This window comes from Dasypus novemcinctus, chromosome 9 (genome assembly GCF_030445035.2).
Source record: "Dasypus novemcinctus isolate mDasNov1 chromosome 9, mDasNov1.1.hap2, whole genome shotgun sequence".
Classification (NCBI taxonomy): domain Eukaryota; kingdom Metazoa; phylum Chordata; class Mammalia; order Cingulata; family Dasypodidae; genus Dasypus; species Dasypus novemcinctus.
In genome coordinates this window covers 12,854,879-12,968,977 of record NC_080681.1, presented here as the reverse complement: position 1 = coordinate 12,968,977, position 114,099 = coordinate 12,854,879, and the positions used below count along the sequence as shown (strand labels likewise).

General features: G+C 39.3%; 1 protein-coding gene and 1 pseudogene across 1 annotated transcript; one reads left to right on the top strand and one right to left on the bottom strand.

The window, feature by feature from the left end:
- Positions 1-19,246: 19,246 nt before the first annotated feature.
- On the bottom strand, positions 19,247-35,440 carry LRIF1 (ligand dependent nuclear receptor interacting factor 1). The gene is made up of 4 exons (XM_004473062.3): positions 34,910-35,440; positions 22,552-24,061; positions 21,141-21,413; positions 19,247-20,159 (listed from the first exon to the last, which is right to left on the bottom strand). Exons 1-4 carry the CDS (start codon positions 34,975-34,977, stop codon positions 19,719-19,721), a joined length of 2,292 nt encoding a protein of 763 aa, XP_004473119.1. The 5' UTR covers positions 34,978-35,440; the 3' UTR covers positions 19,247-19,718.
- Positions 35,070-88,180, top strand: LOC101439965 (protein CDV3 homolog pseudogene; annotated as a pseudogene).
- The last annotated feature ends 25,919 nt before the right edge of the window (positions 88,181-114,099 follow it).

Here is a 114,099-nt window from a genome sequence, read left to right as displayed (position 1 = left end):
CTTTCTACATTGCTGGGGGGGTATAAAAAATGGTATAGCTGCTGTGGAAAAAATCTGTTGGCTCTTCAATAAGTTAAACATAGAATTACAATATGACCAAGCAATTCAAATCCTATGTATATTCACAAAAAGAACTAAAATCAGGTGTTCAAAAAATGTACATAAATGTTCATAGAAGTTCATTTTCTAACAGCCAGAAGGTGGAAACAATCCAAGTGCATGACAAAAGATGAATAGATAAACAAAAGTATGGTATATATCCACATAATGCAATATTATTCACTCATAAAAATGAATCAAATACTGATTCGTGCTACAACATGATTGAACCTTGAAAACATTGTGCTGAGTAGGTGTCAGACACAAAAGACCACAATTGTGAGATTCCGTTATATGTAATGTACAAAACAGACAAATCCATATACAATGAAAGCAGATAAGTGATTTCCAGGAGCTGGGGGAAATATTTGAAAAAAGTATGAATGACAACTGATGAAAGACCTTAATGCATAGATTAAATATTCCAATTAATCTCAAGATGGATAAATAAAAATAAATATACACCTATAAGAATCACAAGCAGCAGCACAAAACCTAAGACAGGGAAAATCTTAAAGGCAATTAGAGACTTTTAGTCAACAAAGATGGTGGCATAAGACATTCCTGGGTGCCTTTCCCTCAACAGAATCTTCAAACAACTAGCAAAAACTGCTAGAACCACCTTCCTCAGAACTCTGGAAAACAGATAAAGGGCTATAGTGAATGGGTCAGTCACATCAAGAAAATGCAATTTTAAAACATGGTAGAAGCAGCTCACAGTGTGCCCTTACTGGACCCTCACATCCTCTCCCTAGTGTGGTATGCAATCAGCCTGAGCTCCCACGTAGGTCACTGTCCCTGTTCCAGAGGGAGCAGAGTACCCCAAATGTACATACTGTAGTATCTGTATTTCAGTGCCAATCTATTGGGTGGCAGCCAGGAAGGCTGAAATGGGAAACTGATCTCTGACATGCCAACCAGACTGTTTCTTGCAAAAAGAAGCAACTTGTGGCCAAGTAAAGCAAAGTAAGAAATAACTAAGTCAAAGTGGCCTGGGGCAAAGGATTACCTGCTTTGAGAAATAAAATAGAACACCCAGGAGGGGGAAGAGAGTTTATTTCATGAGGAGTATGGGGGTGGGGTGGGGCACTCAAATGCTTGTAAATAGGGGAACTCCTAAAGCTAGAAACAAGCACAAGCCCAGGAGAAGACAGGCTCAGAAAATACAGAGAAAGTTCACATCACTTTGTACTTGGGCTGATTTTTGTAGGCTAACTTCTGAAGGACAGCACCAGCCAATGCAGAACCAATTTACAAAGACTGAAAGGGGGAAGTGGACTTGGCCCAGTGGTTAGGGCATCTGTCTAACACATGGGAGGTCCGCAGTTCAAACCCCAGGCCTCCTTGACCCATGTGGAGCTGGCCCAAGCACAGTGCTGATGCGCGCAAGGAGTGCCCTGTCACACAGGGGTGTTCCCACGTAGGGGAGCCCCATGTGCAAGGAGTGCACCCTATAAGGAGAGCCGCCCAGCACAAAAGAAAGTGCAGCCTGCCCAGGAATGGCGCTGCACACACGGAGAGCTGACACAAGATGACGCAAAAAAAAAAGAAACAGATTCCTGTGCCACTGACAACAACAGAAGCAGACAAAGAAGAACACACAGCAAACAGACACAGAGAACAGACAACTGGGGTGGGGGTAGGGGGAAGGGGAGAGAAATAAAATAAATAAATAAATCTTTAAAAAAAAATTATGAAAGGTGTAGTTTGCCTTTAAGTGTTTGTTTTTATTAGCTCCTGCCATGAAAGGAAATCTCTGTCATATCACCAGCTGTATACAGACTTAAGGAAGAGACAGCTCAGGGACTAAATCCCAGAGTTTACACTTTAAAATATGAAAATACACACTGTGCAAGAGAATACAAGACTACAAAGAAGCAGAAAATGATGGCCCATTAAAAAGAACAAAGTAAAAATCCAGAAACCATCAACAGAGGAGACCAGCCTTTGGACATACCAGAAAGAGACTTAAAAAATTATCTTCAATATTTTCAACATAAAGGAAAACACAGAAAAAGAACTAAAGGATATCAGGAAAATGATAGTATGAGAATCTCAATAAAGAGATAGAAATTTTTTATAGGAACCAAACATAAATACTGGAGTTAAAAACCACAATAACTGAAATGAAAAATCCCCCCCACCATATTGGAGATGGCAGAAGAAAGAGTCAGTGATCTTGAAGAGAGGGAAATTAAAATGACTCAGGTTAAGGAGCAGAAAAACAAAAGAATGAAAAAAAGTGAACAGAGGCTAAGTGACCAGTGGAACACCATCAAACATACTAATATATACATTATGGAAATTTCAGAAGGAAAAGAAAGAGAATTGGACAGAAGGAATATTCAAAGAATGGCAAACACCTTCCCAAATTTACCAAAAGACATGAATATACACATTCAGGAAGCCCACCCAAATAGGACCAGACTCAACACAGTAGTCAAACTGTCAAATGCCAAGGACAAGCAGAGTTTTGAAAGCTGCAAGAGAAAAGCAAGGTGTTATATACAAGGAATTTCCAACAAATTAAGTGCAGACTTCTCATCAGAAACCAAGAAGGCAGTGGAAAAAAATAAATATTTAAAATGCTAAAAGAAAACAATCGCCAGTCAATAATTTTATATCCAGCCATACCTTCTTTCAATAATGGGGGTAAGATTAAGACATTATCAAATAAACAAAAGCTGAGGGAGTTCATTACCACTAGACCTGTCCTACAAGCAATGCTAGAGGGACTTCTTCAAACTAAAAGGAAAGTACACAAAATAGGATCAAAGATGTTCTTAGACAAATAATATCCAAGAGGATTTAACTCCAGTAGACACTCTTAAAGGAAATGGTATAGGATGAATTTCAGGCAGAAAAAAATTATTCTAGACTAGAAGCTCTGAAAACAAGAAAGATCAAAGTGAATTGCAAGAGTAAGAAATAATTTTAAAATAACAGATAACAATAGGGCAAGAAGGGGGTAAATGGAGTTGAAATGTTCACTGTATATCCAGAAGATGGATATATATTTTGATTAAATTCAGACTTTGATAAGTAAAGTGTACTTGTTATAATTTCAAGGGTAACTACCACAGGAAGAGAAACAGCCAAAAATTAGGATAGGATAGGATAGGATAGGACAGGACAGGACAGGACAGGACAGGACAGGATAGGATAGGATAGAGTAGGATAGGGTAGGATAGGGTAGGATAATGATAAAAGAATATTTAGTCAGGTATTTGTACACTAATGTTCATAGAAGCATTGTTCATAATAGCCAAAAGTTGGAGGAAACCCAAGTATTTATCAACGGAAGAATGTATAAACAAAATGTGGTAAGTACATTCAATGGAATATTATTCAATTGTAAAAGCAATTGAAGTTCTGATACATGCTGCAACATGGATGAACTCTGAAGACATCATGTTGAGTGAAATAAGCCTAACACAAAAGGACAAATGTGTGATTCCACTTACATTAAATAACTGTAATATGCAAATCCATAGAGTGGATTACAGGTTACCAGGATCCAGGGCATGGAAGAAGGTAGACTTATTGCTTAATGGACACAGTGTGTCTGTTTAGAGTAATGAAAATGTTTCAGTAATGGTAGTATAACATTCTAGATGTAGTTAATACCACTGACTTATACTCTTAAACATGGGTAAAATGGGAAATTTTGAGTTGCATGTATGTTAGCACAATAAAATATTTTATAAAGGAAGATTAAATAAAAAAACAATTTGAGGCAGATTATAGGAGTGTTCATCACAAGCAAAATCTCATTAAAAGGATGTGGGAGGAGGGAAGCAGATGTGGCTCAACCAATTGGGCTCCCGTCTACCATATGGGAGGCCCTGGGAATCCAACCCAGGGCCTCCTTGTGAAGGCAAGTTGCTCTGCGCCCATGGAGAGCTGATGGCCCATGCCCGTGGAGAGCTGGCAGCCCATGCCTGCAGAGAGCTGGTGCAGCAAGATGATGTAACACAGGGAGACAAGCAGACATAGAGGAATGTGCAGCAAATGGACACAAAGAGCAGACAGCAAGCAGGTGGCAAGGAGGGAGGGATAAATAAATAGAATAAATCTTTAAAAAAGAAAAGGATGTGGGAAGAGTGGGGGTAGAGTATATGGGAATCTCATATTTTTTAATGTAACAGTTTTTTTGTTATCAGAATATGTAATTAGGTGCATAGAAATTTTAAATTGTTACATTTTTTCTGATGCATTGAGAAGACACTTTTGCCTATAAAAATGTTGTTTTCTTTAAAGCTTTTTTTTTTTTTTTGCCTGTTGTTGGGAGCTCTTTTGTTTTTGTTGGTAGTGGAATTTTTATTAATATGTTAAAAATTGGATATTTAATCATTTTATACTTATTTTTCCTATTGAAATATTTGACTTTCCCATTTCCATCTTATTTTATGCTTGCTGTTAGCCCCCCAAAAGAAAAGTCCTTCCTGGATGCTTCTGGGTTAAATATTTTTTTTTAAATCATTTCATTTTTACTTCTATAAGTTACCCATACCTTTAGTGGCTATCCAAGCTATAACAAGAACAACAAAAAAGAGATGCAGATTCCCACTGCCACCTGGTAATGCAAGCGGATGCAGAAGAACACACAGCAAATGGACAATAAGGGGGAAGGGGAGAGCAGACAACAAGGGGGAAGGGGAGAGTAATAAATTTTTTTAAAAAAAGAAGAAATGAAGAGAAAAGAAAACAGGAAAATGTAAATAAGACTATAAAATGGCAATAATAATGCCTATTGGAGCAAATATATACTTAAAGGATATACTCAAAGTCTCATACAACAATTACATTTAAATTATGAGGGACACATATGAAGTTAAAACATTCTAAATTCCTTCCATTATCTGGGAGGTGAGAAAGGATTCTTCTGAGGGCTACAGAGACCCACAGGTTTTATGGTCATGGCAGATGGAGTTCACTGCCATGTCAGTTGGCCCTTCTTTGGAGTTGATGTTTCTGTGTGATGGAGCTGGACTCAGATGTGATCTCTTTTCACAAGTCTTTCCTGTTACTTTACCAGACTTGTAGTTGGTGCTGGAGTTTAAGATATATCTAGGGGATCTGAATCTCTGGACTGACCATATGATAGCCAGGCCCTGAGCCTCAACAGACTTCAGTTCCTACACTCTGGTTTATTGGACTTACCCCATTCAGCTAACATGGAGTTGAAGAATGTCAACCACCACACCATGGAGCCAAGAGTGCCTACAACTGAAAGCAGGAGGATTGCATCCAGCATCCATGTGGAATCTAAGCCCCCTCTTGACATAGATGTGGAATGGAAACAACCAATCCAAGGTCCACAGGATGGAGGAATAGAATATGGATGAGAGTGGACTTACTGATATTCTATTCATGAACTATTGTGATTAGTAATCGAAGAAAATGTGGCACTGGTGTGGAAAAAGTGGCCATGGTGGCTGCTGGGTGTGGGGAATGGGAGGAAGAGATGAGATGTGGAGGCATTTTCGGGACTTGGAGTTGTCCTGGGTGGTGCTGCAGAGACAATTACTGGACATTGTAGAGCCTCCCATGGCCCACTGGATGGAACATGGGAGAGTGTGGGCTATGATGTGGACCACTGACCATGAGGTGCAGCAATGCTGAGAGATGTATTCACCAAATGCAATGAATGTGTCATGATGATGGATGAGAATGTTGCTATGGGGGGAGTAGTGGGGTGAGGGGGTGGGGGGGTACATGAGGACCTCATATTTTTTGAATGTAATATTAAAAAAATGAATTAAAAAAATAAATTTTAAAAATCTAGTAAAAATGACAAACTGGTAAAACTGTTGTAGCAGTTTGATAGTTATGAATTCCAAAAATAGATATTGGATTATGTTTATAATCTGGTCTGTACCTTCTGTACCTGGGTGTGATTAAGGTATGATTAGGGCTTTGATTGGGTCATGTCATTATGGCACCAAGGGGTGGGGACTCACATATAAAAGACATGACAAAGGACAGAGTTGGGGGTTTGATGTTGGAGTTTTGATGTTAGAGTCTGATGAAGCCTTAAGCTGGAGCCCTGGGAAGTAAGCTCACAGAGGAAACAGAAGCAAGCCTCAGGAAGAGAGGAATGTTGAGCCCTGGAAGAAGCAAGCCCTTGGAAAACAAGAGCCCTGAACCCAGAGAGAAGCAAGACCCTGGGAAGAGAGGAACCCAGGAAGCCTGAACCCTCGTAGATGTTGGCAGCCATCTTGCTCCAACAAGTGAAACTAGATTTTGATGAGGGAAGTAACTTATGCTTATGGCCTGGTATCTATCTGTAAGCTCCTACCGCAAATAAATACCCTTTATAAAAACCAACCATTTCCTGGTATTTTGCATCAGCACCCCTTTGGTTGACTAATACAACTGTGACAGAAAAAAGGGGGAAAAGGCACAAGTTACAAATATAATGAAGAGGATATATCACTAGCTCTGAAGACACTAAACAGAAATAATATTGTGAATAACTTTACAATGATACATTTAAATATTTAGTTGAAGTAAGCCCATTCTAAGGAAAATAACTTACCAAAACTAATTTAACTAGAAAATAGAAATTTGTTTTAGTTTCCTATGTTGCTCCTGCATTCCATTTCTAAAGGACCCCAGTAATAGGATTAAGACCCATCCTGAATGTAGTGGATAACAACTTTACTGAAGTAGTCTCATCAACAGGTCATACTTACAATGGGTTTACACCTACAGGAATGGATTAGATTTAAGAACATGTTTTTCTGGGAGTACATACAGCTTCAAACCACCATACTCCACCCTCTCAACCCCAAAATATATTCATTCCATAACAATATTCCAAAAGCTTTAAGTCTTTTCAGAAACAATGCTTGTACAAAATCTCATCAAAATTTGTTATGGGTGTGGTCTGACTTTGGGCACAATTCTTCTCCACCTGTGGACCTATGAAGCCTGGAGAACAAGTTATCTGCTTCCAATATACAATAAACAGGCAGGTATATAATAAAAATTTCCATTCCGACAGGAAGAAATTGGTAAGAAAACAGGGGTCATGGATCCGAAACAATCCCAAAACCCTTCAGGGCATACTGAATTAGATTTCAAGGTCTGATAATTATTTATGGTATGATGTTTTGTCCTTCAGTCCTGATGGAATGGCATCACCACCCTTTCCAAGAACTTGCTTAATGCCTATACTCTCCTCGAGCATTGGGGTGGAGGCTCCACCCTCTCCAAGCAATTGAGGTGATGGCCAGACTCTCCACAAACCCCAGGGCACAAGATGCTACCTCTGAGAACATTGGTGGAAAGAGTATGTCTGGTGCAGACATACTCTTTCCACAAACACAGGCGGGCCCAATCTCTTGGCCTGAGATGTTTTCGGTCCAGACCTCAACTTCCATGGTTCTGCCCTTGAAGTGATTTTTCCAGCAATCTCTCCCTTTTCTGCCCTTTTTAGTCCAGGCTGGCAGTGGTTCTGTTTGAACGGATCTCACAAAAAAACTTGTTGATTTTGCACATAATACACAGGGGTCCAAATCATCAGACAAAAGAACTTTCTACAAGTCCTTCCTTGATAACTGCATTTCCAAAACTGACTTCTATGGAGACTGATGACTAGTTCCACGTTCATTTAAACAATCATAAGGAGCACTATTTTCTGGGGACACAATTTCCAGAAGCTCTGAATTTTCCAAACCATCAATTTCTGGTTTCTTTCTGCCAGGTTAGTTCTCTGCTTATCCCTTTCTTTTCAAATTTTACTACAAGCTGCAAGGAGAATCTTGGCTTCACCTTCCATACTTAGCTTGGAAATCTCCTCAGATAAATATCTAAGTTTATCACTATCAAAATCTTCCTTCCGTCTGTCAGCAGAACTCAATTTTTCCAAGTTCTCTGCCACTTTAAACACAGATTTCCTTTCTTCAAGTTTCCAGTTCATCACTTTCTTCTAAGGCCTCATCAGAAGTTTCTTTAACTTCCATATTTCCATGAACAGCCTTTTCAAAGCAATCTAGGCCTTTTCTACCAAGCACTTCACAATTCTTCAAGCCTTTACCCATTACTAATCCAAAGTCATTTCCACATTTTTGGTATTTGCAATCTCCAGGTACCAAAATGTTTTAGTTTTTTATGCTGCTTCAGCAAATTCCATAAAATGGATTGGCTTAAGCAATGGGAATTTGCTTAAGCTGGGAAAATGCCCAAATCCAGGCATCATTAAGGCAATGCTTTCTTCTTGAATACCACCTGCTGGCAATCCTTAGCTCTCTGCCATATGGCAAGGCACATGGCAGCATCTGCCAGTCTCTCCCTTCTCTTCTTGGTTTTGTTGATTTCAGCTTGCTTCCATGGCTCTCTCTCTCCCATTCCATTTATAAAGGACTCAAGTAATAGGATAAGATCCATCCTGAAAGAGGGGCCACAACTTAACTGAAGTATAAGTAGCCTCATCCAAAGGTCTAACTTACAATGGATTTACACACACAGGAATGGACTAGATTTAAGAACATGTTTTTTTCTTGTACATACAGCTTCAAACCACCACACCATTTACAAAATTGAATCAAGAGTCAAAAATATTCACATAAAAATTAAGTTTAGATGGCTTTACTGTTGAGTTATAGCAAATATGTAATTAAGAAATTATTCTAATTTTACACACAAAAATCCAGAGTATAGAAAATGGTAGAATACTCCCAAACTTACCTGAGCCCTGGTTTTTTAGCTTCCTTGGCTTCTCAAGCAAATACCAAGTAATGGGTTAGCTTAAACAATGGGGATTTATTAGCTTATAATTTTGTGGCTAGGAAAAGTCCAAATTAAGGCATCCTCAAGGTGATGCTTTCTTCTAAACACTGGCTGCCAGTTGGTCCTGGGCTTCTGTGTCACCTGGCAGTCTCTCCTGGCCTCTAGTTTCTGTGCATTTTGTTGACCTTCAGCTTCTTGCTTCCCATGACTTTCTATTTGTGTGAATTTCATTTTAATTATAAAGGACTCCAATAATAAGATTAAGACCCATCCTGATTGACTGGGCCACACCTAAATATCAAAAAGTCCTACTTACAATGGGTTCAAACACAGGAAGGGATTAAGTTTAAGAATATGTTTTCCTGGGGTCCTTACCTCCAAATCACCATAATACCAAAACCTAAAAATGGACAATATGAGAGAGAAAAATTATAGTCATTTTCACTCATGAACATAAATACAAAATTTAATAGAATTAATTTTGGAATAATGGCTAAAACATTAAGATCAGTTTATCTCAGGAATGCATTAAAAATAAATGGAAACTAAAAAAGAAGGGAAAAAATCAGTGGAGTTCACTACATTGAGTAAAAAGGAAAACAAATGATTGTACCAATAAATAAACCATATCAATAAAAGAATTTGATAAAATTTAAATTCCACTAATTATTAAACAAATAAGCAAACACATCTTAATGAACTAGTAATAGAAAGGAATTTTTTAACCTAAAAATTGTATTTACAAAAACCATACAGAGAATTCTTATTGAAAATGTTGGAAATTTTACCTTCAATATTAGAACAGAATAATTATTTAGTATTTTACTAGTGGATCTGGAATATGAGAATAAGACAAGGAAAAGAAATGAGATCTAAGAAAGAGAAAGAAGAAAAAAACACTTATTTGCAGATGCTATGTGATGTAGAAAACCACAATATCTAAAGATAAACTGGTAGAATTAATAAGTGAGTATACCAGATTAAAGGATAGACAGTCACTATACTGAAATTAACTGTATTTTATATGCCAACAACACTCAAGTAGAAAATGGAATGGAAATCAGATATCATGGAAATACACTTAAAAAATCAAGTATATCAGGGAATAAATCTAATAACGTGTATTAGAATTGCATGGAAAGGAGGCAGAATAGCTCAGTGGAAGAATTGCATGGAGAAAAAGCGTTATTGAGATAAATTAAGGTACACCTAAATTAATGGACATCCCATTTCATGGATTGAAAAGATTGATAAAAATGTCAATTCTCCCCAAATTGACTTATAGTTTTAATATAATCAAACGCACAAAACTGTGAATGAGCATAAGTAAGCCAATGTCTGACAATGATTATAAAACTTATATGGATATTCAAAGAAATAGAAATAGTTAAGGCATTCCTGGAGAAGCACAGAATGGCAGATTTGATCTATGAAATATGAAGAATTATTATGACAGCATATTGTCTTATGGATAATTAGGTCAATGGAATAGAATACAGAATACAGAAACACACTCATGCATTATGAAAACTTGATGTGGCACTGCAGAGGACTGGAAAAATAATCAATTTTCCAAAATATGGTACTGGAACATTTGAGTATCTATGTGGAAATATATAATTGCATGCCAGATGGAAATACAGAACTAGGAAAAGAAAAGCTAGTGGTAAGATGGTGGAGTAGGAAGTTCCAGGAAAACAACTATTAGTCAGGCAGAAACTGTCTGAAAACTCTAGAGTTCAGCAGAACACTGTACAGCACCCAGGGAAGAGCAGGAGACAGAGGCTGGTAAATTATGGTAAATACCAGAAAATTACACTTTCCATGCTGTAGTTACTGGCACCATCTCCCACTCTTGCAGTAGGCTGCATTGTGGTCTGGCTCATAGTGTAGCTTGCTTGTGCTAGAAAGGATGTAAAAGTCCACTTCCCTAAGATATGGGGTGGGCACAGGCTGATTTGTTGGTCACAGATTTTGATTAGCAAATTTTAATTGCTAGGGGCCTGACTCTAAGAATGACTAGTGTTCTAACCTGTCCCTGACAAAGGTGGCAGAGGAGACTTATATATGCTATGCTTCCTCAGAGCTGCAGAGGATAGTTGATGAGCTGTATTTGTTGGGAAGGTCAAGAAAGAGCAGCTTGGGGAACTATGGAGAAGCTTTTGCTGTATTTCCTGGACCTTCCCTCATTTCTTCTCCAGGGCAGTTGGAGGCACCCAGAGCTTCCTCTGTGGGTCTCTAGCCTTGTTCTGGATGGGAAAGAAAGACTTGGGAAATTCCTTTCTGGCATGCCCCCCTCCCAGAATTTTCCTTCCGGTCAAAAGCATGTAGGAACAATGAAAGCTGTGTGAAAAAGAGTTGAGGTGGGTGGCCTGGGGTATAGGCTTGCCTTCTCTAAGTCTAGCAGTGGAACACCAGGAGAGAGAAAAGGTCTGTCTCCTGGCAAGTAGAAGGTATATTCAAACTCCTGTTAACAGGGAAATTCCTGAAGCACTAGCAAGCACAAGCCCAGGACAAGACACAAGACCAGAAAAGATGAGAAGATCTTTCACTTTGCATTTGTCTTGGTTGGACCTTCTTGACGGGAGGGATGACATTCAAGAAAATATATCACTGGCTGGTTACAAGCTCAAGAAATAAGCATTCCAAGTTTGACAATGTACAGAGTACATACACTGTGCAAAAAAGAAAAGATTATAAGGCAAACAGAGCAGGAAATGATGGCCCAACCAAAGGAAGTGGATAAAAATCCAGAAAGCATCAATGAAGACCAGACTGTGGACATACAAGACAAAGACTTTAATAAAAGAAATAGCTTCAATATGCTAAGGAGATGAAGGAAAATACAGAGAAAGAACTAAAGGAAATCAGGAAAACAATAAATGAATTATATGAGAATCTTTAAAAAGATACTTTTTTAAAAGGTACCAAGAGAACCACAAAAAATGAAATGAAAAATTCTCAGTCAGTTTCAACAGCAGATTGGAGATGGAAGAAGAAGGAATCAGTGAACTCAAAGAAAAGAAAATTGAAATGAGCCAGGAAGAGGAGAAGAAAGAAAAAATTACTATAAAAAGCAAAAACAGTCTAAGACAATTCTGAGACCCCATAAAGCACACCGATATACATATTTTGAAAGTCCCAGAAGAGAGAGAAGGGACCAGAGGGACTATTCAAAGAAATAATGATAGAAAATTCTCCAAATTTAAAGATATGAATATGCACATTCAAGAAGCCCAGAGTATACCAAACAGGATGAACCGTCACATATTGATCAAACTGTTGAATACAAAAGACAAGGAGAGGGTTCTGAAAGCTGCAAGAGGAAAGCAATATGTTATGTTCAAGGGAGTCTTAATTAGATAAAGTGTTGATTTCTCACCAGAAACCATGCAGGCAAGAAGTTAGTGGGTTGAAATACTTACAGTGCTTAAAGAAAACAATTGCCAACTAAGAATTTTATAGCTGGCAAAACATTATCATATAAATAAAAGCTGAGGGAGCTCATCACCACTAGACCTGCCCTACCAGCAATGCTAAAGGGAGTTCTGCAGACTGAAAGGACAACAGCCAGTGTTCAAAGTGGCATAAAGAACTAAAGAATTCCAGTAAACGTTAACCATTTGGGTAGTTATAAATGTTAGTACTATTGTATTGTATGTTTTGGTATGTAACTCCACTTCTTACTCCCTATAGGTGCTAAAATGCAAAATGCATAAAAAGTAAGGCCAAGTCTTGTACATATAATATACAAAGTTATAATTTGTAATGAATATTAAAAAGTTGAGGACATGTAAGGATATATGGGGCAGCATATTTTTATGTTAATAACATTTATGTTATTAAAGCCAAGTTGGTATCAAATCAAATATGATTCTTATATATTTAACATCATGATAACCACAAGGAAATATATGAAAAATATATCCTCATAGAAATGAGAAGGGACTCAATATAGTACAACATAAGAAATCAAATAAATATGAAAGCAGGCATTAATGGAAGAATTGAGGGTCAAAAAGGTATAAGACTTGCAGACTACATTGCAAAATGGCAGAAGAAAGTCCTACATTATCAAGAGTGACTTTAAGTGTAAATGGATTAAACTCTCCAGTCAAAAAGTAGAGACTGAAAGAATGGATAAAGAAGCATGACCTAACTATGCACTGTTCACAAGAGATTCACCTTAAATTCAAAGACACAAATAGGTTGAAAATGAAAGGATGGAAAAAAACATACCATATAAACTGTAAACAAAATAGAGCTAGGGCAGTGATATTAATGTCAGATAAAATAGAATTTTAAGTCAAGAAGTTTTGTAAGGTAAAAGGAAGATCAATATATACTGAGAAAGGAGTCAATTAAACAAGAAGACATAACCGTTACAAATATATATGCACCTAATGGCAGAGTCCCCAAATAGATGAAGCAAATATTGACAGATTTCAAGGAAGAAATAGTTCTATATTAATAAGAGACTTTAATACACCACTTTCAATAATAGAATATCCAGAGAGAAAATCAATAAGGAAATAGAAGACAACCAACATTATAAACCAACAAAACCTAATGATATATATAGAACTCTTTATCCAACAACAGCAGAATACATATTCTTTTCTAGGGTACATTATCATTCTCTAGAATAGTTCATGTTAGGTCACAATGAGAATCTCAATCAGTTAAAAATACTGCAATGTATGTAAATGCAATGCCTTCCCCCCAGCGTGGGACATGACACCCGGGGATGAGCCTCCCTGGCAACGAGGGACCACTATCAACTACCAACTGATGATGCAACTGGAAAATGACCTTATACGGAAGGTTCAATGCGGATCAGCAGAATATCCACGTCTACATAAAATACCATGACTTTAAAATGCTGTTTGACCTAAAGTAAGGGGGAAATGGAAAGGAGAAATGAGTTTATATGGCTACGAGTTTCTAAAAAAGAGTCTGGAGGCTGGCAGAAGGTTTGCCCTCATGCACAACTGAGCAGAGTCAGAGAGACAGATAAAGCAGATACAACCCCCAGATATTGGTTCCTTTGAGGGCTAAAGAGACCCATGGGAGTTATGGTCATGGCCGATGGGGTTAACTACCAGGGCAGATGGCCCCTCTTTGGAAATGGTGTTTATGTGTGATGAATCTGGACTCAGATGGGATCTCCCTTCATAAGACTTTCATGCTAATGTGCTGGAGGTGCAGTTAATGTTGGGGTTTAAGATATATTTAGGGGATTTGAATCTCTGGACTGACAATGTGATAGCCAGATCCTGAGCCTCAACAGACTCCAGCACCTACATTCTGATTTATTGGACTTACCACACTCAGCTAAGATGGAGGTGAAGAAGGACAACCACCACACCATGGAACCTAGAGTGATTACAACTGAAAATGGGAGGATTGCATCCAGCATCCAGGTGGAATCTGAGCCTCCTCTTGACATAAAGGTGCAATGGACACAACCAATCCAGTGTCCACATAGAAGAGGTGGCATTGGATTGGGAAAAGTGGACATAATGGACAAAGGGTATGGGGAAAGGCAGGAAGAGATGAGAGGTGGAGGCGTCTTCGGGACATGGAGCTGCCCTGGATGGTGCTTCAGTGGTAATCACCGGACATTGTAAATCCTCACAGGGCCTACATGATGGAATAGAGGAGAGTATGGGCCATGATGTGAACCAATGTATATGAGGTGCAGAGGTGCCCAAAGATGTACTTACCAAATCCAATGGATGTGTCATGATGATGGGAACGAGTGTTGTTGGGGGGGGGGAGAGGGGGGGTGGGGGGGTGGGGTTGAATGGGACCTCACATATATATTTTTAATGTAATATTATTACAAAGTCAATAAAAAATAAAAAAATTAAAAAAAAAAAAATACTGCAATGTATCTTCTCTGACCACAATAGAATGAAGCTAGAAATCAATAACAGATTCACAAATATGTGACAAACAACTCACTCTTAAGCATTGTGCCAAAGAAGTAATCACAGGGAATTTAGCAAATATCTTAAGGCAAATGAAAATAAAAACACAATATACCAAAACTTACAGGATGCACTAAAGGTTAAGGGACATACATACTTCTAAATGCTTACATAAAAAAGAAGAAAGATCTAAAACCACAACTGGAGGATCTAGAAAATGAAAGCAAACTAAACCCAAGTGAGCAGCAGGAAGGAAATAACTAGGTTTAGAGCAGAGATAAATGAAATAGAGAATTAAAAAACAAACAAACATTAGAGAATCAACAAAACCAAGAGTTGGCTCTATGAAAATATCAATCAAATTGACAGCCCTTTTAGACTGATTTAAAAAAAAGGAGGATGCAAATAACTAAAATCAGAAAAGAAAGAGGAACCATTACTACTAATCCCACAAAAAGAAAAAGGAGTATAATTGGATACTATGCATAACTGTACACCAACATATTAGATAATCTAAATGAAATGGATGAATTCCTATATACACACAGACTACCCATACTAACTCAAGAAGCTATCAACAGACCGATAACTAGGATAACCTTCTAATGAAGAAAAGCCCAGGACCAGATGGCTTCACTGGTGATTTTTGCCAAGCATTAACACCAATGATGCTCAGATTTTTCCAAAAGTTTGAAGAGGAGGGAGAACACCCTACCTCATTTTATGAGGCCAACATCCAGAAATCCCAAAAAAGATAGCACAATAAAATAAAGTTACAGACTAATATTCCTTATGAATATAGATGCAAAAATCCTCAACAAAACACTAGGACCCTAATCTAATAGCACATTAAAGGAATCATCCACCACAATCAAGCTGGATTTTCCCCAGGTATGAAAAGGTAGTTTACTATAAGAAATCAGAACAATACACCACATTGACAGAAAAACGGAAAATAACCATACGATCTTCTCAATGCAGAAAATGCATTTAACAAAATCCAGCACTCCTTCTGGATAAAAACACTTAGAATGCTAGGAATAGAAGGAACCTTCCTTAACAAGTGCACATGTGGAAATTTTAAAGCTAACATCATACTCAAAGGTGAAAGACTGAAAGCTTTCCCTCTAAGATCAGGAACAAAACAAAGATGCCCACTGTTACCAATGTTATTCAACACTAAACTGGAAGTTCTAGCCAGAGCAATTAGGTAAGAAAAAGAAACTGGATTATGCCAACAATCTGCATTAACTTGAAAGCAAATTCTTCCCCCACAGCCTCCAGATAAGAGCCCAGCACTAGCTGTTACCTTCATTTAGCCTTCGTGCGACCCTAAACAAAGAACCCAACCAATTACACCTGGACTTCCGATCTACAGATCTGAGATAGTAGGTAGGTATTGTTTTTTTAAGTTGCTAAATTGTGATTTGTTATGTAATAGAAAATTAATACAGGATATAAACACTTTTTTTGGACCTAACTACTTAAGTAAATAGAATTGTTAGGTCTTTTGAACTATGTGTGCTATAAATAAATTACTGAGCCATTTAAGAAGAGTGTTCTGAACTGAGAAATTAGGACATACTCTTGGAGCTGAGAATGGGGTCAATCCCACCTAAACTGAATGGCTGCTACCCAATTGGGGAGAGTGGAATAAAAAAACCACACACACAACAATAACGAAGGAATACAAAGAAACAAAAAACATAATAGCAGAATTAAAATTAATAATGGAGGAAATAAAAACAACATAATGGATGTTATAAAAAATAGAATGAATGAACAGGAAAAAGAGTAAAAGAGAACTGAGATCAGATAGCTAACATGTGAATAACTCCTTTTCCTGGAGAACCCATGATAAATAAATAGATCAGAAACAATAAGATACCTAATAGAAGAAAATGCTTCTGAGCTGAGAAAACCTTGTTTCAGCAGTTTAAAGAATTCATTGTGTTGTGCAAAGAATCCAATAGAAATTTTAAATTATAAGTACAATTATCTTATACTCAAGCAGAAAAGCAGACTCAACAAAACATTTTACAAAGTATAAAGAAAAATACTATAAGCATCCAGGTAGAAAAGGAAAATTGCTCTCAAAGGAATAAAGATCATATTAGCCTCAGTAATCTCTTCAGTGACTCATTTGGATGCATTGTGTCTCCCAAAAGATGTTGAAGTTCTAATCCCCGGTATCTCAGGTTGCCATATTTGGAAATAGTTGTTACAAATGGAATTAGCCAAGTTAAAATGTCATACTGAAGTAGAAAGGATCCTTAATTCAATATGACTGGTGTACTTGTAAGAGGAAATTGGACATAGAAAAACAGAGGGGAGAATGCTATGTGATAACTAAGGCCAAGATTGCCGTGGATTGCTGGCAAGTCATTGTTAGAAGTTGAGCCACATGGAACCCATTCTTCCCTACAGGCTTCATCAGACTTCTGGTCTCCAGAACTGAGACAATACTTATCTGTTATTTTAAGACAGTTTGTGGTACATTGTTAGAGCAGTCCTTCCAGTCTTCATGACTCTGCTTTTACTCAAGTGTTCAGCCATGCCATCCTTTTAGTGAAATGGGAGTCACCGAGGGTAATGAGGAATGACATACCTGTTGTTTTAAAAGGTTTACTCTGGCTGAGGTACAAAGAATAGGTTGTAGGAATAAAAAGGTGGGAGGAGGGAGACCACTTACTTATAAAGCTACCAATAATCCACTTGATGACAGCACTGGGGGTGAGCAAAGTGGTCTGATTGGTGGTATTTTAAAAGTAGCCAATAGGATTTACTTTGATTTGTGATGTGAAAGGAATCAAATAACAAATTGTTTTTTGTTTTTTTTTTTTCCTGAGCAACTGCTGGAAGGATGGAGATGTCATAAGCTAAAATGGGGAAGGTTATGGGTAGAGAAGCAGGTTTGCAGCAAGATCAGGATTTCAGTTTGGGACATGTTTCACATACTTAAACGTATAATAGAGATATAAAATAAGTAGTTTGTTATACTGTACAAATCTGTAACTAGGGGAGAGGTTTGGGGAAAAATTAAAAAAATCTGGGATTTATTAGCATAGTTGTAGCAGTTTGAAGCTTTTGCGGATGCCAGAAAATCCTGTTCTTAAAGCTAATCCATTCCTGTGCATGTAAACCTACTGTAGGTTGGACTTTTTGATTCAGTTACTTAAGGGCTTTTGATTAGATTGTGTGACCCAGGGTGGGTCTTAATCCTCTTCCTGGAGTCCTTTATAAACAGAAGAATAAAAAGCTGCATAGACAGAGGAACCCAGAAGTTGAGAGAGGAAGCCTGGGAACCAAAAAATCCAATCAACAGAACCCACAAAAGCTGAAAGAGAAGAGAGATGGAGCAACCTGAAGCTGGGAGGAGGCAGGAAAGATAAGATGCTGCTTCCATGTGCCTGACTACCCACAGGTACAGCTCAGAAGAAGGTATCTTCTGATGATACCTTGATTTGGACACTTTCACGGCCTCAGAATTGTAAGGCTGTAAGTCAATAAGCCCCATTTAAAAAGTCAACCCATTTCTGGTATATTGCATTGGCAGCCATTAGCAAACTAAAACAATAGAAGTACTGATACACACTTCAACACAGCTAAACCTTGAAAACACTATGCTAAGTCAAAGAAGCCAGTCCACTAAAGAAAACGTATTTTATGATTCAATTTATATAGAATGTCCAGGATAGGCAAATGAATAGACAGACAGTATATTAGTGACTGCCTAGGGGTGGGGGGAGAATGGAATGAGGAATGACTGCTAATTAGTACAGGGCTTGTTTTGAGGCTGATGAAAATGTTCTAAAATTAGTGTTGATAATTGCACAACTCTATGAGTGCAATAAAACACTGAATTATACACTTAAAAAGGGTGAATTTTTATGGTATTTCATGAATTATACTTCAATAAAGCTGTTACTAAAAAAAAAAAAATCTAGGTAATCTTTCCATTTGTTTGACTCCCTTTTAGTATTTCTCATTTACTCTTTCCTATCTAGTTGCCAATGTGTAGGTTTCTTTGACCTCTAAAAACATCCCTTACTTACAGGGATTTGTTCATCACTTTTTATATCTTTATCCTTCTTCCCTTTCTTAATCTCTATTCCTACACCACCACCAACCTCTCAAATCAAAGATTAACCAGATAAAAAATGTTTAACTCTATTAAAAGAGAAACTACACTTTACAATGTTTAAAAACGTGCTAGATGTGGCCATTGTTCAGATCTACTTCTCACACTCTACAGGTGGACACATTTTTCTTTTAAAAATGATTTTGCCTAGGAATGATACCATATCACTTTGAGAAAACAATATATCATAGAATTCCAAAACCCCTTTCTGGATTATATGAAAAAGTTAGCAAAAAAAGTGTTCTTCATGCTTAAGAAATATTTGAATATTTAAATAACTTTGCTGCAACGTATTTTCTTTCATGAAATTTAAAAAACAACAAGAAGATATGGTGAGTAGAAGGAAACTTCATTTTATGGGTAAAGAAACCAGGTGAGTACATATACAAGCCCAGTGGCCAGGCTAAGTATGGAGCAGATATCCTCTCTTGGATTTTAGAATTTCAACAGAACACAACAATTAACTATTGTTGGAGTAACACCTGAGCAATTCAGCTAAAGCTACAAATAGCAATAACAGAAACCTTGCACAAATATTTAAACTTCGGCAATTCTAGTTAAAATAGAAAAATATAAAAAATTTCCTTCCAAAAAAAGGTATCTTTTGTCCTGATACCCCATGTAGATTGAACACAAGAATCTCATGTGAATTAATCTTTTCTGTATCACTTAAATGTTATAATCCACTGATGAAAAACAGGCTTCATATTTAAAGATTTTCAGAATGCATTTATAATTAGCTTATTAATACAAAGGTAACATGAAAAAAAAACCACAGCTGTTTCACTGAGGCCTTTAGCTATATTTTATTATTTCTGGTGCATCTTCTTACGCATTTCTTCAAGAGCTGCTTCTTTCTCTCTCAGCACCTGCTTAAGTCTTCTTATTTTTTCATCTCGAGTGGTTTCTTCTAACTCTGGTGGTGTCATGGGGAAAACATCTTCAGCATAATAATTCTTACTAAAGGAATCATTTTGTTCAAAAGCTGCATTTGAACTCAATATGCCTTTCTGCTGGTTATCATGCATACAGTGTTCTACTTCAGTTGGCTTTTCTTCTCTGGCTTTGTTGCAGCTTGTGAGAATGTTATGCTGTGATACATCTGAAGATGGTAGAACATTGCTAAGGAGTTGAGAGCTGGTGACATTAGTTTCCCCATTTACGACTGTGTTATAAGCACTCTCAGTTTTTCTCTTCTTTGTGCAAACCATCTTCTTAATGGTTTTTGCTTTTCTTTTCTTATCAAAACCCTGTGGCAATGTTGAGAGGATTCCAAAAGAAAAACAAAATATTACTGTCATATATATAGTGTGCTCTCAAACTGAGCAAAGTTTGAAGATACAAATAATTAGCAATTCAACTTAATGAAAAAAGATTTATCAGGATAACTAAAGCAGGAAAAAAATGTTTACCACTGTACCGTACTTAGTGATATTCACCGAGAATAAACTGCTTAATTCATGCTTTCCTGCTAAAGTCAAGAATCAGAAAAAATACTGACCTACCATCAAAATATAACAGCATTTGTGAAGAGTACAAGACATAAAATTAATTTAATTTTTCCTTTTCTTTTCTAAGGTAGGCACATATGGAGAATGTTTTTTGTTTTTTTTTTTGGGGTGCTGGGGCCAGGGATTGAACATGGGACCTTATATGTGGGAAGCTGGAGCTCACCACTGAGCTCCATTGGCTCCTTGTAGAAATTTTTTTTTGGAATCTACCTGATTGGTCTCTGATCTTAAGTTCAAAATATTAAAATATAATAATAATATATTCACAGGTAGGTATGGCAGTAAACAAAGTTAAGGAACATTTCTTTTTATCAATGACCATGGAGGCTGCTTAAAATGTTTGTATTATGAGTAACACTGCAATGAACAACTGCATGTTTATATTTTCCTTACACTTGTATTATTTCTTTTGGATACAGTCTTCAAAATAGTATAACTAGTTGAAAAGGTAGGGCCATTTATTTTCTTATAACTTTATGATGGAAAAAAAATAACCCGTAGGTGAATAAAAACACTTAAAACAACACCTTTAATTAACTGGGGGTGCATTTTACCTGTACATGTATAGTTCTTCTTAATACTGTTTTGGTATAATACATCTATTTTCAATTTTGATGAATACTACCATTTACACTAATGCACAAAACTGAAAAATCAAAACAAGAAAATAAATACATTCATATAATTTTGCAGTACAAGGGACATTTTAAAGTCTATTACCTGTTTTCTCTCTTCCTCTTTCACCATAAACTTGGTCTCTTTGTAAGTGTCACTCTTCACCAAACTGCTAACGGAATTAAAACCTTCTCCAAAGCCCAAAGGGTCAGGAATTCGAGTAAGGCACACTCTTATATCTTTAGTAAGACCAAATATCTTTTTAAATTCAGCATCGGTCTTCAAACATGATGCCTTATTACTTCTTCCTTCAGACTCTTTCTTGTCATATCTTTCTTGAGTACCTCTTTTTAATGTTGATGCCATCTCATTCTGGATCTGGAATTAGGAAAAGAAAACACACAAACAATCCTGCAAATTACTCAAGTTTTTTTTTAATCAGACCAGTATCTAAATGATTAATCTTTCATTAAGAAAACATCATGCTTTAAAATCCTAAATTGTTGAGCTGCATTACCCTTGCCTTACACCTACTCTCTAAAAACTGAATTTAACAGTTAAATTAAAAAATTTAAAATTTCAATCTAATAATTCTCAAACAACTGAAATGAGAATACAGACTAATAACAAGATAAAAAATAATCTACATGACATTATTTGGAAATTGTGGTCTTCTAGGAAAGTCTTATATCTCTAATCAATCTTGTACTTGCCAATCAGAATTCACCTCCTTACATCCGTGGAGTTCAATTAATTTTGTACTGGAGGAGGAAATTCTGACATTATTAAGCAAACCTTCAGGTAAGCAAGGAAAAGGTGAGTACAAATATTTATTGAGCACAGACAAATATATCTTAAGTAGAATAGAAAGGTAGCTATGTGGGTATGTTGGATAATTGGATGAGAAGTCAGAAAGAAGGGCTAAAATAGGAAACTTGTCTACCAAAAAAAAAAAAATACAACAAAAAACAAAAAACAGAAGAAACCCAAGTGACTGAAAAGGCATTTACATTACAAGCCCTGTCCCACCCTTTCCACTACCTCAAAAAATTGCTGATTTTCTCTCCAGCACCAAAAATGAAAACAAAAATAACAGCTCTTTTGTACACATTTCACCGATCTCTTCCTCTTCATAACTAAAAGCTCTTAAATATTTGTTCATGGATGTGTATGTATGTAAATATGTGTATACACACACAATTGTATTAAGTTTGAATATATATTATCATTTTCTAACTTTTCTAAATTGGTTTGCTCTGTGATTTGTTGCGTTTTAAAGATTTGACAAGTGATTCAACAGAAAGATACTGCTTGGAAGCTCCTAATTATACACTTTCTCAAACATTTACTCAGATGAAAGTTTTGATTAATTAAGCATTCATGCGTGTACGGTATGTGTATGATGGGGTGAGGGTGAAAGGAAGAGGAGGTATCACAGATGGTAACTTAACACTGAGAATTAAGAAAGAAAAATTTTCTGTATACATAAAAAGATACCCTGACATGGGACAATTACCTTTGGTTCTTGGTCTCTGAAAACACACTGTTGTGAAGTAACAGTTGTTGCATCAAGAGAAGAACTTATTTTCTCTATGCTCTGGATGACATATCCTTTTCTGGGGGCATTTTGTCCTGTACTAAATCCATCTGGAAAGACTGGTTTTGTGAATAAAGTCTTACTCTGATTTAAGTAGTTAATGGACTGGTTCATATTATGTGGGACTGGGGAAGAAAGAGATGGTTTCTCCACTTTTTTATTCTTCTCTCCCCTTAGGTGGGCTATGGAAGCAAGCTGTGTGTTTGAAAGTGATTTTGTCTCCATCTGGGAAGATTTATTTTTTGCCAAAACAAAATTTACAACCTTTCTAGATATTTCTGTGACTGGACTTTGACTCATTATCTGTGATGTATCTTTTCTTGGTGGAATATCAGGAGAAACAGAATTCTGTTGGTCAATTTGTGATGGCTGAATATCTGACCCCTTTTTAGCCAACAGGTAGACTTTCCCATTAAACATGACCAAAGCGTTTTCTTTAATAGGCATACTTTTGGATTGTGTCCCACTAGGACTGATAGAACTCAATGGTGGCATATTCATAGTATTCTCTCCCAGGCTTTTCCTATCTACAAAAGTTTTTAAAATCTTTGAAGCCACATTATTTGAAGACTTAACAGGAACAAGAGATGGAGTGCAAGGCTGTAGATTTTCTTGAAAAATCCATTTCACTGGAGCAGCTTGAGAAGGCTGACCACTTTTTAATTGTGTCTCTTTTGTAACATTCATTGGAATTTGGGTAGTATTTAATATCACTGGCTTTGCTATCTCTGTAACTGGTTTTGGATAAATGTTTTGTAAGTTCTTGGTAACTACATTTTTCACTGTATTTACAGGAGATACATAAATAACGGTTGGTATTTGGGAGGCCTCTATTGTTCCTGAGGTACTTGTGGCTGCAGCTGCAAGTATCTTTTGCTGAACTGAAGGAGGCAACGACGATGCTGGCACAGATTTCACTTCAGCATGGGCTGGAATCTGTAAATGATGCCCAGAAGGCAAAACTGAAGACTTGACAGTCATTGGCAGACTCTGGGTATTTACTAAAATATAAGATGAATCATTTTGTGTTGAGGAGGGAGGAACAGCATATGTTTGCATAGTAAGTCCATCAAATTTCACACCATGACTCTGGATTTTAGAAACTGATGAGGTAAAATTTTCAGTTCCCACAGAAGTAACTCTAACTTTTTCTGCTGTATCTACTGTTCTTGTAAGAAAATAATTTGAAGAACTGGCTGGCTGAAAAACGGGCAACTGAACTGATGCACTTGTGGAAGAGCTGGAAATCTGAGTCTGAAAGGTAACATGAACTGGGCTTCCTGCATTCCCTTTCAAGGCATCAGACATGACTGAAGATTGAACTAGTGGTATAAGATTTCCAGAGGAATTAGGAATTGGAAGTAATTGCAGAAGATTTTTTCCATCGGAGCCAATCGTCTGAACTACTTGGTACATGCAGCCTGAAACACTTAAAAGAACATTATAATATAAGTGAATAAATACAACATACTACATGGTATATACATTTTATTTAAAAACAAATACTTAAAAATGTTATTTTAAAAATATAAAAAATTATAATAAAAGTATTTAATTTCTCATTGAATTTTCAAAAAGATATATCGTAAAACATTTTGAAGTAAAAGAGATAATAAAAATATGGTCAGCTTTGATTCAGATCTTATCAAATGATTAGGCAATCGATAGGAGAAATTTAATTTATCCTTAAATTAAAAATAGACTTAACATTTACCCTGTATAAAACTATGCCTACTAGAATGTTAGCATTCATCCTTCTCCTTTTCCGTTAATTTCCTATTGTCATCCTCCTCTAATTTAAGTAACTAGGATTCTCATTTCACTTACACTTATGCTTATTCTACTCCCCTCACTCTTTTTTCCCTCCTAATCTGTCCTATCTTCTTCCCACTGACAATGTCTCACAAATTTTGTCAGCCATTCCTCTTGGGCTTAAGACAACTTTCATGGTGACACTTTAGTGTGCCACATTTTAAAATTTATAGACTAAACTGAGTTACTCATGTAGGAACCATTTTCTTCTTTGATTATAGACTGTTTCAGCACATTTGCAGTTTGGTGCTAAATAATCACTTGGTATGATAAAAAGAAATGTATGGCAATTACTTATATTAGTTCTACTGCCTATAAAATCCATACATATAAATAACAGCACCATTTCAACTAAAGAGGTTTCAAAGAACATGAAAGACTTGAAATAATTTTTTTTTTTACCTAGGCAATTGCAATCCTGATGAGCTAATAGTACAGGTTGTTTGACTTTAAGAGAAGCCAATATATTCTAATCTGTTTGTAAAATCAATTATTTGGGGGTTACTTAAATGCAGATACCTCAAGTTATTTATACCTAAAATTCCTTTCATTCCAGGAAAATAGTAAGTTCTCATGGGACTTTCTCTACCTAGATGCTCTTCCCTTACCCAAACCTTCACATAGTTCAAGTCTCTGCATAAATGACATACCTCAAGAGATATATTCTTTGACCAGTTTAACTATCTCTACCACTCTTTAATAATTAATCTGTAATATTAATCTGTACATTTCCTTCATGGTATATATCACGTTATCAACACATATGTTTTTTTTTAACTGGTCTATAAATTGCCTCATGCTAAACTCTGAACAGCACAAGTGCATAGAAATGGTCTCAATTAAAGAAGATCAAAAGAAGAAAAGAATTTAAGGGTAAAAATTAGGTTAACATTCTCAGCAATACAAGGTGTGTTTTTATACAAACAGATTTGTTTTTTAAATCCTTAGGAATTAACAGAAATCAATGCCGAAAATTCTGTGCATCCTAGGAAGTGCTGGAACTCAGTTTTACCTTTCTCTGTCCCCAAATGGCATGACAGTTTTCTTAGAAAAATTTAAAATATACTTCTGGCCACTTAATAGTGTTTCATAATTTATAATAACTTTTTCTTTTTAAGATTACCGGGGCCAGGGATTGAACCCCCGACCTTGAATATGGGAAGCCAGGGCTCAACCACTGATGTGAGAGCCACATCGGCTCCCAGCATCTTTTAATAAATTTAGAAATCTGTAAAGAGAAGCACGAACCCAAAGAAAAGTATAAAACTTCTTGCTTTCAAGGCTTAAAGAAGACCCCCTCCTCACCATCCCATGTTCCCCCTCCCCCAAAGCACATATGAACTGGGATCAAAACTTATTCAACATTAATTTATTAAACAAAAATTTATTGAGTATTTGTTATGGTTCAGGCATCAGGCTCAGTCTGGGGGTGGGGAGGTTGTAAATACAGCACATGGGCCAAATCTCACCCATTGCCTGTTTTTGTGTGGCCCCTGAGCTAAGAGTAGTTTTTATACTTTAAATGACCAGGAAAAAAAAAAATCAAAAGACTATTTTGTGACATTTGAAAATTACTTAACATTCAACTCTCAGTAACCATAAATGAAGTCATATTAGAACACAGACACACTCATGTTTTACACACTGTAGGTGTATGTTTTCATGTTATAATGGCAGAGTTCAGTAGGAACAGCAGAGATCATACAGGCCAAATACCTAGTATTTTCTCTTTACTATAGTAAAAGCTTGCTGGCAATAATAATTGAGACGAATATTATCTGGATGAGTACAAAAATGATTTTTCCTTTTCTTAATATATTTTCTTCCCAAGGCTTTCAAGATATGACATTCTCCTAACCTCCCTAAAGACTTCTCAGTTTTCTTTGCCAAGTCATCTTAACTTGAATCAACCTCTTCTCTTCCTACTATAAACTCCTTCTCTAAATTTCTTTTATATGCATGACTTCAGTTACCACTTATATATTTAACAATCCCAATATCTATATCTGTATTTCCTTTGAGATCCAAGCATTTGTATCCAGCTTCCCTACTGACACTTCCATTCAGAACCTCAAAGGCATCTAAAACTCAACATTGGATTTCTTCCCATCCCCAACTTGCAAAGATTCCTTCTATTCCAGTGTTTTCTTCTTTGGTAAATGGTATCACTGTCTGTATTAGACGGCTAATTCTAAGTAGGTAATTCTTTCTTTCTCACCTCCCATATTCAAGGCATCACAAAATCCTGTTGATATCACCTCCTAAATTTCACATGATCTGCTCAATTCTTTCCAAATCAACCTTCACCACTCTAGTCCAATAAGTATCATCTCCGGCTTAAATAACTATAGTAACTTCATAACTCATCTTTCAGTCATATTTTTTCCCTTTCAATTCACTCAACATGCAAGAGCTGGTCCTATGTCACTTCCCTGCTTAAAAAACTTCAGTGGCTTCTTAAGAGCAGTGAAAGAAAACCAAGGTATTCTGATGCAATGTAAGGAAAAGTGGGTGAATGAAAATTGGGCAATTTTGAGAGGCCAAGTACTTTGACATACACTAGAATTAATGGCATGAGGGTCATTTATGACTTTAATAACAGCAGTTTGGTGGGGAAAGAAGCCAGATTTCAGTTGCTGAGGAATGAAATGAACATGAAGGAAATGAAGATACCAAGTACAACTCTTTTATGAACCTTGACTATAAAGGGGGAAGAGAGACTGGTGAGTAGCTGGAGGGAGAAAGAGAGTATAGCAGGAATCTTTCTTTTTTTCTTTTAAGGCTGTATGAGCTAGAGAATATATAAGTGCTCATGTGAGCTAGTTAGGAGGACGAGACTGATAATAAAGGGGAGAGAAGAATAATCAGTAGTGTAAGGTTTGAGAAGGAAGAAGAAAATGGGATTCAAGTGTAGTGAATGAATCTGAAAGTGTGCTGGAAAAATATCTCCTTCCATTAGAACAGAGGGAGAGATTAGGTACATTTGCAGGTAGGTTTATAACTTTGATGTCAGAAGGCTGAGGTAATTCAGATCTAATGGCTTTTTCTCTATGAAAAAGGATAGGACATCATCTGCCAAGAATAAGAGCAAAAATGAGGGAGAGATTTAAGGAGGATAAAGATTTGAAAGTTTTTGTGAGAGAATAAGCTGACCACAGAAAACAGAAAGGTTGCCAGGCAATGGTGATGGCCCAGGGAGATAGGCAGTGAGTATGAATCTCTTGTGTAGCGATCTGTGTTCTTATAATTTTTCTTTGTCCCACCAGGAATAGACAAAAAGAAAGCAGATAGGTGAGTTCATATCCAAGGCTGGCGTAGCTTCATAAGAGTACAACAGAAATCAAAGAGGAAGAAAAGAATTTAAAGTATTTGATAAAAGCTAGTACAATGATGAAAAATAGAACCTAAGCTGGATGGGAGAGAAATGAAAACATAAATGGCTAAAGTATAGGGAAAAGATAAAGGGATTATTGAACTGGAGGGACAGATAGAGAACAGTCATTCATGGTGGGAGCACTTAAACAAGTAATATAGAAATATAAAAAGTGGTGTTCAGAAAGCAAGATGTCCGAATTACAAAATCTGTTGCTGGAGCAATTTCATCTGATAACAAAATCTAAGGAATAACTACAGAAGTGGATAGCTGAGATAGAATGGAGAATATGCTTATTGGAGAAAAAGATCTTTGTACGAAAGAGCAGACTGACAAATACGTTCTGTTGAAATTAAGCAGGATTGGGGAGAATATTATGAAATAGTTGTCAAGTCTGCAGTGACAGAAAGTAGGCAGATGGTAGCAACTAACCACAATTAAGAATTGATATACCATAAAATTGTCTAGAAGCCCATTCTTTTCTGTAGTCTATTTTCTTTCCTATTATCCTACTAAACCCTCATTCTTAAAGCTTACCATATGCATCAGCACAGTTAAATGTGTGTTCTACCCTCAACTCCTAGGTGGTCTCTACTGCAAGTGACACTGGTAGCTAATTATCCTTCCATCTCAAACCTCTCTCGCATTGTGGTTTGCACTGTATACAATTTATGTTTCTCTTGTTTTTCATAATGCTCCCTTTCTTATTCATTTTCTGCATGTTAGGCACCCAAATGAGAACAGTCCCCAAAGCATTACTCCTGGCTCTGTTTTTCCCTTCAAGACATTCTCTCTTAAAAATTGCACCCATTTACATGGTTTCAAGTATTTCCTTCAATTATCTTTTTTTTTCAATGTTGACTCCCATAGTGATATCCTTTTATTCCTATCCCCTAATATCCACTTAAGTTCCATATTTGTAATTGTAATGGCTTACCAAATACTTTCACATTTAAAATCATCACTTTAAATTCACCAAAATTACTGTCTACAGGAAACTAGTAAACTCTATCCTAACGTTGATAGTCATCTGGCAGCATTATTTTCCCAGTTACCCATGTTTTAAATCACCTAGCCATCTCTGGCTTATTTTTTATTACCCTTCTTATTTATCACATATTCACCAACAGCATCTTCCTTACAGAAGGCAAACATTCAATAAATGTATAATGAATGAATCACCATGCCTATAAAGCTTTCTTCCTTTTTTACATCTTATCCATCTTCTTTCTTCACCACTGCCATTTCTACCATCCTAGACCAGATCCTCATTACTTTATATACTTCATCATCTCATCCCTGTATTTTCCTCTGATGTTTAAACTAGTTTCTCTGACTGCAGTCACTATTTTTAGCAATGTTACTCATACATACTAATAAAGCAAAAATCCACCCAAAGTCTATAATCAACGGTATTTGGTATAATCACATAGTTGTGCACTTATCACTTCAATCGTTATGTGATCACTACTGACTATTATATATCTCTGGCAAATTCACATATTGTTTTCCTCCTGTTATCTACTTGCTCAAAAGGTTTCAATAATTCACCACTGCCAATTCATCAACAGATGAAACACAATCTAGGCCCTACCAATCTCTACAACAGTACTATCTTTAACTTCTCAACATAAAATCTCTGTTCTTGACAGAAAGGTCTCTGCTATTCTAAAATATGCCATATACATTTACTCAAGTATTTTTCAAGTAATTTTTTCTTCTCCAACAATTTAGTTGTGATTCAGATCCTAGATGCCACACGAAATGACTGCCAATAATTTCAAACTCACATTAATTTCTTCCAACTTGGAATCCCTAAAGCACTTCCACTGCTATATAATGTCATTTGCCTTTGATCTATTGGTCAATTAAAAAAATGAGTAAAGTATTGTTTGCTCTGTGAGGCTAACATTTAAGGGAACAGACTATATTATTTATTTTGGAATTATTCCTCCAGTACACAGAATAGGAGGCCCTCAAAAAACATTATATATACATATATACATATATATATAAAGATGTAGCTCTTTCCAATCTCCATTTCAAGTGAAATATCTCAGTGTCTTTTATTGTTTAGTCTTATTTAGTTTGTTTATGTACTTTATCAGTAATGCCTGGCTAACATATCAGAAGCTTCAGAACAGGAGTACTTATGTCTTTATAATCATTTGTTAGGGGCATGTACACACATTAGGCCCTTAATGTTTTAGTTGGTATGGTATTTAAACAAACTACAAGGACTTTCATCAATTTATATACTTCATTATATGAGCCTCTATATTTTTGCTTTACAGAAATATTAATGCATATTGCACAAACTATATTCAAATCCAACACTGGATTTTTTCCCTTTCTTTTCCTTCTTCATTTCCTAATCAGAAAGGGATGAAAAATATACCTGTTTCCATGTAACCATGAATTTCTTAAGAGTAGATTATCCTATTCATATTATATCCTCTGCACCTAAAAGAGTACCTGACACATAGTAGACACTCAATAAATGTTAACTGAATCAGAATCCTATGTTCAATAATAAAAAAAAATCCATGATTACCTGGCAACAAATGGAATGAATTCTAAAATTTAAACGGAAATGAAGACTGCTAAAGAGAAAAGTGATATACCAGAGTCAAATTAATACTTCTTCAATCAATACACATTTTTCAGATCTAGGAGGGATATTACATTTAAGAGAATAACTATGATTCTATAAAGACTCTATTTTCTTCAAGATCATATTCTGCTAGTTAATGACAGAACTAGAACTAGAAGTAGATTCTGCATCCCATGCTCTGATTTATTCACATAGAAAGAATATCTTCAAATGTTAAAGCATTTTAAACCAGCTGGTATTTGAACTGAGACAATATATGGGAAAAATAAGACAGTTTAAGACTTTAAAAGAGAAGAAGGAATATATATATTGAAAGATTATGGGCTTTTAATTCGAGCTCTTCCAGTTACTAGTTGATTTCCTTTGGAAAATGTATTTGACTTTTTGGAACCTTTGTTTCTTTATCTGTCAAATGGGGAAAATAAGGCTTGCTATGAAAAGTAAATAATTGCCTGGAATCGTAACAGGCTCTCAACACATGCTAGTTATCATCTTCCATTAAAATATGCAACTGGTCTGTGGATAAGGAAATGAATCCAGTGAGGTCTTCAGAAAACAAGAACTTTAATAAAAAGGCATATTAAACACAGTGATACTTTTATACAACTTCTGTTACCTTTTACTAGTCTCTTTAATATTGATTTGAGGCATTCACATAGAAACAGAATGATAAAAATTTTGCAGGCTAATTGAAATTTCGTAGATTTTTTCAAAGTGTATTTTTTTTCCGGTAGGAGACCTTTTCCATTCTACTATCTATAACATACATAAATAATATAAATACATAAGTACATAAATAATATAAAAATAATTATGTAAATAATTATAATAATTATTCATTGAGAGACTACAAAGTATCATACACCATACACATCTAATTAAAAACATTAAGTTGAGTATCACTATTCCCATTTTGAAGTTGAGAAAAAAGGCTCAGAAATATTAAATAACTTATTCAATCCTACCCACTTTCTTATACTGACTCTAGCATACCTTCTTCCCCCGCCCCATAATAGGGTCTGAAAAATTCAATTGCATAAACTAAGAGATTATTAAGATTCACAGATTTCTGTAATCTGTATGGTGTGTTTGCTTTTGTCTCTCTTACACACATGTGCGTGCACACACACACACTTATACAAACCACAGTGGCAAAGACAATAAATGTTATACAGTACAAACCAAATGTGCACTGAACTGACAAATACCATCTTCCCAACAAAACCAAGCCCCTTGCTAAAACACTAATTTTAACTCTCCATTTGAGAACAAAAGGGCAAGGGAGGATAGATGCCAACTGCCAATCACATGATGTCCTAAATTTTATTATTGTGGGACGCATTATCACAGGCTTTTATTACAATGCCTCTAAAGTAGAAGGCTCCCAAGTATCTATTTTCAGCTTTGACTCTGCCGATGAGCTTCAGATTCAAATCTCTACTAGCATTCTCGTTGTCTTTCCCATCTCAGTAAATTTACCACTATTCACCCAGAAAAATGGCATAATTGATCTTCTTCTTCATTCTTCAGTGCCAATTTCCTAATGAGGTCTGCCTATTTTTCTTTCCATATTTCTTTCAATCCAATCCATTCAGCTAGTTCAGGCCGTCAAAATCTCTGAAAAGACAACTGAAATAGAATCTTGACCCTCACTGTCATGATTTACCTAAAATGCACAATTTACCATGTTAGTTCTTTTCTTAAAATCCTAATCTCTTTAACTGGGTAAAATCAAACCCTCAAGAGCTATCTACATATCCTTCTTGTAGTCTAGAATCAAGCAATAAATACCAATTGCTTTTGTAATAAACTAGTTTTATGCCTCTGTGGTTTACTCAGCAATTTCAAACTTCTACCAACGCACAATGGATACTCAACTTTGGATGGGTAACTGATACTTACATTTCCCAGAAACCTTTTCTACAATTCTTTCTCTAGTTCCTCAACGCATCATGTGCATATTATCATAAAATTTATTATATCACCTTTCCCCGTAGACATGGCTTTCCATGTTACATTCTTTAGCACAGTCTAGCTTATAGTAGGCATTCAACTCAATTTTTGAACAGTATTGCTTAGTCATGGAACTAGGATATGAACCTAGGTTGTATAACGCCAAAGCTTACTTATTTTCTCCATGCCGTTCTGACTCCTGCTTTACCCTCTGCTAATAAGGCCCAAATCTATATACACTAAATGCATACGCTCACGAACATCTTCCCGATTTTTCCTTTGTACTGTAAATTTAAGTTTGGCATTTACATTTTATGTCCTGACAATTAGAGATACCTTAAACAATAAATATTCTATGTCACAATAATGAAAAATTTCATAAAGGAAAAGCAGTAATTCAAAAAATTCAAATATCTACAGAAAATACGAAAATCATTTGGTCATTTTAAGTTCATGATGAAAATGATTTAGTACCATCAAAAATACTACTCAAAGAATAAGAATGAAAACTGTTTCCAATAAACTAAGGTGCTGACATTAATTACTAAGTTTCCAATAAACTAAGGTGCTGACATTAATTACACTATTTACAAAATTATATTTGGACCCGACACAAATTGTCACTTACAAAACAGAATGGAATAAGCATGCAATCAATAGCCAAAGTTATTAGACAATTTCAGAAAGACACCTATTATATTTTCCAAATATGTGATGTAAAACCTCAGTGATTTCAGGGTGGAAATGCGAAATCAATGCATGAAAAAACAATGCATACATCAAAGAGTTAATGAAGTAGAAATGACTTACAAATATAACACAAACGTAATTCCATTTGTAATGTTTTTTAAGAAATTCCAAAGACAGATGGCCAAAATGAGTGAACAGGATAAAAATGTTAAATAAATACAAATAAAAAGTTCTTATTCTTTACCTATTTCTAAATATTGAAAAAGAATCCAATCCAAAAAGGGTATAAGTCAAGGTAAGACAGATTTCGTCAAAGACAGACGCACTAAAACAAGGCAGAGTTAAGGAGGCATTAAGAAGTTACTCTACTTTTGCACATCTGGACAGGCCAGTACCTCAGCCCTAAACACCATCTCCAACTTCCATCACAAAACCAACATGTACTCACAAAAACGGGCCGTTTTTCGTTGTTGTTACGATTTGAAATACAACGGTTCTTTTCCTCAGCAGTGTTTCAGCTTACATTATTAGTGACCATTTCCTTTTATAATGCTCTACATATCTTTAAAGAATCACTATTATTTACATCTTTATTACAATTAGGTTTTCTATCTATTTAAAGGAAACCTGCATTCCAGGAAAAAATATGTTCTTAAGTTGTATTCTTACAATGTATTAATAACCAACATTTAAATAGTTTTTTAATATTCTTACACTAAGTATTTTACATATATTTCTTTTTACAATCCATATAACTCTAGGTGCTATTTTTTACAGACTGGAAACTGAGGCACAGAAAAATACATTATCCACGCCTCACAAAAAACTGGTAAATTTAGGATTAAACCCAGGTAGTCTGATTTTCTTCAAATACAAATCCTCTTCCATGAGTTTCACAGCTTAATATCCATGCTCTCTTCTTCATTTTCCTTTTCCAGAGACCCATTAACATATCTTTCTCTGATCACTAGCATCCACTAATCAGGAGAGTAGAATTTAAAATATTCCACCTTAGTAAACATTCTAGACCCTTTTCGTTTCATGCTGATTAATATAAAGATTTTCTTAAACTACTAAAATGCTGAGTCTATTTTCTAAATCTACAAATAGGTTTGCCTTTCTAAGAATAAGTACTAGACTCTCCCCCTGTCAATTACAGTTCCTCTACAGACATCCAACGAGAGATGGCAGTCTCATTACACCTGCTCCATATACTCTGCTCCAAAAGGCTGATTTTACATGAGGATTTCTATTTTTATTTCCTATAAAGCTATTATTTGGAAATTTTTAAAGTTCTATTTCCTTATTCTAAACTATTTTTCTTCAGTTTCTAAATTCATATGCTCTTGGCAATTACATACAAATCATATTCTTATTTTCTTCCTCACAAATTCTATTAAAATATGACTATTTTCACTGATGGTCCAAAACTACTAGAGCTGTACTTGCTAATCCGTGCAAATTGCTGCGTATCTTGCTGGGTGTGCCCAAGAATCTTCCAGAAGGATTTGGTCACACAGGAGCGTCGGCCATGTTGATTTTCCTCTCCCGTGGAGATCTACTCTGTCCGCCTATGAAACTTGAGACGCTGGAATCCCGCGGAGCGAGCAGAGAGGCTGACTGCGCCACGCTCTAAGGGTTTACGTTTCCAAGAGGAAAGTGCTCTACGGGCTAAGTGCCAAACTGACGGGCACTTGCCGCTACAGAGGCTCACCCTGCGGGGTGAAACGCATCTGAATTGCAGAACGTCAGGAAATGACGGGCCGAATCGACATCCTGCCAAGAGACAGGGCTAGGGGCGGGCGTGTGGAGGGAGATTCGAAACCGGTACTCACCAGTGCGAGGCGTTGCCTGAATTTTCCTCTGCGGGTTTCAGGAAGACCCTCTGTAGATTATTAGACATTTTAGAGGGGTGGGAAGGGACAGCACATCCAGGAAAGGGGAGGGAGTGTGTAGGGCCGAGGTCCTTAAGGGAGGGAGAATCAGAGCGAGAGAATGTTGGGCTGCAGTTGCCCCGAAGCAACTCTGGGGGATTCGAAGCCAAAAGGAAGGCGACAGCTGGCTCTCCAGAGGGGCGTAGCCTCCGACCACGGAAGGAGGCGGCGCGACTACACTACCGGAAGACCGGAGGCGGATGACGGCGCCGACACCGCCGGTAGACTCGGAGAGACTCGGCCCGAAGTCTCCGCCCCCAGGGTTACGACATCGCTCCTGAGCAACGGGAGCGGGCTCCGGAGGCGTGGCCTTAACGGCACCGCCCCCAAGAAGGGCCAGTTCTGGTGGCGCCCTCGGCTAGCGTAGGTCAGCCGACCCCGCCCCCCGGAGCTGCCAGCGGGAGCAAAGCTAGCCTGGCAGCTTCCGGAATCGTCAGGTCCGGTTGCCAAGGTGAGTGGCTCGCTAAAGCCCCACCCTCATAGCACAATCCAATCGTTAGGGGGACTCGCTATCTCTTCTTCCGGATCAAGTGACGAATCGCAAAGGAAAGTTCTCCAAACACCTACGCAAATTAAAATGTTTCCGGGGTCAATGCTAAGTTTTTTGCCTTTGTGATCGGTGTTAGTGTAAGTTTTCCTTTCCTCCTAGTGCTTGAGGAAATGCTGGCGAACTTTTTGGAGTCCCATGCAGGCACGGCGTGAGAAAACTTTAGACGCCTAACTGGAGGCAGCGCTCTTTTTTTGTTATTTTTCTGAGGGTTTCTCGTTCCTGTATTCTTTCCTGAGGTTTTGCCTCTAGTTTTAACCTAACCCTTCCCTTAATCTCATGTTCCTGCTCCCCTCAAAACCATTATTGATTACTATATAGTTTATTCGTTCGTTCTCTCAAAGTTTCATTGCTGATATATACTTTTTTTTTTTTTTTTTTGCCTGTATCTTTATTTGGCTCTCCAGAGAAAATTTTTTTCATGATTTTCTTGATTCCTGAGGTGCAATCACTTTATCAGAGAAACGGATTCAGCCTCTGGCTTAAACAGTAGAAAGTCTAGCTCAACTAGGGCTAGAAGGAAAGTGTAGTCAGAGTGATCTAGAAGATCCAGTGTCATCTGGTATAGGCAATCCCTGTGTAAACTGGCTCATGCTGTTCGAATTTAGGAGATTGGTGGCCAATGTAATGGTTAATCTGGCGTTTTAAGAATACTGGTTACTCAATAGCTGGTTCTGGTTTCTAATTCTTTTTCACCTTTTGTTATGGATTAACTTCAACTATTTAGTATACTGTGTCTAGTAACTGTTATATTTCTTTCAAGCTATGAATGTGCTCAAATATCTCCCATGCTAAAGATAAGGGAGTGATGAGATCTTGCTGCTCTTTTGGTTCGTCATTCTTTTGTCTGTGAAAGCAAAATTACATGAAAGAATTGACGATTCTTGTTTGATCAAATTTCTCATTCATTGCCTTTTACAATCTGACTTTCCCCCATACCTCCCATATGAATAAGATTGATTGTCACAAAATGGGTTCCCTAGGAAGCACTTTAAAAATGGACTTTGGTATGCAGGAGGATTTTTAGGGTTTAGTATCTGCAGAAGGAGGGGTAAGAAAGCCATTCTGGGCAGAGAGAAAAGTTGGACTGTGATGTGCTGTCTCCACAAAGGTCATAAAATAACTTACATGGCTCTGGAAAACTCAGGTGGACTTTCATAGTTTTCCAAAGTGAGAGGAGTGAACTGGAACTTTAGACCCCATGACAAATGGTCACTGGATACAGGTTGTGCCAGGGAGAATTTTTTAGTCAAGTCGTTTAGTCAAGGAGAGTGACAGCTGAGGCATATCTCAGCTGTCAGTATCTAAGGAAAATAAGTCCTTTATTTTTGAAGTGAGATTTGACATACATCACAGTAACCATTGAACTCATTAAGCCACTAATTACAGCCATCTGTTGTGAATGATGCTGTTTATCTCACTCATTCAAAATCCGTACTCGCAGTATTGATTCTTCCCTCACTCATTTTTTAAATTAGAAAATAATCACACATAAAGCTGAGGATTCCCATATACCCCACCACTAAAGCATTGCATTGATGTGAATGTGTTACAATTGATTTTAACATATATTTATAATTGTACTATTAATTGAAGTCTATGGTTTAACTTACAGTTCACTGTGTAGTGTAGTTTAAAAAAATTTTTTTAAAATTTTTATTCTGTTACCATATATATATTATCTAATATTTCCCCTTTTAGTCATATTCAGATATATATTTCAGTGCATTCACACTGTTGTGCTACCATCACCACTATCCATTACCAAAACATTTCCATCATTTCAAATAGGTACTCTGTACATTTTAAGCTTTAACTTCCCACTCTCTATCCCCACCCCATGATCTGGTAACCTGGATTCTGGCTATATGAGTTTGCTATGCAGTTGTTTCAAATCAGTGAGATCACAAAATAGTTGTCCTTTTGTGTATGGCTTATTTCATGCAAGGTTTATCCATGTTGTCTATTGTATCAGGACTTCATTCCATTTTATGGCTGAATACTATTCCATTATATGTATATTCCACATTTTACTTACCCATCCAACAGTTGATCGACACTTGCGTTGCTTCCATTTTTTGACAGTTGTGAATAATGCTGGTATGAATATCAGTGTGCAAATACCTTTTCAAACCCCTGCATTCAATTCTTTTTTTTTTTTTTAAAGATTTATTTATTTATTTAATTCCCCCCCCTCCCCTGGTTGTCTCTTCTTGGTGTCTATTTGCTGCGTCTTGTTTCTTTGTCCGCTTCTGTTGTCGTCAGCGGCACGGGAAGTGTGGGCGGCGCCATTCCTGGGCAGGCTGCTCTTTCTTTTCATGCTGGGCGGCTCTCCTTATGGGCGCACTCCTTGCGCATGGGGCTCCCCCACGCGGGGGACACCCCTGCGAGGCACTGCACTCCTTGCGCGCATCAGCGCTGCGCATGGCCAGCTCCACACGGGTCAAGGAGGCCCGGGGTTTGAACCGCGGACCTCCCATGTGGTAGACGGACGCCCTAACCACTGGGCCAAAGTCCGTTTCCCTGCATTCAGTTCTTTTGGGTATATACTTAGTAGTGGGATTGCCACAGTATTAGTCAGCCAAAAGAGGTATTGATGCAAAATGCCAGTAATCTGTTGGCTTTCATAAAGGACATTTATTTGGGGTAGAAACCTAACAGTTACCAGGCCATGAAGCATAAGTTACTTCCCTCTCCAAAGTCTGTTGCACGATGTTGGAGCAAGACAGCTGCCAATGCCTACAAGTGTTCAGGCTTCTTCTTTTTCCTCTTAAGGCTCCATGGTCCCAGCTTCTTCCAACATCAGTGTAGGCTGGGATAAGTCTTGTCTCTCTCCCAGGGCTTGTTTCTCTCTGGGCTCAGCTGCTTTGTTCTCTCCACAAGGTTGTAGACTATCAGACTCTCTCTCTTCCAGGGACCTCTGCTGTGTCTGTGGAGCCATCTCTATTCCCCTTTGTTCTTCTCCTGTGTGTTTACTTCCTGGGGCTCCAGCATCCAAAAACCCCAACTCCTTCCTTTGCCTGTAGTTTTCTCTGTGAGTCCACCCCCCCCCCACCTACTGACAAGGCCCGATCAAAGCCCAAATCATAATTTAATCAAGTAAAAGTGAAACCTCTGAAGTTAGTACAATCTAATATACCCAGAGGAACAGACCAGTTTATAAACATAATCCAATATCTATTTTTGGAATTCATAAACAATACCAAACTGCTACAGCCACTTATCTATTTTTTCTTCTGTTGCTTGTGCTGTGAGTGTAAAGTCTAAGAAAAAATTACCTAACGAAAGGTCCTGAAGATGATTTCCTACATTTAATTCTAGGAGTTTGATAGTTCCAGCTCTTATATTTAAATCTTTGATCCATTTTGAGTTGATTTTTGTATATAGTGTGAGAAGGCATCCTCCTCTTTTTTTGAAAATGGACATGGGAGTTGGATTATTTTCTGAATCCTAAAAAGAGAGATTATGTTTGTAAATTAATCTATTCCTCTGGGTATGCTACCCTTTGATTGCATTAAATCCAGCTATGGTGTCTTTGACTAGATTACCTGTTAAGATTAGGGCAAACACCTACTGTCTGGTTCATTGAATTTACCCAGGTCAGCTAATGGAGGTGAAGATGGCCAACCACCACACCAGAGACCTGAAAGTGTCTACAATTGTAAGCAGGAGAAGAGAATCAGGTCCATCAGCTATGTGGGATCTAAGCCCCCTCTCAATTTAGAGGTGGAGTGGACATCACCGTCCCAGTGTCCACAGGATGGAGGAATAAAATATGGATTAGAGTGGACTTATTGGTAGTCTACTATAGAATTATTGTGACTCTAGCAATGAAAGAAATTGCATCATTGATGTGGAGACAGTGGCTATGGGTTTTGCTGAGGGCAGGGAGAGGGAAGAAGAGGTGTGATGTGGGGGCATTTTCAGGACTTGGACTTGTCATGAATGATATTGCAGGGACAGATGCAGGACATTATATATCCTGCCATAACCTGCTGAGTGGACTGGGGGAGAGTATAAACTACAATATAAACTATAATCCACAGTGTAGCAGTGCTCCAAAATGTATTCACTAAATGCAATGAATATGCCACAATGATGAAAGAGGTTGATGTGGAAGGAGTGGGGTGGGGTGGGGGGTATATGGGGACCCCTTATATATGTTTTTTTTCATTATTCACCCCCTGCGGCTTGCTTGCTGTCTGCTCTCTCTGTCCATTCACTGTGCATTCTTCTGTGTGTCTGTATTTATTTTTTATTTTGTATTTATCCCCCCCCCCCCCATGGCTTGCTTGTTGTCTACTCTCTGTGTCCATTTGCTGCATGCTCTTCTGTGTTTTTGCTTGTCTCTCTTTTTTGTTGTGCACCTTGCTGAGTCAGCTTTCTGCAGCGCTTGCAGGCCAGGCGGCACTCTGCGGTACTTGCGGGCTGGGCAGCATCCATGGTGCTTGCTGGCCAGGCGACACTCCACAACGCTAGTGGGCTGATGGCTCTCTGTGGTGTTCAGGTGAGCCTGCCTTCACAAGGAGAACCCAGACGCAAACCCAGAGACTCTTGTATGGTAGACGGGAGCCCAACTGCTTGAGCCACAGCTGCTTCCCAACCTCTTATATTTTTTAATGTAACATTTTTTTGTGATCTATGTATCTTTTTTTTAAAAAAGACAAATAAAAATTTAAAAATTAAAAAAAAAGATAAGGGCATAACTCAGGTGGAGTCCTTACCCCCTTACTGGGTCTGATATAAATGGAGACTCCTGAGAGGCAAGCCCTATGCCAGGAGAAAGAGGACTTCACTTAAGCATGAGACCTCAAGAGGCCTGGGCCCATGGAGCTCAAGAAGGAGAGGAAGTCCAAAGAGGAAGGCAGAGACCAGCCAGAAATCTGTGGCCATCTTTCTTCAACATGTGGTTAACTGTCATTGGTGAGAAAGCAACCTTGAGTTGGACTTTTTATGGGCTTATAACCATAAGCTTTTACACCAAATATATACCCTTTATAAAAGCCAACAGATTTCTGGTACTTTGCTAGCCTAATACAATGGACATCCAGTTTTCCCAACACCATATGTTGAAGAGACAATTCTTTCCCATTTGAGTGGTCTTTGCCACCTTGTCAAAAATCAGTTGACCATAAATGTGAGGATTGATTTCTGAGCTCTCAATTTGATTCTATTGCTCTGTATGTCTGCCATTTTGTCAAAAGCATGTTGGGGGTTTTGTTTTGGTTTTGTTTTGTTTTGTTTTGGTGTGTTTGTTTTGTTTTACAATTTTAAAAAAAGAATTTTTAGATTAAATAAATGTTACATTAAAAATATAAGGAATTCCCATATGCCCAACCCCCTCCTCCTCCCACACTTCCCCACATTAACAACAACCTTCATTAGTGTGCTACATTTGTTACAATTGATAATCACATATTGAAGCATAATAGCATGATGTTTTGATTACTGGGGCTTTGTAATAAGTTTTAGATCGGGAAGACTGAGTCCTCTAATGTTATTGTTTTTCAAGATGGCTTTAGCTGCTTGGAGCCCCTTACCCTTCCAAATAAATTTGATGATTGGCTTTTCCATTCCTGCAAAGAAGGGTATAGGAATGTTGGTTGGGATTGCATTGAATCTATCTGTAAATTGCTTTGGGTAGTACTGACATCTTAATGATAATTAGTCTTCCAATCCATGATCATGGAATGCCCTTACATTTAGTTAGATCTTTGATTTCTTCTAGCAATGTTTCATAGTTTTCTGTGTACAGGACCATTACATCCTTGCTTAGATTTATTCCTAGATATATGATTCTTTTAGCTGCTAATGTAAATGAAATTTTTCTTGTGATTTCTTCTTCCAATTGTTAATTGCTTGTGTATATAAACAATACTGAATTTGGGGTGTTGATCTTGTATCCAGCCACTTTGCTGAATTCATTTATTAGCTCTAGCTGCTGTGTGGTGGGCTTTTCAGAGTTTTTGTGTATAGGATCATATCATCTGCAAATAGGGAAAGTTTTACTTCTTCTTTCCATGTGTATGCCTTTTATTTCTTTTGCTTTTCTAATTGCTCTGGCAATAACTTCCACTGGGCATCCTTTGTTCCTGATCTTAGAGGGAAAGATTTCAGTTCTTCATCATTAATTATGATGTTAACTGTGGGTTTTTCAAACATGCCCTTTATCATGTTGAGGAAACTTCCTTCTATTCCTAATGTCCTAAATGTTTTTTTTATCATGAATGAGTCCTGGATTTTATCAAAGGCTTTTTCAGCATCAACTGAGATGATCATGTGTTTTTTTCCCTGCATTCTGTTAATGTGGTATATTACATTAAATGATTTTCTTATGTTGAACCAACCTTCCATACCAGGTATAAATCCCACTTTATCATGGTATATAGTTATTTTAATATACTGCTGCATTCAGTTTGCTAGTATTTTATTGAGGATTTTGCATCTAAGTTCCTAAGAGATATTGATCTATAATTTTCTTTTCTTCAGGTATCTTTCTCTGGATTTGACTTTAGGGTGGTATTGGCCTTGTAGAATGAATTAGGGAGAGTTCCCTTCTTTTCTTTTCTTTTTTTTTTGGAAGAATTTGAGCAGAACTGAGGATAAGTCTTCTTGGAATATTTGGTAAAATTTCCCTGTGAAGCCATCTGGTCCTGGGCTTTCCTTTGTTTTGAGGTTTTGACTACTGATTCATTGTCTTTACTAGTAATTGGTGTGATGAGATCTTCTGTTTCTTCTAGCATCAATGTATGTAGTTTGTGTGTTTCTAATAATTTGTACATTTCATCTCTGTTATCAAATTTATTGCCATACAGTTCATAGTAGCCTCTTATACGCCTTTTTATTTCAGTGGGGTCAGTGGAAATGACCCCCTTTTCATTTCTTATTTTATTTGTATCATCCTTTTTACTTTGTCAGTCCAGCTAAAGGTTTTTCAATTTTATTGGTATTTTTTTAGGAACCAACCTTTTGTTTTATTGATTCTCTCTACTGGGTTTTTTGTTCTCTATTTCATTTATCTCTACTCCAATCTTTTATTTCCTCCTTCTGCTCAGTTTGTGCTTCCTTTTCTAGTTCTCCCAGTTTTGTGGTTAGGTCTGTGATTTGAAGTCTTTCATCTTTTTTTAATATAATCTCTAGAGCTCAGCACTGCCATCAATACTCCCTATAAGTTTTGGTGTATTGTATTTTCTTTTTCATTCATCTTAATATATTTCCTAATTTCACTTTTGATTTCCTTTCTAACCCATTGGTTGTTTAAGATTATGTGGTTTTTAAGATATATTTAGGGGATTTGAATCTCTGGACTGACAATGTGATAGCCAGGTCCTGAGCCTCAACAGACTCCAGCACCTACAATCTGATTTATTGGACTTACCACACTCAGCTAAGATGGAGTTGAAGAAGGACAATCACCACACCATTGAGCCTAGAGTGATTACAACTGAAAATGGGAGGATTGCATCCAGCATCCATGTGGAATCTGAGCCTCCTCTTGACATAGAGGTGCAATGGACACAACCAATCCAATGTCCACATAGAAGAGGTGGCATTGGATTGGGAAAAGTGGACATGGTGGACGATGGGTATGGGGAAAGGCAGGAAGAGATGAGAGGTGGAGGCGTCTTTGGGACATGGAGCTGCCCTGGATGGTGCCTCAGAGGTAATCACCGGACATTGTAAATCCTCACAGGGCCCACTGGATGGAATGGAGGAGAGTATGGGCCATGATGTGGACCATTGTCTATGAGGTGCAGAGGTGCCCAAAGATGTACTTACCAAATCCAATGGATGTGTCATGATGATGGGAACGAGTGTTGTTGGGGGGGGAGAGGGGGGGTGGGGGGGTGGGGTTGAATGGGACCTCACATATATATATATTTTTAATGTAATATTATTACAAAGTCAATAAAAAATAAAAAATAAAAACTGTTTACCTTAAAAAAAAAAAATTATGTGGTTTAAATTCCACGTATTTATGAATTTTCCATTTCTCCCTGTTATTGATTTCTAGCTTCAGTCAGTTGTGATCAAAGAATATGCATTTTATGATTTCAATATTTTTTTAGTTTAATGAGATCACTTTTGTGACCCCATATGTGGTCTATCCTGAAAAATGATCCATGTGAACTTGAGAAGAATGTGTATTCTGTTTTTATTGGATCAAGTATTCTATATATGTCTAGTTGGTTTAGAGTATCATTCAAGTCATACTTCCTTATTGTTCTTACTAGATGTTCTATTCACTGTTGAAACTGGTGTATTAAATTCTCCTACTACTAATATAGATCTATCAATTTCTCCCTTCAAATCTGTCAGTATTTGCTTCATATATTTTTTATCTCCATGGTTAGTTGAATGTATATTTATACTTGTTCCATATTCCTGTTCATTGTTCCCTTTACCAGTAGATAAGTACCATCTTTGTCCCTGGATGGTTACGCTAACGTGTCAAATCAGCCCAGTTGTTCGATCAAGCAAGCATTGAGCTAATTATAACACAAGGACATTTGTGGACTTTAATCATCAGCAAGTTGATTGCATAGATGACCGATTACATCTACAATCAATGAAGGAGATTGCTGGCAGCAATGAGTGATGTTTTATCCAATCAGTTGAATGTCTGAAAAGGCGAAGTGATTTCAGCCTTCAGAGAGAATTTTCCAGCCTGACTTTGTACAGCCAGTTTCTCCTGGGAATTCATCAAGGACCTTTATCAGAGCCCCTGGTTTGCAACCTGCCTGTGGAATTTGGACTGGTGCATCCCAATGGTCATGTGAGCGAATTTTGTAAAATCTCATACTAGGTTCCCTAGAGAACCCTGACTAATACAGTCCCTTATAACGTTTTTGACATAAAGTCTTTTTTATCTGATATTAATATAGCCACCCTAGCACTCTGTTGATTATTACCTACATGGTATATTTTTTTCCATTCTTTAATCTTCAACCTAGTTATATATTTGAACTTAAAACAAAACTCTTATTGACAGCATATAGTTGGGTCATGATTTTTCAAAAAATCCATTCTGCCAATCTCTGCCTTTTGACTGGAGAGTTTAACCCATTTATACTTAAAATCATTATTGGTATTACAAGACTTTCTTCTGCCATTATGCACTTTAGCTTTTGTAAGTCATACCTTTTTGGTCCCTTACTTCCATTAATGCCTACTTTTATATTTATTTGATTTTTTTGTTGTTTTTGTACCATATTGAATGCATTCTCATTTCTATCAGGATATTTTTCCTCTACTTACTTTGTGGTTACCCATGAGGTTAAAATTTAACATCCTAGATATATTAAAACCATCTGATTTGATACCAACTTTTCTTCAATAACATGCACATATACTTTTCCTATATCTGTCTGCTGCTTCATCATTTTTTGTACTTCTGTCCACTTATATTTTTGTATATTGTATGTCCAAAAACATAGATTTAGCATTCCTTTTTATGCATTTGCATTTTAGCACCTGTAGGAAGTAATAAATGGAGTTACATACCAAACAATACACTACAATAATACTTGCATTTGGAATTATAAAAATGGTTATTTTTAATGCTAGTTATTTCTTTATTTGAACCACTGTGAAGTGTCCTTTCATTTCAGTCTGAAGAACTTCCTTTAGCATTCTGAAAATGTCTTCATCTCGCCCTCCTTTTTGAAAGAATGTCTCACCAGATATAAAATTCTTAGCTGGTAATTGCTTTCTTTCAGCACTTTAAGTATTTGAACCCACTGGATTCTTGCCTTTGTCATTTCTTTTGTTTTTATCATTTTTTAAAAGACACATAGATCACACAAAATGTTACATTAAAAAAATAAGAGATTTACATATACCCCCACTCCCAACCCACCCCCACTCCTCCCACATTAACAATCTCTTTCATCATTGTGTGGCACATTCATTGCATTTGGTGAATATGTTTTGGAGCACTGCTAAACAGCATGGATTATAGTTTACACTGTAGCTGACACTGTCTCCCAGTCCATTCAGTGTGTTATGGCAGGATATATAATGTCCTGCATTTGTCCCTGCAATGTCATTCAGGACAAGTTCAAGTCCCAAAAATGCCCCCATATCACATCTCTTCTTCCCTCTCCCTGCCTTCAGCAACCTCCATGGCCACTGTCTCCACATCAATGATACAGTTTCTTCCATTGCTAAAGTCACAATATTTCTATAGTAGAATACCAGTAAGTCCACTCTAATCCATATTTTATTCCCCCATTCTGAGGAACCTGGGATGGCGATGTCCACTCCACCTCTAAATCCAGAGGGGGCTTAGATCCCACATGGTTGATGGATGTAATTCTCCTGCTTGCAGTTGTAGGCACTCTCGGTTCACCTTCCTGTTAGCTGACCTGGGTAAGTCCAATGAACCAGAAAGCAGAAGCTGCAACTCTGCTAAGGCTCAGCACTCAGCTATCACATGGACAATCCAGAGATTCAAGTCTCCTGAGCATACACCAACCCCAGTGCCAACCACAGTGTCAATAAAAGTGACAGAAGAGGTTCTGTGTAAAGAGGTCACATCTGAATCCAACTCCATCACACTCAGGAGCACAAGTTCCAAAGTAGGGCCCATTGGCAAGACACTAAACTCCAGAGCCATGTCTCAGGACCATAAGACTTGGATGTCTCCATAACCCTCAGGAGCAACACTATCTGGGGTTGTATCAACTTTGGCTGTCTCCGGGATCCTGCTGAGATGTACATAAGCACAACCCCTCTGATGAGCTCCCGACTCATTTTGAAGTCTCTTAACCATACAAACTCTTTCATCTTTACCATTTCCCCCTTTTATTCAAGGTCTTTTTCTAGTTGCATCACCAGCTGGTGCTTGGTAGTAATCCCTCGGCACCAGGGAGGCCCATCCATGGGAGTCATGTCCCATGCTGGGGAGAAGGTAATGTATTTACATGCTGAATTTGTCTTAGAGAGTGGCCACATTTGAGCAACATGGAGGCTCTAAGGAGGTAATTCTCAGGTACCCTGCAGCTCTAGGCCTAGTTGAAATTTCAAGCACACAGGCTCAAAGCGTAGTCATCAGTATCAAGAGCCCATCTTTGGACCACCCATCTTCACAAGTCCTTATCCTTGCACTTGGGGGACTGTTGCTGCTCCATTGGGGAGTGCGACAGAGTTCCCCAGAATGGGAACTCAACAATCCCTCAGTTGTCCTGTGAAACTATACCCATTATGGAAACACCCAACGAACATCTGAACATATCTATATATGTTTTATGCACACCCTGGAGAACTCCCTCCCACCCATTCATCCCCCATCAATGACACCCCACATCAGTCCTCCTCCCCGCCATAGTTGAACCCCTCTGTTATCCAAAACTTCCTCAAAAATGAAGTCTATTATATTGCCAAATTCAATTAATAGGAAAATGAAATAGTGATAGGTTTAAAGATTAGAAATAGAATACATAATAATTTAGAAAAACTAAAATAAAGTAAAAAAAATAAATTGGGGTATAAAAAATGAAAAATATCATAAAAATTTTTTGTTGTTTTGCCTTTCATCATTGAAATAGCTGTTGCCCTATATATGCAGAGGCAAGGTAAACTTTCCATTTTTTCCTCAGTGTCTACATTCTTTTTTTAAAATTATGTCTTAAAAAAAGTTTTAGGTCACAGTAAAGTCACATATAGAATATACAGAAATCCCATATTTACCCAACATCAAACCATTTTCCCACTTCCCAAGCAATGATCTTTTTACATTTGCTTCAACTGATGTATAGATATTAAAACATAGCTACCAACCATAGTTCCATTATGGTTTACATTATGGTTTATATTTTAGACTCTACACTTTTATAAATTTATGGTTACATTATGGTTTATGTTGTGGCTTATATTTTAGACTATATACTTTTTTTTTTAAAGATTTATTTATTTATTTATTTCCCCCCCCTCCCCTGGTTGTCTCTTCTTGGTGTCTATTTGCTGCGTCTTGTTTCTTTGTCTGCTTCTGTTGTCGTCAGCGGCATGGGAAGTGTGGGCGGCGCCATTCCTCAGCAGGCTGCTCTTTCTTTTCACGCTGGGCGGCTTTCCTCACGGGCGCACTCCTTGCGCGTGGGGCTCTCACGCGGGGGACACCCTTGCGTGGCAGGGCACTCCTTGCGCGCATCAGCACTGCGCACGGCCAGCTCCACACGGGTCAAGGAGGCCCGGGGTTTGAACCGCGGACCTCCCATATGGTAGACGGACGCCCTAACCACTGGGCCAAAGTCCGTTTCCCTAGACTATATACTTTTACAAATTTTTGGTGAAATTTAACATGGCCTATATCCATCGTTACAGGATTATGTAGAACATTTCCATTGCCCCTAGTTACCCCCTCTTCCATCTATTCTATTCCTCTCTCCCCCTTCACTCAGGGCCCACAGTGACAACCAAACTTCATTGCTTGAAGGACAAGATTCATAGATACTTGCAACAATGCTGAGGGCTTGACACACTAGTCTGTCCTTCCCCTTTGGGAACCACCCATGTTCTCAAGAGACACCCTCCCCTCTATTTGAGAAGATCAGGCCTCCCCAGGATGGAGATACAACAACTTCCCACACATTGAATAGGTCTCCACCCACTGATATAACCCACTATGACATGACGAGCACTCACACACTCCCTAGAGGACTACCACAGGTGAACCCTGTGCCAGATGCCTCCTCTCAAACACCTTAAATCAGTAACCTTTCCTTATTATATTTTCTAAAGAGTTTTGTCAACATTACAGATTCAAACTCATACCCAACAATCTCCTGTGTTCACCTGCTCCCCCCAACACTCCTCCCAATTTCTTGGACCATCTGACCCATCCTCCCAACCCTAGCCCCCCTCAAGCTTGCAAAGCCCAACCCAGTAAAGTCCCTATGCCTGTGTATTAACCCTTCACTGCACAACTACTGAACTCCACTTTACCATAGATTTTGCCAGTGTGGGCATTGGCTCACAACCTTTCTTCCCCCCCCCCCCATTTCCTGTAAGCCTATCTTCCAGTCTCTATCTTTCTGAGACAGCTTGCCTTGCTTAATTCATATCAGAAAGATCATGTAGTATTTGTCCTTCAGTACCTGCATTGCTTCACTTAAGGTGCTCAAGTTTCAACCTTGTTATCCCATGCGTTAGTATACTGTGTTCCTTCTTACAGCTGAGTAGTATTCTATTGTAAGTATATGCCACATTTTGTTTATCCATTCATCTGTTGATGGGCATTTGGGTTGATTCCAACTTTTGGCAATAGTGAATAATACTGCTATGAACATTGGTGTGCATATATCGGTTCGTGTGCTTGATTTCAGTTCTTCTAAGTATGTACCCAGCAGTGGAATTGCTGGGTCATATGGCAAATCTATAAATAGTTTTTTGAGGAACTGCCAAACTTGACCTCCACAATGACTGGATCCTTCTACATTCCCATTAGCAGTGGATGAGGGATCCCATTCCTCCACATCCTCTCCAACACTTGTAGTCCTCTGTTTTTTTAATATCCGCCAGTCTAATGGGTGTAAGATAGTATCTCATTGTAGGTTTGATTTGCATTTCCCTAAGAGCCAGTGATGTTGAGCATCTTTTCATGTGCTCCTTAGCCGTTTGTATTTCTTCTTTGGAGAAGCATCTGTTCAAATCTCCTGCCCATTTTTAAAATAGGATGTTTGTCTTTTTATTTTTGAGAAATAGGATTTCTTTATATATGCTGGATATTAGGCTCCTATTAGATATATGGTTACCAAATATGTTCTCATATTGGGTAGACTGTCTTTCCACTTTCTTGATAAACTCCTTTGAGGTGCAAAATGGTTTAATTTTGAGGAGGTCTCATTTATCTATTTTTTCTTTCATTGTTTGTGCTTTGGATGTGACGTTCATGAAGCCATTTCCTATTACAAAGTCTTGTAGATGATTCCCTACATGGTCTTCCAAGGTTTTTATAGTCTTGGCTCTTATATTTAGATCTTTGAGCTGTCTTCACTTGATTTTTGTATGTGGTGTGAGATGGTATTCTTCTTTCATTCTTTTGCATATATATATCCACTTCTCCAAGTACCTTTTGTTGAAGAGGCCATTCTCTCCCAGTTGAGTGGGCTTGGTGGCCTTGTTGAATATCAGATGACTGTATATTTGAGGATCTATATCAGAACTCTCAGTTTGGTTCCATTGGTCAGAATGTGTATCCTTGTGCCAATGCCATGCTGTTTTGACTGCTATAGCTTTGTAGTATATGTTTTAAAGTCAGGTAATGTGATTCCTCTCATTTTTCTTTTTCAATATGTCTTTGGCTATTTGGGCCTCTTTCCCTTCCAAATATATTTCGTAGTTAGTTTTCCCAGTTCATTTAAAAATGCTGTGTTGATTTTTATTGAGATTGCATTGCATCTGTAGATCAGTTTGACTAGGATAGACATCTTAATGGTATTTAGTTTTCCTATCCACGAACAGGAAATAGGCTTCCATTTATTTAAGTCTTCTTTGATTCCTTTAACTGTAGTTTTCTGTGTATACGTCTTTTACATCTTTAGTTAAATTTATTCCTAACTTTTGATTTTTTTATTTACTATTGTAAATTGTATTTTCTTTTGAATTCTTCCTCAGATTGCTCATTATTGTTATACAGAAATGATACTGATTTTTGTGCATTGATCTTATAACCTGCAACTTTACTGAACTCATTTATAAGTTCTAGAAGCTTTGTTGTAGATTTCTCAGGGCTTTCTATGTATAGGATAATACATATTTGTCATCTGCAAATAGTGAAATTTTAGCATCTTCCTTTCCAATTTGGATGCCTTTTATATCTATTTCTTGCCTCAATGCTTGAGCAAGTACTTGTAACATAATGTTAAATGTGAGGGGTGATAGTGGGCATCCTTATCTTGTTCCAGATCTTAGAGAGAAATAATTTAGGATTTCACCCTTGTAAATATTAGTTGTGGGTTTTTCATATATACCATTTATCATGTTCAGAAAGTTTCCTTCTATTCTTATCTTTTGCAGTGTTTTTATCAGGAAAGTGTGCTATATTTTGTCAAATGCTTTTTCTGCATCAATGGCTATGATCATGTGAGTTTTCTCTTTTGATGTGTTTATGTGGTGTATTACATTGATTGATTTTCTTATGTTGAACCATCTTTGCATACCAGGGATGAAACCCACTTGGTCATGGTATATAAATCATTTGCTGTATTGTTGAATATGATTAGCAAGTATTTTATTGAAAATTTTAACATCTACTTTCATTAGAGTGATTGGTCTGTAATATTCCTTTCTTGTGTTATTTTTTTGTTTGACTTTTGTATTGGGGTAATCTTGGCATCATAGAATGAGTTAGGCAATGTTCCTTCTATTTTGATTTTTTGGAACAGTTTAATTAAGATTGGTGTTAGTTCTTTCTGGAATGTTTGGTAGAATTCACCTGTGAATCTATCACCCTGGGCTCTTCTCAGTTGGGAGGTTTTTAATGACTGATTCTATCTCTTTACTTGTGATTGGTTTGCTGAGATAATCAATTTCTTCTTTCATCAATGTAGGCTGCTTATGTGTTTCTAAGAATTGTCCATTTCCTCTAAGTTGTCCTTGTTGGCATAGAGTGTTTCAGAGTGTCCTCTTATGATACTCTTTATTTCTCTGGGGTCAGTGGTGATATCCCCTTTCTCATTTCTTATTTTCTGTATTTACATCTTCTCCCTTTTTTTCCCTGTTAGTCTTGCTAAGGGTTTGTCAATTTTATTGATCTTCTCAGAGACTGAGCTTTTTGTTTTATTTTTTCTATTGCTATCTTATATTCTATTTCATTTAGTTCTGCTCTGATCTTTGCTATTTCTTTTTTTGTTCTTCCTTTTGGGATTAGTTTGTTGTTTTTTCTTACTAATTCCTCCAAATGTGCAGTTAGGTCTTCATTTTAGCTCTTCCTTCTTTTTTGATATATGAATTTATGGCTATGAATTTCCCTCTCAGTACAGCTTTTGCTTCATCCCATAAGTTTAGATATGTTGTGTTTTCATTTTCATTAGTTTCAAGGGAGTTACTGATTTCTTTTGAGTTTTCTTCCTTGACCCACTCTTTGTCTAAAAGTGTGTTGCTTAGTTTCCATATATTTGTGCCTAATCTGGTCTCTGACCCTGAAGATTTCCAGCTTCATTCCACTGTGGTCAGAGAAATTATTTTGTATGATTTCAATTTTTCTGAATTTTTGAGACATTCTCTGTGGCCCAGCATGTGGTCTATCTTAGAGAATGATCCATGTGTGCTTGAGAAGAATGTATATCCTGTTGTGTTTGGATATAGTGTTCTGTATATGCCATTTAGGTCCAGATCCTGTAATATATTACTCAAAGTCTTTCTTTCTTTATTGATTCTCTGTTGAGATTTTCTGTCCAATGGTGATTGTGGTGTGTTAAAGTCCCCCACTATAATGTAGAGTCATCTATTCCTTCACTTAGCTTTTCCTGTGGTTGCCTCACATATTTCAAGGTGCCCTAGTTAGGAGCATAAATGTTTATGATTGCTCTTTCTTCTTGAAAGATTATCCCTTTTACTAATATGTAGTGTTCATTTTTGTCTCTCATAATAGTTTGCATTTAAAGTCTATTTTGTCCGATATTAGTATAGCTACTCCTGCCCTTTTTTGGTTATTGCTTGCCTGTAAGATTGTTTTCCAGGCTTTCACTTTCAACCTCCTTGAATCCCTGGGTCTAAGATGGGTTTCTTGTAGACAGCATATGAATAGGTCATATTTCCTTATCCATTCTGCCAATCTGTGTCTCTTGACATGTGAGTTTAATCTCCTAACATTCTATGTTATTACTCTCAAGGAATTACTTACATTAGCCATATTTTCTTTGGATTTGTGTATGTCATATGTTTTTTTAAACTTTTCTTTTTATCTTAGTTGTTCTTACACTCTTCTCCAACTCTTCCTCTCCTGTTTTTTTCTTTCATCCTGCAGAACTCCATTAGGTATTTCTTGAAGGGCATGTTTCTTATTGGCATACTCTCTTAGTTTCTCTTTTTCTGTGGATGTTTTGAAATCTCCATCATTTTTGAATGCCATCTTTGCTGGATAGAGTGTTCTTGGTTGGAAATTTTTTTCTTTTAGTACCTTAATGATGCCGTAGCACTCCCTTCTTGCCACCATGGTTTTAAATGAGAAATCAGCACTAATTTTATTGACCTTACTGTGCATGTTATGGTTCTCTTTTCACTTGCTGCCTTAAGCATTCTCTCTTTGTCTTGAGCATTGGATAATTTGATAAGTATATGTCTTGGAGTAGGCCTATTGGGATTTATAATTCTTTAGAGTGAGCCCTGCTTCCTGGACATGTACATCTATCTCCCTCAATAGGTTTGGGAAGTTTTCAGCCATTATTTCCTCCAACACCCCTTATATCCCCTTTACCTTCTCTTCTTCTCCTGGGATGCCTATAATGCATATGTTTGTGCATTTTTTGTTGTCTTTCAATCACTAAGTCCCTGCTGGATTTTTTCTATCTTTTTATCTATCAATTCTTCTATCTGTTTCATTTCAGATGTACTGTTTTCCACAGTAATTCCTTCCTCTGCCTATTCAAATCTGCTGCTAATTGCTGAGAGTGTATTTTTTATTTCTTTGATTGTGCCATTCATCACCATCATATCCTTTATCTTTTTGCATATGTTTATGATATCTTCAGTATGCTCTCTAAGTGTTTTCTTAATATCCATAATCTCTTCCTTCACTTCATTAAGTTGGTCCATGATATTTCTTTGGACAGCTTTAATTAGTTCTTCAATGTTCTGCTCCTTGTCCTGGTTTTTAGTTTGTTCATTGGATTGGGCTATTTCTTCCTGATTATTGATATGGTTTGTAATATTTTGTTGCTCTTTGGTCATCATTTTATCTTGTTCAGCTGATTTGCTTCTTCCTCTAGTCTCAGGTTTTATTTTGGTGTTTTGTGTGTGTATGTGTTGTTTTCTCTTTGACACTTTTTTCTTATTCTTTTTCCTTGTTTTAGTCTTAAGTTCCCTTGAAGGAAAAAGATTATGGCCATGGAAAGCAAAAGAGGTAAAAAAGAAAAAGTATAATAGCAGTTTTGATAGTAAATGTTAGCAGAAGAACTGTTTAAGACCTAGGAGAATGTATATTAAACTCATGTAAGCAGTGTAGAGTTAAAGGAATAAAAAAGTGGGAAGCTGAATATGGAGAAGAATATAGTATGAATTAAAAGACCAGCATGGTTAGGAGAGAGGGAAAGGGAATAGAAACAACAAAAACAGAAAAGAGTTAATAAAAGATAGAAGACAGAATAGAAGTGTTAGGGGAAAAAAGCCAGAAAAATTGGGGGTAAACAAAGAGGTGGAATGTAAGAGCAACAATAGAAGGTGGAAGATAGAGATATGCAGGAAGGAAAAGAGTATTGGTAGCCAAAATCAGTACACACAGAAAAGAAATTAGGGAAGAGGAAGCATAGCAAATAAGAAACAAGTTGGCAGTACCTAAAAAAAAAGGGTGGGGGAATAAAGAGGAAGTAAAGAGAAGAAAAAACAAAAACAAAAACAAAATAACCACATAGGCAAGTCATCAAGCAAGGAGTCAACCAAACATTAAGAAAAACCAAACTTCCCCCTTAAGCTCCAGTGGAGCTTGTCAGGCTACTGGTGTTTTTATCAATCAATTCTTGCAGCTTTCTTGCTTCAGAATTTTAAGTGGGTTTTAGTGAGTAAACTAATCTAAATTATGTAACAAAAGTAATCTTTTTATTTCTTTATTTTTTAGGAAAAATAAGAGACCCAAGGGAAGCAAATACAAGACAATATCTATGTTTTCCTTGTCCCAAGGTATCAGCTAGATGTTTAATATCCCAGTGGGTCATTACTCTAAGAGGAGCTATGAACTGAACCAGAGACCTTGCACATTCAAGGCTGAAACTCCTCCATTTAGCCAAACCCTCTCTCTGGGTCAACCTGCTCCTCAAAAGAGTCCCCTTCCCAGGGCAGAAATGACTCCTTGCAATTGAACAAACTGTCATTTCCCCTTTCTCCCTTTCCCACTTCCTTCTCCCAGGGCAGCAGGAAGCCCACGCGAGAGCGCCCCTCTGAAATTCAAATGGGACCCTGGTAAACCAACCCACCACAGAAAACAATGACACTCATTCTCCCTGAGAGAGAGCACCCACACCCAACCCCAAATATGCTCCTGGAAGCCTACCAAGCACTTCCCACTGTCCCCCTCCCCCAGGTGTGCTACACAGGTCCAGTCAATTGCCAGGATCCACCTTCTCCCAAACCAATTCTCCCTATCCCAGGGAGGTAAGGCAAATCAGGCTACCTCAGCAGATTCACCTCTTCCCTCTTCCTGGTTTCTCCTCAAGCCATCTGGTATGCTCCTCAAAGCTCAAAAAGGGGGTTCCAGACAACTGACCCCACACTCAGTCTCCTCTCCACCCTTCACTCAAACCCTCCCATTCTTGGAGTTTGTTTCCTCCAGCTGTGTAACCAGCCAGGTTTGGGGAATGCCACAGCTTCTTGCCCTAAGAGAGGGGTTCAGCCATCCCACAGCTCCAGTCTCAAGCACCAGAAACTACAGTTCTAACTTGAGCAGTCACTCCTGTTGTGCTCTCACCAGATTGATGTCCCAAAGCCTCCCACTTTGTGGGTTCCCAAACTAGCTCACTCAGATGGGATTTTGCCCCCACTCAGCTACTTTTTTGCAGGAGAGGTGATGTGGTGCACTTACTCCAACGCCATCTTGTCCTGCCTCCCCCTTTGTCACTTCTAATGAGAAATTGGCTCTCAGCCTAATTGGGATTCTCTTGTACAGAATATGTTGCTTTTATCTCGCAGCTTTCAGGACTCTTTTCTTGTCTTTTGCATTCAATAGTGTGATCAATATGTGACAGTGAGAATTTTTCTTCATGTTTATCCTGTTTAGTTTTCCTTGCACTTCTTGGATTTGCATATTCACATGTTTTCCTAAGCTTGGAAAGTTCTTTGTCATTATTTCTTTGACTATTCCTTCTGCCCTTTCCTCTTTATTCTTCTGGAACTCCTAAAATATGTATATTAGAGTGCTTTATGATATTTCAGAGATGTCTTAGGCTATTTTGTTTTTAATTTTTCTTTTTTCTTTCTGCTTCTCAACCTGACTCATTTCAAGTGTCTTGTCTTCAAGGTCACTGATTCTGTCTTCTGCCAGCTCCAATCTGCTCTTGAAACCTTCCTGGATATTTTTTCATTTCAGTTATTGTACTCTCCAACTCCTGTAGTTCTGTTTGGTTCCTTTTTAAAATTTCTGTCTGTTTACTAAGATTCTCATATTGCTTGTTCATTGTTTTCCTGATATCCTTTTTGTTCTTTCTCTGTATTTTCCTTCATCTTCTTGAGCATTTTTAAGATCCTTTTTTAAAGGCTTTGTTCAATATGTCCAAATTCTTGTTTTCTTTTTTGGTGTTTTCTAGATTTTTATCCTCTTCTTTTGCTGAGCTATCATTTCTTGTTTCTTAGTTTTGTACTCTTTTACTTTGCAAACTTTACATTTTAATATTTTAACATGTTAGTTATGGGATTTATTTCCTGATAATTCTGTTTCTTGTTTTTATAACTGGCTGGTTATAAGTCAGAGATTTTCTTGAGTTTCAGCCTTCCTATCAGGAAGGTCTTCCCAAGGTGAATGCAGTGTGCAGGGTTTTCCCTGTCTTTCTAAGCCTCTGTCTTGTCCTGGGCTTTTGCATCTTATCTATAGGAGTTTGACTGTCCCTATAGTTTCCTGGAGACAGAACTCACTCTTGTTCAAAGGAAGAAGGCCTTTTTCCCAGACTGTACACCACAATAGTTTTTCACACTCTTTTTGTTGTCTCAGGCTGCTTTTGCCTGGAGGGCAAATTCTGGGGGGAGGACACAACAGAGAGGAAATTCCCATGTCAGTCTTTCCCAGCAAAAACAGGTCCATGGACTCACAAAAAGGTTGCAGACAGGTTCAAACATACCCTGGGAAGGAGTCAGGAAGGACATCAGGAGCTTCTCTGATGGCTCCCAAAAGTTGAGCTCTCCAACAAATGTAGCTTTTCAGCCAACTGTCCCCCATAGCCCTGAGGAAGTACAATTCTTTTAAGTTTCTTCTGCCTGTCTGGGTCACATTGAAACAATGACTGTAATTGCCTTTTTTCGAGGTGGGTTGAAACAATTGTTGTCCTCAGAGCCAGGCTCCCAGCTTTCTGAATTCACTAATTAAAAACCGTGATCATTGACTGCCCAGGCCCAACCCTGTTCTTAGAGAAGGTAATTTTTATGTCCCTTTCTGTCACCAGCAGCTAGCCAGAGCTGGACTACATTGCAGCTTGCCATAAGATTGGGGGAATGGGTACCAGTTGCCACTGTGTGGAGAGAGCAATTTACTGTTCTTTAGTATAATTTATCATCCTCTTCCTCCTGCTCTTCTCTTAGTGTTGTACAATGATCGTCTGGCTTCTGGAATTTCAGAATACTTGTTTCAGACAGGTTCAAACATACCCTGGGGAGGATGCAAAAAACAGTTCCTACCCATTTCATAGTTGTTTTTCTGGATGGATTGAGCCCTGGAGCTCCCTACTCTGTCATTTTGCCACAATCATCCCTATTCCCTCATGCCCAAATGCCTGAGCCACATCTAGTCCCTAGTATCTTCACTAATAGAATAAATAGTTGTACTTGCAAAAGTAAATGAAAAGTAGGTCAGGACAAAGTAAGTAGTTTAAGAATAATAGATTTTATGGTGAAAATATGAGTGACAAACAGGAAAATTATGAACTGATAAAAATAAAAACAAACTAGAAGATAAGCCTATAGTATTTGGCAATGCAACTTCAAAGCATTAAGGAACAACTGACAGTATGGAATAGATTAATAAATCAGCTTATGTATAGGATGACTTTATACACACATTTCTGTTTTAGCTTGCCACAGGAAATGCAAAATACAAGAAATAGATTGGCTTTTATAATGGAAACTTATTAAGGTAAAATCTTATATTTCTGAGGCTGTGAAAAGGTCCAAATCAAGACATCATTAGATATGTTATCTTACCAAAGATTGTCTGCTAGCAGATCCTGGATTCCTGCCATATGGTAATACAAAGTGGTGCTGGTCTCTGCTTTCTCCTCCAGGCTCTCTTTCTACCTGAGCTGTAGGCAGGCATATGGCTCATCTATCCCTGGGACATGTATCTTCAGCTTCAAGCTGCTCCACCGATTCCAGCCTCAGCCCCTCTCTCAGCCTTTCAGGGTTTCTCTGTCTTTCTACAGTGGTAGATGATCCTGGAGTCCTCTCTCACATGGCAGGGTAAAGGCTTACAGTTCTCTTTCTCTGTGCCTCTGCTTTCAATCCCCAGTTTACATAAGACTCCAGAGAAAGGATTAGCACCTGGGTCTTGCAATCTAATCAAAAGCCTTTAACTGAAGTGATCTAGTCTAAAGTGATCTAATCAAAAGGTCCCTTAACGAAATCTAACCAAAAGGTCCCATATACAATACACTTACATACACAGGAATGGGTCAGCTCAAGAACATAACCAACATAGCTCTGATAACTTAATAATACAGACTGTCAAAAAATAAACTTAGAGTGACTTCTGTTTTTCTGCTAAATATGTAAAGAGTTCGGTCCATCACTCCTATCCTTACAAGAAAAAAAGCTGGACAAACAAAAACAACTCTTATTAGTTTTGTTAAAGAATTGAGGTTATGTGGCAAATCACGCCCCCCCCCCCCAAACAAACAAACAAACTGGATAGGCTAATAGAGACAATCATAGCTTCCTGCGATCAGAGCAGAAAACACCACTGGAACCAACATCAGATAGTAATACTTAAAGAGGTCTTGACTAATTTCTGAAGACTGAGTATGGGCTCAATTGAGAGATCAAAACTCCTGGAAGTCCTGCCTAAAAGGAGCAACCACACTGTCAAATTCTTAAAGTAAAGATCAGATAAAAGTCCTGTATGCTTCTGAAAGAGGGAGAAAGAAAAGTAATCATTTTGAAATATGGCCAGGACATTCTATTCTCCTTCACAAATTCCTACCCTCAAGAGAAACTTTGTTTTTTTTTTTTAATAAAAGTCTAATTGACATGGGGGAAGATAAATACCCTCCTTTATACCCCTCTACACTTCCTGTCTCACCTATAGGTGCAAGAAAAGCTGACAAGTACTTGTGAAAGTTGGAGCTATGTGGCTCTGACTCAATAAAAGACTGAGACCTAACCATAGTCTTGTTGGGTCATTCCACACACCCCAGAGTCTATATTGCACCATGGTGTCTCCTGTATATGACAGGGGATTTGTAGCAGTTTGATATAATTGATGAATTCCAAAAAGAAATACTGGATTATGCTTGTAATCTGATCTGTACCTGGGCATGATCGAGTTATGATTACAGCATGGTGAAGAACAGAGTTGAGGGTTTCTGATATTAGAGTTTTGATGTTGGAGTTTAATTCTGAAGCCTTAAGCTGAAGCCCCAGGAAGTAAGCTCACAGAGGAAAGAGAAGCCAGCCCTAGGAAGAGAGGAATGCTGAGGCCCAGAAGAAGCAAGCCCTGGGAAGAAAGGCGCCTTGAACCCAAAGATAAGCAAGCCCCAGGAATGTAGGAACCCAGAAAGCCTGAACCCTCACAGATAAGAGCAGCCATCTTGCTCCAACATGTAAAAATAGACTTTGGTGAGGGAAGTAACTTATGCTTTATGGCCTGGTATCTATAAGCTCCTACCCCAAATAAATGCCCTTTATAAAAGTCAACCAATTTCTGGTATTTTGTATCAGCACCCCTTTGGCTAATAAAGGATTATAGCTGAAAAGACTCAGATCCTACTTAAGAAGAAGTCTTTAAGGAAACCAAAAGACAACAGGGGAAACAAAAACAAAGACACCCGAGGAAATTTTAAATAAAACTGTAAACACAGCCAAAATCCTAGCCAGACAAATACAAAACCTCACCCTAAAGGCCTATTTAACTTAGTTGCTTTTACCTAATAGATTGTGTCAGGCTTTTAAAAAATTACAAGGCACACACACCAAAAAAACAGTCAAAAGAGACAGAGTAAGCACCAGAACTAGACTAAGACATGGTAGAAATTTTGGAATTATCAGACTGGAAATTTGAAATTGTTATTAATATGCTAAGGACTCTAATGGAAAAAAAATGGAGGCATGCAAGAACAAATGGATAATGTATGCAGACAGGTGGAAACTATTTGAATCAAAAGGAAATGCTAGAAATGAAAAACACTAATGTAAATGAAAATTGCATTCATTGGGCTCTTTGATGGGCTGGACATGGGCAAGAAAAAAAATCAGCTATCTTAAAGATATATCAATGGAAACTTCTCAAGTTGAAAATCAAAGGCAAAATTCTTTTTAAAAAAAGAAATAGAATTTCCAAGAAGAGTAGTACAATTACAAATGTGTAATGTACATGTAATGAGAATATGAGAAGAAAGAATAATGAATAGAAAATATTTGAAGTAATAATGACTATTTTCCAAAATCATTGCCAGACACCAAATCACAGACCCAGGAAACTCACAGAACACCAAGTGGGATAAATATATCTATCTATATATAAATGATAGCCAGGCATATCATATTCAACTTGCAGAAGATCAAATGCAAAGAGAAAATATTGAAATAATCCAGAGGAATTCTTGTTTGTCCATTATTATAGTTGGAGATGTCAACAGTCCTCTTTCAGTAATTTGATAGATTAAGCAGGTAGAATATCAGTAAGGCTATTGTAGACCTAAGCAGCCCTATCAGATCTTCATCTAATTGACATTTGTAGAATAATCTGTCCAATGACAACAGAATACAAAATCTTCTCAACTCAAGCTTACATGGAACATTCACCAAGATTGACCACATTTTGAGCTATACAACACACTTTAACAAGTTTAAAAGAATAGAAATTACACAAAGTATGTTCTCAGACTACTATGGAATTGAATAGAAATGAATTACAGAAAGATAGCTGGAAAGTCCCAAAATTTGGAGATTAAAAACATTTTTAATAACACATGGGTCAAAGATGAAGTTTCAAGAGAAATTTTTTAAAGTTTTAAACATATTAAAATGAAAATACAACTCATCAAAAGTATGGGATATAGTAAAAGCAGTGATTAAAAGAAATTTATATAACACTGAATGCATGTATTAAGAAAAGAAAAAGATCTAAGTCATTAAATAAGAATACACGTTAGGGAATAGAGAAAATAGAACAAGATAAACTTAAAGCAGCTGAAGAATAGAAATATTTTAAAAAGCAGAAATCATTGAAATTGAAAAAAGGGAAAAAAGAAAAATCAGTGAAATGAAAAGGTAGACCTTTGAAAATATCAATAAAATTGATAAACTTCTAGCCAGGCAAACCAAGAACAAAAGAGAGAAGACATGAATTATTAATCTGAAGTTAATAAAGAGATCACTACTGATCTCTTAAATATTAAAATGGTAATAAAGGAATATTACAAACAACTGTACACCCCCCCAAATGTGATAAATTTGATGATATGGACTAATTCCTTGAAAGATACAATTTACCAAGACATGCATAAGGAGAAATAGATTATCTGAATAGGCCCATATCCATTAAAGCAACTGAATCAATAATTAACGAACTTCCAAACAGAAATCACAAGACCCACATATTTTCACTAATGAATTCTACCAAACATTTAAAGCAGGAATGATACCAATTCTCTACAATCTCTTCCAGAAAATAGAAGCAGAGAGAACACTTCCTAACTCATTCTATGAGTCCAAGATTATACTAATACCAAAATGAAATAAAGACATTATAAGAAAGTAAAACTACAGGTCAATATTTCTCATGAACATAAATGTAAATATTCTCAACAAAGTATTAGTAGATCAAATTCAACAATGAATAAAAAGAAATATACACTATGACCATGTGAGATTTATCCCAGGTATTCAAGCCTGATTCAACATTTGAAAATCAATTAATGTTATCCATAACATCAATGGGCTATAGAAAAAAAAAAACATACGACCTTATCAATAAATGCAGAAAAAGCATTTGACAAAATCTAACACCCACTCATGATAAAAACTCTCAGCAAACTAGAAATAAAGGGGAACTTCCTCAAGTTGGTAAAGAATATCTACAAACAATCTACAGTTAATATCATACTTAATAGCAAGAAACTAGATGCTTTCCCCTTAGGTCAGTGTGATAGTTTGTAGCTGGATGAACCTCAGAAAATTATCTGCTTAGAGTTAATCCATTCCTGTGTGTGTAAACCTATTTTGGGTGGTGCCTTTTGATTAGATTACTTCAATAAGACATGGCCCAGGGTTGGTTTTAATACTCTTACTGGAGGGAAGCAGATGTGGCTCAAGTGACTGAGCTCCCTCCTACTACATGGGAGGTCCCTGGTTCAGTTCCTGGTGCCTCCTGAAGAAGAAAGTGAGCTGGCATGATGGGCAGGCATGGCAAGCTGATGCAACAAGAGGCACAAGAAGAAAAACATAATGAGAGGCACAACAAAATGGAGTGGAGGTTCCTGCTGCCTCATAAAGAGGATGAGCAAGACAGTGAGCTGGTGTGGCAAGTAGGCATGGCATACTGACACAACAAGAGACACAAGAAGAAAAACACAATGAGAGACATAACAAAGCAGGGAATGGAGGTGACTTAAGCATTAGATGCCTCCCTCCCATATCGGGTTTGGTTCCAGCTGCCTCCTAAAGAAACAAGGAAGATGAACAGACACAGCAAGTGCAAACAAGGGTGTAGGGAGAAAAAATAAAATAAATCTTAAAAAATAAACTCTTACTGGAGTCCTTCATAAATGGGATGACTATTGAGAGGGAAAGAAAAGTCACAGAAGGAGAGAGAAAGTCAGAGGAAGCCAGAAGCAGAAGCAGAAGCAACAAGCCTGGTATATGACCTGGTTCATGTTTGCTGTATTTCCCCTTTCCCTTGTCCCCCCCCCCCTTTTTTTGTATACCAATTTTGTCTATATATGCTGTTTCTTTTTCTCCCTTCATCCTCCTATCTTCTGTTTTCTGTTTTTATTCTTACATTCCACCTTTGTTTAGCCTTCAATTTTTCTTGTTTTTATTTCTAAACCCTCTACTCTGTTTTCTTTCTTTTTAAACTTTTTTTCTTATTGTCTTTTCTTTTCTCTTTCCCTCTCCTTATCAGTCTGGCCTTTTAATTAATTCTAGATATTTTTCTCTATTTGGTTTTTCATTTCATTGTACCCCACTTTTTTATTCTTATTCCTCTGCATATCTTACATGAATTAATTACTCATTTTCCTAGGTCTTATACAGTTCCTCTTCTACCTTTTACTATTATTATTATTATTATTATTATTATTATTATCCTTTTTCTTTTCTTACCTCTTCCCCTTTCTCTGGCCCTAATCTTTTTCTTTCATGGGAACATAGACAATGGCAAGGAAATAGAATAAGAAGAACAAAGCGTCAAAGATAAAACTTACCATGAACACAAAAACAGCAACTAAATAAAACCCTAGAGTAGTGAGAGAAACTAATCAACTGAATAAACCCATCAAGATAAAAAGATGCCTAAACACAAACAAAAAATTATAAACCATACTAAGAAACAGGAAGACGTGTCCCAGTCCAAAGAATAAAAACCAGGAGGAGATGCAGAATATGGAACAACTAACCAGAGCTGTCCAAACAAATATCATGAATCAACTTATTGAAGTGAAAGAAGAGATTAAGGATATTAAGATGACAATGGGAGAACATACTGAAGAAATTGTAAATATATATAAAAAGATAATGGATATGATGGTGATGAAAGGCACAATCCAAGAAATAAAAAATACACTGGAAGCACATAACAGCAGATTTGAACAGGCAGAGGAAAGAATGAGCGATGTGGAAGACAGTACATCTGAAATCAAACAGATAGTAGAACAGATAAAAAGAAAAAATCCAGCAGGGACTTGGGGATCTGAACAACAACACAAAACTCACAAACACACACATTATAGGCATCCCAGAGGAAAAAGAGAAGGGTAAGGGGACAGAAAGAGTGTTGGAGGAAATAATAGCTAAAAATTTCCCAACCCTATTGAGGAGATGGATGTACATGTCCAGGAAGCATGGTGCACCCCAAAAAGTATAAACCCCAACAGGCCTACTCCAAGACATAAACTTCTCCAATGCTCAAGACAGAGAGAGAGTACTGAAAGCAGTAAGAGAAAAGATGTCCATCACATACAAAGGAAGCTCAATAAGATTAAGTGTTGATCTCTCATCTGAAACCATGGTGACAAGAAGGCAGTGGTATGACCTAGTTAAGCTACTAAAAGAAAAAAACATCTAGCCAAGAATTCTTTATCCATCAAAGCTGGCATTTGAAAATGATAGAGAATTCAAAATATTCACAGATACACAGAAATTAAGAGAGTATGCCAAAAAGAAACCTGCCCTTCAAGAAATATTAAGAAGAATACTTCAGGTTGAGAGGAAAAAAAACAGGAGAGAGAGGACTGGAGGAGAGTGTAAGAAAACAAAAGGGAGAAATAAAAACAATATATGATGTACATAAACCCAAAGAAAATATGGCAAATGTAAGTAATTCCTTGACAGTTGTAACACTGAATTTTAATGAATAAAATTCACCAGTCAAGGGGCACAGACTGGCAGGATGGCTGAGGAAATATGGCTCCTCTATATACTCTCTACAAGAAACTCACTTTAGACCTGGGGATTCAAGGATGCTGAAAGTGAATGGCTGGAAAACAATTTTACAAGCAAACAACAACCAAAAAAAGGGTAGGAGTAGCTATACTAATATCAGACAAAATAGACTTTAAATGCAAAACTATTGTAAGAGACAAAGATGGACACTCTATGTTAGTAAAAGGGGCAATCTTTCCAGAAGAAAGAACAATCATGAACATTTATACACCTAACCAGGGTGCCTTAAAATACAATGGAAAAACTAAGTAGAGAAATAGATGCCTCTACAATTATAGTTGGGGATTTTAACACACCATTATCACCATTAGACAGAACATCTCAACAGAGAATCACTCAAGAAACAAAACCTTTGAACAATACATTAGAGGATCTGGACCTACTAGAAATATGCAGAACACTACACCAAATACTTTCTTCACTAGTGCACTTGGATCATTTTCCAAGATAGACCACATGTTAGGTTGCTGAACAACTCTCAATGAATTCATAAAGATTGAAATTATACAAAGTAATTTCTCTGAACACAATGAAATGAAGCTGGAGATCAGTAAGAGCCAGACAACCAGATTAGCCACAAAGATAAAAGTTAAACAGCACACTCTTGGACAAGTGGTGGGTCAAGGAGGAAATTACAAAAGAAATCAACAGCAACCTTAAAATGAATAATGGCAACACAACATATCAGAACCTATGGGATGCAGCAAAAGCTGTACTGAGAGGGAAATTCATAGCCATAAAAGCATATATCAAAAAAGAAGGAGTTAAAATTGAAGACCTAACTGCACACCTAGAGAAATTAGAAAAGGAACAACAAATTAACCCCAAAGGAAGTAGAAAGAAGGAAATAACAAATATTAGAGCAGAACTAAATGAAATAAAAAATGAAAAAAAGCATAAGAAAAAATAAACAAAATCAAAAGCTTGTTCTTTGAGAAGATTAATGAAATTGGCAAACCCTTAACTAGACTAACAAAGAAAAAAGAGAAAAGATACACAAAATAAATGAGGAAAGGGTAATCACCACTGTCCCCCTGGGAATAATAAGTATCATAATAAGATACATTGAAAATTATATGCCAATAAGAAGGAAAATTTAGAGGAAATGGACAAATTCCTAGAAACACACAAGCAGTCTACATTGATGAAATAAATTGATGAACTCAACAGACCAATCACATGTAATGAGATTGAACTATTCATCAAAAGTCTCCCAACTATGAAGAGCCCAGGACCAGATGGCTTCACAGGTGAATTCTACCAAACATTCTAGAAAGAAATAGCACCAATCCTGCTTAAACTTTTCCAAAAGTAGAAGTAGAAGGAACATTGCTTAACTCATCCTATGAAGCCAACATTACCCTAATACCAAAGCCAAAGATGCCACAAGAAGGGAAAATTACAGACCAATCTCTCTAATGAACCTAGATGCTAAAATAATCAGCAAAATACTTGCTAATCATATAGAACAACACATCAAACAAATTATACACCATAAGCAAGTGGGTTTTATTCCTGGCATGCAAGGATGAATCAACATGAGAAGCTCAGTCAGTGTCATACATCACATAAACAGATCAAAAGAAAAAAATCACATGATCATCTCTATAGATGCCTAAAAAGCACCCTTTCAAATTCAGCACCCTTTCCTGATAAAAAACACTGCAAAAGATAGGAATAGAAGGAAACTTCCTCAACGTGATAAAGAGTATGTATGAAAAACAGCTAACATCACATTCAATGGTGAAATCCTAACACTTTCCCTCTATATTGGGAAAAAGATAAGGATGGCCACTATTACCATTCTTATTTAACATTGTGTTAAAAGAACTTGCTTGGGCTCTTAGGCAAGAAAAAGATATAAAAGGCATCCAAATTGGAAAGGAAGAAGACAAAATTTCACTATTTTCAGATGACATGATCCTATACATAGAAAACCCTGGGAAATCTACAGCAAAGTTTCTAGAGCTTAAAAATAAGTTGAGTAAAGTTGCAGATTATAAGATCAATGCACAAAAAGCAGTAGCATTTCTGTACACCAATAATGAGCCATCTGAGGAGGAAAGCAAGAAAAAAATCCAGTTCACAATAGCAACAAAAAGAATCGAATACCTAGGAATAAATTTAAATTAAAGATGTGAATGACTTATCCACAGAAAACTACACAACACTGTTAAAGGAAATCAAAGAAGACCTAAATAAGTGGAAGAATATTCCCTGTTCATGGATGGGAAGACTAAACATCATTAAGATGTTCATCCTATCCAAACTGATCTACAGTTTTAATGCAATCCCAATAAAAATCAACACAGCATTTTTTACTGAATTGGCTAAACTATGAAATTTATTTGGAAGGGCAAGGGACCCCAAATAGCTAAAGACATATTGAAAAAGAAAAATGAAACTGGAGGAATCACACTACCTGACTCTAAAACATACTACAAAGGTATAGTTGTCAAAATTGCATGGCATTGCTATCAGGATAAACATACCAAATAATGGAACCAAATTGAGAGTTCTGATGTAGATCCTGCATCTGCAGTCATCAGATAGTCAACAAGGCCACCAATCCCATTCGACTTCGAGAGAATGGCCTCTTCAACAAATGGTGCTTGGAGAACTGGATATCCATATCCAAAAGAATGAGAGAGGAACACCATCTCATGCATTATACAAAAATTAACTCAAGATGGATCAAAAATCTAAATATAAGAGCCAAGACCATAAAGACCTTGGAAGGTAATGTAGGAAAGCGTGTATAGGACCTGTAATAAGAAGTGATTTCACGATCTTCACACCAAAAGCATGAGCAGTGAAGGAAAAAAAATAGATAGATGGGATCTCATTATATTTAAAGCCTTTTGCACCTCAAAGGAGTTTATCAAGAAAGTGAAAAGAGAGTCTACCAGTTGTGGAAAATATTTGGTAACCATATATCTGATAAAAGCCTAATATCCAGCATATATAAAGGATTCCTATATCTCAAAAATAAAAAGACAACCCATTTAAAAAATGGGCAAGTGATTTGAACAGACACTTCTCCAAAGAAGAAGTAGAAATGGCTAAAAAGCACATGAAAAGATGCACAACATCGCTAGCTATTAGAGAAATGCAAATCCAAACTACAATGAGATATCATCTTACACCCATCAGACTAGCAGTAATTTTAAAAATAGAGGACTGTAAGTGTTGGAAAGGATGTGGAAGAATGGGAATCCTCATCCACTGCTGGTGGGAAGGTAGAATGGTCCAACCATTGTGGAGGACAGTTTGGCAGTTCCTCAAAAAACTAAGTGTATTTCTGCCATATGATCCAGCAATTCCACTGTGTATATGTTCCCAGAAGAATTGAAAGCAAGGACACGAACAGATATATGCACACCAATGTTATTTTTCACTATTGCCAAAAGTTGGAATCAACCCAAATGCCCATAAACAGATGAATGGATAAACAAAATGTGGAATATACATACAATGGAATATTAGCTGTAAGAATGTATACAGTACTAACACATGGAATAACATGAATGAATCTGGAGGACCTTATGCTGAATGAAGCAAGCCAGGCATTGAAGGAGAAATATTACATGACCTTACTGATATGAATTAAGCAAATTGAGCAGACTCAGAGAGCTAGAGTCTGGAAGATAGGTTTACAGCAATAGAAAGGGAGAAGTTTATGAGCCAATGCCTATATGGGCGAAATCTATGATAAGGTGGAAGTGAGTAGTTGTGCAATGAAGAGATATGACAGGGGTGTAGTGACACTTTTGGGTTTGTTGGTGCAAGTTCGATGGGGGGAGGGTGAGGAGGGTGGATTGGATGGTCCATGGAACTGGAGTAGGGTTGGGGGAGGGAGAGGTGAACACTGGGGATTGGCGGATATGTCACTGAAACTACAATGTTGGGAAAGCTCTTTTGGCAATAGGAAGGGTGACTGGAGTGTTGGATGAGGGGGCATTCGGGACAGGGCCCACCTCAGGCAGTCTTCTACAGAATGTACAAATGATCATTTTGTCAAAGCATGTTGTATCAGTGGTTGGAGACCCACATAATGAGAGGGAAGGAGTTGTACCCCATCCTGCAGAGGCCTGATATGTTCTCAAACAGAGGGGAGCGTGTCTCTTGAGAGCATGGGTGGTTCCTAATGGGGGAGGACTGACCAGTGTGTCAAGCCCTCAGTGTTGTTGTCCTTCAAGGAGTGAAGCCTGGTGGTTTCTGTGGGCCCTGAGGGGAGGAGAAGAGAGGAATAGAGTAGATGGAAGAGGAGGTATGTAGTGGGCAGTGGAAGTGTTCTGCTTGATCTTGCAATGATGGATACAGACCATGTTTAATTTCATCAAATATTTATAAAAGTGTATGTTCTAGAGGGTAGAACATAATGTAAACCATTGGCCATGGCTAGTGGCTATGTTTCAATATTCATACTTCAGTTGTAACAAATGTACCATCCATGTATTAAAAGGTTATTGATACAGAAAGGGGAAAAGGGGTAGGATGTTGGGTATATGGGAGTCCTCTGTGTTCGGTATGTGACTTTACTGTGACTTAAAACTTCTTTGAAGAGAAAATGAAAAAAAGTAAGATACTGGGGTAATAAATGGAGTAAAATATCACTGTACATACAGGACAACAGATCTTACAGTGAAGAAAGACAAAACATCAAAATTTTAAATATTTTTCATTATTTTTTTAATATTCCAACTTTTAAATTTTATTTTAGTTTTGGTTTTTCTAAATTATTATGTATTTTATTTCTTATGCTTAAACCTATCTTTATTATTTCATTTTCCTATTAATTCTATTTGGCAATATTCTTGGCTTCATTTTTTAAGACATTTGGGTCACAGAATTGTTACAACTGTGCCACGGGAGGATCATTGGTGTGGGGTGTCAGTGACCAGGATATATGGGAGGAAGTTCACCTGGGCATACATATAAGTTATATACATGTGTTCAAATATTCATGAGACATTGTCACAGTGGGTAGAGAATCACACAATAACTGAAAGAATATTGAATTCCCATCCTGGGGAGCTCTGTCACATTCTCTAATGGAATAGCAACAATCCCTGAAGTGCAGGGAAATGACTAGTGAAGAAGGATGGTCCATTGATGAGCCTTTTATATTGATGATTATGCTTATGAACCTTTGCTCTTGAAATTGCAACTTAGTCTAGTGCTGTAGGGTGCCTAAGAGTTATCTCCTGATAACCTCCTTGTTGCTCAAATGTGGCCTCTAAGCCAAACTCAGCATATAAATACATTACCTTCCCTCCACCATGGGACATGACTCCCAGCAATGAGCCTCCCTGGCACCAAGGGATTACTACCAAGCACCAACCAACAATGCAACTGGGAAAAAAACTTGAATAAAAGGAAGAAAAGGTAAAGACAAATGAGTTTTTATGGCTAAGAGACTTCAAAGTGAGTCAGAAAGTCATCCCAGAGGTAACACTTATGCACAGCAGGATCTCATAGAGTGCCAAAATAGATACTACCCCAAATAGTGGGGCTCCTGAGGTCTCTGGAGACACCCAGGACCAATGGTCATGGCAGGCAGTCTTGAGTCTGGTGCCTTGCCAGTGGACCCTACTTTGGAGTTTGTGCTCCCAGGTGTGACAGAGTTGGACTCAGTTGTGACTTCTCTACATGTGCCTCCTCTGTGCCTTCTAATTGAACATATAGTTGGTGATGGAATTGGTAGGTGTACATCCAAGAGACTTGAATCTTTGGACAGTCCATGTGCCAGCTGCACCCCGAACCTCAGCAGAGTTGCAATACCTACTCTCCAGTTTATTGGACTCACCCAGGACAACTAACAAGGATGTGAGAATGGGCAACCAACATACCAAGTAACTTAGAGAGTCTACAGCTGCAAGCAGAAGAGTCCCATCCATCAGCCATGTGGGATCGAGGCCCCCTATCCATTAGAGGTGGAGTGGTCATCACCATCCCAGAATCCTCAAGATTGGGGATAAAACATGGACTAGAGTGGACTTACTGGTATTCTACTATATATTTATTGTGGTTCTAGCAATGGAATAAATTAAATCATTGATGTGGAGACAGTGGCCACTGGAGATGCTGAAGGCAGGGAGAAGGAAATAGAGGTGTAATATGGGGGTGGTTTCAGGACTTGGAATTGTCCTGAATGTCACTGCAACAACAGATACAGGCCAGTATATATTTTGCTATAACCTACAGAATTGAGTGGGAGAGAGTGTAAACTGCAAGGTAAACTATAATCCATGCTCAGTGGTGATACTCCAAATGTGCTCATCAATTGTATTGAATGTATGACACTAATGAAAGGAGTTGTTTTGTGGAGAAGGGTGGGAGGTGTGGGGAGTAGGGCATATGGGAATCCCTTTTATTTTTTTGTGTAACATTTTGTGTGATCTAAGTATCTTTAAAAAATAATAAAAAGAAATTTTTTTAAGTTTACCCATTTCTGGTATATTGCATTTTGATAGCCTAGTGAACTAAAATGGTCAGGAATGAGGCAAGGAAGTCCACTCTCACTACTCATACTCAGCATTGTGCTAAAAGTCCTAACTTAAAATTCAACAAGACAAGAAAAGGAAATAAAAGGCTGCAATGAAACTGTGGGCCAGAACTTGGATCTCATCTGAAGTCTCACCTTGGGAAGTACCCAGTTCCAAGCTCATGTAGTTGTTGGCAGGATTTAGTTCCTTGCAGGCTGTTGGACTGAGGACTTCAGTCTCTTGGTGGTTGTTGACAATAGGCCACTATCAGTTCCTAGCTATGTGGGCCTTCCAATTTTGGCAGCTTACCTCATCATATCCAGCAAGGAAGAGAATCTAGTAGAATGATGGTGTTCACAATCTTATAGAGCCTAAGCATAGAAGTGGCATTCCATCATCTTTGTTGTAGTCTAATGATTAGAAGAAAGTCACTAAATCAGCTTAAATTCAAAAGGAGATGATTATACAAGAGTGTGAATACCAGGAGTTAACAATCTTTGGAGGCCATCTTAAAGTCTGCCTGCATAATGAGTGTGGTGGCTTGGAGCTATATAATCCAGAAAAACATATTCTCAAAGTTAATCCATTCCTTTGGGTATGGGCTCATTGCAAAAAGATCTCTTCTAGATGTTATGTCAGTTAAGATGTGGCCCAAATAAATCAGACTGGGCTTTAACCTGAATCAGTGGAGTCCTTCATAAGAATGAAAGTTGGATAGAAAGAAGAGTCATGGGAAGGAGCTAGCAGTCAACAAAACTCAGAGAAGCCAGGAGAGGCCACCACATGTATTGCCATATGACAGAAAACCCAAGGACCAAGGATCACCAGTTTCCAGTCCCTTAACACTACAGTCTTCTGGGAGAAAGTGCTGCCTTGATGATTCCTTAACTTTGTACTTCTCCTAGCCTCAAAATCATGAGCCAATAATTCCCCATTATTTAACCCATTGCATGGTCTTTGCTTTAGCAGCCAGGAAACTAAAACAATGAGCAATTAAAATGCTCAGATAAGCACTGGATATCTCAACAGAATATTAGATGCAAAAATACAATGGAAATTTGACCTAATAAAGAATAACTGAAAAAAAGTTAAAAAAATTATTTTCATGCAAAATTAAACATACACATGTTAATAATGTTACTTAGCTCAGTAACTAGTTAATGAGAGAACCATTAAGATGTTAAAACAGTTTCAAAATAGAACCCAAATAAAATACACATCTTTAGGCAATAAGGAATGCTGAAATGAATTTGATAGAAGATGCAAAACTGATCAATATCCAACGGGCAATAAAATGTAATATAATATTTGGAATAACCTCTTGCACAGAGGTGTAGAGAAGGGATGTGAAATCAATTGAATTTCTAACAGACTAAATTTATTTGCATCTCTATGAACAGAAACCATTTGTGTTATCACCATCAGCCCTTCACAAGGTAACTTCAGTTACTACAGTTGCAATATTGATGAAAGACAATGAAAATGCAAGACCATTTAGAATCTGATAACCCAAAGGGACTTCTAATGTCCAACTTTCCATTGAAAGTATACCCTATCATCTTTTTTCCCCTAAGTATTTTGTAACTTTTCCTGAAAAAAAAAAATTGAAATTTATATGCAGAAAAATGTTCATTTAATATGACATACTAAGCCTCAAAAGTTTTTTCAATCTGAGTAATGAATTTAAAACATTTTAAATTAATTACCTTATTAGTTTCCTGAGGCTGCCATAAGAAAGTACCAAAAACCCAATTATTTAAAACAACAGAAATTTATTGTCTCACAGTTCTGGAGACTAAAAGTCTGAAATCAAGGTGTTTGCAAGGCTATGTTCCCTGTGAAACCAATAGGAGAGAATCCTCCTTTGCCTCTTCAAGTTTTTGATGTTTTCCAGCAATCACTGGCACTTCTTGGCTTGTAGCATTTCATTCTCTGCTTCTAATGTCACAAAGCATTCTCCCCTATCATCCCTATGTGTTACTGTGTCCAAATTTCTTCTTATAAGGACTCGTGAATTCTTGGGTTAGGGCCTCCCCTAATCCAATTTGATTTCACCATAACTAATAATTTCTTCACAGATCCTATTTCCATATAAAGTCACATTCACAAGACTGGGGGTTAGGAAATGAACGTGTCTTTGGTGGGGGGGGGGGGGGTGGCACAATTCAATCCATAACAAGAAGCAAAATAATAAAAGCAATTCCAGGAAATATTGGAAAGATAGGGGAAATACAGTCACTTCTGTAATAACATTTGCTTTGAAAGCAAATTTATTTCCATGTGATAGATATAATATGATGGAAATTGAGCACAATGCAAATTTATCTCCTTAACACAATTTCATTATTGAGAAACACTATGTGAATGTAGAACTGAGTACTCTAGGACCTAACACACACACTCCTACACACCTCATATGGACAATGAGCCATGTGCATCCACATCTGGCGTTACAGCTTTCCATCTTATTTCAGGTAATCTGTCTTCAGCCACAACAATAATTCATAAACTGCAACCCTTCTGACTGCCAACCTGGATGCATAGCCTTGTGCACCCTCTTTCTTTAGTATACTACTCTTTCCTCTCAACCTATTAGTATTTTGCTCTATGATATCTGTTTTTCTGTCCTTATCTTCCATTGCTTTCTCCCTTTTCCTATCTCGAGTTTGTTCTCTTCTTTCTGCAAGCAGGATGGTGGGGGTGAGAGCTCAGCGGTCTTGCAAGAACATGGGTACACACATGTGCAAAATTCAGGACTTTCTTAAGGTAGAATGCCATATTCATTGTAGTATTTATGTGTTTAGTAAACATTTAACATGTATAAAGCTGTTATTCCATTTTTAATATATTTTTATTGAAGTATATCATTCATACATGATCCTATATAAACATTAAGTGTACAGTAAGTTGTGAACTTACAAAGTAAACATGCATAACATCATACAGGGATCCCGGACATCACCTTGCTTTGTGAAACATTTACAAACTATACAAAAGTATTGTCAAAATACTACTAATAACTATAGTCCATATCTTACATTTGGTGTATTTTTCCCCAAACCCATCATATTGGTTTTTTTAAAGATTTATTATTTTTTAAATTTATTTCTCTCCCCTTCTCCCTCCCATCCCCCCCCCCCCCCCAGTTGTCTGCTTTCTGTGTCCATTTGCTGTGTGTTTTTCTGTGTCTGCTACTATTCTTATCAGCAGCACGGGGAATCTGTGTCTCTTTTTGTTGCATCATCTTGCTGCGTCAGCTCTCTGTGTGTGTGGTGGCACTCCTGGGCAGGCTGCACTTTTTTCTCACTGGGCGGCTCTCCTTATGGGGCGCATTCCTTGTGCTTGGGGCTCCCCTATGCAGAGGGCAGCCCTGCATAGCACGGCACTCCTTGCATGCATCAGCACTGCACATGGGCCAGTTCATCACACAGGTCAGGAGACCCTGGGTTTGAACCCTGGACCTCCCATATGGTAGGTGGATGCTCTATCCATTGAGCCAAATCTGTCTTTTCAAATACATTTTTATTACAGAGGTTGTAAATTTACAAAACAACCATGCATATGTATAGAATTCCCATACATTCCCCCTTCACCAATACACCACACTGTGTGGAATATTTGTTACAGATGATGAGATAATATCATCAGACTATTACCATCAACTATGGTCTCTAGCATACATTTGGCACATTTATCCATATTCCCCACCTATTATCAACATAGTACATCTTTGATATTGATGCTAGAATATTACAGTATAAACCAGCCTATAGGTCACACCAATTGTATTTTTCCCATGCTTCTTCACATTGCCACCACCCTCCTGTACAATCTGCTCTAATCACTGAAGGACACTCTATCATCTGTACCATCAATCACAATTCTCATCCACCTCTGGACTTACTGTGTTATTCAGTCCCTAGATTATTCTCTAGTTTTCTTTCAATTGACATTTACATCCCTAGACTACTCTTTTCAGCCACTATCTCATTTATAAACCAGCTGCTACTCACTATAATGTGTTACCAATAACTCTATTTCCACTTTTACAGTAAAGTTAATTAAAACTTCTACCTACATTAAACATCAGTAATTCTTCCCATCCTTCCTCTTATCTCCTAATAATCTATACTCTAGGTTTTAATTCCTAGGTTTAATTCTTCATATTTAGTTCATACTAATGAGACCATGCAATATTTGTCTTTTTGTATCTGGCTTACATCACATAGCATAATGTCTTTAAAATTCATCCATATTATCGTATGTGTCCAATTTCATTTCTTCTTATTGCAGCATAGTATTCCATCATGTGTATATACCACATTTTGTTTATCTGTTCATTGGTTGAAGGATACTTGGGTTGTTTCCATCTTTTGGCTATTGTGAATAATGCTGCTGTGAACATCGGTGTGCAGATGTCTGTTCAAGTCACAGTTTGTAGGTCTTTTGGATATATTTCCTAGTAAAGGAATTGCTGGATCATATGGTAGCTCTATATTTACCTTCCACAGAGGCTGCACCATTTTACAATCCAACCAACAGTGAAGGACTGTTCCTATTTCTCCATATCCTCTCTGGCACTTACTGTTTTCTGTTTTATAAAAACTGGCCACTCTATGTGCTGTGAGGTGATATCTCACTGTCATTTTAATTTGCATTTCCCTAATAGCTAATGATATGAAACATTTTCTCATGCACGTTTTGGCCATTTGTATTTCCTCTTCGGAGAAATGTCTGTTTAAATCTTTTGTCCATTTTTAAATTGGATTGCTTGCTCTTTTATTTTTGAGTTGTATGGCTTCTTTATATAGAAAGGAAATCAACCCTTATCAGATATGTGGTTACCAATATTTTCTCCCATTGAGTGAGTTGCCTTTTCACCTTGTTGACAAAGTTCTTTGAATCATAAAACTGTTGAAGTTTGAGGAGTTCCCATTCATCCATGTTTTCTTTTGTTGCTCCTGCTTTCAGTTTAAGAATTCACCACCTACCACCAGGTCTTGAAGATGTTTTCCTATATTTTCTTCTAGGAGCTTTATGGTTCTTGCTTTTATATTTAGATCTTTGATCCATTTTGAGTTAATATTTGTGTAAGGTGGGAGATAGGGTCCTCTTTCCTTCTTTAAGCTATGGATATCCACTTTTCCTAGCACCATTTGTTGAACAGTTTGTTCTGCCTGAGCAGGGGGTTTGATAGGCTTGTCAAAAATCACTTGACCATAGATATGAGGGTCTGTTTCAGTTTCATTGGTCTGTGTGTCTATCTTTATGCCAATAGCATGCTGTTTTTACCACTGTAGCTACGTCTCCAGCATGATTTAAAGTCTGGAAGTAAATAGAGAGAACTGTATCTCTCGTGAGAAAGGATGGCTCCCAGGGCATTAGGGCAGTTGAGAAAGTCAGGTCCTGAATACTGCTGCAAGTATCTCTGGACATGGCTTCTTGGAAAATGGAGATTGGCTGGCGTTGTGGGCCTCAAGGGGAGGGGGAAAATGGATGTGGAATGGATGGAACCAAGGTAAATATGGGGGCAAGAGAGGAGTTCTGTGAGAGTACATGAGGATGAATATAAAACATGTAATATTACACCAGAAACATATAGGGGATGACAGACTAATAATGTAAACCATAAGGCAAAACATAGGATAACTAAAAAATTTAGAAAACTGTACAATCTAAAGTATGGACCACATAGTAAGTACAGATGTCACCTTGTTTGAAAGCTATTGTCTCGGAATCTGTACATCAGTTTCAGGAAATATGATATGAATAAGCTAAAAGATTATCGCTGTGGAAGGGAAAAGGTTTTATGGTGGATCTGGGGAAGTACTGTATATTGTATATATGAATTTCGGTGATCTAAGACTCTTGTGAAGCTGACATTATGTTGGGATTCACTTTACAGGAAGTTTTGGATCACAGAGTGGTTCAACAATGGCAGCGGAGGAATACTGATATAGGATGTTATTGACAGGATATATATGGCTGACAGGGAGTTTATTCAGGGCATGTGCCCAGGGTATATAGTAATGTCTAGATATACTCATAGTGGAAACAATTAAAAACAACAGCTGGGGGGGTACTGGGCGCCTGGCTGGGGGGTCACTGTTATGGACCCTAGGGAAGGAGCGGCAGTCCCCCAGGGGCAACGGCAAGAACCAGGAAGGAAGGAGGGCCCAACAGTGGGTTCCTGATACTAATGGCTATGCTTTTGAGCCTATACATCTGCAGTAAGAACAAGGCCTAGAGTAGCACTGTGCCTGGGAGTTTCCTCCTGACAGCCTTCATGTTACTCAAATGTGGCCACTCTCACAGCCAAACTCAGCATGTAGATGCAGTGCATTCCCCCCAACGTGGGACATGACACCCGGGGATGAGCCTCCCTGGCACCAAGGGATCACTACCACATACCAGCTGAAGATGCAACTAGAAAATGACCTTGAATTAAAGGTTCGATACGGATCAGCAGAATATCCCTGTCTACATATAATAACATGACTTCAAAATGCTGTTTGACCTAATGTAAGGGGGAAATGGAAAGGAGAAATGAGATTATAAGGCTATGAGTCTCTAAAAAAGAGTCTGGAGGTTGTCGGAAGGAATGCCCTTATGCACAACTGAGCAGAGTCTAAGAGACAGATAAAGTAGATACAACCCCAGGTATTGGTTCTTTTGAGGGATAAAGAGACCCACGGGTTCTATGGTCATGGCAGATGGGGTTCACTGACATGGCAGATGGCCCTTCTTTGGAGCTGGTGTTTCTACATGATGGAATTGGACTCGGAGGGGATCTCTTCCCACAAGACTTGCATGCTACTTTATTGGAATTGTAGTTGGTGCTGGGGTTTAAGATATATTTAGGGGATTTGAATCTCTGGACTGATAATAAGACACCCAGGCCCAGAGCCTCAACAGACTTCAGCTCCTACACTTTGATTTATTGGACTGACCCCACTCAGCTAACATGGAGTTGAAGAAGGTCAACCACCACACCATGGAGCCTAGAGTGTCTACAACTGAAAGCAGGAGGAGTGCATCCAGTATCCATGCGGAATCTAAGCCCCCACTTGACATAGATGTGCAATGGACACACCCAATCCAATGTCCACAGAGAAAATGTGGAATGGGTGTGGGAAGGGTAGCCATGGTGGCTGCTGGGTTTGGGGAATGGGAGGAAGAGATGAGATGTGGAGGCATTTTCGGGACGTGGAGTTGTCCTGGGTGGTGCTTCACGGACAATTACAGGACATTGTCGATCCCCCCAGGGCCCACTGGATGGAACGTGGGAGAGTGTGGGCTATGATATGGACCATTGACTACGGGGTGCAGTGATGTTCAGAGATGTACTTACTGGGTGCAATGGATGTCTCACAATGATGGGAGAGAGTGTTGCTGTGGGGGGAGTGGGGGGTGGGGGCGGTGGGGTTGATTGGGACCTCATATTTTTTGAATGTAATTTGTAAAAATAAATAATTTTAATTAAAAAAATTGCAAAAAAAAGTGCAAAAAAAAATAGGTCTTTTACGACACCAAATTATCCTTACATTTATATAGGCTAACAGGCCTATATAATGTCACAATGAGGATTAAAAAGATGCTTGTTTAAACATCCTCTCTAGGCCTAGGCCCAAATCCTACATGAGATCACTATTTATGTAGCCCTTCAATTTTTCTTAGTGTTTAAGTTAATTACTATAAAGGGAAAATACTGAGAATGCCACTTGGTACTTTGTGGGCATGTTAGTTTCCTTCCTTTATTATTACTTATCTTGCCACAAATCTGTAAGAGCTGGGGCTTGGAAATTATCTGCCATAGAGGTGTTAAGATTTTTGAAACACTTCTTTTTGGAAAATTTATATGAGAAATTTATTTGTACCTCCCCTTCAAATTAATCAAATCTCAACATTTATTAATATATTCCCAGCTTGGGCTATATTTTAAATTAGGTATAAAGAGGGAAGTTAGTGAATAAATTCAAGCTACTCAGAACTAAAAAAAAAAAAAAAAAAAAGTCTGGAAGTGAGAGCCCTCAAATTTTGCTTTTCCTTTTAAAGATGTTTCTGGCTATTCAGGACCCCTTACCCTTCCAAATAAATTTGGTAATTGTGTTTTTAAAATGTCAGTGGAATTTTTATTGGGATTGCATTGAATCTGTATATCAATTTAGGTGGAATTGACATTTTAATGATATTTAGTTTTCCAATCCATGAGCATGGAATGCTATTTTAATTATTTAGGTCTTTTCTGATTTCTTTTAACAATGCATTATAGTTTTCTGAATAAAAGTCCTTTACATCCTGGGTTAAGTTTATTCCTAAATATTTGATTCTTTTACTGGCTAATGGAAATGGAATTTTTCCCCTGACTTCCTCCTCAGATTGAGCATTATGATAGTATAGAAACAGCACTGATTTTTGTGCATTGATCTGTATCCTGATACTTTACTGACATTGGTTTTTTTTTGAAATTTTTTATTTAATTGCATTTTTTAAAAGATACGTAGATCACAAAAAATTGTTACATTAAAAAATATAAGAGGTTCCCATATGCTCCACACCCACCCCACCCCACTCCTCCCACATCAACAACCTCTTTCATCATTGTGTGGCACGTTCATTGCATTTGGTGAATACATTTTGGAGCACTGTTGCACCGCATGGATTATAGTTTACATTGTAGTTTACACTCTCCCCCAGTCCATTCAGTGGATTATGGCAGGCTGTATAACGTCCTGCATCTGTCCCTGCAATATCTAGGACAACTCCAAGTCCCGAAAATGCCCCATCACATCTCTTCTTCCCTCTCCCTGCCCTCAGCAACTACTGTGGTCACTGTCTCAACATCAGTGATACAATTTCTTCAATTGCTAGAGTCACAATAGTTCTATAGTAGAATACCAGTAAGTCCACTCTAATCCATATTTTATTCCTCCACCCTGTGGATCCTGGGATAGTGATGTCCACTCCACCTCTGTATCGAGATCCCACATGGCTGATGGATGGGATTCTCCTGCTTGCAGTTGTAGGCAATCTTGGTTTCCTGGTGTTGTGGTTGACCATCTTCACCTCCCTGTTAGCTGGCCTGGGTAAGTCCAAAGAACCAGAGAGTAGGAGTTGCAACACTGCTGAGGCTCAGGGCCAAGCTTGCACATGGCCAGTCCAGAGATTGAAATCTCCTGAGTATACACCAACCCCAGCATCAACCACAGATTCAGTAAAAGTGACAGAAGAGGCATGTGTAGAAAGGTCACATCCGAGTCCAACACCATCACACTCAGGAACACAAATTACAAAGTAGGGCCCACTGACAAGACACTGAACTCCAGAGCCATCTGCCATGACTGTAGAGCCTGTGTGTCTCTGTAACCCTCAGGAGCACCAGTACCTGGGTTTGCATCTACTTTGGCTATCTCTGGGATCCTGCTGAGACGTACATAAGCACAACCCCTCTGATGACTTCCCAACTCTTTTTTGAATACTCTTAGTCATATAAACTCATTTGTCTTTACCATTTCCCCCTTTTATTCAAGGTCTTTTTCTAGTTGCATCACCGGTTAGTGATTGGTAATAATCCCTTAGCACCAGGGAGGCTCATCCCCAGGAGTCATGCCCCATGCTAGGGGGTAGGTAATGCATTTACATGCTGAGTTTGGCTTAGAGAGTGGCCAGATTTGAGCAGCTTGGAGGCTCTCAGGAGTAACTCTTAGGCACCCTGCATCTCTAGGTCTAGTTCACATTTCAGGCACACAGGCTCATAAGCATAGTCATCATTGGACCATCCTTCTTCACTACTCTTTGCTCTTGTACTTGGGGCCATAAATCTCTCTCAGCACTGCCTTTGTTGCTTCCCATAGGTCCTTTTTTCTTTTCTTAAGATTTATTTTATTTATTTATCCTACCCCCTCTATTGTTTGCACTCACTTTCTGCTCATCTTCTTTTTAGTAGACACTGAGAATCAAACCTGGGACCTCCCAAGTAGGAGAGAGGCACCCAATTACTTGAGCCACCTTTGTTCCCTGTGCCTTGTGTCTCTCATTGTTTCCTTGCAGTGTTTCTCTTCATTGTATCATCTTGCTGCATCATCTTGTTGTGTAAACTTGTTGCATAAGCTTGCTGTCTTGCTTGCTTTCTTTAGGAGGCACCTGGAACCAAACCTGAGATCTCCTGTGTGGTATGTGGGTGCCCAATTGCTTGAACCATACCCACTTTCCCCATAGGTTCTGATATGTTGTGATATCATTTTTATTCATCTTGAGATAATTATTGATTTCTCTTGAAATTTCTTCTTTGGCCCACTGATTATTTAAAATTGTATTGTTTAATATCCATATATTGGTGAATTATCCCTTTTTCTGCCTCTTTTTGATTTCCAATTTTATTCCATTATGATCAGAGAAAGTGTTTTGTAGAATTTTGATCTTGTTAAATTTACTGAGATCACTTTGTGACCCAAGATATGGTCTATCATGGAGAAAGATTCATGAGCACTTGAAAAGAATGTATATCCTGCTGTTTGAAGGTGCACTCTTCTGTATATGTCTATTAGGTTTAGTCCATTTATCATATCATTCAAGCTCTCCCTTTCTTTATTCATCCTTTGCCCAGATGTTCTATCTAGTGCTGAGAGTGGTATATTGATGTCTCAACTATTATTGTAGATGAATATATTTTTCCCTTCAGTTTTGTCACTGTTTGCCTCATGTATTTTATGGCATCCTGGTTAGGTGCATATACATTTATGATTGTTTCTTCCTGGTGAATTTCCCCTTTTATTAACATATAATGTCCTTCATTGTCTCTAATAGCAATTTTACTTTTAAAGTCCAGTTCACTTGATATATGTATACCCCAGCTTTATGTCAGTTATTGCATGCATGGAATATCTTTTTCCAGCCTTTCACTTTCAATCTATTGGTATCCTTGGGCCTAAGTTGAGTGTCTTGTAGACAGGATATAGATATCTCATTTTTGTAATCCATTCTATAACTGTCTTTTCATTGAGGAGTTTAACCATTAATAGTCATTGTTATTACTGTAAAGGCAGGGCACCCATTTTGACATTTGGGTTTTATCTGTCATATTTTATTTTCACCACTCCTTTGACATTTTTAGTTACTGTTACTGATAAAATCTTCATTTCTAGACTCTCTTCCAAGCCTCTCTCTCCTGCCACTTCTTTTCAAGCTGTAACACTTCCTTTAGTATTTCCTGAAAAGCCAGTCTCTTTGTTATAAACTATCTCTGTTTCTGTATATCTGTGAATATTCTAAACTCACCCTCATTTTTTGAAAGACAATGCTCTGGATTTAAGATTCTTGGTTGGCAGTTTTTCTCTTTTAGTATCTTAAATATCAGACCATAGCCTTTTTGCTTCCATGGTTTCTGATGAGAAATCAGCACTTAATCTTATTGGGTATTCTTTATATATTATGCATTGCATTTCTCTTGCTGCTCTCAGAATTCTCTCTTTATCTTTGGCACTTGACATTCTGATTAGTATGTGTCTTGGAGTTGGTCTATTTGGATTTAATTGGATGGGAATATGTTGTGCCTCTTGGGCACAGATATCTATGTCCTTCAATAGGGTTGGGAAATTTTCTACCATTATTTCTTCAATTATTCCTTCTGCCCCATTTACCTTCTTTTCTCCTTCTGGGACACCCATGACATGTATGTTTGCATGTTTCTTGCTGTCATTTAGTTCCCTGAGACCCTGTTCAGTTTTTTTCTTCTTTTCTTCATCTGTTCTTTTGTATGTTCACTTTTGGAGGCCATGTCTTCAAGCTCACCAATCTTTTCTTCTGCCTCCTCAAATATGCTGTTATAATCCTCCAGTGAATTTTAAATTTCATTTATTGCACCTTTCATTCCCATAAGATCTGCTATTTTTCTATGTATGCTTTCAAATTAATTTTTGTGCTCACCTAGTGTCTTCTTAATATCCTTAGTCTCTTTAGGCATCTCATTGAATTTATTAAGGGGATTTGTTTGAACATCAATGATTAGTTGATTAGTTGAGACTCCTTTATGTCATCTGGAGGCTTATCTTGTTCCTTTAACTGGGCCATATCTTACAGTTTCTTGATATGGGTTGTAATTTTTTGTTGGTGTCTTGGCATCTTAGTTACTAGATATATTTATTCTGGGTGAAGTTTCTCTCTTTAGTTTAGGATTTTCTTGCCTTTTCTCCCTTGCTGGTTGTATTATAGGAGCTGAGGATATATTTGGTGATGTAAGCTGGGGAGGCTGAAGCTGCCCATGTTGCCCCAGGAATTGATGAAGCTTCTCCCACCTTTCTCCTCTGCCAGGTGTGGGGACATATTTGCAGCCATGTGTAATAATCCAAATTGTGCAGGACAAGGCTATCTGTAGCTGCCCAGAAAGAATGATGAAGCTTCATACCCTTCCTCCCCTACCTGGAACAGGGATGGTGCTGCACATGTGGGCAGCAATCTATTCTGTGCCAGTCTAAACTGACCACAGTTGCCCAGGTAGACTGACATAGCATCACCCCCCTCCCTGCCAGGGGTGGGGATGGATCCTCTGGAGTATTCAATAATCTAATCCATGTGAATGAAATACACCAGGAGTTGCCCTGAGAGGGTGAGGGAGTACTGTCCCTTCTGCCCTTTATGGGGTGAGAACAGAACCCCCAATGTCCAACAGTTCAGTCCCTGTAGGCTGAAAGTGCCTGTCATTGCCCAAAGAGGCTGAGGAAACACTAGATCCTCCTGTAGCAGTTTGATATTTTTGATGAATTCCAAAAAGAAATATTGGGTTATGTTTGTAAACTGATCTTTTCCTCTGGGCATATTAGATTATATTGGATTCATAGGTTTACTTGATTAAGTAATTATGTAAACCTTTTGTCCCAGTAGGGCATTGAGTCTCTACCCTTTGATGGGTGGGGACTCACAAAAAAAAGGCATGGTGAAGGACAGAGGGATTTTTGATGTTGGAGTTTTGATGTTGGAGTTTGATGCTGAAGTCTTAAACTGGAGCCCCAGGGACTAAGATCATAGAGGAAACAGAAGTAAGTCCAGGAAAAGAGAAACTCTGAACCCAGGAAAAAGAAGCCTGAGGAAGGGAGGAACCCAGGAAGCCTGAACCCTTGCAGATGCTGGCAGCCATCTTGCTCCAACACATGGAAATAGACTTTGGTAAGGGAAATAACTTATGCTTTAGGACCTGGTATTTGTCAGCTCCTACCCCAAATAAATAAATACCCTTTATAAAAACCAACCAATTTCTGGTATTTTGCATCAGCACCCCTTTGGCTGACTAATACAATATCTCAAGGACAAGAAACATGACAAGAACTATACCAGGGAAAATCATAATAAAATTGCTTGAAACTAGTGAAAAAAAAAAAAAGAAATTCCTAAAAGTAGCCAAAGAACAAAATCACATTAACATACAAAGGATAAAAGATAGGAAGAGAATATATTTCACTCTAAGCAAGATGAGGGTTGAGTAACATCCTTAATAAATTGAAAGAAAAAAACCTATCTAGACTTTTATACCCTTTTTAAAATGAAGACAAAATAAACATTTTTTGAAGCATACGAAAGATGAAAAAAATTCATCAACAGCAGGCACTCATTATAATAAATATTAAAGACATCCTTCAGGCAGAGGGAAAATGATAACAGACCGAAACCTAGATCTACATAGGAAGGAAGTGCAACAGAAACGGTAACTATGTGGCTAAATATATATAAGATTTTTCTACTTTTCAAGGCTACTTTTTAAAGGCTGCTTAAGCAATAATAATAATATATTGCAATGTTTATAAGATATGTAAAAATAAAATGTATGAAATGATAACATGGAAGATGGAGAGGAGAAATGGAAAATTTATATTGAAAAGATTTTATACTATACATGAAGTGTTACAATATCACTTGAAGGTAGATTGTGATAATTAAGGATACATACAACAAATCCTAAAGCAACCACTAGTAAATCAAGACAAAATGTTATACCTTCTAAGCCAATAAGTGAGATAAAATAAAATAGTATAAAGCACTTTATAGGAAAATCAGCAATATGGCAGTAGAGTAAGGAGCTCCTAGAGTCACCTCCTGCTACAGGGCAGTTAGTAAACACCCAAAGCTATGTGGAGCTATCTGAAGCACCTGTTAGGGGCCTTCAGGAGGCCAGAAGAGCATCCTGCAACATACTTGAAGGAATGGAAGGAGGAAACTGCACATCTGCAGAGAAGATTCATAAGTAGAGTGCTCCATGCTTCAGAGGCTAGTGCCCATCCTCCACTAGAGGCACAAGCTGCCTCAGGAGCTGTTCTACAGCTAGAATTGAAAACTCCACTTCCCAAAAATGGGGGAGGAAGAGATGATTGGGTACCAATTCAGCTACTGATGAGTAAATTCAGTGGGCTAAAGTATAATCCTAAGAAAAGCTAAAGTTTGAGCTTCTCCAAGTCAGAAAGAGGACAGTGGCTGTCATCTTAACTCTGTGCCTGGCACAAGGGGCAGTGGGGCAGACTGAAAATCCCCGTGCTGGGGGCAACCAGCTTCTTTCCATCCAGATCAGATTGCAGCTCTAGCATAGCCCCAACCCCACTTCCAGTAGGGAGGAAGCTGGGGGAACTGCACCAGCCTCTCTGGGAAATTACCAGCCAAGCTGCAGAGGCCAGTGATTGTCCTACTCTGGCAGTGCAAGCTGCCCCTGGAGCTATTCTGTGCCTAGAATTGGAAGCTCCATTTCCCCAAAACAGGGGAGGAGACAGTTGGCTACCAATTTTGGCTACTGATTAGTAGACTCAGCTGGCTAAGGTATAACCCTAGGAACAGGTGGGGTGTGAATCTGTCCAAGTCAGAAAGAGGCCAGTGGCTGCCATTTTGGCTCCACCCCCAGCATGAAGGGAAGCCAAGCTAACCAAAAATCACAGTGATGGTAGGAACTGGTCTCTTTCACCCAGATCAGCCTGCAGTCCTAGCCAAGGCTTCAGCCCTACCCCTCTCATGGAGGAGGCTGGTGGACCCTGCACCAGCCTATCCAGGTAACTGAAGATACCTTTGGCTGGCACAGACTGAATAATCAGAAGTCTACTGGGGCAACTGTGGTCATCTTGGACCACACTGCATGAATATCTGTCCACAACTGCAGCTCCATCCCCACCTTGGGCTGGGGAGAAAGGGGTATGAAGCTTCATCAGTCTCCCTGGGCAACAACACTCTATGACTGCATAAACTGAATTACCACACAGCTGTGACTCTGTCCCTACCCCTGGCAAATGAGAAAGTTGGGAGAAACTTCATTGGTCCCTGGGGCAAAGAGGGCAGCTTGAGCCTCCACAGCTTATAGCACCAACTACATCCTTTGCTCTGACTGCACAACCTGCAAGGGAGAAAGGGCAGGAAGCCCTAAACTAAAGAGAAAAACTGTATCAAGAATAAATACTCTAGTAAGCCAGATGCCAAACACCAACAAAAAATTACAATCCACACCTAGAAATAGGGAGATATGGTCCAGGTAAAGGAACAAGATAAGACTCCAGATGACATGAAGTTGAGACAACTAATCATACCACAGTCTCCTTAATAAATTTAGTGAGATGGTTAAAGAGATTAAGGATATTAAGAAGGCACTGGATGAGCACAAAGAATTTGAAAGCATACATAGAAAATTAGCAGATCTTATGGGAATGAAAGGTGCAATAAATGACTCAATCCTTGAGTTAGCACTTAAAATATTAAAATATACAGTGTGCAACAAAAGAGTACAAGACAGGGAAGCAGATGTGGCTCACGTGATGAAGCCTCTTCCTACCATATGGGACAAGCTGAATTCAAACCCTGGGGCCTCCTGGTGAAAAAGAAGAAGAGAAAGTGTGCCTGCATGGTGAGCCAGTGCCTGTGTGGAGAGCTGAGTGCCCATGTGGGTGCCTGCACTGTGAGCCAAATGCCTGCATGGTGAGCAGAGGGCTTGCACAAGTGCCTGTGTGGTGAGCCAAGTGCCCATATGAATGCCCATGAGGTAAGCCAGTGCCTTTGTGGCAAGCAGTGCCTGTGCAATGAGCCAAGTTCCCACGAGTGCCCATGTGGTGAGATGAGTGCTGCTTGGTGAGCAGAGTGCCCACATGAGTACCTGCATGGAGAGCCAGTGCCTGCACAGTGAGCCAATGCTGATTTGGTGAGCCAGTGCCTGTGCAAGTGAGTCATGCAGCAAGATGATGATGCAACAAAAGAGAGACAAATGGGAGAGTCAAGCTTCTGCACATGCTGCCGCTGGCTGGTACTCTCCCAGAGCGTCTGGCTGGCCCGTTCCTTCTCCACACTGGCTGTGTGTGTGTGTGTGTGGGCGGGGGATTCCCCCGCACTGCAGCCTCTGGGGCAGCGGCAGAGGGGGGGTGGAAAGAGGGGGAAGGGGGCCGCCGGGGCCATAAGTGCCTCAGCGACCCAGGGAGACTGAGGCGGCATCGTGGGGCTGAGCGCTGCACTGGCCGCAAGCCCGAACGCTGAGCCCCACGGGCGGTGCCTCCTGCTGGCCCCACCCAGCCAGGCCAAGGAGGCCAGGGCCGAGGTGGAGGAGCTGAGCCTGGACAACTTCTTCACCAAGAGGGACAAGAAGAAGAAGAAGGAGCGGAGCAGCTGGGTGGCAGGCATGGCGGCGATGGCAGGATGGGCGTGGGGGCCATGGGCCCCAGGGTCGCCACCAAGGCCGTGACCAGGGATGAAGATGAGTGGAAAGAATTTGAGCAAAAGGAGGTTGATTACAGCAGCCTTCGAGTTCAGGCAATGCAAATAAGTGAAAAGGAAGAAGATAATAATGAAAAGAGAGAAGATCCAGGTGATAACTGGGAAGAAGGTGGAGGTGGTGGTAGTGGTGTAGAAAAATCTTCAAAAATCTTAATCTTTCTGGAATAAAACAGCTCTGGTACAAGCACCTCCTGCTCCAGTAATTGTTACAGAAACCCCAGAACTTGCGATGACTAGAGGTGTGTATAGGCCTCCCGGGGCCAGGTTAACCATAACAAGGAAAACACCACAAGGACCACCAGAAATACACAGCATTACACAGTTCCCATCCCTGCAGTCCACTGCCAAGCATGTAGAAAGCTGGAAATACTGAGCCTTCATCAGGGTTGACTACCTCAGATTTGCTGCACTCACTTGTGGACTTCACGTGGATCACATCTTCTGGATAAGAAGGTTACGGCTATTAAGCGTCCATATGAAACTTGAAACCAGCTCTACTGGATTCCTAACAAATCCTGCAGAAAGTCAGCCATCTGGGTTCTGATCTGCTGTAAAAGATGAAGATTTAAGTGATCTTAATTAACCTGTCCTGTGCCCCACCCGTAAGGAACACTCTTTGTAGTAGGCTGTGGCTGTGTTAGACTTCCTGGAACATGCCTCTCTAAAGAACTGATGTGTTCAGATAATCTGTGTAGGACTGTGATTTATAATTTAAGCCTTTAGTTGTATTCTGAGGTAAGCACAAATTAAATTAAACCAAGCCTGGGTCCACCAAGTGGGAAAAGGGGGTTGGGGTAGGTAATAATCTTATTTCGTTTAGTAATTTTTATTTGGGCAGTGCTTTTTCTATTTTCCACAATAAGGCTTTTTTTTTGCTTTGACGTGGAATTAGTTCCTTGACAGAGCATATTGCTGGGTTTAGTAACCTAAAATATGCATTAGGATTGTGAAATGTCTCGTGAATTTGCCAACCTCTAGAATGGAACCAAATAGCCTTTGGTGTAAAGGACAGTGGCTGCCAGGGGTCTCTACTTCAGGTACTGCTAAAAGTGTCTAATCAGGTCTAAACTGTTCAGTAAATGGCAGTGGAAACAGTATCTAGCAGGTTTCTGCTCATGCTAAAGAATTCAGTGACCTGTTCACATAAATACAAAGAAAGCAGCATGAGCAGAACCTTGCCTAAAACCCTTTTTAAGTTCCATGGATCTTGTGTCATCTTTGACAAGAATTCCAGGTATCATACTTGTGCCCACATTTTAAAAGTATTGGGGGGGGGGGTGGCGAGGCAAGATGGTGGCTGAGTGAGCATACCTGATAATCTCTCCTGCAAAGAAGCAGCTGGGCAGTGTTGAAATTCTTTGGGACCAGGCTGTTTTGGGATTTTGCAGGGCAGGAGGTGTCTGGACATCAATTTGGTGGGAAGGAAACAGAGAAAATTCGTGTATAAGATAAAATAGAGGCTCTATTACACGGAGGTGGGAGCTGCTCATGGGATGCTCCCTCCTGCAGTGGGCAGAGCTGCGGCTTCGGTGTGGTGGCAGCGATTCCTGGAGGCTCTGCGGTACTGGGGAATTCATAAGCCCTGAGCGGGCTATTGGGGGGCTAACAGGGCAGGAGGCCTTCGCAGACCAATTTGGGGAGACAAACGGGAGTTTTATTGCAAGGCGGGGAATTTTTGATTGCAGACACAAATAATAGCACTTCCGGCTAGAGCCCCGCCCCCCAAGGCCGGATGCTGATCTGCAGCAGACTTAAATTGTTCACAATAAAGAGACATCACCAGGAGACTGTTTCAGGGACTGGCAGGGTGGGAGATGTCTGGAAGCCGATTAGGGGAATATTTTGCGAAGCGTGGGAATTTCGGTTTTGGACTCTGTTATCAGCGTTTCTGGCTGGAGCTGCATCCCCGGGCCTGGCTACTGATCTGTGACATGAAATTGGCTGCAGTGTAGTGGTGCCCCCAGGAGGCCGTTCTAGGGGCTTACAGGGTAAGAGGTGTCCTGAAGTCGAATTGGTGATACAGCCACAGAAGAGACCCGAGTGAGTAAGTGAATTGCGGGGTTCAGAGTTTGCGGATGTGACCTCTCCCATAGGACTGGCACCCAGCTGCGGGGATCCCTGAAGGCTGTGTTGCACTGCGGTGCTCCCAGGCTCCCTGTTAACCAGATGTGAGTTTGCCAGGTCTGAGTCCCCTAAACCCTCATGGCCCACACCCCAGAGACTCACACCTCTTGAGTCTTCAATATCACAGACTTTCCATCCCTGAATCCATCACTCCCTGAGGTCCATCTGAGGTCCTTGAATGTCCTAGCCCTCAATGTTTGTGTTTTTTCTTTTTTGTTTTGTTTTGTTTTTTTATTTTTATTTTATTTTTATATTTTTTATTGTCCTGATTGCTAACATTGCATTATCTCCTAGTCTTTTCTCCCAGTGTATCCCCCAAAGTCTTTTTTTTTTTCAGTTATTTAGCGGGTTTATTTTTTTGTTGCTGTTGTGGTTGTTCTATATCTTTTTTTCTTTTCCTTACTTGTTCCCCTCCCTTTGCCCACCCCCTTTTCTTTTTTTCTTTCTTCTCTTTTTTTTTCTCTCTTGTCCCTCATTTTCTTCTTATTTTATTTTATCTTAATTACACAATAGGTGCTGCAGGGAACACCTCACATTTGCTGGGTTTTCTCATCCTCCACTGCCTCACTTCACTGTGAATTGATTTTGGCTACCTACACAATCCCCTTTCGCCTACATCTTGATATCCTCTATCATCTACTGTCTCTCCTATATTCCACTTCCCTTTCTTTGATCCACACAGTGTCTAACTCTTAATTTCTAATACCTTTGTTTTCTTTTCTGTCTGTTATCCACTCTTGAAACTACTACCATTCTTTTCTCTTTCCCTCTCTCATGAAAATACTAGCTTTTTAATTGATACCGTATTCCTCCCATATTCAGTCAAATACCTCATTATAGGTACTCTACCTACTGCTATAACTCTACACAACTTACATGAATCTAATATCCATCCTCCCAGATCTCATATTGTTGCTCTGTTAACATTTATCACCAATACTACTTTACACTTTTTCCTTGCTCACACAATTGCCTTTCCCTGGCCCTAATACTTTCCTTTAAAGTGAACTCAACCAGCAATAAGAAATTAGAATAAGAAGAACAAAGTGACAAAGAGAAGATATAACACTTACGCAAAAACAACAGCTAATTAATCCCCAAGAATAGACAAAGAAGCTAAGGAACTGATTAAACCCATCAAGATAAAATGATGACCAGAAAGCAACAAAAATCTACAAACCAAACCAGTAATCAGGAAAACATGGCAGAATCCAATGAACAAACTAAAAATCAGGAAGAGGAGCAGAACTTTGCACAAGAAATGAAAGATCTCAGAACATTTATCACCAACAAATTTAATGAAGTAAAGGAAGAGGTTAACAACATGAAGACAACACTTGGAGGGGAAATTGCAGACATACACAAAAAGATAACAGATATGATGGGAATGAACACCACAGTTCAAGAAATCAAAAATACACTTGCAGCAAATATCAGCAGACTAGAAGAGGCAGAGCAGAGAACTAGTGATGTGGAAGACAGTACATCGGAAATCAAACAGATAGTAGAATTGGTCGATAAAAAGATAGAAAAAATCCAGCTAGAACTTAGGGACCTTAATGATAATGCAAAACACTCAAACATATGTATTATAGGCATTGCAGAAGGAGAAGAGAAGGGAAAGGGGTCAGAAAGAGTGTTGAAGGAAATAATGGCTGAAAACTTCCCAAATCTACTGAAAGAGACAGATGTATATATCCAAGAAGCACAGTGCACTCCGATTGTTATAAACCCGAACAGGCCCACCCACCCCAAGACATATACTTGTCAAATTATCCAACGCTCAAGACAAAGAGAAAATTCTAAAAGCAGCAAGAGAAAAGAAAACCATGACATACAAGGGAAGCTCCATAAGATTAAGTGCTGATTTCTCATCTGAAACCATGGAGGCAAGAAGTCAGTGGTATGATATAGTCAAGGTACTAAAGGAAAAAAATTTCCAACCAAGAATACTCTATCCAGCTAAACTAGCATTCAAAAATGTTGGAGAGTTCAAAATATTCGCAGATAAACAGAAACTGAAAGAGTATACCAACAAGAAACCTCTCCTTCAAGAAATTCTAAAGGGAGTTCTGCAGGAAGAAAGGAAAAAACTGGATAGGCAGAGTTGGAGGAGAGTGTAAGAACAACAAAAAAGACAAAAAGAGAAGGGAAAAAAAAGCAAACAAAATATGACAAACAACACCAATCAAAATATGGCTAACACAAATAATTCCTTGAAAGTAATAACACTGAATGTCAATGGATTAAACTCACCTATCAAAAGATTCAGACTGGGACATTGGATAAGGAAATATGACCCATCTATATGCTCTCTACAAGAGACACGTCTTAGACCCAGAGACTCATGGAGGTTGAAAGTGAATGGCTGAAAAACAATCATACAAGAAACAATAACCAAAAAAAGGCAGGTGTAGCTATATTAATATCAGACAAAATAGACTTTAAATGTGAAACAATTGTGAGAGACAAAGAAGGATACTACATTTTAGTAAAAGGGACAATCTGTCAAGAAGATCGAATAATCATAAATATTTATGCTCCTAACAAGAGCACCTCTAAATATGTGAGGCAATCGCTGGAAAAACTACGTGAAAGAATAGATGCATCTACAATTATAGTGAGGGATTTTAATACACCACTATCAACTCTGGACAGAACATCACAAAAGAGAATCACTAAAGAAACAAAACATTTGAACAGTATATCAGAGGAGCTGGATCTAATAGACATATATAGATCATTACAACCAAACACAGCGGATATACATTTTTCTCAAGGGCACATGGATCATTCTCCAAGATAGACCATATGCTAGGCCACAAAGAAAGGCTTAATGAATTCAGAAAGATGGAAATCATACAAAATAATATCTCTGACCACAGTGGAGTGAAGCTGGAAATTTGCAAGGGTCAGAGGTCCAGATTTCACACCATGATTTGGAAATTAAACAGAACACTCTTAGAAAAACAGTGGGTCAAAGAGGAAATCTCAAAAGAAATCAATGACTACCTTGAAACAAATGATAATGATAACACAACATACCAAAATTTATGGGATGCAGCAAAAGCAGTACTGAGAGGGAAATTTATAGCCATAAATTCATATATCAAAAAAGAAGAAAGAGCAAAAATTGAAGAACTAACTGCACTTTTGGAGGAATTAGAAAAAAAACAACAAAGTAATCCAACAGGAAGAGGAAGGAAGGAAATAACAAAGATAAGAGCAGAACTAAATGAAATAGAAAATAAGAGAGCACTTGAAAAGATAAACAAGACCAAGAGCTGGTTTTTTCAGAAGATCAACAAAATTGACAAACCTTTAGCGAGACTAACAAAGAAAAAAGAGAGAAGATGCAAATACACAAAATAAGAAATGAGAAAGGTGATATCACCACTGACCCCACAGAAATAAAAACTATCATAAGAGGATACTTTGAAAAACTATATTCCAACAAAAATGACAATTCAGAAGAAATGGACAAATTCCTAGAAACACATAAACAGCCCATATTGATGAAAGAAGAAATTGATGATCTCAACAAACCAATCACAAGTAAAGAGATAGAATCCGTCATTTAAAGCCTCCCAACTAAGAAGAGCCCAGGGCCAGACAGCTTCACAGGTGAATTCTACAAAACATTCCAGAAAGAACTAACACCAATCCTGCTGAAACTCTTCCAAAAAATCGAAACAGAAGGAACATTGCCTAACTCCTTCTATGATGCCAACATTACCCTAGAACCAAAGCCAAACAAAGACACCACAAGAAAGGAGAATTACAGACCAATTTCTCTAATGAACCTAGATGCAAAAATACTTAACAAAATACTTGCTAATCGTATTCAACAATACATTAAATGAATTATACACCACAACCAAGTGAGATTCATTCCAGGTATGCAAGGATGGTTCAACAGGAGAAAATGAATCAATGTAATACACCATATAAACAGATTAAAGGAAAAAAATCACATGATTATATCTATAGATGCAGAGAAAGCATTTGACAAAATACAGCACCCTTTCTTGATAAAAAACACTCCAAAAGATCAGAATACAAGGAAATTTTTTGAACATGATAAAAAGTATATATGAAAAACCTACAGTCAACATTGCTTACAATGGAGAAACCCTAAAATCCTTCCCTCTAAAGTCAGGAACAAGACAAGGATGCCCACTGTCTCCCCTTCTATTTAACATTGTCTTAGAAGTACTTGCTCGAGCACTGAGGCAAGAACCAGATATAAAAGGCATTCAAATTGGAAAGGAAGAAATCAAAATTTCATTATTTGCAGATGACATGATCCTATACATAGAAAACCCTGAGAGATCTACAAGAAAGCTTCTAGAACTCATAAATGAATTTAGTAAAGTCGCAGGTTATAAGATCAATGCACAAAAATCAGTAGCATTTTTGTACACCAGTAATAGGCAAGATCAGGAGGAAATCAAGAAACAAATACCATTTTCAATAGTAAATAAAAAAATCAAATATTTAGGAATAAATTTAACTAAAGATGTAAAAAATTTATACACTGAGAATTATACAAGACTGTTCAAGGAAATCAAAGAAGACCTAAATAAATGGAAGAATATTCCCTGTTCATGAATAAAGACTAAAGATCTACACATTCAATGCAATCCCAATAAAAATCAACACAGCCTTCTTTAAGGAACTAGAAAAACTAACTATGAAATTTATTTGGAAAGGAAAGAGGCCCCAAATAGCCAAAGACATATTGAAGAAGAAAAACAAAATTGGAGGAATCACACTACCTGACTTCAAAACATACTAAAAAGCTACAGTAGTGAAAACAGCATGGTATTGGCATAAGGAGAGACACACAGACCAATGGAATCGAATTGAAAATTCTGATATAGAACCTCATATACATAACCATATAATATTCGATAAAGCCACCAAACCCTCTCAACTGGAAGAGAATGGTCTATTCAACAAATGGTGCCTGGAGAACTGGATATCCATATGTAGAAGAACGAAAGAGGATTACCATCTCACACCTTATACAAAGATCAACTCAAGATGGAACAAAGACCTAAATATAAGAGCCAAGTCCATAAAGACCTTGGAAAGCAGTGTAGGGAAACATCTACAGGACCTTGTAATAGGAAATGGCTTCATGTATATCACACCAAAAGCACAAGCAGCAAAAGAACTAATAGATAATTGGGATTTCCTCAAAATTAAAACCTTCTGCACCTCAAAGTAGTTTGTCAAAAAAATAAAAAGGAACCCACACAATGGGAGAAAATATTTGGCACCCATATATCTGATAAGAGACTTATAACTTGCATATATAAAGAACTCCTATATCTTGAAAATAAAAAGATAAACAACCCATTTTAAAAATGGGAAAAAGATTTAAACAGACACTTCTCCAAAGAAGAAATACAAATGGCTAAAAAGCACATGAAAAAATACTCCAAATCTGTAGCTATCAGGGAAATGCAAATCAAAAATACAATGAGATACCATCTTACTCCATAAGATTGACAGCTATGAAAAAAAACAAGAATACCAATGCTGGAGAGGATGTGAAGAAATGGGAACACTCATCCACTGCTGGTGGGAATGCAGTAGGATCCAACCATTCTGGAGGACAGTTTGGCGGTTTCTCAAAAAACTAACCATAGATTTGCCATATGACCCAGCAATACCACTGCTGGGTATATACCCAGCAGAACTGAAAACAAGGACACAAACCGATATATGTACACCAATGTTCATAGCAGCATTGTTCATTATCGCCAAAAGTTGGAATCAACCCAAATGCCCATCAACAGATGAGTGGATCAGTAAAATGTGGTATATACATACAATGGAATACTACTTGGCTTTAAGAACAAATACACTACAAACACACGTGATAACATGGATGAATCTTGAGAACCTTATGTTGAGTGAAGCAACCCAGGCATTGAAGGACAAATACTACATGACCTCAATGATATGAAATAAGCAAGGTGCCTCAGAGTCCTAGAGACTGGAAGATAGGCTTACAGGAAATCGGGGGGTAGAGGAAGGATGTGAGCCGACGTCTGCAGGGGTGGAATCTATGATGAACTGGCGGTAAGTATGAGCACAATGAAGAGATAAAATGGGGGCAAGGGGTTGCCTTTGGGTGGGGCTTTGCGGGTTTGAGGGGACTGGGGATGGGTGGATGGGTAAAGTTGACCAAAAATTGGGGGGAGGGAGGGGCAACATACGAACATAGGAGAGTGGCAGTTGTTGGTTGTGAGTAAAATGCTGAGAAAATCCAATCAAAATATAATTAGGAGGGTTACCTGTTTAGGATGCTCGGAGCAGATGGTCTGATGTGGGACAGACTCCTGCGGAATGTCTGAATGCTCATTTTGCCAGGGTGGGTTGTACCATTGGGTAGAGACCCAAGTAGTGGGAGTGGGGGTGGACCCACATCCTGGGGAGAACTAATGCCATCAAATAGAGGGAACTGTATCTCTCAAGAGAAAGGGTGGCTCCCAGGGCATTAGGGCAGTTGAGCAAGTCAGGCCCTGAACACTGTTGCAAGTATCTCTGGATGTGGCTCCTCGGGAAATGGAAATTGGCTGTTGCTGTGGGCCCCAAGGGGAGGGGAAAATGGATGTTAAATGGATGGAACCAAGATAAATGTGGGGGCAAGACAAGAGTTTTGCGAGAGTACACAAGGATGGATATAAAACATGTAATATTACACCAAAAACATATAGGGGATGACAGACTAATAATGTAAACCATAATGTAAAACATAGGATAACTAAAAATTTAGAAAACTGTATATCCTAAAGTATGGACCACAATGTAAGCACAGATGTCACCTTGTTTGAAAGCTCTTGTCTCAGAGTCTGTACATCAGTTTAAGGAAATATGATATGAATAAGTTATAAGAATATCACTGTGGAAGGGAAAAGGTTTTATGGTGGATGTGTGGGAGTACTGTATATTGTATATATGAATTACTGTGATCTAGGGCTCTTGTGAAGAGAAGCTCAATAATTAGGAAAAAAGAAAAGAAAAAGATAGGATGGAGAATTTTTCCAAATCAATACGTATTCTATATCTAACCTTTAAACCCATCGCTATATTCCATTTTACTAGTAAGTGAACCTGACATTATATTGGGCTTCACTTTTCAGGAAGTTTTGGATCACAGAGTGGTTCAACAATGGCAGTGGAGGAATACCCCCAATATGGGATGTTATTGACAGGTGATATATGATTGACAGGGAGTTATACAGGGCATGTGTCCAGGGTGCATGGAAATGTTTGGATATACTCATAGTGGAAACAATTATAAACAACAGCTGGGGGGTACTGGATTCCTGGCTGGGGGGGTTCTGCCGTGGTCCATAGGGGAGCAGCGACAGTCCCCCAGTTGCAACGGTAAGGACCAGGAAGGAATGAGGGTCCAATAGTGAGCCCGTGAGACTAATGACTATGCTTTTGAGCCTATACACCTGAAATAAGAACAAGGCCTACAGCAGCACTGTGCCTAAGAGTTCCCTCCTGATAGCCTCCATGTTACTCAAATGTGGCCAGTCTCGAAGCCAAACTGAGCATGTAAATGTAATGCCTTCCCCCCAGCATGGGACATGACACCCGGGGATGAGCCTCCCTGGCACCGAAGGATCACTACCAAGTACCAGCTGATGATGTAACTAGAAAATGACCTTAAATTAAAGATTCAACACGGACCAGCAGAATATCCCTGTCTACATATAATAACAGGAGTTAAAAATGCTGTTTTACCTAAAGTAAGGGGGAAATAGAAAAGATAAATGAGTTCATATGGCTATGAGTCTCTAAAAAAGAGTCTGGAGGTTGACAGAAGGATTGCCTTTATGCATACCTGAGCAGAGTCTCAGAGACAGAAAAAGTAGATACAACCCCAGGTATTGGTCCTTTTGAGGCCTAAAGAGACCCACAGGTTTTATAGTCATGGCAGATGGGGTTCACTGCCATGCCAGTTGGCCCTTCTTTGGAGCTGGTGTTCCTGCATGATGGAGCTGGACTCAGATGGGATCTCTTTTCACAAGCCTTTCTTGCTACTTTACTGGAATTGTAGTTGGTGCTGGGGTTTAAGATATATCTACGGGATTTGAATCTCTGGACTGACAATATGATAGCCAGGCCCTGAGCCTCAACAGACTTCAGCTCCTACACTCTGATTTATTGGATTTACCCCACTCAGCTAACATGGAGTTGAAGAATGTCAACCACCGCACCATGGAGCCTAGAGTGCCTACAACTGAAAGCAGGAGGATTGCATCCAATATCCATGTGGAATCTAAACCCCCTCTTGACACAGATGTGGAATGGACACAACCAAGCCATGGTCCACAGGAAGGAGGAATACAATAAGGATCAGAGTGGACTTAATATCCTATTCATGAACTATTGTGGTTAATAATAGAGAAAATGTGGCATTGGTGTGGAAAAAGTGGCCATGGTGGCTGCTGGGTTTGGGGAATGGGAGGAAGAGATGAGATATGGAGGCATTCTCCATATCTCCATATATGGAATTGTCCTGCGTGGTGCTCCAGGGACAATTGCCGGATGTTGTATGTCCTCCCATGGCCCACTGAATGGAACATGGGAGAGTGTGGGCTATGGTGTGGAACACGGGATATGGGGTGCAGCGATGCCCAGTGATGTACTCACCAGACGCAATGGATGTGTCATGATGATGGGGGAGAGTGTTACTGTAGGGGGAGTGGTAGGGTGGGGGCAGTTGGGGTGAATGGGGACCTCATATTTTTTGAATGTAGTATCTTTTGAAAAATGAATAAATTGAGTAGAATTTGGGAAAAAAAAAAAAAAAGCATTGCATGTTCTATAGCTGCAGTCATTGTCCCAGCCAGCTCTATTGTCAGCCTTTGGTGTGTCTCTATGTTGTTCATTTGGAGAGTCTGGGGCAAAAGACAGGTGATGTAGCACTTGTGTTTTTAATAGTTACATCCTAAACAGTCCAGTAGCTTTTTGTCCTTAAAGTGGACTTGAAGAATCTGCCCAGAGTTACTGAAAAGTTTCTTTCCATTTAAAGAGATATTCTAGTAATTTCCTAGTTTTGTCTCTGGCTCAATAGAAATATTTCAAAGAGGTATGTGACCACTTGATGCAGAACCTGGGTTTCTCTATAATAAATCCCTTTGCCAAATGCTGCAGGAGTTGCAGCCTTGCTGCTGGTAAGAGTGAAGCAAATGGGTGAATAAAACCATCCTGATGTGGGAGAATTTTCCTGTAGGAATTCAGTCTTGAAAGTGTCAGTGTAGTAATTGGACCCTAGGAGGGTTACAGTTTCTCCTGACAGGACCTACCAGCCACTTCTGGGCAATAATGGTGGCATTATTGGAGGTGGCAGGAAGGATGCTGCCTTCTGCTCTATCTGGGTGAGTAGCTGAGCCTGGGAGAGGTTGGATGATTAAAAGACACAAGGGATTCTTGGTTAAACTGAAGACTCACTTTATTTGGGAACCAAAAACCATAAATAATCTCTTGGACATTGAGCCACATGTTTTCCCTGAAAGTATGCTTTTGCAGCAAAATCTTGTTGGGTGTTATGTTTTTGAGGAATGAACTTAAATGAATATGTGGAAATGTTATTTTAATGGCATACTGTACTAGAAATCTGAAGCCCTGCAGCAGATTTAAAATTTCAACTCTTGTTACAACTTTTTAGAAGATTGTGAAATTATCAAAATGCACATGAATCAAGTTTTAATGTACTGTATGATAGGTAGAAAAGGCTGTCCATTGTACCATTTCTTTCTTTGAATTCTCAGGCATGGTTTTGGCAGTGCAGGAACTCTGTAACATTAACAAATTCAATAAAAATAAAAATATGGGGGAAAAAATGGAGGGGGAGAGTCATGGTGAAGCACAACAGAGAACAGGAACTGAGGTGGTGCAATTGACAGGAAATCTCTGGGTTCAGAGGTCCCCAGGATTAAATAATACTGGTGAATCCTAGAGGAGAAAGATGAGAATACAAAAAAAGAGATACAGAAGATCAAACAGCGAATGGACACAAACAGCAAAAACAGCAGGATGGGGGAGGGGGAAGGGGAGAAAAAATTTTTTAAAGTAATTGGTACAGAACTTCTGCTTTACAAAAAAAAAAAGTACAAGACAAACAAAGAAACAAGAAATGATAGTCCAGCCAAAGGAAGAGGATAAAAATCCAGAAAACACCAATGAAGACCAGAATGAGAACATACCAAAGACTTTTTAAAAGGATCTTAAAAATGCTCAGGGAGATGAAGGAAAATACAGAGAAAGAAAAAAAAGCATATCAGGAAAACAATGAACAAGCAATATGAGAGTCTTAGTAAAGAGTTAGATAGAATTGAAGGGCATAATAACTGAAATGAAAAATATCCTGGAAGGTTTCAAAAGCAGATTGGGGCTGGGAGGAGAAAGAATCAGTGAACTTGAAAACAAGACACTTGAAATGAGTCAGGCTAAGAAAAAGAACCAAAAAAAAAGAAAAATTAAAGACACAATAGCCTAAGACACCTCTGGGACACCACTAAGCACTCTAATATACACATTTTAGAAGTCCCAGAAGAAGAAGAAAGAAAGGGGTAGAAGGAATATTCAAAGAAATAATGACAGAGAATTCCCAAACTTAGCAAAACATGGAATATGCATTTCCAAGACACCCAGAGAAAAGTAAACAGGATAACATGAAGAAAAATACTCCCTGTCATGTACTGATCACACTACTGAATGCAAAGAACAGGGAGAGAATTCTGAAAGCTGTAAGAGAAAAACATCTTGTTACATACAAGAGAGCCCAATTATTATACACTGAGTGCCAATTTCTCATTGGAATGATGGGGGCAAGAAGGCAGTGGGTTCAAAAATTTAATTACCAACCAAGCATTTTATAACATGAGACTCTTTAAAAAATGAGGGAGATGTAAAGACATTCCAGGATAAACCAAAGCCAAGGGATTTCATTACCACTTGACCTGCCTTGTAAGCAATGCTAAACCAAGTTCCTAGAGATTATCTGCAACTGCAAGCAAGATAGTTCTATCCATCTGCATCATGGAATCTAAGTCCCCTCTCAATTAGAAACAGAGTGGGCATCACCATACTCAAATCCTCAAGATTGGGGAATGAGCAATGGACTAAAATAGACTTATTATTATTATACTATAAAATTATTATTCTAGCAATGGAAGAACTCTTATTATTGATGTAAAGGCAGTGGCCATGAGAGGTTCTAAGGGATGGGAGAGGGAAGAATAAGTGTAATATGGGGAAATTGTCGGATACAGTGATGGATACAGGCCATTGTATTATTTTGTCATAACCTACAAAATTGTGTGGGACAGAGTGTAACTATAATGTAAATTGCAGTCCATGGTTAGTAGCAATGCTTCAATATGTGCTCATCAATTGTAACAAACACACTAATGAAGGATGACATTAATGTAGGAAAGTGTGGAAGGGGGGGTTGGGGACATGAGAGCCCCTTATATTTTTAACGTAACATTTATGTGATCTAAAGCTTCTTTAAAAAGAAAAAAACATTTAAAAATGAAAACTATAAACATTTTTTAAAAATAAAATAAAGTGAGTTCTTTAGGAAATAAAACTAGATAGTGATTTCAAAGTGGCACAAAGAAGGAAAGACCTCTAGTAAAGCTAACCATATGTTTAATTTGAATGTCATTATTGTTGTATTAGATTTGGGGTATATAACTTCACTTTATACTTGTTACAGATTCTAAAATGCATATGCATATAAAGTAAGGACAAATCTATGGACATACAATGTATAAAGACATAATTTGTAACAAGTAAAAGAAGAGATAAGGGAAAAGCAGGGTATAGGAACGGTGTATGAGTATGCTAATGAAATTAAGTTGGTTATCAAATAAAAAATGATTTTTATAGGCTTAGGTTGCTAAATTATAGATCCATAGTAACTGTGAAGAAAATATATGAAAAATATATGGAGAAAAAAATGAGAAGGAAGTCAAAATTGTGCAATACAAAAATCAGATAAATATGAAAGTAGCATTAACAAACGAATTGAAGGTTTAAAAAGGCACGAGGCTTACAAAGACTAAATAACAAAATTGCAGAAGAAACCCTGAAGTATCAGCAGTGACTTTAAATGTAAATGGATTAAACTTTACAATTTAAAGACAAAGATAGGCAAAGAAGCATCTGAGTAGGATCAGAGTTCTGATGGAGCGGGTTGTTTCAGGTGCTTGCATGGCAGGAGGTGTCTGGATGTCGATTTGGTGAGACAGTGACAAAAGAGCTTCTTGGAAGAAGTAGAATTTTGGGTTTCTGACATGGAGATCAGAAGTTGTGGATGGGACCTTCCCTCCTAGGGCTGGTGGCCATGGGCTGTGGCATTCCCAAACCCTGTGTTCCCAGATGTATGGTTCCCAGGTCCAAATCCCCTAACCCCCCCATAGCCCACACTCCGCAGAATCACATACCTTGAGTCCACAATATCCTGGGCTTCCCATTCCCGAATCCAGCATGCCCTGAGGTCCGTCTGAGGTCCATGATTGCCCTAGCCCTCCACTTTATTTTTATTTTTAATTTTTGAGCTTGGAGGAGCACACCACATGGCTTGGGGAGAGCCTGGGAAGAAAGAAGAAGCGAATCTGCTGAGAAAGCCTAATTTACCTAAATGCCCTAGGATAAGAAACTTGGTCTGGGAGAAGGTGGAGTCAGAAAATCAATTAGCCCTCCCCTAGCACACCTAGGGGGGAGGGACTGTAGGACGTACTTTCCAAGCTTCCAATAGCATATTTGGGGTTTCTGGTGAGGTGTAGGTGCTCTCTCGCTGGAAATAAAGAGTCATTGTCTTCTGTGTTGAGTTGGTTTACCAAGGACCCACTTGAATCTCCAACTGGACCCCTCATGCAGCTTTCCTGCTGCCCTGGGAGAGAGGGAAGTAAGGAAGGGAGAAAGGGGGAACGTCAGATCCCTAAGCATTTTATTTAACTGCAAAGAGGATTCCTAGCTTGAAACTTTGTTTTTTTTTTGTTGTTGTTGTTGTGGAGGTGGTTATTGCTGCAGTGTTTCCTAGTTTTTCTTCTTCTTTATCCCCCCAAGGCCCTTTCTCTTTTCTTTAGGTTTTTTCTTTTTCTTTCTCTGCTTGCTTCCCCCCTTTTTTGTCCCCCCCTTTTTCTTTTTCTACCTTTCTCTTCTTTTTTACTTTATTTTATTTTTTATATAATAGGTGCTGCAGGGAGTGCTTCACATTTGCTGTGTTTCCTCACCCTCCATTTCCTCTTTTCTGTGTGCATTGATTTTGGCCACCAACACTCTCCCCTTTCCTCTACATCTTTCTGTACTCCATCATCTATTGTTTCACTTACATTTCACCTCTCTTTGTTTAGCCCCCAAATTTTCTGACATTTTATTTCTAATACCACTGTTCTATTTTCTGTCCTTTATTCACTCATTATATTATTGTCTTTCTGTATTCTCTACATCTTTCTGTACTCCATCATCTATTGTTTTGCTTACATTTCACCTCTCTTTGTTTGGCCCCCAAATTGTCTGACATTTTATTTCTAATACCACTGTTCTATTTTCTGTCCTTTATTCACTCGTTATATTATTGTCTCTCTTTTCTCTTTCCTTCTCTCATGAAAACACTGGTCTTTTAATTCATACTATATTCCTCCCCATATTCAATTGACTGTCTCATTATAGGTGCTCTACTTACTGCTATAACTCTACATAGCTTGCATGAGTCTGAATCCATTCTCCTAGATCTCACATGGTTCCTCTATTAACATTTATTATTAATACCACTTTATACATTTTCTATTCTTACTCATTTTGCTTTCCCTGGCCCTAATATTTTCCTTCAAGGTGAACTTAGCCAGTAACAAGAAAACAGAATAAATAAGAAGAACAAAGTAACAAAGAGAAGACATAACACTTATGCAAAAACAACAACTAATTAAACCCCAAGACTAGACAAAGAAGCTAAGGAACTGATTAAATCCATCAAGATAAAATGATGACCAGACAGCAACAAAACACTACAAACCAAACCAATAATCAGGAAAACATGACCCAATCCAATGAACAAACTAAAAGCCAGGAAGAGGAGCAGAAAATCAAAGAAGTAATTAAAGCTCTCAAAACATATATTAGCGACCAATTTAATGAAGTACAGGAAGAGATTAAGAATATGAAGAAAACACTTGGAGAGAATACAGAAGAAATTGCAATCATACAGAAAAAGATAACAGATATGGTGATGAACAGCACAAGTCAAGAAATAAAAAATAGGGAAACGGACTTTGGCCCAGTGGTTAGGGCGTCCGTCTACCATATGGGAGGTCCGCAGTTCAAACCCCGGGCCTCCTTGACCCGTGTGGAGCTGGCCATGCACAGCGCTGATGCGCGCAAGGAGTGCCGTGCCACGCAAGGGTGAACCCCGCGTGGGGGAGCCCCACGCGCAAGGAGTGCGCCCGTGAGGAAAGCCACCCAGCATGAAAAGAAAGAGCAGCCTGCCCAGGAATGGCGCCACCCACACTTCCCGTGCCGCTGACGACAACAGAAGCGGACAAAGAAACAAGACGCAGCAAATAGACACCAAGAACAGACAACCAAGGGAGGGGGAGGAATTAAATAAATAAATAAATCTTTAAAAAAAAAAGAAATAAAAAATACACTCTCAGCAAGTAATAGAAGATTAGAAGGGGCAGAGGTGAGAATAAGTGATGTGGAAGACAGTACTCTGAAATAAAACAGATAGTAGAATTCATAGACAAAAAGATAGAAAAAAATACAGCAGGGCCTTAGGGACCTGAATGGCAATGCAAAATGCACAAACGTATGCGTTATAGGCATCTCAGAAGAAGAAGAGAAGGGAGAAGGAACAGAAGGGGTGTTGGAGGAAATAATGGCTGAAAACTTCCCAAATCTATTTAAGGAGATGGGTGTACATATCCAGGAAGCACAATGCACCCCGAACACCATAAATCCCAACAGGCCTACTCCAAGACATATACTTGTCAAATTATCCAATGCTCAAGACAAAGAGAATATTCTACAAGCAGCAAGAGAAAAGAAAACCATCACATACAAAGGAGGCTCTGTAAGATTAAGTGCTGATTTCTCATCTGAAACCATGGAGGCAAGAAGGCAGTGGTATGACATAATCAGGGTACTAAAAGAAAAAAATTTCCAACCAAGAATACTCGGTCTAGCTAAGCTAGCATTCAAAAATGATGGAGAGTTCACAGATAAACAGAAACTAAGAGAGTATGCCAACAAGAACCCTGCCCTTCAAGAAATACTAAAGGGAGTTCTGCAGAAAGAAAGAAAAAAAACAGGAGAGGCAGAGTTGGAGGAGAGAGTAAGAGCAACTAAAAAGGCAAAAAGAGAAAAAAATCAAACAAAATATGACAAACACAAGTCCAAAGAAAATATGGCTAACATAAATAATTCCTTGAAAGTAATAACACTGAATGTCAATGGATTAAACTCACCTGTCAAAAGATTCAGATTGGAAGATTGGAAAAGGAAATATGGTCCATCTATACGCTGTCTACAAGAAACACATCTTAGACCCAGGGATTCAAGGAGGTTGAAAGTGAATGGATGGAAAACAATCTTACAAGCAAACAATAACCAAAAAAAGGGCAGGAGTATCTATATTAATATCGTAAAAAGTAGATTTTAAATGCAAAAGAGTTGTGAGAGACAAAGATGGACACTATATATTAGTGAAGGGGATAATCTTTCAAGAAGAATGAACAATCATAAACATTTATGCTTGCGGTCACCCCTCGGGCTGAAGCGTGGTTTGCTGGCCTGGCGGGGGAGCGGCCGCGGTAGGCCAAGCCGCTGCCCCCATAATAGGGTGGCTGGTCGAACTCACCGCCACCCCTGAAGGAAGCTCGGCATGGGCGCAGAGTGCCCTCGGGTCTCCCCTTCTCGGCAGCCATGCTTCCGCGGCCGCCCCTCCTCCCGGATGGCGCCACACTATGCCTTCTTTCTCCCTGCGCAGGCGCAGGGCAGAAAATTCCAGTCTGCCCTTTTCCCCTCCCCCGACAGCAGCAACAGCCAGGTGTGGGCGGAAAAATCCAGCCCGCCCTTTTCCCCTCCCCCGACAGCAGCAACAGCCAGGTGTGGGCGGAAAAATCCAGCCCGCCCTTTTCCCTTCCCCCGACAGCAGCAACAGCCAGGCGTGGGCGGGAAACTCAAGTCTGCCCTCCACCCCAGCAACAGCAGCCACCAATCCCTAAACCCTGCCCCTTCCCCCAGCAACAGCGACAGCCAATCCCTAACCACCACCCCTCCCCCGTCCAGTACCACCCACTGACCTTTCGCCGGCAACCAATCAGAACAGGGCGTGGCTTCGACCAATCAGCCTTCCCCAGCCCCTATAAAACTGTTGCCTCTCCCTCAGTAAAGTGGACTTGCGTGTTTACCTTGTCTCCGCGGTAGTTCTTCTGCCGTGCGCCCTCCAGTCCTGAGAGCCCCCGACAAGGGCCTGGCCTCCCTTGTCCCCAGTTCGTCGCCTGCTTCTCCGGGCGACCCCTTCGTCGCCTGCTTCTCTGGGTGACCCCTTCATCGCTGGCTTCGCCGGGCGACCCCGTCAGCCGAACCGCGCAACCCCTTGTGAGACCGATCCCTCGTCTGCTGCTGGACCGACCCCTTGTCCCAAGTGGGACCGACCCCTCGTCCAGAGCTGGACCGACCCCTCGTCCGCAGCCAGACCCCACCTCTACCGACCGAGCAAGCCGCCGCAGTTGGCGCCCAACGTGGGGCAAAGCAACCCCACCACAGCACAACGTGGGGCAAAGCAACCCCACCACAGCACAACGTGGGGCAAGGCAACTCCACCACAGCCTCACTCCATAACCTGGCGCCCCCCCCTCTTCTCACCGTGGGACTTCTCTCGTGCAACATTGCTGCTACCTGAGCCTTAGCTACCTCATATGATCCACGGCGGTCTGGGAGAATCGCTGGATGGCTTTCTCCTTCCATGTCGGGGGCTTATACCGACCCGCTATGATTAAGAGGAGCCTTGGATTTCTCGGGAGCACGCGCTTGCACGTCTGAAGTAATCCTACCACAGCCCTACCCCCTCCTCTCTTCTCACCGTGGGACTTCTCTCGTGCAACATTGCTGCTACCTGAGCCTTGGCTACCTCATACGATCCACGGCGGTCTGGGAGAATCGCTGGATGGCTTTCTCCTTCCATGTCGGGGGCTTATACCGACCCGCTATGATTAAGAGGCGCCAATAAAACTCTCAGGAGCACGTGCCTGAGCACCTCCACCCCTGCCTTCACCTCTGCCTCCTCCCTTCTGCGCTTGCTCCCCTTTGCCTTGCTCCACTGCTCGTCGTCCCACCCTCCCCTCGTCAGGGCCTTCTCTTGGCCCGCGACCACCGTCGGAGCCCCACCGGCTCCGACCCCTCGTCTCACCGCGCACCTCGGCTCCCATCGCCGCGCTCTCAAGGTAAGGGCCCCTTTTCTTATCGGCTCCAAAAGGCCATTAGCAATGGGTAACATCCTATCTGCTAAGCAAGCCCCACAAGTTCGGGCCCTCGCCGGTCTCCTAGACACTCACCGGTGTAAGATCTCTTTCAAACAGCTTCAAGTATATTGGGACCTTCTTCTCCCCTTTAATCCGTGGCTTACCACGTGTCAGCTTTGGGACCCGGACACCTATACTCGCCTTATAGATAGGGTCACTTTTGCTGTGGAGCAGGAAGGTAAAAGATTCCCTCCTGGCTTATTACAGGCAACATAAAGTCCAGAAAAAATCTTGAAGGGTATAATCTATGATATGCTATATAAAAAAAGATTTAAAAGCAGCTATACCAAGAAAGTAAGAATTATGAGTCAACTGTAAATAAATTATATATTTCTGTTAATGTGTTGTAATTGTTCTGTGTTTGTCTGTCTGTTCGTTCAATGTCAACGTATATTGTGATACCTCCGGATGGTAAATATAAATTACTAGAAATCTTTAAAAGAGCTCTATTCAAATGGCCAAAAATTAAATAAGCGCTTATATTAATACTTAAGTTTATTATATTAATACATAAGTTTAAATGTTAATAAGATATCTACAATTTAAAAAAAATTGTAAGTCTTAATTAACAAAATTAACTGTACGTCTTCATAAAAAGTTGTTCTTGCCTAGATTAAAGTGAATAACTTATTTTTCTTCACAGGATAATATAAAGAATGTAAAACTTATATGAATATTAAAAAGGTTAAAAGTTTGTAAAAATGCTAACGGAAATGTAATAAGTTTTGCAAAAAGACGTATTTTGTCCTAAAGTAAGATGGCTAATTTTTCATAAACTCTTGAAATTTAATTTGCATGCGGCAAGTGTAAAAGGTATTGTGATAACTTTACGTAAGGGAATGTGTTCTGTAAAGATAAAATTTATCTTCAATAGTTTACATTAAGGTATTAAATGGCTAATTCCAAAAGGTCATTCTTAAATATATATATATAAAACTAAATTGATGATAATAATAATAAAAGGTAATTTTGTAACAGGAAAGATTAACAGCAACCAAGCTCCCCTGCCAACTTGCTTTTAGGAAACGGTTTCTAATATTGCATGCTACTAAGTATTTAAAGAAAAGTTATTCTTAAGGAAACAGAGGATGATTTTGTCTTTGCAGCCATTGTCTACTTAGCAACACCCCTCGCTATCGGCCTAGCCACTGTTGCGCCGGACGATTGAAACCTTAAACAAAGACTCCTCCTCACTGTCATCTTCCTATCTATCGTTACTATATTTACTGCCCTCATTCTCCTTCGTTTATAAAGCAGTCTCCTACAAACCACAAAGCTTCTGTCTTAAACATACCATTCTCAACCCTATCCTCTAAATGATCTTCTCACTTCCCCCACAGCCTTTAATACTCTATTTCTTTCTCATAACCTTTGCTTTCTTGATAATATTTTCCGCCATCTGTCTAGCCGCTACCACCCCAGAAGATTGTAACCACGGCCCCCATGCCGCCATCGCTCTCAAGCAGCTCCAGCCCTGCTAAACGGCCCGCAACCCGCTTTCCCCGGCCCCCGGCCTGCTTCCTAGCATCCAATAATGCTTCTGCTCTTGCCTCCCCATACTTCTGCGGAGCTTCCTCCTGTCTCGACCTCACTCCTCTTCTCAGCCATCCAAAGCGTCCTTTCTCGTCCCCCGCCCCCCTCCTTTTTTCGCTTGAACCCCTACTGCGTTGCAGATTGGGCCGCCCCATGTCGGCCTGCCCCATTAACATCGGCCTCTCTCGTGCCCGTGAAGACTTTGGCCTTCTTATTGTCCTCGCCTTCGTCTCCACCACTCCCGACGCTGCCGCCACCACCGTCGCTGGTGCCCTGACGCGACTTGTCCTCACCGCTGCGATCCTCCAGACCATCACACAGTCTGCCTCTACCGCTCTTCGCCGCCAAGAAGAGATCAACTACCTGTAACGCGCTGTCATCCTGGACTTTTAACAAGCAGATGGACCTTATAGCCACCGAGATCAACAAGAATTGGACATTGGCCACCCTTGCTTGCAACGGCAAGATACTGCCCCCCAAATTGTACATTTATCCCCGGCATACTCGCCTCCCTCTTCAGCCCCGCTTCCCTCATTGCTTACTGCCTCTTGGGCCTCAGCTACTTGTTGCTGCTACCATCCTGGTCCTTATTTGAAAAGAAGGGGGAAATGCGGTCACCCCTCGGGCTGAAGCGTGGTTTGCTGGCCTGGCGGGGGAGCGGCCGCGGTAGGCCAAGCTGCTGCCCCCATAATAGGGTGGCTGGTCGAACTCACCGCCACCCCTGAAGGAAGCTCGGCATGGGCGCAGAGTGCCCTCGGGTCTCCCCTTCTCGGCAGCCATGCTTCCGCGGCCGCCCCTCCTCCTGGATGGCGCCACACGATGCCTTCTTTCTCCCTGCGCAGGCGCAGGGCAGAAAATTCCAGTCTGCCCTTTTCCCCTCCCCCGACAGCAGCAACAGCCAGGTGTGGGCGGAAAAATCCAGCCCGCCCTTTTCCCCTCCCCCGACAGCAGCAACAGCCAGGTGTGGGCGGAAAAATCCAGCCCGCCCTTTTCCCTTCCCCCGACAGCAGCAACAGCCAGGCGTGGGCGGGAAACTCAAGTCTGCCCTCCACCCCAGCAACAGCAGCCACCAATCCCTAAACCCTGCCCCTTCCCCCAGCAACAGCGACAGCCAATCCCTAACCACCACCCCTCCCCCGTCCAGTACCGCCCACTGACCTTTCGCCAGCAACCAATCAGAACAGGGCGTGGCTTCGACCAATCAGCCTTCCCCAGCCCCTATAAAACTGTTGCCTCTCCCTCAGTAAAGTGGACTTGCGTGTTTACCTTGTCTCCGCGGTAGTTCTTCTGCCGTGCGCCCTCCAGTCCTGAGAGCCCCCGACAAGGGCCTGGCCTCCCTTGTCCCCAGTTCGTCGCCTGCTTCTCCGGGCGACCCCTTCGTCGCCTGCTTCTCTGGGTGACCCCTTCATCGCTGGCTTCGCCGGGCGACCCCGTCAGCCGAACCGCGCAACCCCTTGTGAGACCGATCCCTCGTCTGCTGCTGGACCGACCCCTTGTCCCAAGTGGGACCGACCCCTCGTCCAGAGCTGGACCGACCCCTCGTCCGCAGCCAGACCCCACCTCTACCGACCGAGCAAGCCGCCGCAGTTGGCGCCCAACGTGGGGCAAAGCAACCCCACCACAGCACAACGTGGGGCAAAGCAACCCCACCACAGCACAACGTGGGGCAAGGCAACTCCACCACAGCCTCACTCCATAACCTGGCGCCCCCCCCCCTCTTCTCACCGTGGGACTTCTCTCGTGCAACATTGCTGCTACCTGAGCCTTAGCTACCTCATATGATCCACGGCGGTCTGGGAGAATCGCTGGATGGCTTTCTCCTTCCATGTCGGGGGCTTATACCGACCCGCTATGATTAAGAGGAGCCTTGGATTTCTCGGGAGCGCGCGCTTGCACGTCTGAAGTAATCCTACCACAGCCCTACCCCCTCCTCTCTTCTCACCGTGGGACTTCTCTCGTGCAACATTGCTGCTACCTGAGCCTTGGCTACCTCATACGATCCACGGCGGTCTGGGAGAATCGCTGGATGGCTTTCTCCTTCCATGTCGGGGGCTTATACCGACCCGCTATGATTAAGAGGCGCCAATAAAACTCTCAGGAGCACGTGCCTGAGCACCTCCACCCCTGCCTTCACCTCTGCCTCCTCCCTTCTGCGCTTGCTCCCCTTTGCCTTGCTCCACTGCTCGTCGTCCCACCCTCCCCTCGTCAGGGCCTTCTCTTGGCCCGCGACCACCGTCGGAGCCCCACCGGCTCCGACCCCTCGTCTCACCGCGCACCTCGGCTCCCATCGCCGCGCTCTCAAGGTAAGGGCCCCTTTTCTTATCGGCTCCAAAAGGCCATTAGCAATGGGTAACATCCTATCTGCTAAGCAAGCCCCACAAGTTCGGGCCCTCGCCGGTCTCCTAGACACTCACCGGTGTAAGATCTCTTTCAAACAGCTTCAAGTATATTGGGACCTTCTTCTCCCCTTTAATCCGTGGCTTACCACGTGTCAGCTTTGGGACCCGGACACCTATACTCGCCTTATAGATAGGGTCACTTTTGCTGTGGAGCAGGAAGGTAAAAGATTCCCTCCTGGCTTATTACAGGCAACATAAAGTCCAGAAAAAATCTTGAAGGGTATAATCTATGATATGCTATATAAAAAAAGATTTAAAAGCAGCTATACCAAGAAAGTAAGAATTATGAGTCAACTGTAAATAAATTATATATTTCTGTTAATGTGTTGTAATTGTTCTGTGTTTGTCTGTCTGTTCGTTCAATGTCAACGTATATTGTGATACCTCCGGATGGTAAATATAAATTACTAGAAATCTTTAAAAGAGCTCTATTCAAATGGCCAAAAATTAAATAAGCGCTTATATTAATACTTAAGTTTATTATATTAATACATAAGTTTAAATGTTAATAAGATATCTACAATTTAAAAAAAATTGTAAGTCTTAATTAACAAAATTAACTGTACGTCTTCATAAAAAGTTGTTCTTGCCTAGATTAAAGTGAATAACTTATTTTTCTTCACAGGATAATATAAAGAATGTAAAACTTATATGAATATTAAAAAGGTTAAAAGTTTGTAAAAATGCTAACGGAAATGTAATAAGTTTTGCAAAAAGACGTATTTTGTCCTAAAGTAAGATGGCTAATTTTTCATAAACTCTTGAAATTTAATTTGCATGCGGCAAGTGTAAAAGGTATTGTGATAACTTTACGTAAGGGAATGTGTTCTGTAAAGATAAAATTTATCTTCAATAGTTTACATTAAGGTATTAAATGGCTAATTCCAAAAGGTCATTCTTAAATATATATATATAAAACTAAATTGATGATAATAATAATAAAAGGTAATTTTGTAACAGGAAAGATTAACAGCAACCAAGCTCCCCTGCCAACTTGCTTTTAGGAAACGGTTTCTAATATTGCATGCTACTAAGTATTTAAAGAAAAGTTATTCTTAAGGAAACAGAGGATGATTTTGTCTTTGCAGCCATTGTCTACTTAGCAACACCCCTCGCTATCGGCCTAGCCACTGTTGCGCCGGACGATTGAAACCTTAAACAAAGACTCCTCCTCACTGTCATCTTCCTATCTATCGTTACTATATTTACTGCCCTCATTCTCCTTCGTTTATAAAGCAGTCTCCTACAAACCACAAAGCTTCTGTCTTAAACATACCATTCTCAACCCTATCCTCTAAATGATCTTCTCACTTCCCCCACAGCCTTTAATACTCTATTTCTTTCTCATAACCTTTGCTTTCTTGATAATATTTTCCGCCATCTGTCTAGCCGCTACCACCCCAGAAGATTGTAACCACGGCCCCCATGCCGCCATCGCTCTCAAGCAGCTCCAGCCCTGCTAAACGGCCCGCAACCCGCTTTCCCCGGCCCCCGGCCTGCTTCCTAGCATCCAATAATGCTTCTGCTCTTGCCTCCCCATACTTCTGCGGAGCTTCCTCCTGTCTCGACCTCACTCCTCTTCTCAGCCATCCAAAGCGTCCTTTCTCGTCCCCCGCCCCCCTCCTTTTTTCGCTTGAACCCCTACTGCGTTGCAGATTGGGCCGCCCCATGTCGGCCTGCCCCATTAACATCGGCCTCTCTCGTGCCCGTGAAGACTTTGGCCTTCTTATTGTCCTCGCCTTCGTCTCCACCACTCCCGACGCTGCCGCCACCACCGTCGCTGGTGCCCTGACGCGACTTGTCCTCACCGCTGCGATCCTCCAGACCATCACACAGTCTGCCTCTACCGCTCTTCGCCGCCAAGAAGAGATCAACTACCTGTAACGCGCTGTCATCCTGGACTTTTAACAAGCAGATGGACCTTATAGCCACCGAGATCAACAAGAATTGGACATTGGCCACCCTTGCTTGCAACGGCAAGATACTGCCCCCCAAATTGTACATTTATCCCCGGCATACTCGCCTCCCTCTTCAGCCCCGCTTCCCTCATTGCTTACTGCCTCTTGGGCCTCAGCTACTTGTTGCTGCTACCATCCTGGTCCTTATTTGAAAAGAAGGGGGAAATGCGGTCACCCCTCGGGCTGAAGCGTGGTTTGCTGGCCTGGCGGGGGAGCGGCCGCGGTAGGCCAAGCTGCTGCCCCCATAATAGGGTGGCTGGTCGAACTCACCGCCACCCCTGAAGGAAGCTCGGCATGGGCGCAGAGTGCCCTCGGGTCTCCCCTTCTCGGCAGCCATGCTTCCGCGGCCGCCCCTCCTCCTGGATGGCGCCACACGATGCCTTCTTTCTCCCTGCGCAGGCGCAGGGCAGAAAATTCCAGTCTGCCCTTTTCCCCTCCCCCGACAGCAGCAACAGCCAGGTGTGGGCGGAAAAATCCAGCCCGCCCTTTTCCCCTCCCCCGACAGCAGCAACAGCCAGGTGTGGGCGGAAAAATCCAGCCCGCCCTTTTCCCTTCCCCCGACAGCAGCAACAGCCAGGCGTGGGCGGGAAACTCAAGTCTGCCCTCCACCCCAGCAACAGCAGCCACCAATCCCTAAACCCTGCCCCTTCCCCCAGCAACAGCGACAGCCAATCCCTAACCACCACCCCTCCCCCGTCCAGTACCGCCCACTGACCTTTCGCCAGCAACCAATCAGAACAGGGCGTGGCTTCGACCAATCAGCCTTCCCCAGCCCCTATAAAACTGTTGCCTCTCCCTCAGTAAAGTGGACTTGCGTGTTTACCTTGTCTCCGCGGTAGTTCTTCTGCCGTGCGCCCTCCAGTCCTGAGAGCCCCCGACAAGGGCCTGGCCTCCCTTGTCCCCAGTTCGTCGCCTGCTTCTCCGGGCGACCCCTTCGTCGCCTGCTTCTCTGGGTGACCCCTTCATCGCTGCACCCCTCGTCTGCAGCCAGACCCCACCTCTACCGACCGAGCAAGCCGCCGCAT

Coding starts and splice junctions, on each gene's coding strand:
- LRIF1 (XM_004473062.3), bottom strand. CDS start 34,977: ATGTCTAATAATCTACAGAGGGTCTTCCTGAAACCCGCAGAGGAAAAT. Junction 24,062..34,909: donor TCAGGCAACGCCTCGCACTG/GTGAGTACCGGT, acceptor TGTTCTTTTAAG/TGTTTCAGGCTGCATGTACC. Junction 20,160..21,140: donor AAGAGGAAGAGAGAAAACAG/GTAATAGACTTT, acceptor ACATTGCCACAG/GGTTTTGATAAGAAAAGAAA.